The sequence below is a fragment of the Cavia porcellus genome, unplaced genomic scaffold (genome assembly GCF_034190915.1).
Source record: "Cavia porcellus strain 051 isolate PalLab524CR breed Dunkin Hartley unplaced genomic scaffold, mCavPor4.1 scaffold_10, whole genome shotgun sequence".
Lineage (NCBI taxonomy): Eukaryota > Metazoa > Chordata > Mammalia > Rodentia > Caviidae > Cavia > Cavia porcellus.
In genome coordinates, this window is record NW_026947493.1 from 71,091,713 (window position 1) to 71,201,606 (window position 109,894).

The 109,894-nt window shown below is 43.0% G+C and overlaps 1 protein-coding gene across 1 annotated transcript; it reads right to left on the reverse strand.

Annotated features, from left to right (window-relative positions):
- Positions 1-27,534: 27,534 nt before the first annotated feature.
- Positions 27,535-105,999, reverse strand: Nipal2 (NIPA like domain containing 2). Its single transcript, XM_003479881.5, has 11 exons — positions 105,816-105,999; positions 82,782-82,850; positions 79,187-79,358; positions 65,971-66,030; positions 55,917-56,038; positions 47,018-47,114; positions 38,977-39,112; positions 36,997-37,085; positions 33,070-33,133; positions 31,868-31,962; positions 27,535-30,688 (listed from the first exon to the last, which is right to left on the reverse strand). The coding sequence occupies exons 1-11, from the start codon at positions 105,945-105,947 to the stop codon at positions 30,576-30,578; spliced, it is 1,149 nt and encodes a 382-aa protein (XP_003479929.2). The 5' UTR covers positions 105,948-105,999; the 3' UTR covers positions 27,535-30,575.
- Between the last annotated feature and the right edge of the window lie 3,895 nt (positions 106,000-109,894).

Genomic DNA, 109,894 nt, shown 5'->3' on the forward strand with positions numbered 1-109,894 from the left:
CTCCTGGGTTTTCGCCACCTTTGCCTAGCTACGTGGGCACTAAGATGCACGGGAGCGGGGGGCAGTTTCCTTTTAAGAAAAATAATATTAGTGATGGCTTAAATACAAGTGCAGTACAAGTGGTGTTGCCAGTTCATTAGGAAGCTTGATTAGCAGGACGCCTAATGTTAATTATCCTTTTGCTGGAGCTAGAAATCTGGTAGTAAACAGCCCATCATGTACTGATGTTGCCTGGCTGTCTCAGCCCCAGGGTCTCCTCCCCGAGATCTCTTTCTCCTCTTTTTACAGATACTTCAGAATTAAAAAGAAACCCAAATTTGAGACAGTTCTGGTCTCTGGGTCTTGGCTAAGGGGTATTCACCCTGAAATACTAACGTTAGTGATCAACGGGTCTCTCGGAGCAGCCCTGTGGGTTGCACAGCATCCCTGGTCCCTGTGGGCCTCCGAGGCATGTGAGGGCTAAGGCTGTTCTCTTGTTTCCTGCCTTGTGAAGTGGCACACTGGAACTTGGAGTGTCACATGAAAGGCTTGGTGGGCCAGAGTGGTGGCTTCCACTCTGGGAGAGTCTGCGTCTTGAAACAGAAGCAAGCCCAGCTCATCCATTAGCCCACAGAACCCTCACCACTGTGCAGAACCGAGCAAGGTGTTTTATTCTCTCAGGGCAGGTGTGCTCCTGCACCTCAGCTGCATGCCAGATCCACCAGGGAGTGTTGAAAGCCCTGGAGCCCGGTTCACCCCAGGCAGCAGATTTAACTGATCAGGGGTGTGGCCTGGACATTGGGGTTCTTAAGAGCTCCCAAGTGGCACGAAGCCCACTGCTCAGACTTGTAAAATAGGCTGCAGAGCACATAGCCAGAGACACAGCGCATCCACAGTGGGAACCACACAGGGCAGGGCAGGGCAGGGCAGGGTAGGGCAGGGCAGGGCAGGAGCAGATAGGGGCTGCTGGGCTTGAGGCTCACAGGAGTAACCGGTGACTCTGGCTGGGGTCTGCTGGGCCCACGCACATGGCCAGTTTACACCAAAGCACTTCCTCTCCTTCCTGATGTTCTGAGGTGACCCGGTGCTGTTCTGGAAGGTGCGTTTGGAGATGCAGCTGTCCAGTTTATCTCCGTCTCACCACTTGCCCCTGGGCCTCGCTCATGGTGCTCTGAGCAGGGTCCCAGCTCCTTCTGCAGCTCAGCGCTGCTCCCATGATATCTTTTGCTGCTGCTCTGCTCTCCTGGGGAGAGCCTTGTGCCACCTCCTCCCATCTTTCTGAGCCTGATTTTTGTTTCTCAGGAAGGCCTTTTCTTGCTCTGTTTAAAACAGACCCGTCCTGCCTACAAGGTCCTCTGTCTCATGATGGGCTTATTTCCCAATTACGACAGAATGTGTAATAGTCAGCTCTTTTCCCCATCAACTTGTTTGTTGTCTACTCCGTTTTACCCTGTGAGCCCAGGAAGGTGAGACTGTATCTTTAATTTCTATTTCTCAGGAAGTAAACCCAGGTTTTGGCAGAGTTCTTAAACCATACTTGTGTTTAATGAAGTTTCGTCGAACTGATGTACAGTATGCATCAAAGAGGGTGCTGTGTTTGTATTATGCTCTCTCACAGGCTGGGTGTGCATTGTAATGAACAAATCGGCCACAAGGTGGTGCCAAGACCTCACGAGTAAACGGCTCATTCTAGAAAAACAATGGGAACTAAAGAAATTCCTGTGTCCTCCCTTGGGCCGCAGGCTGGAGAGTGGCAGGGCGTGAGGGGACATGAGGTCAAGGATCAATCAATAGTTCCTTTTTGGAGGTAAATCCATGCTAACAAAATCATACCTTAGAAGATGGTGAATTTTAAAGAGGTGCCTACAAAAGAACAACTTTTTGTTTTTGTTGTTCTTTTGTGTTTGAGACAGGGTCTCGTTATGTATTCCAGGCTGGTCTTGAACTCACTGTGTAGTTCAGGGTGGCCTGAAGCTCATAGCAACTCTCCTGTCTCAGCCTCCTGAATGCTGGGATTATAGGTGTGAGCTGCCATGCCTGGTTTAGAACAATTTTAAAAGCTTTTATCCAGAGGACAAGTTTTAGCCATATTGACTCCAGTAACGTGGTCCCCCTCCATCAGGAGTGGAGGCCTCATTACTCCCCAGGAAATGCCACCGCCACCTCGACAGCAGATGGCCAAATGCCCCTTTTAGCTCTAATTTCAAGCTATCTTGTGGCATTCTTACTTGAGCTCATGGTGAGAGACATCCCTTTATTTTTATGAAGTCAATTACTAGCATTTTGTTTTCTTTCCTCCAGGCTAAACAGGCCTCTTTCTCTAGCTTTCCCTCTCTATTTCCAACATCTCACAAAGGACCTTAAGTTGTTTTTTTTGGACTAGATGTCGGAGAGGCCTGCACAGCTGTGTGGGCCCGGGCAGAGCTGTCCCCTGGAGGGAGAGTCTGGGTGCTGGGGACTCAGCCACTGCTGCCTGGGGCCATGCATTCCTTTGGAGCCAGCAGGGCACAGGCTACAGGCAGATAATTTGTGTTAGGAAGTGACCTAAGGGGACAGGAAGGCGGAGGCTGGGGAAGGACAGAGAGCTGGTCCAAGCAGCATTCTGAGCTGGTTACCCTGGGGCCCTGGGGCTCCCTCCTACCAGGGGCTCCTTGGAACGGGTGTCCCTCCACATTGTTTACCTGAGGCCCGGAACGGGGACATCTTCATCTCGCAGCTCCCTTTCTACAGGCCCCGGCTGCTGCGGGCAGCGTGCATTTCCTGGCCTTCCCAGGGTAGCTCAGTGCTGGCCACTGTGCCTGCTCATCGGGAGGCCTGCCTGGTACCCCTGAGAGCAGGAAATAGAGGAGCACTGCGGGGTGTGTGTGTGTGTGTGTGCCACAAGTCGGCCTGTGGACTGCAACCTCGGTGTCGCCAAGTGTGGGGCAGTCGGGGTCCCGCTGCCTGCAAAGTCCCACCTGGGCTCCGTGCAGCTCCCACTCACTGGGACATCGGTGACTGAGCACAGCGCAGAGGCCCGCGGCGTCCCCTTCCCTGGTTGCCGCCTCTTCGCTCACCTCTGGCTTCCCTGTGTCTGCCACTCAGGTCTCCGTAAACCGGGAGGTTGCAGAGTGCTTTTTCCTTCAAGACGAGGCAGAGGGACCCCAGATGGCTTCCAGGGTCCTCAGAAGGCAGCGTCAGCGCCGGGACCACAGGCGCCGCCCCAGACCTGGCAGCGAGGCAGACGCTCCTTGTGCTCCAGAGCCCAGGAAGCTCCGCTCTCCCGCGAGCAGGAGGCGCTTCCAGTTTCAGCCTGTGTTGCGGGCTGTGCCCTGCACTCCTGTGAGCTCAGGCACCCGCAGGGCGTCCTTGGGGCTGGTAATTTTGTCATTGACTCATCACACATGTGAACGTTAGTTTTCTTAGGTTGAGGAATTGAGGCCTAAGGGACTTTTTGTTTGCTTGCTTGTTTATAGTTAACCAATTTTATTGGTACATTTTAGATATACATAGTGACCACGTTTATCATAAAGAATTTATGCCTGTATGTGATGTGACTTAATTCTTCTATTTTCTATCCCCCTCGTCTTTAACCTCTCTTCCCCTCCTTATTTACAAAAGCTTTGTTTCAGTTTTTTTTTTCTTCTTTTCCCTTCCTTTCCCCTCCCCACCCAGTTCCCCTTCCCATTTGAGTGTTGTCTTCCTATTTGATGATACTTGTCATACATTTGGTCCTTATTTACACTTGCTTTCTCACACCAGAGAAACAATGGAATATTTTACACATGTATGTTCCATTTATTTCACTTACGAATATACTCTCAAGGTGCATCCATTTACATAGAAATGTCTCAAGTTTATCCTTCTTTATGGCTGAATAGTACTCCATTATATAAAACATCTGCATATCTTCTTTATCTATTCATCCATTGATGGTCATTTGGGTTGTAGCCAAGATTTAGCTATTACAAGGTATGCTGTTGTAAACATGGGTGTTTATATATTGCCTTGGTGTGATGCTTTTAGTTCTTTCGGGAAGATGCCAAGAAGGGGACTAGCTGGGTCAAATGAAACCCCTAGCCCTGGTGTTTTGAGGAATCTCCACACTGATTTCCCCAATGGTGGCATCCGTCTACACTCCCACCGATAGTGGAGAAGGGGTCCTATTCCCCTCAGCCCATTTGTTATTAGCTGATGTCTTGATAATGGCCATTCTTTCTGGAGTGAGATGGGATCTCAGCCTTGTTTTAATTTGACCAGTGATATTGACCCGATCCCGCAAACTTCCTGCAAGTCATTTTTGCTGGGAGTGGCTCTTTGACACAGGGAACGAGGTTGGATAGGAGGTGCTCCTTACTGAGGGCAGAGCTTGGCTGTCACCAGTTCAGATGTCTCCCTGCGGGGGAGTCAGGGACAGCTGGGAAGCTGGCCTTCAGCCGGGTGCCAGAGGGGTTTTGATTTTTCAGGGCCAGCTTCGTTCCCAGGCAGCTGCGGGGCACTGCCCCTGTTCCACCCCACCCAGAGGCTGGGTTGAGAGCAGCGAGGTCTGGGCCTCTCCATGTCCCCAGGCGCCATCTATCACAGGCCCGAGGTCAGAGGTCATGAAGCCAGTGGAGAAGTACCCACCAGCACTGGGGTGGCCATGCTGGAGCAGGGACAGCTAGGGTGTCTCCCACCCCGTAGGCAACTTCTGTAGCCACCTGGGCGCCCTCAGCCTGTCTCCTGGCAGCAGAAGCAAACCCAGATCACGAGGTCAGCCCGGTTGGTGCGCGGAGTGGATCTGTAATCTTTACTTCACCCAGTCCTTAGTCACGCAACATGGGGGGCCCTAAGCCCATGGGCCACGGTGGGGCTTTATGTCCAGTGTCCCATTTGACACTCGAAGTCTTACCGTCCTGTCACTTTTACAGATGAGGAAACAGGCTTAGGTGAGATCAGCTATTCGCTGGTGAGACAGAGGCCGGGTGGGGGAGCTGGGTCACAGGCTGAGCTCCCACCCAGGCCTCGGGCTGCTGCAGCTGCCACTCTGTCTGCATCAGAGCCCGTCTGCCATTCTGTGCAGGACCCGAGGGGTCAGAGGCACACTCGGATCACACGTGGCTTTGTCCCTAAGCATTTCAAGGTCACAGCCCCATGCCTTGGTGCCGCGTGAAGCGTGTCATGGCTTTTGGCTCTCAGTCTGTCGCAGGAATCTGGTCTTTCTCATCCTGATGTTTTTCTCGGAAAGATGGCCCTAGAGTCCTGATAGATTTATTTCACTTGCGTTTCTCTCTAATTTTGCCCTGATAGGCCGCGGATATTTATGACCCCGGCACCTCCCACACCATTCATCTTGCCCTCGTTTGGCGTGGCTGAGAGCTGTGATTACGTCTCTCGATTGGCCTGCTTTTGTTGAAAACATCAGCCAAAAGCAAAACAACACAACATACACACACAGCCACCCGCCCTGCCCGGGGACAAGCGGGTGCACCACATGGGGCTCCTTCCGAAAGGAGGGTGTCTCAGAGCCTGTCTCTCCTCCCCCTCTGCTCAGGGGAGGCAGGACCTCTTCATGGCCTGCCGCTGCTCACGCTGCTCACCAGATTCATTTCATCTCACCGCGAATCAGCAGCCTGGCTCCCAGCCTGCGTGGTGGTCTCCTCCTGCTGTGCTCCATGCCTCAGGGTGTGGGCCTGTGTGGGCCCTGTTATTCAGTCCCCACTGGGAATTGTCCTGAATCTGTTCATGTGATCAAACACAGAGTTATTCTTTCCATCTGTCACCACCCTCCCTCAGAGCAGAGTTCTGGGTTTCTTCCACCTCCCACCTGGAGGTCTCTGGGGACAGGGTGACACCCCTCCTCCACGGTATCTGAAAGGTGCTGCCTGTGGCACAGTGGGGTGCAGGGCTGGAGGCCCTTGGCTGGGTGCCTTGAACAGCCCCTGCTTCATTTTGCCAAGGAGGAGGCTGAGACCCAGCCACTGAAGTCACACCGTTGTGTTTTGAGCAGAGCTGCGGGCAGAACCCAGGCCTCCTGATGGTGCCCGAGGCCGCATATGCCCTTTTCCAGAGAGAGGCGGCCTGACAGCGCCGTGTAGGGTTCAAGTTCTGTATCTCTTCTGTTGTCCGCTTTCCAACTCCCCAACTTTCCTTTTCCCTGGGTGTTTCTCCTGTCGGGGAGCCGCTTTGGCTTCAGGTCCAGTCACCCCTTGGTCCCACACTCTCTCTCTGCTGCTCAGCATTCCTGTCAGCGCAGTGGAAGTCGCATAACATCTACCTCGTGCTTTTGCAGGGCTCCCTGGGGAAGGACAGAAGCTTAAGGCTTGCACTGAATTTGTTGCACACTTGCTACGGGCCAGTCATGGAGCCGTAGTTTGTCTTCCATGGATTGTTTTTATTCTCACAGCAATGCTAAAAGTTATTATCTTTCCCTTTTTACAGAAGGGGAAACTGAGGCTCAGCGAGATGAAATGACTGCCCAGGGCCGCACAGCTAGGAAGCCGTAAAGTTCAAATGGTGTTCAACCATTTGAACACCACAGTCTACGCTGTCTCTGATAAGGGTTTACAGCATCCTGTCTTTGTCCCTTTTGCTCTCACGTGTGACTGCCCATTAATAATCCCTGGGGCCTAGTAATGGTGCTTATCCCCTGCCACTTCATGCAGGGCAAGAGTGTGTGGCCATGATAGTCTTTGGGTTCCTGTTTCTCTCAAGACCCTTTTTCTCCGTTCTTGAGGCTGCCGTGCAGGTGACAGCAGGTTTGTTTCCTGGTGAGACATTCCACAAGGTGAGAGAGACAGAGTCAGACAGAGGGAAAGGTAGAAATTAGAGACTGCTCGGGTCTCGTCCTCTTGCTCGCTTGTCTCACTGTACGGGGAGCTGAACCCAGGGACTTCACACAGACCATGTTTTCACTTTGTATTTTGAGACAAGGTCTGAGTAAGGCTCCCAGGTAAGGCCCCGCCTCGCAGAGTACTGGGGTTAGCGTCTTGCACCCCACAGCGGCTGCTCCTCCTCTTCTGTAGGATTGGGAATCTCATCAGGGACATCTCCCCCTCACCACCTTACCTCACCCCACTGAGCTCCTGAACATCACCCTGGGGACAAGGCCACCCTCTGGGGACAGGGTGCAGCACTCAGTCCGGAACAGCTGCTGCTTCGAGTACTCACGGGTGCCAAGCTGCCCTGACCCGAGAGGTGTTTGTAATTCATTGGCCCAAACCAGCCAAGTTGCCCCCACATAAAGATGGGGTGGGGATGGTGCCCGAGAAACGTGAAGCGGGTGCCAGCTCTGACACTCCACATGCAGCCACACGCCTGCCCGCCTGTGTGAGTTGCCCTCGTGCCCGCGCACCCTGACCTGCACCTCCCATCAGACTGCAATTGCCACAGCAAGTATTAATCAACCTACACAGGCCGGGCCTGCAGAACATCGTGCGTCAAGGAAAAGGACACAAGGGTCTTCAGGTCAGGAAATAAAAAGGGCTGGCTGCGTCTCAGAGAAGAGAAGAAAGACATTTCGGGAGGAAACTCGGAGCAGCGGCAGCGATGACAGAGCCGAGCAGATGTGTTGTCGTCTTGCTGAGGACAAGGCCTTGGAGAGGAGGGAGCAGCGAGACACAGGCTTAGCCTAGCCCAGCGTGGGCGCCAGACCGCAGTCCCTGCCAGGTCCCTTCCTGTGTGTTTTGAGAAGCAGGAGGCGCAGGGTGCACCTACTGGGGAGCTGGGGCTTGGCACGTTTGCTGCCACCGAGGTTAAACACGACTTCGGGGAGCTCATCTGAGGACGTTTTGACATTGGAGAGGCTCAGGTGACGCTTCTTTGTAGGAATTAAAATATTTAAATCAATTGTCACAATAAACATCCCTTGAAAGCAAAAAGCGAAAAAAAAAATCCCAGCTTTGAAGCCTTCAGTTGATTGATGTCACTTTTGCCCTCCCTGGGGGGCCCACAGGAGAATCAAGGATGCCTCTGGGGCCTTTGGGACTCTTCAGGGATCATGAGATCCCTGGGAGCTTTAGGTCTTGCTGCAACAGGTCACCCTCCAACGCCCCCTCCCCTCAACCCCATCCCCCACCTCAGTCCTGCTCAGCAACCCAGTGTCAGCGTGTGGAGGAGTCAGGCGGGTGTAGCTTCTTTCCTCTCTGTTCTCAGGCAGCACCAGGGGGACACCTCCTTCCTTGGTTGCAGCACAGGGAGCATCTCCTCCTGAGGCTCTCTTGGTCTCCCCCAGTGCAAACTCCACACAGCTCCCCCTCTGTGCTCTTGGAGGACCTTGACATTCTTCCCCAAGTACGGAACCCACAAGGGACCTGCGTGTCACCGCTGGGGCCCAGCACACTGAGGTGCAATTGGCGTTTGTTCAGCAGGAGGGAGTGAGGGAGGAGCAGGGGAGCCCTCGGCTGGGGGAAGCCTTTGTGCAGCTTCTCTGACTTCCCCTGTCAGCTTGCTGCTCTGTGCTCTTCCTCTGGGCTCTGGGGACATGGGATAGAGCCTGGCTGGGAGGAGCTCATGCAGCCAGTCCCAGTAACACAGGGAGTGCCTGGGTGAAGAGTAATCTCTGTCCTGCCCAGAAGCCCTCGCACCCAGCTGTGGGCAGGGCCTTGATGTCGCAAAGGTGGTTGGTTCTCCAGGCTCCCAGCTCTCTACAGCTATTCAAACCCTTTTGACCAACGGATCCAGGGGTGACCGGTGTGGCAAATGAAACATGGTGGACACGCTGGTAGTGACTTCCAAGGCTTGCTCAAGAAAGCACTGCAGCCGGGCATAGTGGCACAGCACTTGGGAGGCTGAGACAGGAGGATCATAGCAAGTTCGAGATCAGCCTGGGCTATATAGTGAACTCAAGGCCAGTATGAGCTCTGTAGGGGAGACCCTCCCCCCCCCCCCAAAAAAAAGAAAGAAACCACTGAAGCTTCTGCCTTGGCCCTTGGGCCACCTGCTCTGGAGAAAGCCAGCTGCCATGTCCAAGACACTCTAGTAGCCCTGTAGAAGGTTCCACAAGCACAGGAACAGAGGCTCCTGAATGCCTCTGGGCATTCACCTTTTACCTCCAGAACAGCCTTCTGACTGCTAACTTAAGTAATATCCAACTACATGTGCACAAAGAACCCTGACCCAGAACTAGCTGTCAAATTATCCTTGTTTTTGACCACAGAAATAATGTTGGCTAGTGGATAGTCAGTGGTCATTGCTGAAGTTTCTACAGTTTGGGGTGATTTGTTATGCAGCTTTAGCTAACGGATACAAACAGGAGCTTAAATGGTAGAATTTCAGACAGTGAGGCCCTTCCAGAATTGAGCTGCCAACCAGAGAATAAGGCTGATGCTTCATGGTCTGAGAATGTATTAAAAGCATCTTGTTACTATTTTTGCCTTGCTGTCAGTCTCTTCCCTTTGTCAGCCTCGGCATTTGCTCTTCTCTCCACATATCCCATCACCAGCCTTTCCCAGCACACTGCCAGCTCTGCTTGCTTTCACCATTCTGTCTTGATCCCCAGGCCCAGTTATGGGCTATGAGTGTTCTGGGGAAAAGGACCTGGATAGATGGAATTTTCTGCTTGGGATCCGGAGGGCAGAAGATGCTGAAGAAAAAATTCAACTCTGCTAAGAACAATGAACTTGGGTTGTTTCTAAGTTGTTCAGAGCAAAAGCATCTACTTGACCGGACTGCAAAGCCCTTAAAGGCAGGGACGGTGTGCCTGTTTCCTTTCTCTCACTCATTCATTCATTCCTTCGTCTGAGTGTCCATTCATTCATTCATTAAGTAGCACACATGCAAGTACCACCTGCCAAGGTCTGGAAGGCAGCAACAGTGATCATCCCTGCTTTGAGGAATATGATACTCTGGTTTGGGAAACAGGAAATAAACAAAAGAAGTAGAATATCTTCAGCTGAAGATTTTACTTGAAGTGAGCTGGGGAGCCTTCCATACTATCTTGAGCACCAGAGCATCTTTACTGTAGACCACAGGCTGCCTGTGTCTCCTTCCCCTTCTATACCCAGGTAAATGCAGATAATGACCTGCAGCTCTAGTCCCTGTGGGACCATTAATCATGATATGTCAGCTTGAATGGATGAAGAAATGCCTAACTGATTAGTGTAGGACAGTTCGTGTCTGTGGATGGTTGACAGAGGGGGAAGACCCACCCCAGATGTGAGTGGCACCAACCAATAGGCTGGTCGCTTGGCTGGAATAAAAAGGGAAAGAAGGGAGACTGCTCATTTTGAGGAGCTCTAGTCTTTGCCACCTGTCATCTTTGGACATGAGTCTCCAGTTTCTTTAGGCTCCCAACGCAGACTCTCCTGGGACTTCAGGCCTTCCACCTTGGACTGGTGCTGCATGCGTGACTGCTCTGGTTCTGCAGTTTGCAGCTTCTTGGGCTGAGCAGCTACTGGACCTCCAGCTCTCCAGCACATACACCACCATTGTGGACTTTCCTGCCTCTGATCCTCTGACCCTGTGAGCCCACCTAATGAATCCCCTTGCACGATTGTGCATATATTTTCTGTTGATTTTCTTCCCCCGGAGAAACCCAATGTATACACCCTGCAGGACCTTCAGCCCTTCCCCTCCAAAGAGGCCTCGGGTATTCATGTGTTCATTCGGCCCTTGGCTCTGGGTGCAGGTAACAGGTATGCAGGTCACACTGGGCCTCTCCTGCTCCAGGCCCTGGTGTCCTCTCTCCCAGGGCCACTTGGAGCAGCCTTGCCATGGTATTGCTGCTGGAGCCTCCTTATCCCTCCTGCACTTTTATCTCTGTGAGTTGTCAGGAGCAGACTCTGAGAGGGGTAGGAAACGGGCCACTGCCCCCCAACTCTGTGACACCTTAGGCTCCTCTGTGCCCAAGCACACTGCTGTGGAACCCACCTAACCCCATCATCCCACCAAGCTACACCTCTGGGATGGTGTTCACCCAACTGAGAGCTCACAGCTGAAGCCTTTCCTGGCTCACTGTCCCCATTATTTGGCTCGGTAGGAGCTCCATCTTTCTTAATTTGTGCAGAAAGACCTGCATCCTGGCAGGGCAGGAGGTGACGCAGGGGCTGAGGCCTCAGACCACTGGCCAAAGGCTTTGGGAAGCTCACATCCAGCCCACTCTCCTCTCCTTCTGTCACATCTCAGGTCACTGTGGCTGGTTTCCTGCTCCTCTCAGGAGGTGACCCTGTTCTATTCTTCTCCACAGGCCCTTTTGGCTCCTACTAGAGGTTTGGCTTGGTGGACCTTCAATTTAACATCTGCCATCTGAGTCATGTGACAGGGCTGGGCCCTTTCTGGAGATCGCCTGAGATGAACGTCATCTGATTACCTCCCACACCTAGGAGTGTTCCCTCAGCGTGCTTGTCATTGGCATGTTGTACCTGTCTACAGTGACAAAGTCCGCGTGGCCCTTTGCTAAGTTTTCAAGCGGGCTGTCCTGCTTGCTTGCTGCACAGTATGGTCTCGCTGCCATTATTTCCTTCTTTATCCTGTGAGCCTCATCAGAGATAAATCTTCTCGCGCCGCACCCCTCTCCGAGCTGCTGTATGACTCACCAAGCCCCACACTTGAGAACAAACAGGCTGTCCCCGTGTCCCACCTCCGCCCTCTGTGACCCAGTGCTCTCTCCAACGATGATGAACCTTTATTGCAGTGATGGGTCAGGGTTTGTTTCTGGGATGGTGATGTTATTAAAAACAGATTTAGTAATGCTCCAAGCTGTTAGTCTGCCTGTCCAGTAATGGTTCATCATAGTCATAAAGCTAAACGGAACCATTAGGGGTCAGCTAATCTCTGCTTTTAGGCACGGCCACACCTACGTCATTCCGGAGAGATGGGATTATCTTTTATTTGTTGTTATTTTTTAGAGACCTCCAGAGAGAGCACAGAGCTCAGCCGTCTTCAGGAATTGACTCCAGTGTTAAGTGGTCCATGGCTGTGTTGTGTATCAGCGTGTGTGTGCACGTGCACGTGGTGTGTACATGTGAAGTGAACACTCCAGAGTTTGTACAACAACTTCTGCTTCCTCCTGTGACCCCCCCCACAATGTCCTCTGTCACCTCCCCAGGCACAAGGCTGAGGTCAGTGCAGCAGAAGAGCGTATAAAATCCATGTCCTCCCCACCGCCTGGCTTCCTCTGTGACCCAGAGCAAGGCACGTTGTCTCCTTGGGCCTCAGTGTCCTTGGCCATGAGAGGGGGATGGCAACTGTGACTTAGGGGAGCCAGCAGGACTGGAGAGGGTGGGTGTGATGTGCCTCATTATGAGTAGGTGCTCCATAAATGCTTGCTATTACGGGGACGGGGAAAGCGGTGTGTGCAAGGAGGCTCCGGGAACACTTTGACTTGGGAGTCTCCTGAGAACAGAATGTGCATCTGTGTGGGCGTGCACATGGCAGGACAACTCCCTGGGGAGCCCCCGGGTGCACTGCATGACCTGGGAAGGTCCCTGGGTTGGCTGAGCTGCAAGGGCACCGGCACCAGGCCATTTGCACCTGGCTCCTCAGCTGACAGGCTGAGCCTCGTTTTCAGGCCGTGGAGGGCCTGGGATGCGTGTCCATGTGTTCTGTGGGTTGGGATGCACACTGCCTGGCTTGCCGAAAAGCAACCTGTCCCTGGGCTTTTGGTTTCCATGGCAGCACAGGGAAGAGCAGCCAAGCAACCAGGCAGTTATGCTTAAAAAAATATTAAAAAGGCACGTGGCTTGGGAACCTAGTGACTGTCATAGCTATGTGTACGCGCAGCTCAGAGACTCATTTATGTAACAAATATTTACAAGCTACCTCGTATTTCACTTTGCTTTATTGTGCTGCGCAGATGCTGTTTTTAATGACTCAAAGGCTTGCGGCAGCCCTGAATGTACTCACTGCACGTCTTTGTCACAGTCGAGTGATTTTTACAATGTTTCAGACTTCATCATTATTTGACCTGCTACGGTGACCTGTGAGCAGTGAGCTTTGATCTTGCTATTGCATTTATTTGGGGTGCCACGAATGTCATCCATGGATGACGGGAACTTAATCCTCAGATGCCATGTGTGTCCTGGCGGCTCTGCCGACTGGCCGTTCTCCACCTCTCTCCCTCTCCTGGCCTCCCTATAGCCCGAGACACAATATTACTGAAATTAGGCCAATCAATCACCCACAATAAGCTTCCAAGGAGCTGCGCATCTTTCACTTCAAATCAAAAGCAGAGGGAGGCATTCCCAGTGCTGGGCAGGCCAAAATCGAGACCGCTGGTAGTCAAATTGGGAATGCGAAGGTAATGCTGGTTTTTATCTTTAAGACTTTTTTATTAGTTCATGTTTGCAGTGTATGATGATTATATTCCTTGTGGGGAGTTGGTATATGTTATATATATGATGTGTACATACGTCTTAACTCCTTTTTTCATTCCCTTCCCTCTCTCCATCTTTTGATCACCTTCCCATGTACTTATTTATTTAGTCTTTTTGAGACAGGGTCTCACTTTGCGGTTCAGGCTGGCCTTGAGCTCACTTTGTAACCCAGGCTGGTCTTGAACTTGCAGCAATCCTCTTGCCTCAGCCTCTCAAATGCAGGGATTACAGGTGTTCACCACTATGCCTGGCTTAATCCTCTTCCCATTTAAAGAAGATGTAACTCCCTACCTCTTAATATCCATCTTTAATTTTGCTCTTAATGTTTTGTGTTTCTCATGTAAGAGAAACCATGCGATACTTAAGCTGGTGCGTCTGATTTATCTCCTTTATCTTATGGTCTCAAGATACATCCATTTCCCTACAAAGAACTCAAATTTATCCTTCTTTACTTCAGAGTGGTACTGCACTGTGAATTAGCACTCCATTTGCCTTATCCGTTCATCTCCTGATGGACGTATAGAGTTCTTCCAAGATGTAGCTATTATAATTGTGCTGCTATAAACATGGGTATGCCTACATCACTCTTTTGTGTGCCAGTTAACAAAAGAACCTCCCACAGTGCAGCTGTTTTTCTAACTGGTGCATATTACTAATATATAATAATAAGATTCATTTCACTATATTGCTACACACATAATGTATTTTAATTACTTTCATCCCAGCTAACCCCCTCTCCCTCCCTCTGACCCCTTCCCCAGCCTTAAAGCCTGCTTTCTAGTTTCCTGCCATCTCTCAAAGGGACGGTTCTGGAAGGAAATTAAGAGTAAAGATACAAATGACAGCATCCCTTTAAGCTTCATCCAGAGCAAGGCCCTAACTCTTTCAGTTCTATGAAATCCGAGAAGAGGGAGGAAGCTGCAGGAGAAATGTTTGGAGCCAGCAGGGGTGGTTCCTGTTACAGTTTATGTCTTGATGTCCCCCAAGAGCCTCATGTGCTCACAGGCAGGGCGTTTGGAAGGGGACTGTATTACAGGGGCTTACAGCTGACCTGCGGTTAGCAGGTGGGGCCTGGTGGGAGGTGGTGGGTCACTGCCGGCGGGCGTAGCCGGGAAGGGCTATCGTCCTTCCTGGTTCATCCCTGGATGTCTCTCTCTCTGCTTCCCGTTTGCCCAGCCATGAGCAACAATCCCCGGCCATGCCCCTCTGCCATGTGGCCCTGCCTTAGAGCCAGCCGATCATGGACATGAGTTAAAATCAGCCTCCCCTGCTTTAAATTGTGGATGTTTGCATAGTTTGCCTCAGCAGTAAGAACGCACCTAACAGAGTTCTTGAGATTAAAGGAGAAAAGCTGCCTCCACACATAAAAGGCAATAAGGGCTGATGGGGAAGATGCAGCAGGTTACTCAGAAGGCAAGATGCGGATGGCTTCCCTGCACAGCAAGTTTACAGTGCCATCTAGGACTTCACAGCTAGAGAACAGAAATTAATGTTTGGCTTCAAAGCTTCACAGGTCAGACTGACTCTCTGGTGGGAGCGAATGCAGCTGGGGACTTTACGTTACACCAGTGCTCATTTACCATCCCAAAACTGCTGGGGCCCTGAACAATTAAGCTGTATTCGCTTCGCCTGTGCTCTCTAAACGGAACAACACAGGTGACAGCACATCCGTCTACAACATGGTTTACTGAATAGGGTAAGTGCACTGCTGGTATCTACTGCTTAGAACAACTGATTCCTTTCAAAATACAGCTACTCACTGATGATCCACTGTTGGGAGCCGCGTCTGTGATAGCTCGCCTTGCGCGGCGGACGTGCGGCCTGTGGTAAAGAGCAAAGCCTGAGGTAGATTACCCCTCCCATCGAATATGTTAGTTTCCTGCTTACCGCGTAAACAACCCGCTCAACAATATAGTCTGCCTGGCAACTGATGATGTTAGCCAATCAGCTTGCCTTGCTTACTTTAACATGATTGGACACTGTACCCGTATATATACCGGTGCCACCCCTGGGCGGAAGAAGAAGCCAGGTAGAAGCCCAGAAGTAAAAGCCCAAAAGGAGCCGCGGAGAGCGGACTGGTAGAGGCTTTGGGGCAGACTGAAGCACAAAAGGAGCCGCGGGGAGCGGACCAGAGGAGGCTTCAGCTGGGAGAACCCAGGGCAGGCTGTACGGAGAAGGAAAATAAAAAGAAAAGGTTGTCCACTACCAGACTTTGTCGTGTGTCCTTCCTGCCGGCCGGGAGCGGACATCGACATTTGGAGGCCCGCCCGGGGACTGATCACCCCCGAGACGTGGAAGTGGACAACGCTCCAGTACAGAGCTGCGAGACAGGTGAGTTGGGGATAAGCCTGGGCTCTGGGTGGCGCGCACCTACAGGGCTTTTAGACTCCCCTCAGGCTCACGCGTAAGTGGCGGATTCCTTGGGCCTCACGCGGTGAGTAACATATTAAAAGATGGGAAACATGTTAGGTAGCAACACTAAGAGCGAGGGTGGTTGTGGAGAAAGCTCTCAAGAGCTTACAAAAGTACGCAGGGTATCTGAGCAGGCCCAGTCAGGGAGCTCCCGAGAGGGGTCCGTCAAGGGGAACAAGGATGCTAAGGAGGAGGACGGGGCTCTAGCCTCGGAGTCGTCTGACTCCGAGGACGAGGGAAAGTTGAATGGCAAGGAGGCCAAAGAGACCAGCTGTCAGGAGCCTAAATCGCTCAATAAGGAGTCGCAGGGTTCTTTTCCAGCGTTGCCCCGCGAATTGCGCTCTGCTCAACCTGGTCTGCGGAGGAGTAGAGAGCTCCTGAGCGCTCCCCGGCGCGAGAGGGAGGCGAAGCCTTCCGCCCCACCTTGGGGGCCGTTTCCGGAGGCGATTCCTCGCCACGAGGCGGCCGCCTGGGAGCTCTCTCCCCTTTCGCCAGAACAGGAAGTGATGCACGGGCCCCCATTTTCCGCCCAATCACGGCCGCTGTCTTATGCTCCGCCGCCGGCGGGTCGGTATTTTTACAGGCGGCTTTGGCAGGGGGGACGCTTGTCTCATGAGGTACATCCACCTGGGATAGATAGTGGCCCCTACGGGATATTTCCTGTACAAGTAGCTATGGGCCAGGGACGCAATGTATGGGAGCCTTTTGAGATAAAGCAGATTAGAGAACTTAAAAATGCAGTTACAACCTTTGGGCCGACTGCGCCTTACACCATTGCCATGCTGGAGAATCTGTCTTCTGGGCCCCTCACCCCCGCGGACTGGATTCAGCTGGCAAAGGCGTGTCTGCCCTTGGGTAGTTACCTGGATTGGCGAGCCTGGTACACAGAGTTCTCTGCCGAGCAGGCTGAGAAAAACGCCGGTCGAGGAAATGGGAGCTGGAGATTTAGCTTAGCGGCATAAGCGCCTGCCTTGTAAGCAGGCAATCGCCAGTTCGATCCCTGGTACCAATAAAAAAAAAAAAAAAACAAAAAAGATAAAAATAAAAAATAAAAAACAAAAAGGGGGAGTAAGCCAAGGCCTGCCTCCAAAGGCGCGGTTATCTATGGCATGACAATGGATGGGCCCGGATCCGGTAATCAGCTGGAACCGAGGCGCGGTTTGTGTTTTCCCACAGGAATCGGGACGAGAACCACTGTGGATACCGGAGAGACTGACACGGGCGACAAAGCCCTCGACTGAAGATCAGACCTGCCCTACTGGAGATCCATCACAGACCAACCAATAAGATGAATAGAAATAGCGGTAGCCCGAAATGGACAAGAAGATCCTCAGGCATATGCATGGCTTGCTCAATTGGCCCACGACCGAGTCTAGATATGGCGGGCATCCCTCATTCTCCTCCATAAGGTGACAATACACAGCAGGGTAGGTGAGTCAATGACGGGTAAGAGCGTGCCTCCCCAGCACGACTCGACCTAAGCCAGGCCCTACCCCATCCTGCACGTAAGCCGCTGGACTGTTAGATGCTGCCCAGGTCTAAATTTCTCTCCGAGGGGATTTCTTTACGGAGAGGAAATGAGTGCAAGCTTGTGTGCATCCAGGTTCCGTCCAGTTTGTGCCTGGCCCTAGAAAAAGGACGAGGGCCTCAGGGCCTTGGCAGACCATGGCATGGCCAACCAGGGTCTAAGCCAAGGACCTACGGTGGACCTACACATAGGGCATAAGCCTCTGCACCCAGTCCAGGAAGGGCTACAATGCGCACATTCATAAAAAATAAAATAGGGGGAGATGTTGGGAGCCGCGTCTGTGATAGCTCGCCTTGCGCGGCGGACGTGCGGCCTGTGGTAAAGAGCAAAGCCTGAGGTAGATTACCCCTCCCATCGAATATGTTAGTTTCCTGCTTACCGCGTAAACAACCCGCTCAACAATATAGTCTGCCTGGCAACTGATGATGTTAGCCAATCAGCTTGCCTTGCTTACTTTAACATGATTGGACACTGTACCCGTATATATACCGGTGCCACCCCTGGGCGGAAGAAGAAGCCAGGTAGAAGCCCAGAAGTAAAAGCCCAAAAGGAGCCGCGGAGAGCGGACCGGTAGAGGCTTTGGGGCAGACTGAAGCACAAAAGGAGCCGCGGGGAGCGGACCAGAGGAGGCTTCAGCTGGGAGAACCCAGGGCAGGCTGTACGGAGAAGGAAAATAAAAAGAAAAGGTTGTCCACTACCAGACTTTGTCGTGTGTCCTTCCTGCCGGCCGGGAGCGGACATCGACAATCCACCTGCCCACTCAAAGGTTCTAGTGGAGATGAACGTGAGATGATGCTTCCACACCTGCTCCCACAGTATCCATTGTGCAGCCCATGGTCAGGGAGTGGCTTTGGCCTTGAAGATGTATTATTTAGCAAACACATTTGTAAGTCTGTAGCTGCCTTGGTGATTCCTCTGGATCTGGGCAAAGTGAACTGAAAATCTTCAGAGAAAAAATTTATTTTTCTGGATGCTATTTAGGATATTTGTGATTCATAGAGTCAAGATAGCAACACTGGACTGGGGATATAACTCAGCAGCACAAGTGCCTGCCTGGCAAACATAAGGTCCTGAGTGCGAATTCCTGTATCAAAACAAAACAAAACAATAGCAATGTTAAAACAGGAGTTTGGAAGCAGTTGACACAAACCCTCCTAGGTGACTGGGAGGGGACCAAGACTTCACTGCAGCTGTGGTGGGAATAGCAGGAGAAGGAGAAGTGGCGCTCGAAGATGTGACTGAGCTGCTGCAACTTCAGAAAAATTGGACAGAAAAGGAGTTGCTGGAAAGGACTCCTGGGAAAGACACTGCTGTGACCATTGTCAAAATTAACAAAGGATTTAGAATATAAATAGACTTCATCGGTAAAGCCTCGGTAGGGTTTAGGAAGACTGACTCTGGTTTTGAAAGAAATTTTTCTGTGGTTAAAAGGGGATCAAACTGCACTACTTGCTACAAAGAAACCCCTTGTGACAGGAAGCTTGCACTGATGTGGCAACCTTCTTTGACGTCTTATCTGCCTGAAGACCTTGTCATGGCCACCCTGCTTCCAGCAGCCAGCACCCCTATCATTCAATAGCCATAGCATGGCATCAGTCAGCACCATCCACCAGCACACAGCTTGGCATCACTGAAGGCTCAGATGATCATTATTTTTTTGTAGCAACAAAGAATTTTTAAATTACGATGTGGTATGCGTCCTACTAGACATAATGGCATTGTATATTTAAACTACGGTACATTGTAAATGTAACTTTTATGTGCACTGGGAAATAAAATATTTGCATGACTTTCTCATGGTATTTGCTCTATTACAGTGGTTTGGAACCAAACTCAGCATCTCTGTGAGATATCCTGTATCCTGTCCTGAGCATCAACTGTGTAGTAGGCACATGGGGGAGTTCAGCGAGTGTAACAGAGAACACCTCAGTTCTTGAGAGGCTGCTCTGTGGTGGTGGTGGGGTGCGCAGGCAAACAATGTCCAGCACACAGGTAACAAATACATAGACACACGGAACATCAGGAGATGATCTGTGCTATGGAAAGGGAGAAAATAGCAGGGTAGTGGGAACTGAGGGTGCTGGGTGGAGGGGGTGGGTGGTGATTTCAGGTGAGGTGGTCAGGGTGGTCTCCTTGACAAGGTAGCATTTGAGCAAAGACTTAGAATAAAGAAGGTGAGGGTTTAACTTTGTGGTGAGAAGAACCTGTGTAAAGGTCCTGTGGCAGAAGTCTATCTGGTATGTTCAAGGGATGGCCAGGGGCAGCATGGCTGTTGAGGCCATAGTGAGGGAGCCAGGTGGTAGCCTGCCAGATCACGGTGAATCTTTTTCCTTGGGCTTTTCTCCTGAATAGTCAGGCAGTCAGGAGCTATAGCGATAATCCAGGAGAGATGGCGGGGGAGCTGTCAGGTCAGGCCACATCTTGTTGCACGAAGAATTGCAAAGGAGTAGCCACATGTGTGTGCAGATGACTGTAATTCAAAGCGGAAAGAAATAAGAGCTGGGCCCCACCCACAGAGGGAACCGGAGGCAGGGCAAGGACCTCCGCTGGCTGATAAACACCGTGAAGACTGTCATCCGTGTTGGAGGCAGGCTTTGAAGGTTGGAGAGATTCCGACAGGGAGCCAGGAGGGAGGGACCGCGGCAGGAGGAGCAGCCTGGGCCGAAGCAGGAAGCCGATGGGATGGGGAGAGGCCGAGCCTGGCCTTTTTCTGTGTGGGACCCCCTGAGCTCCCCCAGCCCACCGCATGCATGGGAGCCTGGAGAGCTGGGGCGGGATGTTGACGGGAAGGAAGGAGAGCCACAAAAGGGGTGGCATCCGGGTGCCAGGAAGGTGGGAAGGTGGGCAGAAGCTGGTGGCTGGCTGGTGTCATCTGTCAAGTGATGGTCAGGGAGGACAGAGGTGCCACCAGCAGGAGTGGGGTGGTGGGGTGGGGTAGAGGAAGAAGGCAGGGGAAGGTGAGGAGCTTGCTTGGGACACAGCGACTGAGAGCTTATGCCCAAGAGGCAGTGCCACGCCCGGTGTGGGAAGTGGGCCACAGCACTGTGGACAGGCTCAGCTCAAATCCCTAGCGGGGATTTAATTGTTTCCTGGGAAATTCCCAGAATCAATGAATGGGAAGACTACAGAATGAGGCTTGGGAAGAGGGCAGGAACCAAGTGAAGCCAAGTGGCTACACCTGCAGCTTCTGGCAAATGCTAGACTGTGCCATGAACCATTACAGCTGCATGTTAGATGTCGCCCCTGCCAGTGGCAAAAGGATACACTTTAAACTGCCCAACGTTCCATTGATTTCTATGTTTGGTGGCCAGGAATCAATCACTCTTCCTTCCTTCTTTTTTTTTTTTTTTTTTTTAGATAGGGTCTAGCTATGTAGTTCAGACTGGCCTTGAACTCACTCTGTAGCCCTGGTTGGCCTCAAACTCATGCTGACCCTCCTGCCTCAGCCTCCCGAGTGCTAGGGTCACAGGTATGTGCCATTATGCCCATTGCTGACAGGGAACCTTTCAGTTTCATAGTGGAAGAGGGTAGGGAGGGAGTTTCTGCTTCTCAGCAAGGTCAGTCCACAGTAGACTCTCCAAATAATGGGCTCAGAGCTGCTGGGAACCAAAGATACTACACAAGTCCCCATGGCAAAAACCACAATGTAGAGGGGAGAAGCAAGCCTGGAGAGTAAGCCTAAGATGAGGGTGTCCCCGGGGTTGGTTCCTGCTGCGGCCTTCATGGGAGAATCTGCTCCCTGCCTCTCCTCGGCTCACTGATAGCATTTTTCTTGTGTGGCCTTTGTGTCTGTGTTCCCCAGTCTTTCCATGCAGACACAGCTATCCTGGACCCGGGCTCTCCTGACCACCTTATTCCTCCCTTGATCACCTCCGTAAAGACACATTTCCAAGCCGAGTCCCATCCCGGCAGCGGGTGTGAGGGCTTCAGTGTCTTCCTGGGGGGACTTTCAAACCACAACCCCTCTCTCAGTAGCCTGTTGGTTTGGCTTTTTGTGATTTCACTTCTCTTGCCCTCAAGAACAGGATGGTTTTCATCCTGATGGGTTTAGAAAGATATTTATGTAATTGTCAATTTTTAAATTATGAAAATTAAATAAATCTGCTTTGCTGTTTCAATCATTCATAAAAATCAGTTAACAGAGCTTTGGTTTGCTTGCAGCAATTTCTGTTGATAGATTGTAGATCCAATACTCTGCTTGCCTAGGCTTTGCTGGCCATGGGATAAATGTTTTTTCCATTATTAACTTTATTGTTGTGGTGCAAAGCAGCAGTCAGGAAAGTGAAGCTGTATTCATTGCTCTTGGATGGAGACGGCATGTTCAGCACGTGGGCCGAGGGAAGGGGCCAAATACCAATTTGAGCAGAGACCTGTCACACGCAGCCCACCCAAGAGCGGCGTGTTTGTCTGTCTCCCCAGACGAGTCTGACATCCGGCGGTTTTAAGAAAAGTCTTCCCATCATCGTGCTTGTGTTTTAGCCTCATGTCCTTCTGCTCTGTCCTTTCCTGCCTGGTCATCTTGGGTCTTTGTTGTTGACCTGATCTCTTGTGTGTCACACTATTCTGCAGAAGAACTTGAAGTGACAGAGCCAACATATGCCCTTGCCTCCTCGAGACCTTTCCACTGAGGTCACCTCCTCCCATCCACATCTTCTGAGGCTCAGCAGGCCATGAAGAATTAGCTTGATTTTAAAAATGGGGTGATGTGGAACCAGAGGCAAAAAGCGCCCAGCAGTCTTTGTCTCCTTCATAAGGGAGCTAGGAAAGGAGACTTGGGGACTCACCCAGCAGACCCCAAAGTACACTCACATGGTGCAAAGGACAGGAGACGTTGCCGTGGAAGAACAAAATCCTGGCTTTCCGTGCTCTTTGGCACGGGGCTTGCTGCCTGCCACCGTCCAGCGGAGCCCCGGGCCGCGGAGAACCAGCCGAGCACAGTAAACAGGAAGTGGTAAGAAGCTATTTTTACTCGGTGCCGTCCTTACTTTCTCTTGTTTCAGTGGAAAATGAGTCTAGGTTCCACCAAACTTCTTAGCGAACAGCAAATATCCCTGGAGGCAACGCCAAGGCCGTCATTCCTCAGCCGTGGCTTGGACACGGTTCCCCTTTGTGGAGCTCTGGGATGGACGGGTTCTGAGCCCAGCAGGAAACAGGTGGTTTGCTTTAGAGAGGGCCAGGGAACGGCCAGCCAGGCCACCCGGTGCCTCGGGTGACAGCTCTCCATCCTCCTCCAGAGGACCCTGTGGTCCCGTCAGCAGCTGAGAAGAGGTGTCCTGGGCTGCCTGTGAGACCCCATGTCAAGGGGGCAGGTGACTGTGGAATGCCAGCTCCCAGGTGTCCGCCCTGTTCCCAAGGCATAGGTGTAGCCCTGACCTTGCCTCGGGGGTACGGAGCCTGGGGGATGTGCCCTGCTTGGAGGTGCCTCCTCTGACCCTCACTCAGTCCCTTTCTCTGGTTTCCCATGAGACCACCTGTTCACATTTCCTCTCCCTGGTGGACAGGGCGAAGGAGTGAAGTGTCCAGGGGCTCATGAGCTGTAGCACCCTGGGGACTTCCTGCCCTGGGCCCGGGGTTGCCATCCTGTGTCCAGCTGCTCAGCATGTCTTCTCTACCCTCTTTCTTACTCAGCGATGATCAAGCCTTTATTGAAAGACCACACATGAAGATCGCCACATCTGTAAAAATCGAAGTTGCAGTGCTGGTTATGATTAAGCCCAGGCTCTCCCAGGGACTTTCACAACTCTCCTGGGCTCACTCTCTTCCGTCTCCCACCTGAAAACCCTCCCCTCCCAATGCAGACACACAGTGAGCAGTTCTGCACTGTAGTTTGAAAGAATGTCCTCCTGCTTGTCAGGAAGCATCTCTCTCTCTCGATGGGCCTCACCCTTTCTCTTTATGGTGCCAGAGGCCCTGTGTGACCACAGTATTTTGGGCCCAGGGAGCCCTGTGAGAATGAGGCCCTGCTGGTGACCAGGAGCCATGCCACAGGGGCTGGTGGTTGCTGGAAGCAGCCTCTGGGCCAAGGGAGTGAAGTGTCCCAGGTCACAGCTGGCTCTAACCGCAGTGGCCTGGCCAAGCCCTCACTGTCGCTGCTTTCCTTGCTTTTGCTTCCTCTGCTGACAGGCTCGGCCGTTAGTTCTCTGGCACTCGTGACTCCCTTTTCCCTGTAACTTCAGTTAACCAGTAGCTTTGGGCTGTGTGGCCCTTTCCTGACCCTTCCCCCTTCGTGCCTCCCTAGGAAGCCTCCCAGGCCGCTACCCACGCCTGCTCCTTGACTCCGGTGCTTCCCAGTTCAGGCTCTGGTTGGCCCAGCCCCTCCTCCTGGTGCAGCTGTTCTCCCAAGCCCATGTCGGAGGCCACAGCCCAGAGACATTTTGTCCCTCTTGGTAGGACATGGTGGGTCACCAATGGACACTTATGCCATTTTATGTCTGTAGTATATGACTAAGGATACAGGGGAAATGTCACTAATTTCTGCTAGATGAGATTCTGAAAAGCTACTGAATATATCCTTTATGCCTTCATTTATCGTGAAGTAAATATCATGATTTCCTCCCCAATTAAGCCCAAACTCTTGAATTAATACCAGAGCAGGCACTCAAGGCTGTCTGAGTTGCTTCTCTGGGCTGCTTGAGTTGTCTTCCTCTTTCTGTGAGTCTATTTCACAGGTGTTGGGTGCTCAGGTGTGCTTTAAACCATCACTGGGTTTCTCCTTTGCCTCGGTGTCTTCCTCCTCTGTTCAGATTCTCCGCATGCTTTAAACATCGGCTCAGCCCTTGCACCGGAGGAGCTTCCTAGGATTGCTGCAATCCATTACGACTCAAGTGACAGCTTGAAGCAACTTCTCCTCTGCAGGCCAAAGTCCAGGTGTTGGCCGGTCAATGCTCCCTCTGAAGGCTCCAAAGGGGAGAATCCTTCCTGTGTCTTCCTGTTTGGGATGGCTCCACGCATTCCTTGACTCATGGGTTAAGACTCCCATCTCTGTGTCTGTCTTCACAGGATCTTCTCCTTGCCTGGTCTGCCCCTCTTCTGCCTTTAGAAGGACACTGATAATCGTGTCTCATGAACTTCTCGCTTTGCAGATGAGCTGTTTCTCGAGGAACAGCTCATTCATTCATCTTCAGGTTTAGGAGATGAACATAACCATTTTGGGGCCACCCTCTAACCTGTGAAGTAATGTGCCACACTATGAGAGGACAGCTAAGAGTCCAATGTCCTGGGTTCGGATCCCAGTTGTGAAATCAGTTAACCTCTCTCACAAGGGCCAGGATGAAGACAGGCTCGTAGAACACAAGGGCCTTGCAAATGCAGGGCTGGGCCTCTCATCACCTCAAAGTAAGGCTTCCATGAGTTCTCTTATGCCTTACTTATCTCTCTTGACTTATCCAACCCTAGCCCCTGCCCTTTCTCTTGTCCTAATTTTGTAATATGTAAAGTAGCAGTGAGAGCCTCCTGATAAGGGACATTGCAAAGATTAAACAAGTAACTGAAGTAAAAAATTAAGTATATTGCCTGGCACATAGTACGGGGTCAGTAAATGACTGCCATTGTTTCTCTGATTGGACAACAAGCTCCTGAGGGACTGGTCTTCATTTCTAATTCGTTTTATACCCATAATAACCATAAATTGTCAAAACCTTGGAAGAAACCAAGATGTTCTCCAGTAGATCAATGGATAAAAACACTGTGGTACCTCCAGCTTAGTGGAATATTATTTGACACTGAGCAGAAATGAACAGTCATGAGAAGACATGCAGGAAAGTAAAATGTAAATAACAAAATGAAGAATCTAGTCTAAAAAAACCCTGCATACTGTATCATTCTAACTCTATGACATTCTAGGAAAACAACTTTGGAGGGAATAAAAACGATTAAGGGTTAGCAGGTGTGATGGATTGAAAACTGATGATCAGTTTAAACACCAACCTACCTGAATCAGCATGGGGCTGCGTGGAGATGGCCCACCTGAGCATTTTTGCCAGCATAAAAAGGAGACCTGGAGAGGAAGAGTAGTGTTGCTGTTTGGAGCTGTTGGTTCTCCAGGAGAAGCTTGTCACGCTGGCTTCCTGACATGAACTCATCTGTTCTCACTGTCAGAGGAGCTCAGGATCTTGTTGTTGCTAGCATGGCTGTGTACTTTTCGGAGGAGCCCTGGTCCTTATTTTGAGCATCACTTCTTGGCTCCAGCGCACAACCCTTGGCCTGCTGGCACAGCTCCTTCACCCCGCTGGCATAGATTTTCAAGCTTCCACTGCTGAGCTTTGAGCCTTCTCAGCACAGATCCTTAAAACAGACTTGCATGAGTCATTGTCATGGGCTCTAGGTCTTCTGCTGGACTCGTGCAGGACACTGCTGTGGGATCCAGGCCGTCAGCTGGATTCTCTAGGTTTTTGGTGTGTGGACAGATTTTCTGCACTTCTTGTATTTGACTCTGGTGACTATCACAAAATAATACTATAAATTATGTGTCCTGTATGTGATCTATTTGCAATCTTGTAACTACAACAAAGAGAAAGAGGGACAGGTAGAGAGAACCCAAGATTTTTGGCAATAAAACTACTCTGAACAATACTCCAGTGTTGGAGAGATGCTAGGAGACATCAGAATGTACAGCACCAGAAGTGCACCCCAGTGTAAATGAGGGACTTGGAGTGACAGTGCCATGTCAGCATAGGTACCGTTTGTAACAAATGTGCCATTCTCAGAGGGGGATTTTGATAATGGGAGAGCCCATGAAGATTTGGGTACTGGGAATGTATAACCTTCACTTCGATTTTGGAGAAACAAAACTAAAACTACTCTTCAAAATACACCAATCATTCCATTAAAAATGACAGGTGATTATGTTTTCAGTGAATTGATGACTATTTGTTAAGCTTGGTAACTGGGTGCATAGCCTACAATCAGGTAAATATTCTAAGCTTCAAGTCCTTGGATCAAGAGTTCTTGAACCAATTCATCTCCTTGTTCATGCAAGGTATAGAGAAGGTTTGGGTGAGGTGCTTCAGACAGAAGGGGGAGAGCCCAAACCTCAGAACATTTCTGAGGTTGGTTTTCAAATTAGAACCATGAAGGAAAAGGCTCTGGAGTGCAATGCATGCGTGCTGGGAGGATTGGCTCACGTCTGGATAGCAGCAGCTCAAATGTGCTAAGTGGCTTTGGTCCATGCAAGCTGGGCCCATCAGGAACGGACTGGCTCCTTCTCGGTTACGCACTTGCCAACTCCCTGGGAAGGCAATTCTTTCCTGGAACACAGCGACTATCTTGCATCTTGCCTGGAATTCTGTGAGACTCTTGGCAATGCCTGGCCCAGCTGGGTGCACCCTGAAACACCACATTTATTTGATACTGAGGTTGATATTCTTCTTTTACATTGTGGTTGGGACTCATTAACTCTCAATAAGGACTTGCATTGAAAAAGGGAGTTTCCGCCCTAACAACAACAAAAAAATGTTTCCTTCATCGGGCGACAGCTCCTGTAACTGATTTGTTCTCCTGGCACAGGACAGCATATTGTGTGGCACCCTGAGGCTGGTGAGAATAAGGGGACAAACGCAAGCATTCCTGGGTAGGAAGGCTCTGCCTTGCATTCACCACAATTGCTGAAACACCATGCTTAACAGCCCAAGACTGGTCTGTATTTGCATGGAAACTGTGTTTGTGTGGAATTTTATTTAATTTTTTTTTTTTTTACTTCAAAATGGCCATAATAAGAGCCAGACTGTTGATGAGCCTAACGATTAGAAGCAGCCTCAAAATTCCCCACACAATCATGTTGGGTTCAATTTTGAGATCTTGCTCTAATAGCTCAAAATGTGTGGTGTTTATCTAGCCACTCCACTAAAGGACTCACATCCACTGGTGCCAAACACATGCATTAGGTTTTCAGCTGTTCTAGTTCAGGGACGTCTCAAGAGCCAGCCATGGAGTTTACGTAAAGCAGTCTGGAAGGGTGTTGGGCGGGTTCATTTAGTAACTGCTATATTTATGTCCATCATATTACTATTAAATTGGCAAGTGTGAGGCAGCATTTGGAGCTGCCGAGCGTGTACACTCACCATCCCTGGATGTGCTGTGTGCTTGGAAACAAGGAGGGCAGAGCGGGCTCCTGGCTTCAGGGATGTGGTTCGGTGTTTGCATCCATCTGAGTCATCCAGTGTTGCACCTGCTTCCCATGGTGCCAGGCTTACACACTATCACCATTACTCTTTAACTGCACTGAAATGCACTAATCTATGAAGTGCATCTTTTCCTTTTCTCTCTGCCATGTAACAGGATCTCCAGGACTCGTGTGTGTGTGTGTGTGTGTGTGTGTGTGTGTGTGTGTGTTTCATTCTCAGTCACTTCTTGAGGAATTTTTTATTGTATTAGTTTTCAAGGGCTTCCAGTAACAAACGTATTACAGTGATAGGGCAAGCAAACATCTACATCGAAAAAAACAATCACCTTTAAAAGGTCATTTCTGAAGCTGATAGGTCAGAGTGTGGGTTTGGAGAGGCTCTTCTGGTACAGGTAGTGGTGTTCATTAAAGATCTACTGACTTTTAAAGAGAGAAATCCAGGGTCTGAGAATAAACGCATCACTCCCTTTTCTCATGTAAATAAAAATTCCCAGTATAAAATCAAGACATTTTTTCACATTCCCATTGTGACTCATTTGACATGAAGTGCCAACTTTAAACTCTAAGAAATGGGAAAACAGTGGCGGGAGGAGGGCAGAAAGGTCTAGATGAGGAGTTGGTAAACAGCAGTCCATGGACTGGCCTGTTTCTGTAAATAAAGTTCTCCTGGAGCACAGCCCTGCTCCCTTGTTTACGTAACGTCTATGGCTGTTTTGTGCACAATGACAGATTTGAGTAGTTGGGACAGACATTGTGTAGACAAACAACTCCAAAATACTCACTAAGTTTTTACTGGAAAGTTTACCAACCCCTGGTTCAGACAAATAGAGGAGCCAAATGTTGGCTGAGGGTCCCCAGCTAACACCACCAAGAGGCGGACTGGGGTGGCTTTGTTGTTGTCACGCACTGAGACTTGTAAAAATCTACAAGGCAGTAAACAAAAACCCCTGCCGTTCACCTTAGTCTGAAGCAGCCATACAAAAAATAAGACCCGAATATACTTCATACTTTGCCGGGATCACTAAGACATTTCTGGGTTGCATAAGACAATGCCACTTCTCAAAAGTTTTAACAGAGGCAAATGCTGGTGGTCACTGAGGTACTGGTGCTGTGCGTGCGTGCGTGCGTGTGAAATTCTACACTGCTCAGAACTGCACACTAGTGTTGTATGTGGTCCTACTTCAAGTAAAAACTCTTTAGTCTTTTTCCCAATCTTTGAAAATGGTTTCAAGATTCACCAGCAACATGTAGTTGAAGGAAGCTAAGATTTCCAGTGCCAACATGCTGGACCCATTCAGCGAAACAAGCCATCAATTGTGGGCTCATTGCATCCAAGTGAGGGCACATTTTCCACAAAGGCAGGAATTACTGTCAGGGGCTTAGCAGCTACGCTTGGGCTCTCGGCTAGTTTTCACATATTCTGATGGATTCAGACCTCCACCCTGTGGAGACAGATCGGCCAGTCTGGTCAGGAGTTGAGGAGCTGACAGGGAACAAACTGCAAGACTGAAGCACTTACGATGACCATCGCACTAGCTCGGAGTAAACACCTTAGACATGTACATGACAAGGTCACTGGACCGATACACGGCTGGTGTGTGGAGTGACCGATGGTTTGAGAACGTCATTGAAGCTAGAAATTTTTATTTGGTGACAGGGAAGTTTTCTCCTTTCTTCTCATATAAATATTGGGCAGATTATCAACAATAAATAATACTGTAGCATCCACCCGCACACTTTTCTTAGTAGATATGTGATAAATTGCAACGGAAAAGCCATCTGAGACTCCTCCTTGACACGTGGCTATGTTCTATGTCCACAGATTTAAATTGCTGAAATCTAGCTCTCTAATCATGTCTCTCCTCTCCTAGAGGAATGTACAAAGTTTGAGATAAGGACTGAAGGAAGAAATAGTATGTAGTGTAAGTATCACTAAGGATCTAAGCTGGGCATTGTGTACATATCTGTAATCCCAGCACTCTGGGAGGCTGTGGCCGGACAACCTCACATTCAAGCTCAGGTTGGGCAAACAAGTGACTTAGTAAGACTCTGGCTCAAAACAAAAATTAAAACCGAGCTGGGGATGTAGTGCCACACACACGGGGCACACACATACATACACACATACATACACACACACACACACAAAATCTACCTGCAATTTTTGAGACACGTTGAAAGTTAATTATAAAATTTATCACAGTGACAAGCACAGGACATCAAGTTTTTCTTCATTTTCAATTCAAGTATAATAGGATCATATGGGTGAAGAAAATTCACCATCCTATACTTTTATTAAAAAGCAAACATTGGCTGGGTGTGGTGGTGCACTCTTGTAATCTCAGTACTTGGGAGGCTAAGGCAGGAGGATCATTGCAAGTTCGAGACCAGCCTGGGCTACAAAGTGAGCCCACGGCCTCCTGAGCTGCGTGGTGAGGCCTGGTCTCAAAAAGACAGAAAAAAAAAAAAAAAAAAGCAAACATTGATTCTAACATTTTCTTAATGTTTCACAAATTTGCATATTTCCCTTCCATAGGGGCCATGCTGATCTCCGTGTCTGTCCCAATTTTAATATGTGCCCTGCAGAACCCCCAGCAAAGCTAGAGCACAGTCTAGCTTATTACATTTTCCAATTTTAGACTTAAAAAAAATTCCACCAGCCTGATTTTTGGTACACACCGTCACAGAGTCCCATTTGTAGATTCTGATTTTAAAGATGCCTTCTGTTTTCAAAGGAGGAGTTTAGTAGCACTGGTTTTTAGAAACGATACCCTGTCATTCTAATTTTGGAGTAAGAAGGCAAGTTTCATAGGGGAGGCTCATAAATGGTGTTCTAGAAAAAAACAAAAGCTCTCAAAACCTTTCAGGACTGAGCATGTGAGGTTAACGTGTTCTCTTGAAAGCCAAGCACAGGACTCTACAAGCCACATGGGAGCAGCAGCGACCTATGCCTTCTATGACCAGATTGCGAAGGCACATTTTTGTGTGACATCCCTGCTGAAGCAGCCAGGCCGTAATTAAGATCTAGTCCATTAGATGATGGCTCGGGAGAGGTCCAGGGTGTAGGGAACACTTTGAATTACATTCCATGAGAACATTAGACTGTCAAGGCTTAGGAAGCCTCTGATCGTCCATCGTGGGGGGAGGACTGACACGAACGCTTGCACATGTCAGCATGAAATAGCTGCTGACACAAATTGAACATGTGCAATTTTTTAAAAAGGTGGTATCAAGTAACGGGCCAACAGCTATCCCTCTCGGCAGTTTAGACCTCTTTCTTCTCTCCACTTTGGCTCTTTGTTGAGTCACTTCCATCAGGCAGAGTTCCATAGGATAAGCCATTTGAATCTGGTTGTATTTTGTCCAACATTTGTTTCCCTGTGGAGATAATAACATAAAAAGATCTTTTGAGCTCTTACAGAATAGAGTCCTAATATTTTCTGTTCAATCCAGGCCACATTTTAGTCCTTAAAAAAAAAACAAAAAAAAACTATGTGGTCACCCTCTAAACAGCAAAGGTGAATGTCAAGGAAGAAAAGGCCCTTGGACTTCCAGGCCACTTGGTAACACGGCCATGTGCTGTGCACGTGAGGAGCAGACATTGGGTTGGCTGAGTCAGGAAATTCGTGTGAAGCATTCACTTGCTTTGAGAAACATAAAATAAAAAATAAATAGACTTTAAAATAAAAAATAAATAGTTAAAAAATAAATAGACTTTTTTTTCTCATACAAGCCCTCTATAATGCAAGTCCATGTCGCAAATGCCAAATCTGGCACCAAATGCTCTTGGCTGATAAGGTGGCTCAGGTGGCAAAGCGTATAAGGAATTCATTTCCCACAGCCATCACTTCTCAGCTGTAGGGATGACACTTCTGTGGTTTTCGGTTCCAAAGGCACAGTGCTAATAGAATGGTGATGGTGGTGGTGGTGGGGGGTGCCCTGGCAATCTCTCCCCTCCTGGAAACCTGCAGGTCACCGCAAACCCCTAGCAAAGCTAGAAGCTGCTGGGGGGATGGAGTGGGTGGTAGTGACCTGCAAACTGTTTCATGCCTGAGTCAATTATTTCTCTGGAAATGGGACCTGGAGAGATGATGCACATGGCTTAATCTGGATGAGTGAGGAGGGAGGAGGGGCAGAAGCTACTGCCTATCTGGTGACCGTGACGCTGTCATGAGCCCAGGAGTGAAGCTCCTTGGCGGCCTAAGCTCTGGTCCTTCTCTGTTCCTTCCCAGGCTCTCTCACAGCAAGAATCCATGCAGCCAGGCCTCCCGGTTTCCCCTACCCCTTTACATGTCAAGGAAGCCAGAGCAGAAATCCCGCAGATCAGGACCACATTGTCAGCTCTTTTCCGCCCCAGTGTTCTGTGTAAAACTGACATCCCCTAACTTAATGTTTACACTCAAAATACCACCTTTGGCCTCATCAGTAAATGTACTTTTTTTCAAGGGAAAGAATTATGTTTTATATTAACTTAACACCCAAAACGATGCCAACGATTGTTCGTTTAGAAGGATAAAACTCTCTATTATGAATTAGAGGAGATGTATATATTTTTACCAGGAATATTTCCAAAGTCAATAAAGGACTGCTGCAGATGTTCCTTTTCTCGATTTCTTGTGACCAAAAACACGCCAAGGAATGACAGAAAGCACCTGTAAGAAAAATATGAATAAAGACACAGGAATACCGAAACAGCTTATGGTATTAAATAACGGAGCCCCATATTCTATACCATGACACAGATGCCATCAGTTTTGTTTATCCTGTTCCTCATGGTAAGCTCTCTAGGATTGTCTTAATTGTTGCAGCCAATAATATTTGTACCCAGAACCAAGACTTGGGCAGCCTCCAAAAAATCTCTGCCCCAGGTTTTTACCATCTGGAGACTAATTCAGGCTCTAAACCCTTTGGGTAGACACTGGGTCTCGTTTTCTATCCATGCATGCCCAGACCCATTACTGGCATGCAACATGAGTGAAAAAACAATTTATTCTTTAATTTTCTAAGAAATTTCATTGTCCTTGGCCATAAGAGTAGTCATAGTTTCCAGACCCCAGAAGTCTAGCCTTGCCCAACTGTCTTATGAAATTGAATTTTCAAGATAGATGATTTCCTATGCAGAAAATAGACAAGGCTCAAGTTTGCACACCACGGCCGGACTGAGCAGTGGCTCAAAGAGCAGCTTAGTGTTAATATAGCCAGGTGGAGCTGATGGAAGCTTCTACACATTGGTGAGATGTTGTCAAGCTTCTGCTCTCTGTTTTCTAGCAGTCCTAGCAATGATGCCCACAGATGGCTACGAGGGGTCAAGCTGGGCATGCTAACACAAGAAAGGCGCACTGCTCAGCTGAGGTCATCAGGTCCAAAGCTAAGGTTCAGCCTCAGCCTCTGCCTTGTATTTTGGGTCACCTCAGAGGCATTCATGCACCCAGACTCCAGATCTCATGTTCCCAAGAGCGTGGTAGGTCTAAGACAGCAAGAAAAGGCTACGGTGTGGCTTCAAGGCCAGTGGGTTTATCCTGATTTGGCTGGAACTGAAAATCCCCAGGGCTTCAGGGCCTTCAGAGGGGGCCTGAATCACGAAGCCAGAGACATTGAACCCTGGGTGGGGTGTTAAGTTGAAAAATGTTTCTTTAAGAGTTCAGGAAACTGACGTTTCTTACATTATTTCCAATTTTCTCTACTTCAGGTACAATGCCAAAAATCCTATGTAAAAGTAATAGAATTTCACATACCTTACCTCTGAGGCATTTACTCACCCAAATAGGTATATAAATATGGTGAGAAAAGCAGCACCAAAGAATTCCTGGTAAAAGACAATGCCTACACAGGAATAGCAGACAAAGTTAATTTTAGCATAAGAGTATTTACCATGCAATGCATTGTTTTAAAAATTATGTTACTGTGTTTTTCTACATAAGGTTACCCTTAAAATGCATTCAGTGGTTTAGCTAAAATAAAAATGTTGCGTGCCACACTTAGGTTTTAAGCTGTTCCAAAAAGAACACAGACTTGTAGACTGTACATAATACAATTATCATTATTACAACATGAACACAATTGACATATGTTTCACAAGCACAAGTTTCTTATCCAGTCCTGGATTTTCCTCACTGGAACATACAAGAAAACTAAGCTCTAGTGACCAGTTCCCAATTACAGGTTTCGATCAAGGGTCAGCAAGCCTGGCCCGAGAGGCTGGGTGGACCCTGGGGTGCCTGACATGGCAGGCCCTGTGGTCTCTCTGAGTTATCCACGGTCTGCTGGGCCTGGCCACTTGTCCTGGCAGGCCCTGGCCGACACTCAGACCCCTGGGGTGTTGCCCCGGCTCTGTTTCGCTCTGCTGGCCCCTCCTGTGTTTTCTCTCCAGGCTTTCCTTCAGGTCTTTCCTTCCAGAAGTGGCCGGTTGGTCGTGACGATTTCTTCTTGTTTCAGAGATCCAAGGACTTTGTAGAGTTTTAATGAGTAAGTTATCTTTAAATTATGAACCATCAGGAACTGGAGTTTTGTGTAGGTGGTGTTAGCCTCTCTAGCCAGTCAACAAATATTTTTTGAGTGTCTTCTTCGGACCATGCTGGAGACTGTGGTGACCAAGAATAGAGTCCAGTTCTCAGTTTGAACCTTTTCCCACTTACAGGATGAATGTCTTACATGAAGGAGCCACATCCCATTCTCTTAAATATTTGTCAAATGAGTGAACATCTCAGAAGCATTTTCCAACTTACTACTTACTTTTTTGTAATCATTTTGATGTTTTCATGTTATGCTAAGCTGATGCACCATCATGTCAATTTCTCTAAGAGCATTTTAAGTTGTTTCTGAAAGTAGCAATGAATTTCTTTGTATGTATTTTCCCCCAATGTTTTAGGATTTTTGTCATCATTTGAATGGGGTTTTAGAAGTAGAATGTCTCAACGAGTAGAAACTTTTTTTTTACTTTAAATAAATTGTAGTAAAATAGACATCAATGTAAAAGTTACCATCTTACATTTTAAGTGTGCAGTTCAGTAGAGTTCAGCATGTTTACATTGTTGGGTAACCAATTTCCAAAACCTTTTCATCTTGAAAAACTGAAACTCTACTCCCATTAAGCAACACCCCTCCAACCACTGTTCTGCTCCCCGTTTCTATGAATTATATTGTTTTTAGATACTTCAAAGAAGTGGAATTCTGCAGTATTGTTCTTTTCGTGGCTGATTTTACATAAACTGCTATCCTCGAGGGTTATTTATGTTGTAGCTTGTGTCGGAATTTCCTTCTGTTTTAAGGCTGCTTAAATTCTATCTATCTATCTATCTATCTATCTATCTATCTATCTATCTATCTGTCTATCATCTATCTATCTCACATATAATTTACCTGTTCATCTGGACACTGGATTGCTTCCACCTTTTGGCTATTATTGAACATGTTCAAGTGAACACAGGTGTACAAGTATCTTTTCAAGTCTTTGTTTTCAATTCCTTTACTATAACGCAGAGGTGAAATTGATGATTATTTGAGAATTCAGTTTTTAATATTTTTGAAGAGCTGCCATACTGCTTTCTATATCAGTACTCCACTTTATATTCTATGCATGCTGTGTGATGGTTCTAATCTCTCTACATCCGCTCCCACACTTGTTTACTCATTTGGTTTCGTTGTTGTTGTCTTTGCACTGGGGATTGAGCCCAGTGCCTTCTCACTGAGATACACCCCTACTCCTTTAAAAAAATATTTAGGTTCTCATTAATTTGTTAAATTGCCTATGCTGGGTTTGAACTTGCAATCCTTCTGACTCAGCCTCCTAGAGTTCTGGGATTACAGGTGTGTGCCCCCATGTAGTTTCTCTGGTAATTGTAGCTATCTTAATGAGTCTGATTGTGACTTTGATTTGCATTTTCTTGATTAGTGACACTGATCATCTTTTCATATGCCATTGGCCATCTTAGATCTTCTTCGCAGAAAGATGTATATAGCAGTTAAGTTCTTTACCTGTGTTTTGATCAGGTTATTTGTGTTGTTGGTGGGTAGAATCAAGGAGTAGAAACATTTTTAATAATCTCGACAAAAATGATGGAACTCAGTTTGAGAAGGGTGGCACCATCCACTCAGCCCCAGAAGGGTGCTTGTGTTAGCATAGCCATACAATAAAAAGAACACATGGAATCTTACTGAGTTAGTAAGCCAAATATGGTGTCTCATCTTAGCTTTAAGCTATACTTGGATGGTGGCAGAGAAGTTAGTCAAGAAGGTTGACTTCTGTCCGCCATGTAAAATCAGATGAACTGACATAATTCTCAGAAATTCTAGCGCCTCTGACTCATCAATCCCACCATGTGTTGAGAACTGAGAACTTGCACTATTGCTCCCTAGAATTCCCCACCTCAGGGAACCACACGTTCATACATCTTTGGGCACGTTAATATCAACTATTAGCCTGTGTGTCATGCTCACAACTCTTTTTGACCTTCCTTTCATTTCCTAATAACTCTGGGACACACTTACCTCACTTCATCAGAAAGCATAAAATGCTAAAACAAAACAAAAACAAAAACTAGATGTCTTGGGATATAATCTTTTTATTTCAATATAAGACTCAATTTTGAGAAACAGAAAATGTATTAATTGTTTTAAATAACTGTCCACTGGTTGGTCACCTTGTTTGCCAGGAAATAAAATAGATGTAGCAATTAGGAAACAGGTAATTCTGGGCCGGGGATCTAGCTCAGTGGCACAGTGCCTGCCTGGCAAATGTGAGGTTGTGAGTTTGATTCTCAGTTCCAAAAGACACACACACATAAATGGGTAATCTCTAATTAACAGGTAGCCCCTAATTAACTCTAAAATATGCAAACTTTACCCTGAGAAATGAACTTTTGAGCTGAGAAGGTGGTAAGCATATGAAATAAATCAATGAATGAGGGCACAGCAGATGCCGAATGCACAAATGATCTCCTTGAATCTACTGTGTGTTGGTTTGGACCAAGCTTTAAATTTATATTGTGTCTGTAATATAAAAAATTGCCCATTAAAATATAAGAACTATAACAGCAGAAAAGTAAAGGCCAGAAGAGCAAAGGCCATCGTTTCCATACATGGCTATTGGCCCTCCCTGGAGTGCTGCGCTGGGTTTGGGCCCCGCTCTGATCGAGCTGGTGAGGACATGAGGGGAGAGTTCATGGACTTGGGGATACTTGGCCCTGAGACAACGCTCCAAAGGACCTTTTGGTTGCTTTGACTATCAGAAGGGCTGGCAAGGAGGAAGACTCCAGAGAGCATAACAAAGATGATTGTTTTGAGTTCACAAGGAAACTAATTTCAGCTCCAAAATAAACACTTTTTTTTCTTTCTTTTTTTTGGTATAGGAATGAAACCCAGGGCTTCGTGCATGTCAGACAAGGGCTCTGCCACTGAGCTGCAGCCCAGCCCTAAGGAAACACTTTATGATAATTAGAACTCTTTGAACAGCGACAGGATCTGAAACAGGACTGAGCTCTCCCAGGAGTGATGGTGTACCAGGGAGCACACACACAGAGAACAGCCCATCCTAGAGGATGTCGTGAAGGAAGATCAGTTGTGGGGTGGAGGCTCGGGGAGAGATGGGCTCCACAGCTCCCTCGGGTTTAAAGATTCTTCAGTTCACTGATTTATTCTGCGAGAAACTTTATTTAAGTGTGTGGTGGGGTGGATTCACCAAGACTCACCTGCAATAATGGCACTGGTCGTGAAGAAAATATGGTTCACCGGCACCACTGTTGTCATAGTGTAGAGCTTCGTGGCTTGATTCAGGAACCTAGAGCACAAGATACTTTTTGAAGCTCAGGCTTAGAGATGCTCAGGAATAAGTTAACAATGACTTCAAGAAGTGCATGTTCTTTAGCTACAACTACAAAGGCAAAGGAAGTGCATCGAGAGGGCATTTCCAATCAGCAGTCATAGCTTATATGCATCTGATGTATGAGATCAGATGTCAGGTTTTATGGTCTGTTTAAACCAACAACAGTAACAATGAAAAGCAATTAATCATATTCTGAGGCCACAGAAGTTTGAGTTGGAAGCAATTCAAGCTGCTGGACCGGTATCGCATTGGGGCTGATTCATTAGGATAGGCCTAGAATCTGTTAAATATCATATCTGGGGAATAGCAGAGCTATCCATTGACATGCCACGTGCCAAGAAAGAAGATGGAGAAGTAAAGGAATGTTTAATGTTTCAAAAACAATGCTTAGTGCTCCAGCTGCACAGCACATGTGGGAGCTCAGCTTCCCGCTCTGACCACCGGCAGGAATTCAGGTTCCCACACTGTGCTGTGCTGCCCTGGTAGGGCCTAGACTGTTTCCTAAAGTGCTGAACCCCGTGGGTGTCACCTGGGTGTTTCAAAAGACATAAATGGTTAGGACCCCACCCAGCGCAAGCAAGCAACCAAAAAAACAAAAACAAAAACCCTTTGTGGTACAGATCGGGTATGTGCGAGTGTATATACATACATACATGTAGGGATACATGGATGCAGAATACGCATGCATATATACACATATGCTCACATGTTATATGGCCAAACTTCCTCAGCTAATTTTATTGGGCAACCAATGCTAAGAGCCACAGTTCCATGGTGTGACAGGTGCAGAGGCTGAAATATGGGTGAACGGATATGATTCACCTTTGAGTGTGTGCGTCTTTCATGTTCTTGAAGCATAGGGTAAGGATAATCCCACTATCACTGAGTCCCAGAAGATTCTGCCGCAGTATGGATTCATTTGGAAGAAAGACAGAAGAAAACTAATAGCAAGATCCCGGTATTATAAACACACTCAATCTTATGAAACATGCTAAACAAAACAGTGGCAAAACACTGGGTTTCTCTAGTAACCCTCCACAGGCCTTGCCTACATCTGGCCCACAGAATCAGACTTTACTTCCACTACCTACAGAAAGAACGACTCATACTCCGACTTTGAGCTCTGATTACTTAGCTGGCACTGGGGTGGTGCTTTTGAATAGTGCTCAGGGGTAAATAGAAAGCTCTCTGGGTGACTCAATAGAAGGCAGCAAGCAAAGGCACAATCACACAGTGAAATGGAGAGGAAGTGATCAGAGCAGATGGAGGTGGAGGGGAGAGGACAGAAATTAAAAATATTCCATGTCACCAGTATTAAGGCCCAAGAGAAACATAAAACAATCACTCTGAAATCCCAAGGGTGCAAGGAAAATTCTGGCAAAAGATGCAAAGTTCTGAGGAAAGGATTTTCCTCCCGGCCAAATGTCTGGTTTTGTCCATCTCTGGGCAATTAATGAACATGAGCTAAGAACCGAAGGTGAAGGGTTCACGTATTTCCTATATTTAGAATGAAATTCTGGATGTGGACCTGCCCCTGTGATTTATTGCAAATGACAACCTGTGTACGATGGATATTAATTATAAGCAGAAGAGCATCAGGAAAGCATCAAAGCGCACTTAGCAGGATTATGGCCGCACTTTAGAATGCGCAAGACGTGAAGGCGATGCTTAGTAAAAACCTATTATTGGATGTGAAGGACGAGGCACAAACTGTAGGTTCAGCTGTAGTCTGTTCACCCCTAGCAATCAAAGCTCATTTTAATTATCATCTGAAGTCAATTAAGACTAATGCGCAGAGAAGCACAGGAATGCTGAGAGACGAGCGAGGAGGTGGATGCTAACTTACTTGACTTGGAAAACACAAGATGCTATCATGATGATAAACATGACATAGAAGATGGGATACGTTAGCTGCATTTTATCCATCACAGAAAAAGTGATCATGCCTGAGACAGCTTTTACTGATATAACAGTCAATGAGGCTGGAAGAGAAAACAAAAACATAAGTAAAGCACGTATTTGAGACAGGACTATACACAGATCACAGGGTTGTGTGGGGGAGCACGACTGTCCTATGATGCTTGAAGGAGGGTGTGACACAAACCAAGCAGTAGCTCAGTTGCTCAAGCCGGCTGGACTTCAAATGTGTTTCAGCCAGCGGGAGGCCTGCTGAGGGCCTGCCTGGGTGGTTTTCTGATCTTTGGAGCAAGATGCTTACTTCCCAGCTCTGGCTGTTGAAAGGATGCTGGAGTTCCTGGTGCACGGCAAAAGGCAAAAACAATGAAGGGGGTGGGGAGGAAAAGCCAGCCTCTCCCCATGTCATTTATGGGAAAATATTAAACTGTACTGAAAAGCCAAATAGACGAGAGAACCAGAAGCTGGAAAGCAGCTTACTTTTTGAGTTTCCTAAGTGTTGTGCTAACTCTAAGTATGAGCCTCTTCTTAGATGCCTAGAAGTTTTATTAGAAATGCTTTTTGATGGATGACAATGGGCAGCTGGATCAGGGCTGAATATTAATTTCTAGGAGTGGACCCTACATCTAAGATTTACATAAGCAATATCTATTGATTGGCTGCATGAAAGGACTCATCTCTCGTGAGAAAGTATTTTTCGTGGGCTTTGAGTAGCAATTAAGAAAAATGAACTTGATAAAGCCACAGCACTGTGAAAGCATTGAATATTTTCTTCTTCTTGGATTTTCATAGGCAGAATATAGTACTTTTGTTCTGTCTCAGGTCTTTTGAAGTTCCCATTGCAAACAATCTGATAGTTTGGCTGAAACCCACAGAAAGTTCAGAAATTGTTTTTATATGAAATCAAAAGCATGGTTAAGGAGAAATATTTTCTTTGTTGCTGTTAATCTATTTTGTCATAATATATCTGAATATTTTCCTTTTAGCATTTGAAAAGGTACTATTTCTATATACATATAAAATACGTTTAACATAGCAGGTGAAGGCCAACCAGAAAGGGCTCCTATAGTTTCCTTTACCCAAACCTGAAAATATACTATACCTTGAAGGGTACTAGGGTACAATTTCATAATAAGCATTTTTTCAGTTGAAAGTCATAATTAATAAGGGAGACAAAGTGATAAATTCAAAAACAGAGCCCCAATCTGACCTCACAGCCAGGCTTCGCTCCAGCTTAAAATGTCTTTTGACCTGATTTTTTCACATATTTCAGATGTCTAGCTGACTGATTATGACAATAGTTACAGCTTAACTAATCTAGGAATTTTAAATATCCGTAGAGCTCTATGCATTGCTTGATGGTTTCGGTTGATAGGTCAGCTCTTCAAGGACCTTCGTTTTAACCCAAAATACTGCCTGGGATTGGAGCACAGTGTAGTCACAGTCTTGTGGTCTGAGCGCCTAAGTCTCCCAAAGGGATAATTAGTGGGAGAGGAGCTGGACACGCTGTTCCATTAGCCGCAGAGCCTCTGCGCTGCAGCAGGCCCCAAGGGTCTTTGAATTTAACCACCATGTGATCCTGAGTTATACTCAAACACCAAATAAAAACAAAACTAGAATTTTTAAATTAAATTGCTAAACAAACTGTCAATTTTTATAGTTAATTATTGTTTTTTCAAAGCATGCACAATCACCAGCTGGATAATCATGACTAGAACTGCAAGTTATTTCTTTTTTTCTCCTTTGGTACCAGGGATCAAATTTGCGACCTTGCACTTGCCAGGCAGGCGCTTATGCCACTGAGTGAAATCCTTGGCCCTGCAAGTTATTTCTACACTGGTGTCAAGTATTTTGAAGCTGTTTTGGAGGTGACTGGTGATCATAGGTGGATATACAACACTTAAATGTATCATTCTTGGGTACCTATATATACAGAGAAAAAAGGCTAGAAAACATTTATTAAGATATTGTTGTTTTGTTTTGTCTTGCTTTGTTTTGTTTCTCCCTCTAATATAGAAAGGATAGAAATACATGTTAAGACTCATGCATGTGTAGAACCTATAAACAGTTTATGAGAACTGATATGACACATGATGAAATGAACAGATACTTTGAAGAAAAAGAGACTTTAAAGTACCCAGTGCTGATCCTGAAGTGTCATAATGTGACACCCAGCAATAGTATTATTCTTTGTTCAGAGTGATTTTAGCATGCTTGGGTTTGTTCAATCTCAACATAATTGAAGATATGGATCACTGCATGTGTGTTAGGATTGATCACCATATTTCTAGGTTTTTGTTGGATAGTTGAACAGAACTGGTTGCGGCCTCACTGTTTGAATCCCCACTTTATATGCTCCACTTTAATATCTTGAATAACTATTTAAGAGGACAATCTGTAATCATCAACCAGTGATTTCTTACTGTTTATTTTTTCTTTGAAAGTATGTGCTATTTCTACCCATTTTCTGTTTTGTTTAGTCTTTCTTTAAATAAAGTTAAAAAAAAGACACTACAGTGTCCAGTGCTGATTCCAGAGTGTCATGATATAAAATCCAGCAATACTATTATTCTTTGTTCAGAATGACTTTAGCCTGCTTAAGTTTGTTTAATTTCAACATAAATGAAGATATGGATAACTGCATGTATGTTTAAGTGTATAGGGTTGACAACCATATTACTAAGCTTTTGTTGGATAGTTGAACAGAACAGTTTGCAGTCTCCCTGTTTGAATTCCCACTTTATATGTTCCACTTTTGTATCTTGAACAATTTGTAAGAGGACAGTATGTAAACATCAACTAGTGACTTATTACTGTTTATTTTTTCTTTGAATATATGTATTATTTCTACCCACTTTCTGTTTTGTTTAGTCTTTCTTTAAATAAAATTTTAAAAAAGATATTGTCAATTGTTTTATATAGCACTGCAAATAAGAATAAACTTTAAACTCATTTAAGTGTCTATAAAATTACATATTTATGAAAATACAGAAAATCTTGGCATAAAAAATTAAAAGCACCCATAATCTCAATACTTACACCCAAATAATTTTTAACATCTGGGTACATTATTATTTCTCTATTTTAAAATATGAATGTATCAAAACATGTGAATCATATGGAACACACTACTTAGGAGCCTATTTTCCATTACTATTAAATATTTTCTACACCACGAGGAATTCTTCCCAAGACTGACTTTTATTGGCTGTAAAGAATGCCTTTGTATGAATGTATGTAATTTATTTTGACAATTCTCTATTTTTGGATGTTTAGATTGAATCCATTTTCTTTTACTGTTAAATAGGAGGCAGCAGCAAGTGTTCTTGAATATAAATCTGTCTATCATTCTGCCTGCTTCCTTTGGAAAATCACATGAAAGGGAATTACTGTGTTGACAGCCACTGTGAAGCCTTCTGGAACATTCTGGCAGGCTGCCTTCCCAAGAATGCCAGCCCCACTGTCACACTGTGCCACAGCGCTCTGCACCAGGGGTTTCTACAGTTGTCTTAGTTTCTTTCTCTATTTTCCTAATTATCAACAATAAACAATTGTTCTATTACAGCACCATCATGTACCCTTGAAATTCAGTCCTCTTAGCTGATTCTTAGCTCTTCATCCTGTTGCAAGGACTTCTAGATGGCTAAGTCCTAGATCAGCGTCTCCCAGTTAAAGTCATCTTTCTGTTAATTCTGCCCAACTTTGACAAGTAGCCTGTGCTAAGGATAGAGATGAACTCTAAGCTTCCTCAGCTTCCTGACCTGTGTGAAGGACTCTGCTGAGAGACTTGGGACCTTTTCAGAGAGGAGGTCACAAGACTGTCACCAACTGCATACACCACACTGTGCAACACAGCTCCGGAGAACAGACAAACCCAACCCCATACCATGTTTTGCTGGAGATTTTGTTGGAATTCTAAGATTGCTAAGACAATAAATCTCAAACATCTTCAGCATAAAAAAATTAAGTATTTGAGATGATGGTTATGTTAATTAGCTTGATTTCATACCACATGGTATTCATAAATCATGGTATCATTTTGTGTATCCTAAATTTATACAATTATAAGTTGTCAAGTTGCAACTAAAATATGAGTGTGTGTGTGTGAGTGTGTGTGTGTGTTTAATAAAGACCACAAACACAGGCAAAGGGAGCCACTCCCTGGAAATCAGATCTCCTTCCTATGACTGCTCTCACTTTCTATTTATTTTTTGTTCCATTTTATATCCACCCTGCAATATTATAGCAACAATAAAGAAACACTCCACCTATCACGGCTACCCCTTCCCATTCGTTTCCAGCTTTTGCCTCATGTGCTTTCGATCACAATAAACACAGGAACAATGTTGTATATTTTTTCCACTTTATGTTACACTCTATGTTTTGAAGCTACTACATGACTTCCATATTCCTTTTTTTTTTTTTTATAAAAGTCACCACAAATCATTGTAAAAGACTCAAACAACAAATAGAACACAGTGAAGAGTGGGCATCTTCTCTCTTATTTCTTACTGTGATACGAACACTTCTAGTATTTCAGCGTGAAGTGCTTTATCAGGACTGGATATGCAACTTTTAACATGTCTTTCCAGCATCAACTGAGATAATTGTACAACATCAGCCTTCCATCCTTGTTGATGTATCATTGAAAAATAAAGTTGTATACATTTAAGGTGTACAACGTGATTATATATATATTTATATGAACTACTATTGTAATCAAGTTGGCAAATACATCCATCACCTCAAACAGCATCGTTGTGTTTATATGTAGTTAATTAATTTTATTGGTACATTTTAGATATACATAATGATCATAAATCATCATAGGTAATTTGTACCTGTACAAGATACATATCTTGATTTAAAGAAGAATTGAGAACATTTAATACCTACTCTCAGCAAAAGTTGAATATACAATACATTGTTGTGACCTGCAGTCATCATGCTGTACATGAGATCCTCAGAACTATTCATCTTGTGACTGAAAGTTTATATTACTTGACCAACAATTCAACATTTTCCTTCCAATTTGTCAGCACAGTAAACTACTTAATAATTTCCTAAAGAATCATCCTTTTAGTGCCACAATGAACTAACTAGTTAATTAACTAACTAGTTAACTAACATACAGTGATTGCTGTATGTACACAGTTCTAGGTAAAGTATATTTAGTATGAATAAAAGACGTAGACTGTACTTTCACAGAACTAGCCTGTGAGGAAGATAAACTCAGAGTATCCAGTTAACACAGAAGTAGACTGTGAGTATAAATCATCGTAAGTGCTACAAAGAAAAAGAACAAGTTTCACAAGATCATTTGGTCACGAACATGGGTTGCCCTGGCTTGACTTTGCTAATATTTCATTTGGGATTTTTTGTATCAATGTTTGGCAGTGAAATTAGTTCATAGTTTTCTATTTTTGTGCTATCTTTTTCAGAGTTGGGATCAATATTTTCTGATCATGTTTTAAGAACATGTGAAAATTGTCAAGGTTTGAAGACACTGTTTTTGAATCTGTGTCAGCATTAGCACTTTTTTTTAGGGTGTGGCTTTTCTAACAATTTTGTTTCTTCTAAAGTTACTTTCATTTAAAAAGTAAGTATTTGAGTTTTATGTAAATAAAAAGGAAGTAATTTATTTAAACTTTATTAAAATGTACATCCTTCCATCCATTTATCTCATCCATTCATCTCACTGTTGAATATTTGTGACTTTGTTTCTGAGAGATGATGTATTTCATTCGTTGCCCTTTAAGGAACTGATTCTTGGGCTTATTTATGAATTTGTTGCTATTCTATTTTCTGTTTCATAAATTTTTGCCTTTATCAACTGTTCCTTTCTGTCTCCCTTAGGTTTATTTCAGTATTTTTTCTGACTTCTTCAACTAAGTGCTTTAACTTAAATTTAAAACAACTAATTTCCTCCCAAGACAGCATTAGTGAATAACTGCAGGCTTTAGTACTGCTTTCACAATAATTTTAAAAATATGTGCCGCAGTGAAATTTTGTGTTTTCCTTTACTCAGCTGCAGCCCGAGAACTGTTAACATTTCCAGGTGGTAGGGTTTTGCTGGGTTCTATTTTTGTTATTATTTTCTGTTCTTATTTCACTGTGATCTGAAAACGTGGTCTGTACCATTTCAATTTCCTGAAATTTATTGAGGATCTTTTTAGTGACTATTATATAATTAACTTGTAAATGATACATAGGCACTGGAAAGAAAGTGTGTTCTGTTTTTGTATTTGTTCAGTATTAGAGGTACCAGTTCAACATTAAATATTCAGATCCTTACAAATAAGCAGTAAGCTTCTGAAATGTTTGAAAGTCACATTTATTTTGCCTCTATTTTGATGGTGGTTTCATTTTTTAATAAGCAAAATCACTAACTTGTGCAATAGTAAAATAAATATTCAGATCCTTAATTTTAAACATTTTTATTTCTACTTGTAAGAGCTTAGAGAAGCTATTTCCCTTAACATTAATATTTCTATTAACATAGTTTTGCAGTTTGCTGAAGCTTTTCTGTAGCATGTTGAGTGTAATGTTCTGGCTTAGACTCTCTTTTTTAATCAGGATAAATTTCATCCTTCTGTGACATTTGATATTTTCTGAATTGATTTCAACTTAGATAGTAATATCACAATCCCACTTTCTTCTACTTTCAAGTTACCTGTGTTATTTTGCTTTTAAAATTGATGTATGTGGCTGAAACATTTCAAAGCCAACAGAGCCATCAAGAGGGGAGCTGGTCCTGGAGCCCCTGTGCTAATCCTTAGTAGCTAATTATTTGCCAGTCCAGGGGTAAGAGGCCCCCAGAAGGAGCACCCCAGAGCCCTGACAGTGGCTGTTTGAATAACTCAGAGCTGAACCTATGCCCATAGGATCTTTTTCAAAATCAACTTGAGAGTTTCTCTGATGTCCAGTTTGAGAATCTCTTTTATTAGGTAAATTTATGCCATTTATATTTATGCTTATAACTGATATGTATGATCATAATTCTGGAAGTTAACTTATGTTCCTATTTAAAGTTCCCTTTATTTTCAGTGTTTTCCTATATACATATATTTTTCCTCTTTTTTTGTTGTTTGCTTTTGTTCTCTTTATCTGGTAACTCAGAAAAAAGAAAGAAAAAACTAAAGTTCCCTTTCTTTTTGTTATCTTCATTAACATTATACCTAAATACAGGGTAGAATACCATATTGTTTCTAGAAGTAATTATCATAAACTCAAACCCTCCAATCGAAAGGAGGTAGAGACCGAAAGTCCCAGCATTGCATTAGCATGGGGCCTGCAGCCTGCTTCAGCAGTGTGGATACAACCTACAAAGTTGTAGCAAACAATACTTGATGATTTACTGGCAAAGAAGAGGTAAAGGAAGAGTTATAAATAAATTTCTGAAAAGAGAATTTCTGAAGTGTTCTATGAGATATCCCAGTGTTGGTACATGAGAAGGAAGCAGAGTAGGAGGAAAGAAAGACACAGACAGAGAAATACATTAAAATAATGTGAATTATTAAAGTGTCAGATTTCCAGCCTTGCTAGGAACTTCTTTAAAGAACTAAATGAGTCGGTAAACAATGAATAAAAGAAACATGCTATTTATCTCATAGTAGCCATATTTTAAAGTTACCTAGGAAAATATAAACAGGATAGATCTCAGCAAGTAATTCCTCACCAAAAAGAATCAATTAAGTTCATTAGTTTGTTTCTTTTAATATCTTTCTGTTATTTGCTAAAAAGTTCTCAAATTTTCAGGAAGCAAAATTATCAAGAAAATCCTTAAATGTATATGTAAAGAATTAAATATATTTCAATTGAGTCATGCAAAGCATAATTTGTGTAATTTAGACTGTTTCTTTCTATAGATCAGAAACAGTGATAAAGGAATAGAATACTCAAGCTGTGTCCTTCAAATCCCATTTATGACTTAGCAGGCCCTCGCTGGACAACAGCACAAAACACGTGCTTACCTAGAAGCGCCACCAGCGTTAGCAGAATCACAATGTGCTTCATTCCTTTTCTTTTATGGAAGTACAGGAGAATGCAGAAGATCAATATTTCAAAAATCTAGAGAAAGAAAAGATGAAAAAAGAGCTAAGTTATGCCATATGAGGTCTTCAAAATGCCACACTTTCTGATTTTACAACAGTCCCATAACAGTTGAGGCTGACTGTGGTTTCTTTTTTTTTTTTTTTTATCGGTACCAGGGATCGAATTCACGACCATAGGCTTGCAAGGCAGGCACTTATGCTGCTGAGCTAAATCCCCAGCCCCCTGACTGTGGTTTCTAAGGACGACTGTAAACACAGGAGAACACAGGCCAGGCCGCAGCCATGGGCACTCAGAGCGTTCACCTATCCGCCTGACTGTCCGGTGCTGGGCCCTGGACCGCCAGTCTCAGTTCCCTAGACTCGTCCACATGCATGCTTAACAGCTGCTGCACACAATGCGGGCAACACCTACCCCTGACTGCCTGCTTCCCAGCTGGGACTCCTGGGGCCTCTGCTCAGTATCTGTCCTGTCACCCAAGCCAAAGATTCCTCTCTCTTCTTTTCTCTCCATCATCCTCTCTGGACTATGCAACAACAATAATCTGATTTGTCTCTGATTTTATAACCATCCGGCCAGTCAGCAACCAGAAGAATCATTTAAAAATACAACTAGTCTGAGCAACTATTAGGAGGATAACCATATACAATATAGCAAATATGGGGGATTTCCGTCTGTCCTGTTTTTGAAATCTAATATTGTTCTCACTGTTTTGTTTTGTTCCGATTTACTTTTTTGCTTTATTCAATGTGCTGTTTTTTTTTTTTTTTTTTTGTCTTTTTCCTTTTTATCGGTACCGGGGATCGAATTCATGACTGCCTGCTTGCAAGGCAGGCCCTTATGCCGCTGAGCTAAATCTCCCAGCCCCCAATGTGCTGTTTTGAATTGGTTTTATTCTGTTTTGTTTTGATTTTACTGTCTCTGATGGAATGGACAACTATTGTGAAGATAACAAGGTGTACTATGGTGGCCATTGTTAATTTCCTATTATCCAGCTTTGAAGTTCTGTACCACCTTCCCTGTTTTGATTGGCTTTATTCTGTTTTGTTTCATTGTTTCGCTATCTTCAAAATAAAATAAAAAATACAAATTTAACTGGCATAATGAAATATTTAACTCACAGAGAATAGATATGCTCTACATGTATTTACAGTAATAATATGACAGGTACTCATACGACCTCCACCCAACTTAAACAAGAACCTACCAATCTCTTGGGAGCCTCTCGGGTGTCACCCACCACCCACCACGCTGTGCATCCCAGGAGCCGCTGTGCTGAGGTCCACACTCACCATTCAGTTTTTAAACTGCCTTATCATATTTGACATAGTCCCGAACAACTTGTTTCTTTTTGCACATGCTTGGCCTTCGTTATCCTAATGGAATAGTTTTTACTGTGCATTATGTTTATGCAATCTATCTAGGATGTTACTGGTAGTAAAAATATAAATCAAACCTAAGTATTCTTTTGCTTGAAATTTCTTTGGTTTTCTATCCCATTTAAATTAAAACCCAGTTAGCTCCTGGAAAATAAAACCCAGTCAACTTCTTGGACTATATTTTGTACCATTCATTTCTGGATGGTCGACTCTGTGCCAGGCACAATGGAGTCTGTCTTCTTTTCTTTTTTCCCTCCTCTCCCCTCCCCTCCCCTCCTCTCCCCTCCCCTCTCCTCCCCTCCCTCCCCTTCCCTCTCTTCTCTTCTCTTTCTTTCCTTCCATTCTTCCTTCCTTCCATCCTCTCTCCCTCCTTCCATCCCTCCCTTTCCTTTCTTCCTTGCTCTTTGCAGCTCTCTGTCCCTGCCTTTGAGCCTTTGCACTAACCATGCTTTTTGGGCAACAGCTCCTAGGTGCTGCTCTCAGCTAGAATCTGACCTCTTCTGAGAGGTCTCCTGACTACTCTGATCTAAAAGAGCCACCCAGTCACATGTCACACCTGCTTCAGGTAGCAGCCTTCTCACTGCCTGGTGCGTTTCCTGTTCACACACACTGTGTGTTTTGTCCGTCTCCCCCACCGGAATGCCAGCTCAGGGAAAACAGGGACTCATCTGTGCTTCCCACCTAGCACACAGCTTAATAAGTATTATGCAATTAATACATAAATTACACCTCAAATGTATTACAAATAACTTAAAGAGACCTAAAGTCTAATAAACTGAGTGTTCATAAACATAGCTGAGTGAAAGTCTAAAATGTTGCTACCCTTAAGAAAACTCTTAGTGTAATTTTGAATTGTCTCCGATGAAGAATATTTTGTAGTCCTTACCATAACCTGAAGCCAAGTTATCATTATTATTTTTATAAGAGATGGTATCCTTGGACCAAAGTCATAAACATGAAGGCTTTTCTGACAGCAGACAAATAAAAGTACCAATTTTTTTCTTAGAAACGCTGAAGGGAGAAATTTCCAGGACTGCGCTTTACTCACAGAGTCTTCTCTAAGTCAACTTGGATTTCTGCTGCAGTTCAAAGTTCTGCTTGTTGGTTTGTGTCTTTCTGTAATTCTTCGCGGACAATGGCAAGCAGCAGGTCTGTATCTTTGTCATTTTAAAAGCTTTTCATCTAATATGGAAGATTAAATCATCCATTGGGCTTTTCTTCTCCTGGAAGATTAAACCAATTATTTTCACTTTTCCTTACTGGACTCATCTGCCAGGCCTTTAATTTAATGGAGCCACGCTACAAAGGCAATTAAGGTGCCTTCTCTAATGCTGTATCAAAACACGGGTGTGCCAGTCTCTCTGCTCTTCATCCACTTAACAGGAGACCCCTGTGGGCCTGGTGACCCCAGCCCCAGGCCAGGCCTCTGCTCTTCACCTGCGGCCACCCCAGCCTGCTCCCACCAGCATTGCAGTTGTTGCCGGAGGACAGCAGGTTCTTCCCGCACCAACGCTCAGTGCATGGTAGCTGCACCTGCTTGCAGGCGGACTCTTGATTTTGGTGGGGCTGAGGGTAGTTGCTGTTAGTTCTAAAAACCATGTATGCTTTTTTAGCTCCCGGGAACAAAATACTCAGGCAGTATGAATTAATGTTAATGTTTTTCCACAACATTAAAAACTATCCATATTAAAGAAGTATGATTTCACGGTCTCTGTGCTCCAGGAAAAGCCTGCCTTGCTGACTGTTGTCTGTGAGGTGAGACAGAAACAGCTCTTCCTGGGTACCCACGGCATGCTGTGTCCTGACCACAGACCTCTCCTGTCCTGATGCACACGATCCTCGTGACCACCTCGGGAGGTGGGCGCCACCACTGTCCCCACTTTACAAGTGACGAAGTTGGGCTCGAGAGGTTAAATGACAGACCTGGTAGGCAGCAGGGGCCCAAAGAGGTGCCGTGGGGATTGTATCCCGGTGACACCAGTGAGCCCAACATGAGTCCTCAAAGCAGAGATGCTTCCCAGGTGGTGGAGGGAGGCAGCTGCGGAAAACAAACGCAGGTCAGGGAACTGACCTTGAAGCTCTGGGAAGCAAGGAGACCGAGTCTGTCCTGGAGGATCCGGCAAGGAGACAGCCTGCCGGCACCTTGGTCTGACTGTGGTGGGACCTGGGCTGACTTCTGACCTAGAAAAGTGCAGGAAGGCATCTGTGTTGTTTTAAGCCGCTAAGTGTGTGACGATCCGTTGCCAGGGTAACAGAGAAGGAATGCAGGTTTTGGTACCTAAAGTCTTTCCAGGGGAACTGATTTCAGGATTGCTGGGTTGGTTCTCTCACTAGACTTGCAGGCACCAGTCACCCTGTTTTCAGTGGTGAGAAGGTACTGACAGTCCAAGGGGTGATTTGGTGACAGAAACACGTAATTCCCCACTGGAGGCCCCCTTCCAGTATCCAAATCCGAGCCCGAGTTCCCTCCTCTTCAGTCTGTAGGTTCTTTCCTGAAAGCATAAGCCTTCGACACGGCTTTCTTGGTTCACAAGAAATGAGCTCTGCCGAGGTTCTCTCCACGGCCAAGTCTGGATGAAGATTTGGTCCTTTGTAATCAGCTTTGCTAACTCTGTGCTGAGCGGTGTTTAGTGAAGTGTGCTGGATGGCGCGAGTCCCCAGAGAACAGGGAGCACAGCCTGCTTTGGAGTTCTGGCTTTCCCACTTCATATTTCTGTGATTTTGTGCAAGTTTCCGAGCCTCTTTAAGGTCTGAGACCTCTTTAAGGTCTCAGTTTCCCCAACTGTGAGTCGCAGAGGTAACGGTGGCCATGTGTGAAGCTTTTCTGCAGGTAAAGCTCAGGCTGCAGTTGGAGCCACACTTGGACCCCTGTACCACAGCGATGTTTCCTGTGCAGGCCCCCAAGTGCTACTCACATCCAGACGACAAAGCAAAAGACATCAAGCAAGAGACATTAACGCTGTATAAAAACACACAGTTTTCTCCCTTCAGGTTCTTAACACCTGATGGTGGGTTTTGAAGCAGGTTTTGCCAGAAAAGCTGACTTAATAATCGGCTTTGGGATATAGAATTACTCCAAATGACAGGGTTGGCTCCGGCTTCTGCTGATTTAATTTTTTTTTTTTTGGTCTGGAGGAGAGAAAGTGAGCACCATGCAGATTATTTTGTGAAGGATTTTATGTTCATAACAGAGGTTTCAGTTTGAATAGTCTGTTGGAAAATCTGGGTGGGCAACACGGCCTGCCAAAGAACATGAAGTAATTGAAGCTTAGGGCTGTGTTTCCTCGTGTGGACTTTGCAGAACACGTTAATAGGTATTGTTCAAAAAACAGTCCTTCAAGAAAAGGGTGCTTGGGTCGCAGAGCCCATGGTATGCAGGACTAACAAAATTAAACCTCTCTCTCTTTTTCAAGGACTTCTAGTTTCCCATCTGCTGGCAGATACGATGGATTCTGTCATGGTCCCCTCAGAGAGACCATCTTGTACAATATCTCCGAGCCAGTTTGACCTTGGAACCCCACTCTGTTTGCTCTTCAGTAAGCTCTACAATTGAGTACTATGCATCTGTGGCAGCGACGGGAAAGGCTGTGATAGTGAGGGGCCAAAGCACACTTCATTCCTCCAGGTCTGGGAGACACTGGATCTCCAGTCCTCTACCTGCACAGGAAGACCAGACCAGAGGACGAGCTCCCCAGCCACGCTGCAGGGAGACAATGAAAACCTTAAAGGCAAACCAGTTGGGTCCAGGTAAACACGTGTGGGAAGGGTGAAATGGGCCAGTCTGTAGGGCAATCTTACAGTCTCTTTGATGAGAAATGTAACACTTATTAAGACTTCTACACTGAGAGGCTGAGACAGGAGGACCACAAATTTGAACGTAGTCTGTGCAATTTAGGGAGATCTCAAATCTCAAAACAAAAATAAATAAAGGCCTGGGGATGTTACTCAATGAGAAGACCATAGGCTCAATGTCCAGTACTGAAAAAGAAAGAACTTTTAAACATTTGTATTCATCTTAATTATATATGCAGCACAAGAAGGCATTTGAAATGCCTTTACTGTGTGTAATATATAAATGGATGAACGATTCATCAAAGCGTTGTCTTGATTGCTGTAATTATGATCTCTGGAGTTGTACTTTGCATAAAAAGCAGAGTCTGTCCTATCTGAGAATTAAATGTTAACTACCTAGATGTTTAAAAGGTTTAAACCAGACCAGCTCAAGATCTTATATATAATTGGCCATTCCTTGTCTTCAGAGATTCCACTATATAATGGATTAAATTACAAAATTACATGGATCTATTCTTTTTAAAGGCTAATACCAACAGAACTGTTTAAATGTGACTTTATTAAGACTTACTTTATGCTATCTTATAAATACCTAGGATTACTTACATTTTTCTGTGTTCTGTTTACTTTTCTTTCTTTCTTTTCTTTGAGACAGGGTCTCCTTTTGGCCTTGAACTCACTATGTAGCCCAGGATGGCCTCGAATTTGCAGCAATCCTCCTGCCTCTGTCTCCTGAGTGATGGGATTACAGGCATGTGCCACCTCATCAGTGTTTTATTTTATTTTATTTAAAGATAGGGTCTCACTAGGCAGCTATTTACTTTCAAACATACTTTCATTATCATAATATGAGTTTACAGAAGGATAACTCTCTCCCAGCACTGTTCAATTCCTGCTGTGGAAATCCCTCCCCATAATCTCAGGGTCCAATCGATTGAATGGATGAGTAAATGAATTTAAATGTTGACTTTGGAAGGTGGCAAAATGTAATTAATTCCAGTTATTTTGGTAGAAGTATAGTTTGATAAAAAGTAGCTTTTTTTTCTTTTAAAATGTTTCCTCTGGTGTTAAAGCAGCACAAGACACATCATTACCAAACAATGCAGTTTATTCCAGGAAATAAGCCTTGATACATCTTTAATCTCTAAAGGATTCAACCCAGGCTATTAATTTTCTGGTCACAGGCTATGTCACTCTTTTTACTGGAATGAAGAATTTCTTTCTTGCCTGCAGGCACAAAGTAGTAATGTGTTGGTAGGACTTCAAGTCTGGCCTATCATGAAATATTCAACACAGTACAAAGAACAGAAGTAAATCACAGAAATTAAAACTCCTGCTAGTGCTCACAGCTGATTGATGAAAGATGTGAAGACTGTGGACAATTGGAAAATGAATGGGGCAGGGAGGAAGGAACAGACTATGACAGACTTTGGGAAGACTAATCTGAGCTGGGAAGTCCATCCTTCCCTAAAATTTAGAAGGCAGCAGAGGCTAAGGGAAGAGGCAGGAAGTGACAGAGTTCAGGAAGAAGCAAAACGCTTGAGAGTGAAACTCGAGGTCATGATACACCAGGACAAGGTATTTCATGAGGCAGGACATTAGGGCTCACAGCTGGCTGACCGACCTGTGATAATTCTCTCTCTGAAGTGGTCCACAGCTTGCTGAAATAGAACCAATACACTAAACAGATAAAACATAATGTAGCCTGGGGAAAGCTCATAAAATACAGCAACCAACTGGAAATAACTTCACAGAAAAGGCCCCAGCGGAGCTGTGTCTGTGAGAGGGGTTTGCCTGTGACAGAGCTGGAAGGGATGGGTCAAAGGAGACGGGGGACTCTGCTGGCAGAAGGAACCACAAGGGCACCGGCTTACATGGTGGAGCAGTGCTGAGGGAGAAGATGTGTTTTTAGGAGGATACTTAGAGCCACAGCAGGGGAGGCAGACTCATTAAGACGCTGCTACAGTTGTCTGAGCAAGAGATGATGAAGGTGTGGGACAGTAAAAGAGGGGTCAAGTTCAAGGGACTTTCAAGTGGAGGGCAGGGCAGAAAGGAGGTGGGCAGGAGCCACGTGTGTCTCAGAGATAACTCGGGAGGCTGCTACAGGAAATGTAAGAGAGCAGAGTTCGGAGAGGGAGACCCGGAGTTCAACCTCATGCCACATCTGAGAGACCTCTGGAACATTCGGGCAGGGAGGAGTGACGAGCAGACAGAAGAGGGCGCGGAAAGAGAGGCAGGTCTGGGTCTGGAAGGAGGATGATGTGGGGGAGAGCTTCAGAGAGGATACACAGGCCTGAAGTGCTGGCAGAGGCAGAGAGGCTCCGAGGGCCTGGGAGGAAGAGGAGGAAGGGAAACCACGGGGAGGATGGTGCAGGAGAGAGGCGCCAGGCGGTATGTCCAGGCGGTGGGCATGGGTGAACCCCACGCTGGTTCAAGAAGGACCCAGATCAAACAAAGCAGTTCTGCTGGGCAGTATGGGAAGAGGGCGTTCCCAGACTTTAGAGTGTGGTAAAGCAGGAGTGGATGGAGCTGGGAGTGGACAGGGCCAACGAGCACGGAGGATTTGGAGTCAGTTTTGGTGGCGAATGAAGAAGGGAAATAGGGTGTGTAGTGCATGAAGGATTTTTTTAATGGGACAGGGGAACCTAAGTATCCTTGTAGGGTGAGAGAAAGGAGGAAAGAATGAGACTATAAAGTGAAAGGATCTGAATATTGGTGTGCCAGTGGCCAGAATGACAGTCAGAGACAGTGGGATACATGGAATTCTTGTCACAGACCAGGAATTGCTGCTGTATTATCCTGGGTTACACTTCAGCAGAGGTCACCGGACAGTATGTCCCGGTAAATGCCAGTGTCATACCCCACCCCCATGCTAGGATTAAGTCTAGGGCTTATGCAGGCGAGGCAAGCCCTGTGCCGCGGAGCTATATCCCTGGTACTTTTTATTTTGAGAGAGGGTCTCACTAAGTTATCCAGGGTGGCCTCGAACTTGTGATAACGGGGATTACAGGTCTGCTCCAAGGCATCCGGCTTCAATTCGTGGCTTTAATGTCACACTTTTACCTGCTAGCCACATAAAGTAGGACCACACTGTTGTGCTTTTAATGACAGAGGCCTGGAACAGGGAGCTTTCTGAGGTCACTGTGAATCCTAAAAATGTATAGCTCAATATGATTTGATTCTTTTAGCAAATGTACTATTTTACCAATTCAGTTCTTGGTTAAATACCCAGCCAGATGATCCCAATTTTCTTCTTATAACACTCTCTTTCTAGAATAGTCTTATTCTCTAATCTCAGTTGACTTCCTTAACAAGTTATATATCAACCATTTCTATCACAGTTCCCTTTTTATAGTCGCGACTATAAAATTAAAACCTTCAGTTAATGGTAAACGTCTAAAGCAGCACGATTTGTTTTTTCTTTACATATCACTCAGGCTTGTATTCCTGCTGCCTATTCCTCTCTTACTGCATGGATCTCAAAAAGAACTCTTTTGAAGATGCTTCTACTGTTGACTCAGCATTTCAAAGTATTAGTCAAATACACTTACGTTTTATAAGCTATTAGTGTGACAGGAAGAGGTTGTATCAGTCCTCTAACCCCTGGAGGTGCTGGTGGTCTCGATAATAAAATATCTATAGTTCTTACCACATAGATCAGGAACTGCCAGCCAACAAAGTAATACTGTACTCTTCTTGCTGAGACAGCCTGAGTTATATTTGGAGCAAAGTTCACCAACAAATATGCTCCTGCAATGGCCAATGTCATACCTTAAATAAAACAAAAAGACAAAGTTGACAAGGGACACTCAGGTTTGTGTTGATACAAACATCACTTAGAGATGGAGCGCTAGTTGTCAAGCCATGGATGGTCCCACCCTATAAAAATATGATTCATCAAACCACTCTTAGAGAGTATCACAGGTTCACTGAAAGGTTATCTTCAAGGCTGGCCTGCTGTTATCTTCAAGCCCAGGCATGGATGGAGCAGGAAGTAACTTTTGGTTTCCCTCTGTTGTCCCAGTGAATCCTGGCCTCCTAGGGAAGTTTTCCCAGAGGGTAGAGCTGGTCAGACCGTGTGCATGTAGAGACCTGAAAACCCCTCCCACAGGCTGACTGTTTCCACGTGGGCCAATAAATCACGGTGGCCCTGGGTCCCGGAAGTGAAGTCCACCTACTCATCTCAGGCGGCTCTATACCCACACAGGTGATGTCACCCTCGGAAACTGCATTCACTGGAGTCCTTTTAGCAGGAGGAACAATGGTGATCACTGGCCTACATTTTAATTAATCATACCTAGGATCTAGAATTCCAAGATCAGCTTAGTAAAAACAAATGACATCAGAAATCCAATGACAGGAGTGTGTTCCTATCATCAGTTAAGCATTACTAAAAATAGATGAAGGGAATGCGGGTGGGAGGCGTGGCCACCACAGGAGGGCGGAAAGGAGGACTTGCCTTTCAGATACGTCTAAAAACTGCTTATTTACCTATAATCAGCAGCCTGGGATAAATTGGTGATAGTAGCATTTTTCAGGTGCCACACTTGAAAACATTATCCCGCTCATTTCATCACTGAGATCAGCATTGTTGTGGATATAATTTACAATCAGCATTGATTCCAACCTAAAACAATTTAGGCTGTGTACAAAGTCTCATGGTGTGAGGGCACCAATTTCCTAATCCTCCTCACAGCATGATTTACATTTTGAACACTAGTTTCTAAGAATGGATAGCGTTGGTTACTTTTCATTTTTCTGTACTGAGAATTGAACACTTTTCACATGCCAGGCAGGTGCTATACCGTTGAGCTGTATCTCCAGCCTCATAGCGTTGGGGTTTTGCACACAAGCTACACAGTGCCTATTCAGGATATTTTAGAAGCTATAAACAAGTTTTTAAAAAATTTATTCTATAATACTTTGTGAAGACAAAGGTTATATACATAATTTTGAAGTTATTTCTAATAAGAACTTTTATAGTGAAAAACAGTATACATTATTAAACACTGCAACAAAAGCAAAATAATGAAAATCATATATAAGATCATGGGGGAAAATTACTGGTCAGCCCTTTTCCTTGGGACAAAAAGATTATATAATATAGTTATTCTGAATTAGGTTGGATGGAAGGGATTTTTATTATTTTATTTTATTTTTTGGTACTGGGAATTGAACTTAGGGCCTTGAGCTTGCCAGATAGGCATTGCACCACTGAGCAACATCTCTGGTCCAAGGAAGATATTTGCATATTTATTTATTTATTTTAAAGAGGATAAAACAGAATAAAATTAATCAAAACAAACCTGTGTAAAAGATACAGGCCTTCAAAATGTTACAAAATCAACAATAGTTTCCATAATGCCTTTTGATGTCTTCAGAATAGCTGCAGATAACTTTGGTCATAGTAAAAATCAAACAGAACAGAATAGAATAGAAACAATTAAAACAAAACAATGAATACACTAAAGCACTTCAAAATAAGCCGATAGTAAATCCAAGATTGCCACCATAACGTATCTTGCTGTCTTTGAAATAGCTGCTCCTGCCATCAGATTGGACATAATCAAACAAAACAAATCAGAATAAAACCCAACCCAATAAAACAATGGAAACTACATAGGACTTCAAAACAAGACCACAAGGAATCAACAATGGCTGCAAACCCTCAGAAGGAGACCCCCCTGGATGCCACACTGAGTACCTCTATCATCTGAACCTGTGATCAGACCACTGGCCCTAGCCCTGCAGTGTTAGTGAAACACCAGAGCACCACAGGCATCCAATTGCATCTCACCTCCATAGCTATCATCCCAGCCTGTTTCTCTGGATAAACCTGTTGCTTATGGCGGAAGGGATTGGTACTTCTTGTTGGCCAGGCTGTGTGCTGGAAGGGGCTGGGGTCTGTCTGTTCCAGTCCAGCAGCAGCCCGCACATGGCGCTGGTTCCCACACTGGGCTTGCTTGCTGGTGTCACTTTGTTCTCTCTACCCCTGGTCTGCAAATGGCCTCAAGGAAGGGATTTTTAAAAGTGGTTTCTAAATTGTGTATAGTCAGTAGCATAAAGCTTTTGAATGTACTTCAGTCTCAGACACCTTGTTTTCTTTTGTGAAGTCTAAGTTTATTATACATTAAGCTCCTCTAACAGTTCTTCATTTCGCCTAGTGTCAATTAACTTTCTTGTGTTTTAGTTTCATTTTTAGTTGATGATATACGTATGTGGCATAAAACCTCAGAGACACATAAAGGTAATCAGTGAAAATTTCAGTCTTTCCACCTGTTGGTCCCAGTTTCCCTCTCTAAGGTTAACTGGCATTGTTAGCTCTCAAAATCATTTTTTAAGATATTTTATGCATATATGCATGCATGTGAAAGAGTATTACTTTTACATATAAAACCATATATATACTATTTTGTGGGTTTTTTTTCCCACTTAACTTCTCAGAGGAGATGTAGGCACATCTCATTCCTTTAGGTCTGCATAGTATTTCATGATACGGAGGAAGTAGTATATATTTAACTTAATATTCAGTATTATCTGTTTGTACATCCCAACACATTCCTCCCTGTTTCACCTGAACTTCCACATTTGCCCTTTGTGTATACTCTATTAATGTGTATCTTTATTGCATTTATTGCAAAGTGAAAAATAAATAAAATGCTAATAGTTTTGTAATCAAACTTTCACAGCCCCTCTTCATACCTACTATTCATTTGCCCAAAGACGTGATAGGGACATGTCAGATCCAAAGGAAGCAGGCAGCAGGAATGTGCTCCTGGCCCACTGGAGTGGTTACATTTTGGGTCAAGCCTTGGATCCTGCAATTTTAATCCAGCTGAAATTGCTTCTGACAAATTCAAATTTCACTGCTACTTGCTAGCCAGAAGTTCAAACAAGTTACTGATCCAGCTGTAACTCAGTCTCATCTCTAGGTATGACTTAAGTCATCATACCCCAGGAATTTGGCTCTGTAAAAGGCCATTCTGGGCAGCAGGATACTTTGGAAGCTCACCTGGAGGCCAGATGTGACAGAGGACCTAGGACAGATCCATTTCAGGATGCTGACTGCCTGTCACGAGTCAAGGACATGTCAGTTCTGCCTGCAAGTGGATCTATAACTGTGTCTCCGACAGCAGAGCCCAGAAATGGACAGGGACCCATACTGGGGCTGTCCTTAAGGAGGCAAGAGCTCACTTTGACAGTGGAAGGAATGGCTGGTGACTTCTTGTGGCTTAATGAAGACTACTTCCTACTCATCTTAAAAGAAAACAGAAAGACAGAAATGACCTAATATTAACCGAGGCTGGAGAAGCAAACGTGGCAGCTCTATTCTACCCGCAGCTAACCTCAGGCCCTGGTGCACCAGCATCTGGACACTGGAGGGAACTGGAAACAGAGCAGCCATGCAGCTGAGCAGGCCATGCCTGGAAGCTGGATGCCACCCACAATTCGGGGATGTGGCCCTATCCTCCACCCTCATGCCCAAACCACCAGCAATTCCATTTTCTCACCAAGAACAACTCAAGTTACTTAAAGTGGGTTAGTGGGAATTTCACATTTATCATTATACTTCTTCCTTTAAATTTGTCCTATGTGTACAACAGGTATACAAGCAAGTCCCTGCTCTTTACAGTGATGCACTAGGTTTCCTGGGGGGTGGTATGACATGGCACAGTATCCCTTGTTTTTAAGGTGGTATTCTCAAAACTACTGATTTCATAAACAAGTATGGCTGACATATTAAAATGTGCTGATAACAAAAACTGTAATAGATAATGCTCTGAACCAAATTCTAAATGCTTTATACATAACATTTTATTGTTATGACAAATTCTTTATCAATGACAGATACATTCCAAAGCTTCTGAAATCTCACATAGTGCATGGTGGTACACTCCTGTAATCCCAGCACATGGGAGGCTGAGGCAGGAGAATCATTTGCAAGTTTGAGATCAGCCTGGGCTACAAAGTGAGCCCAAGGCCAGCCTAAACTGCATAGTGAGACCCTGTCTCAAAAAGGCAAAAAAAAAAAAGGAAAAATAGTTTTTTCTCCACATGTGCATACTTATGATAGTTTAATTATGTTAGGCATAATAAAATAGGAATCACAATAAACAATATGAATCACAATAAAAGAGAATAATTACAATGATATACTTTCATAAAAGTATTTAAAGTTTACGAATTATTTATTTCTGGAATTTTCTATTTAATATGCTTGATTTGTAGTTGATCACAGGCAACTAAAGTCACAGAAAACAAACATGTGGATAAGGGGGGACTACTATTTATTATTTTGTGATTATACTATGACATATACTATATAGAGTTCATATAACATATAATATATAACGTATACAACATAAAATGTATACTATTACTGTCCACAATTGACAAATGAAGGGACTGAGTCACAAAGGGAAAGACTGTTGCCTGGGACTCTCCAGCTCTGAGGTTCAGTCCTTGGACTGGAACCCAGGTAGCCTATTTCCTTAACAGTTACATTCTGGCCCGTGCATGAGTGAGGTTGCTAATGGAAAGTGTGGGGCACAGTATAGTCTGTGGGAGTCCTCATGAGTGGAGCCCCTGGGGTTACCCAGCGTACAGACTGGCAGGAGAGGAGGAGCCTGTTCTGGAGGGCAGAGGGCCCGGGGCTCCTGACTACTCATGGAATTTCTGGCCTTAAAGTTCATTTGTCAGAACATTACCCAAAATTGGTTTTCCCTGTAAGTAGTTTCAGAAAATGGATTTCCCACCAAAAAAAGCAACTACATTGAGAAGAGTTGAGTTAAGCGAATAAGTGGTCCCATTGAAAGACCACTTATATCCACCGATGTGGTAAGGTACACCGTGAACCGCTGAGAGATGATGCTTGTCATTTTTTCTAAACATATCTGTCCATTCATGTTGCTTTGAAGTCATATTTTGGGGCATGTTTTGTATTTGGAGGATATACTTGTTACTGAATTGGACCTGGCTGTGAGAACACAGCCTTTGTTTCGGGAGGCTATCGTTCTGTTGTTGTAAAAGTGTCTGGTAGACACTCATGGGCAGGAATGAAGTGTAACTATGATGGCAGGGAACTGAGCCTGTACCTGTACTCAGGTTCATCCTGATGCCAGTGCTGTTTGCCAGCTGCTCCAGCCTGCTGAGCTCCAGCCGTGGGCAATCCTTGCATTTCATGACTGATGTGTGCAGCTCTTCCATGCTCAGCAAGGTCTGTTTCCCAGACCACTCTTGCCCATTACAAAAACTTGAAATCTTTCTGAATTCTGTCCCCAGTCTGCCCAGTGGGATGCCAACTATTATTAACTGCTTATCTTCCAGTTTATGGAACTTGCATTGACCTGGTTTCCAGGAGCCTTCAGAGTTTTTCCAGCTAACCTGACTCCAAACGAGATTGCTATCTGGTTCGTTTGCTTCTTGCAAGTACGTCTCTTGATCCATTGGATTCCAACAAATGCTTTTGTGGGATACCAGGAGTCACAGATTAACCGGACTCCTCCTCATCAGACCATTTAGAAATGCCCTTCTGGAAGTGCAGTCACTCCGGGTTTATTGGGCTCACGGCAGTCGAGATTAAAGAAGCCTGGGAGATCTCAACAATGCGGTGAATCCAAACATCCTGACATCTGTCATGAAAGCTTCCATTGTTGAGGCAGCTCTGAAACCAAAATGCCCAATCTGCCCCCTCAACTGGCAATGATGCTTTATTCAGCTGGATTCTAGATACTGCACCCAAAGCACGCTGGCTTCAGATGTGTGAGAAGGATGGAGGAGGTCTTTATGTCACTATTAAAATCATGACTTCCCACGGAGGAAATCTTTGTAGGTGACTTGATGTGGCCTAGTTATTGTCTCTGGGCAGTGCTGCTGCGCTGACTGTAATTTTTATGTCTCTGATGACATTATCTGGGCTTAAATCAACTAGGATCTCACAGACTATTAGGTTTGATGCTTTTGATGATGGAGGGGGAAGAAAAGGGGAAACACTAGAGCTTTTGGCTCATTGGAGGGAGAGAAACTGGTGTTTTTAAAAGGAAAAATAATCATTAAAATAATTTAAAGTTATTAATCCACTAAGAATCAGAGCAGAGTCCAGAGCTTGTCAGTGAGTTAATAATAGCTGGCGATTCCCTTCAGACATAGCTTTTGTGAGGTCATTTTTTTTTAAGGCTAGTGGTGAAAAGCTTCATAGCCACAGAGCAGCATTTGGCAATAAATTAGTTCAGCTTGTTTCCACATGGCCCAGAAATTTTCATTTGTTCCACCATGAAAAACAAACTTTCATTTGCTTCAAGTAGGGGAAAATAAATGATTTTCCTTCTCACATTTTGACAATTTAATTTTTAGCATACTCATATGTTAATCTTTAAAAAAATACCACTATTCTTTTCCCTGTTTGGTTTTGGTCCATATTAAAAAAAAAGAAAAAGAAAAAAAAGGGGGGCATATTTTGCTTTTAACAGAAAGAGCTAAATTTTCTTAAGGCAATAGCAGTAAAGGCCCAAAATAAACAAATCTGCCTCAACACATCATTGAGCAAGGTTGGAAAAGTCCTTTCCTAAGTATGAAGTGAGTCATGACACCCCAGTGATGATAATCTTGCAATATTTCTCATTGGACGAAAGGACATGGGGTAGGATTTTAAAAATCCTATTTTATTACCAGGACAACATTTTAAAGGTAAGAATAGATTGCTTAGATTGATGGTGTGAAATAAATGTTACTTAAATAGTCCTACTCAAAAAGCATTCAGTTAGGAAGGCAAGAACAAAACAAATCAGAGTTGTGGGACATACTAGCTGGATTACTAAAGTTTAAAAGACAATCTAATCGAGGTTTTTTTCTGATTAACTAGTAAAGCATAGTGGTGGGTGATTATAGTAGTAATAATACTAACAGCTAGCATTTTTGAGCACTTATTATGGAATAGATCCTGCTTTAAGAGTTTTAATATATGAACTCATTTAATTCTGGAAAAGTAAGTAACATTATCTTCATTTTACAGATGAGGAAACTGAGGTTCAGAAAGCTCACTTAGGTAGTTTTACAAAAGTCATACAGCTTGCTGGTACTAGAGAGTCATGTTAACCAATTGTAGTCTGGTTTTATCAGGTTTCCATTGTTAGAACATAGTCCATCGCCTACTAATTAGATGACACTGGACAAGTTATTTAACCTAAATGTCGAACTTTGCTTCTGTAAATGAGTTGTTCTTGCAGTTAAATAGTACAAGCCACGTAAAATACATCAGAGGACCTGGCAAGAGTGAATACTTAATAGTTTTGTATCAAGGACTCCTATATAATTCACTTGAGGTCTTATTTTGTTAGTTTGTTTTCCTGACATGTGTAAATATGTATGTGAGGTTCCTATTCTTTATGTTACACTGTTAGTATTACCGTTTGGGTGTTGCTTAGGAATAAAGGTAACCATAGTCATTGTAACTGTTACAGTGAGAGCATTTTACATTCCTCAAACTGCTTTTACATCGATTATCCAATTGGATCCTCAAAATATCTTATGTATTTGCCTGCAAACAGAGGTTTTGAGAAGTTAAGTAATACTAGGCTGGCCACACAGTCCATAGCAGAAGTTGAATCCAGATTCGAATCCATAGAAATGGAGTTAACTTATATCCTTTAATTGGCTGAGCTAATTCCCTCTGGTTTAGTCACTATTGGCTAAAGTTCATACTGTAATCAAGTCATCTGCATGAAATGATATTTCTATTTTTTCCTTTTCCGCAGTTACCCTTTTCATTTATTTTTGTCCTAATCCTTATATGGAGCAGTTATAGTACAACAGTAAACAGAACCTAATGTACCTTTCCACACTTCTGTTAACATTTCTTGTGTCATGCCCTTTGCATGGCCTCCACCATATCCTTGGATGTGGCCTATGTGTCCTTTGTAGCTGTCAAAGCAACTCAAATGATAGCTCTGCTTACAAAAAATTCTCTCTGACCTTCCCAGCCAGAGCCATTTCTCTTTATGCTACCCATCAGCAGAGGATGATTTTCCCTTAGAGGACAGTTAGTATCATCTAGAGACACTTTTGGTTATCCTAAGTGAGGTAGCGAGCACTGGAAGCATCTTTTAGGTGAAATACTCTACTAGGTACAGGCCAGACAATCCGCCATAAGAAGAATTTCTCAACCCAATGTTAGTAGTGCTAACCATAAGGCTCATGGCTCACGATTTTTAAAACTTATTTACGAATATATTTTATCATTGACTGTAAATTCAGTTGTAATTGTAGAGATTCAGATGTAATTATATTTTTATCATTAATATTCAAGATAATTAGTAAATCCTCCATTATATCCATTGTATCTCTCATTAAATTTGATTAATATTAGTGATCAACTATTAACAACAAAAAATGACAGATATTCAATGAAAGGATTCAAAGTTTCCTTAAAGTAAACAAAGAGGCAGACCTTCCGCAGATGGGAAAGGGACTTAGGGATGGAGGGAGAAGAAAGGACAGAAGGAAAGAAAAATAAAAAGAATTACGGTACGGTATGTACATGTACTAACATGTTGGGATAAATGTACTCATTATGTATCACAAATATGCACCAATAAAAAAAGTTTCCTTAAGACATTTATAAGTGGAAAAAAGAAGTAGAACTTAAATTTTTTAATTTATAAAACTCAGGTGCTGGTCATTTTGATTTCTGATTTCATATGACTTCCTCAAATGATTCCATAAACCACAACATATAAAATAGAATATAGAAAAATAGTGTGTTGGAAAAGATACAATTCACATATGAATGCATTTAGAAAAACATTTTAACCATGAAAAATTTGACATTGTTGACTAAAAACTCTACTAGCAGAATCAAACCAAAGAAGAAAAGAAAAAGTGAAAACACTTTCAAGACATTAGGCTCCAGGGAAACACGATCAGGGCAAACAAATGCTGAACATACCAACACTGGTGTCACATTTAGAGCTCACATCTTTAAAAAAATATGATCTCCCTGGAAGAGAGGAGGCATTGTTTTATTTAAAGTGCCTAAAGTCTCTGTATTCATTACCATATGTCAGCAGCAACTCAAACAGGGTTTTGTCAGGGAAGAATATATGAATCTATAATTCTTCTCACCAATGATATTTCCAACAAAAGCAAGAAGATACAATGAACCAAGATAACACTGATGTACCACAGAAGTCTTTTTTAGAACCAGGGAGGCTACTGTTATTTCTTATTAATAACTGTATTTCCAAAATAGAAATCTGAAAAGCAACCTCCTCTGTTACGTTTAGAAGGAGCTAAACACAATAGGCAGTTTGAGGAGAGAAACACAATAGACTGTTAGTTGGTGAACTTAATGTTACATGGTTTTCATGCTTATGCATTACAAAGGAAACAATGTCCTGAATATGTCCTTTGAAGTGCAACAGTGTATTAGGTAACACAGATATTTGATGAATTTTATTATCTTCATAAAAATTTTACATGCATAAAATATTACAAAATAATAATTTGCTATAGCCAAAGCACAGTAATCATAATGCAAATGGAAATATGTTATGTGAGAGGAGATAACAGCTCCAAAATAAAATAATGATCACCTGTGAATGAGAATCTGCATTCATGTCAGTATCTTTTCTGTTTTTAAAGCACACAGTTTTAAATGGATAGTACTGTTTTCTGATCAAGCAATGTTACAGTTAATAACTACTCACCAAGTATATCCGAGGCTCTCAAATTTTCTTTTAGAAACATAACAGAAATAATGGCACTGCCTGTAAAGAAAATGGCCATTAGTGGGATTGATATAAAGACGCATTATGCAATATCACTTGAAGAAGCTAAGCGCTTTATGTGTTTTGTCTGACTAGCTGTGTCCTGAACAGAGATGCCCAGCAGCTGTGGTGGCTGCAGACACATGGAACCTGGCCTGATTCACAGAGGACCCAGGATGATGTGTCGGGATAGTGCCTGATACATCGGGAGGGACTGATGAAAGATTAGTCAGTGACTAAAGGAAGGAAGGAAGGAGATGAGAAAGAGGGATGGAAAAAGAGAAAGAAAGAAAATAAAAAGAAAGACAGGCTTAAGATACAGGAAGAGATGGAAAATCAGGAAGAGGTACAAGGGAAGGAAAGAGAAGGGGAAAGACCTTTGTGCCCCAAACTGAAGCTCGGTAACTCCCAGCATCTACTCCTTCCCTTCCCACTTCAATGACTCCTCTATCTCTCAGAAAATCAGGGTCTGGATTCTCCCCAGTTCCCCACTTCCTCCCACTCACCCCAGGAGGCTGCTGGCTCTGAGTCTGCTCTGCCACGTCCACGTCCTCTTCTTCCCTTCTCTAGTCCCTGCCCCAGCTCAGACCGCGACCAGCATGGCCTCTGGCTAGACCATCTTCCCGGGCAACCCTCGGACGCAGGGTTTCCCCACACCACCACCATGCAAATCTAATGTACACCCACAGCTTTCAGATCTCTTAATGGCCTCTTGTCATCCACAGGACAAAGACCCCCCAACTGAATGGGACATTCAAAATGATTGTTCTCCTCCCACATTTGCCCTTTGTGTCGTTCACGTTCTACACTCGCCCTTACTGAAATAGGTAACCATAATTCCCAGATTCACCATGGAGGGCCCTGTGGATTGGCCCAAGTGGGCTCCATCTGCTTTTGCAAGTACAACTTTGCCCTCCTTCTGAGATCAGGTCTAGACTCCAGTGCTGCCTCTGAGTTTCCCTAAGCTGAACTGACCGTTCAAGCCTTATGCTGGGATCACCCCTTCATATGGTTTTCATTATACTTAGAATTTACTTTCTTGTCTTTATCCCAAAGATGATTAGCTCCTTTTAGTCTTACAGATGTGTTCTTATTCATCCAAGATCTCTAGTGTGTATCTAATATCTAGTATGAAGTGTTTATTCCATGAAACAAAAAGTGTTTGTGGAATCTCAGCTCTGCAGTTTCTAGCCCTTGTGACTTTTTAGAGCTTCTTTGTTGTGACTGATGTCACTAGACTATTCTGCCCTCCCTAGCTGAGTCATGGCCTGTTGGTAGGGCCTCGGGGACAAGGAATAAGTTGAACTTTTTCTGTCTTGTTCCTTTGATTGGGCCATTCTTCTGAGTACAAGCATTAGAGAACTCAAAATTGCAGCAATATAAAAAAATGCACAACATAATTTGTATTTTACATTTTTAACAAATTATTGTTTTTTCAAAAAGGAAAAATAGAATAAAATTTCATAACATAATTCATTAGATAGGGAAAGCTAAAGTTAAGATGCTAATATTTTTATTTCCTTTTAGTGAAAATCAAGCTATAGTACTTTTTTCTCAATTACCATATTAAAAACAATTTGCCACATCCTTAAGAATTCCTCATAAACGTAATTCTAATGTCTGTGTACTAATCCATTAAATGGGTGCTGCAGTTAGCTTTGATTATGACCGTGTTTGGAATTCTGACAATTTATTTAAAATGAAGTAACAAACCCCAGAAGTCTTCATTTAAAAAAAGCTGAGGTGGTCACATTTCCCCCATCTTTTTCTCAATCTAGCCTTTTGAGTTGATCTTGGTCACCGAAGCCTTTCTAGGCAGACAGTTCCAGGGATGGAAGTTTCACAGAGCATAAACATCCCGGGAAGTGTCCACCACGCATGTGCTTCATTGGGTGGTATTGCTTTCATGTATTAAAGTGAGATTTCCTGTAGATAAACCAGTGTGTGGATACATTAAATGAAACACTGAGTTTGGGATATGCATAAAAATGCACGGACAGTTTCAGATTTGGGCCAAAATAATTCGGGGAAACTAACTTCACATGTTTGAACATTAAAAAAGACATGAAAACTAAGAATCTTGCCGCACCCCCAGCCCCAACTGCTTGTGCAATGAGGTAACAAGTGTTTTCAAGGGAAAGAGAAAGAAACACTGACACACCGAATGTGTTCCCTGACAGCCACCCTTGAGATGACAACCTCATGACAGCAAAGGAGTCCAGATAAGACACGAAACGTTGCTCTCATGGAATGGGGACATTTGGAGTAGCAGGGGACACAGAGACACCTAGCGCAGGTCCTAAAGCGGCCCTGGGAAGCTGACTTGCAAAGAGGACTGAGCGCTCACTTTTGGATTCACACCTCCAACAACCCCTGCCTCTGCACAGCGGAGGCCAGCACCCAAACTTCCTCTCTGGCCCAGAGCTCTGTCAAGTACACCACACATCCCTGTTCCCTGGGAGCAGAACGGATGTAATTTCTCTTTGCTTTTGCTGCTAAGCCACGGGTCTGAGAAAAAGTTTATTTTTCAGAAGGGTGAGGGGGAAATGTTACATGGGAAATAATTTAATGGTTGAAAGTAAAAAAGGACATAATTGTACAACGAAAACAAAATCAAAACCTTAAAATATGTGCATTAAACTACATATCAATTGCTATAGAATAGTTTTATGAAATGTAAGTATGTTACTCTTTCTTTCTGAAAGAACTTAGAAATCTAGAGTACTTCCATACTCATTCAAAGACATTTCATCTGTTTTAAGAGAAAGAGATTTTCTATAAAGTTTTTAGATACAATAATATGATTCTTAGTTTTATTCATGTAGTAAAGTAGTAAAAAATTCAGTGATGATATATTTATTTATAATTTATTTATAGGTAAATAAGAGGTATGCTGAGTAAAAGGCAGTACTTAAGTAATAGTTAATAACGTGACATCTAAGTAGAGTGATAATTAAAAAAATTTTTTTTGGTCTTTTTGATACAGTGTTTCACTATGCAGTTCAGGCTGGCTTTGAATTGACTTTGTAGCCCAGGCTGGCCTCAAACATGCAGTGATCCTCCTGCTCCAGCTTTCCAAGTGCTGGGATCACAGGCATGCACCACCATGCCCAGCTAGCTGCTAACTTTTTAAAAAGGGACAGGGGAAACTGAAGTACTTCCATGCAACTTTGCAGAGATCGAACTCAATCCTCTCTAGTAGTTGCTAAAACCTTACTCATTGTCTACTAAACAACTAGGGAAGGGGACCAACGGTTACAATTATTCCTATACTAAAATCTAATATTACGAACTGTAAGATCAATAGTTTGAAAAGCATTAAACAGCACACCTGCAAATTAAACAGATTTGTACAAGGTGGGATTAAACTATCATTGTTACTGATGATTTATTTCAGCATTCACAGTTTTGTGTGCATTTTCAGTGCAAGGCTCATGAACGCTTTTCCATCTGGCCTTCACAAGCCACACGAGTGCTCACTGGTCTTGGTGCTGAATTACTAAGTACTTTTCCAGAAAAAAAAAAAAGGTGGGTTGCATGCGTGTAAAGAAAACCAGGAGGAAAATGTATGCTGTCCTATGCATTTGATGGAGTCTGAAGGCTTATAACACGTCCCTTCATTCAGACGAGCTATTTTTTTTCAGGCAAAACTCACTGCCCACAGCCAATGGACTGCTGCTATTCTTGGCAATTAAGAAATGTTTACAAAACTTGACACCTTTTCCCCCCAAGCTTATCGAAAATGGATGGTGGAGGGTGCTACTGCAGCTGACCCACGAACCATCTGATTTTGGGGTCTGTATGTGAAATTCATGAAAGGGGCTTCATCTGAGCTGAGCTGTCTTCAGCTCCTTATTTCTCTGTCCTTAAGGAAATGCTCAGCTGCAAAGGATGAGGCTGGTTCATGTGGATGCTGTGAAATGGAATAAGGACAGGCATCAGCTCAAAAGATTTCCTGATGCTCTTGTTTCTTGAAACACCACAGCAGGCAAACAGTCGAGGGTTCCGCGGAAGAACTCCGGAGCCTGGAGCTGCCCAGGGAAGCAGGGGACAGGGTGGGCTGGGACGACAGCTGGGCTCTTGCTTGGGTGCTGTGGGTCCGCACAAGCTCACTGTTACCTCTGGGTTTTCTTTCTTGGACAGGTGAGACAAAGCACATGCACGCTCAGTGGTTTCTAATTATCTACTCTGCTGGAATCTGTTATAAATAGCCAGTTATTTAAGAGCACAGAGATCGAGCTGTGCCTTTTGTGTTTTCTCAAGTTGCTCTGAGGGAAAGGCAGAAAACAGGTCTTCTGCTCCCCAGCTGACCAGGGTTTGTGTGAGCAGGGGTGACGGAGGATACTGTCTTTCCCTACTAAGTGGTGATTCAAGGCTCCACATGGCTAGGGAAGAAACACAATGCTTGCAGATGAATGAAAGGTCAAGAATACAAGTAATTCACAAATGAGAGTAAGCAGATACAGGAAAAGTCCATCTGCGCCAGCAATAATAGAATAGTAAGGTAAAGCCAGGTGCTGTCTTCCACCCACAAGTTTAACTGCGTGCTGACAACCAAGCGGTGAAAGCCAGGCTCCTCCACACCGTTAGTGTCACTGTGAGTTGATGTAAGGCTCCAAAGAGTGATTTCATGAGGCTTCTCAGGAGCACTGAGCTATTTAAATTCTTTGACCTAGCAGTTCTGCACCTAGGAATCTGTCCCGAGGATGTATTCCAAAAAACGCAGAGCAGCCCAAAGCCTATCACTGCAAAACTATATTTCGCCGTGGAAAAGTAGAGCGATTTAAATGCTCGGCAATAATGAATGAATAAATGCAATGTAGTCAATAAAAATCATGAGGGAAAATTACATCGTGATATTAAAAGTGTTCATGTCACGATATTTAGAAGATAGGAAACAGGCCAGGTGTAGTGGTACATGCCTGTAATCACAGCACTCGGGAGGCTGAGACAGGAGGATTGCTGCAAGTTCGAGAACAGCCTGGGCTACACAGTGAGTTCAAGGCCAGCCTGACCTTGTCTCCAAAAAAAGACAGAAAACTGCGTTAATACAATGATTATGATGCAAACACATACACACAGTAATGGTAGCTAAATGTTCTACTGAGAGTTTGGCATGGAAGAGTTAGCTCCTATCCTTCCAACAGTCCAAGGAGACAAGTGTTATTCATTCATTTTGTTGGTGAGAAAGTTGAGGCTCAGGGAGTTAAGTTCATTATCTAGTGTCACACAGTGACTTCAGAGCCATATAATGGACCTCCACAACATAAGGATTTTGCAAAAAATGGTGAAATTGGTATAAAATTTCTATTACACAGGAAGAATATGTTTTAGTGATCTATACACATATTGCACAGGATGGTGGCCATAATAATATGTATCATGTATTTCTAATTGCCAAAAAAGATTTTAAATGTTCTTACCACAAAAAACATAAGTAGGTAAAGTGGCAGATAATGTTTGCAACCATTTTGTTTCCGGTATCGGAGATTGAACTCATGACCTCAGGCTTGCCAGGCAGGTGCTTATGCCACTGAGCTAAATCCCCAGCAGTGGCAGATAATGTTGATTGCTTTGATTTGATCTTTGTACAGTGTACAAATAGGTCAAAATATCACCTTGTACTTTATAGGTATATTTAATTTTTGTGAATTAAAAATTTTTAGATTGAATTAAAAATAAAGTTAAATAAAAAACACCAAAATGCAAACAGTGGTTCCACATGAATCATGAGGAAGAAAAAAAAATAACAGCAGGAATACTATCCATACATGGAAAGGACATAAAATATTTTGGCATTTTCTTTGGTGCAAAATAGTCTTTCTGCAAGGCGTGTGATCAATGCATTCACAAAGTCTTGAAGTTCTAGTGCTTTCTGGGCAGAAAAAATCTCAGCAACAGTTTCACGCACTGGCTTCTCTTGGTGAGCCATGTTCTCTTTTTAGCCATTAGATGTCACTCAGGTTAGCAGTCAGAATGGAGATTCATTCTGATCAGGGTTGACGGATGATAACCTACACAGGTGTTCGGATTCAGATTTCCAGGAGAAAATGAAAAAAAAAAAGTTTCTGGTGGTTTCAGCCAAACGTGTGGCAGGAGTCCCAGTGGTAGGAATGTGTTCTGGTGTTGGGCTTCCTCGTGCTCCTGATTTACTAAGGACTCAACCTAATATTGTCCTTCACGCACCTGACGCCACTCAGGTTATGAGGCTCTTCTGAAGAACCTCGTATTTAATGATTCGGTGACCTTCAGAAGATCACTGAAACGTGGCAGTCATGATTTGGCCCCAACCAACTACAGTGGAAGTCTAATGCTACCAGATCTGATTTTTTAAGACAAAAACTGAGTTTGTGTTACATAGTCTAATATTTAAACATAAGAAATTGTATTATTTAAAAGCACTGCTCATCCCAAAGAAAACAGCAACAGCCACTTTTACTTTCGAGGTCACCCGTATGTCAACTCTGTGAGGTCTGCAAATGAAAATTTCAATTTTCACTTGTGGGACAGTGGATTTATTGTTTAAATTTCACGATCTTAGAAGAAACAAGGGTGTATGTTTATAATATAAAGAAGCAGAAGACAAAATAGTGAAGAAAAAACCCTATTCTTTTATTAAAAAGCCTACAACCTCATGACATGAAAAGAACACATTTACATAATAATGTTACAAACAGAACCTCACATGTAAATATCTGGCTTGTGGTTTCTGACCACTTAGAATGGCAACTTTGTTGTTCTGCTGAAAAGTAAACCACAGAAACACTTTCATGTCAGTCACAATCAAGCCTCAAGCACGTGGACACACAGAGCGAGCTCACAGCCTCCATCTCCTCTGACCACGCTGAGGTACTGCTCTGTAGTTATCGCTCCTCATTAGTTGTAGAATTGGAAGGAGAAAAGTATTCCTATTACATTGCACCCTATAGAGTTAGGATTTGAAGCTTTGAAGATATGACACTTTGAAAAATGGCTTCATACAAGAGAGAAAAGTTGTCCTACCATCAATATTGCCAGGAAGAAAAGTTTCAAGAAATTCATGTTGATTTAAAAAAAAATGTTATGGCCATTTATTGGAGATAATGAAGACATAACCATGCTCGGAAGCAATTTGCATAATTCCAGAGAAGAAAATTTATCTGGATTAAGGACAATAATCCTTTCTTTTCTACATTTTTCTTGGCATGCATTGATGATTAAACTTGAAAAGACTCCAAAAATGTAAAAATACTACCACCGACAAAATTAATTCTGTATAATATATTTAATAGCGTATTACTTCATCATTAGCAATTTCTCTAGGAATACTTTGTGGCATTTTCAAAAAATAAAGATGGGCGGAAAAGATGTTTCAAATAAAGCTGTAGGCTTCAGGAATGCTTTTTGCTGAGAGTGTATGAGCAGACATAAAATTAAAACGTCAGACTTTTATTCCACACAGTTTATGTAAGCTGGTTTTTGGACAGATGTGAAGAGACATTTCAGTGAGCCACTTAAAAGGGGATATTTTCTGCACCTTTCAAACTTTAAAATTAATGTCCATGGAAGGGCCGCTGTCTTGAGTCTCCACTAAGTTTTAGGGCTACAGTGACTGGATCCAGGCTGCCACTGAGCTCACTGATGCAAAGGACAGGGAATGTGTGGCACTGATTTTTGTAGAATGCTGCAGGTCACTTACTCACTGGTCTGCTTGTGTTTCCTTTCATTTGTTTCTAATAAAAAACCTTGGAGACCAAAGTTTCTGCTTGACATGACTTCTCTGGAATTCTGCAAGGCCTCACCAAGGCTTTCTGGCTACGATATGACCATTGTCTAATGGATTACAGACACATTGCAGCTTAGGGCTTCATAACCACACAACAGAAATACATAAAACAACATATATTCCGTATCACGAATTTCAGTTTGAGGCACAGCTAGGATATTGGAGAGAATTAGAGATGAAGAAGAACTTAGTCCTAAGCCTCTTTCTCCCTTTCTTTTTTATTTTAATGCTCTAATTTTAATCAAAAGTAGTTCAATAGCAGGGTGACCACTTCTTTGAACTTATTCTAGGGCCAAGCAGGCCTTGCTACTATTAGTTTTCTCTCTCCACGTAAAATCCTAAGTGTTTAATTTCATATCATTCGCCCTAAACTCAACCTACTTATAGCTCTGATTCAGCTTGGCCAGGGTGAAGTAACATACCGAGTTTATGTGCCTCCTTACCTAGCATCTGGCATAGTGGATGCGCATTAAAATTACTTTCTAACCTTCAACTGTCTTCTCTACAATATTACCAGGATTTGACTTGGAAAAAGATGGTATGTTCTCTGAACACCTTCCCACTGAACACGCTCAGTCCTTACACTCAGCGGCACAGAACTGAAGCTGTCATCGACGCCTCCTGTCTCCTGCCCTGTTCCTGCAGCGATTTCCCTCTATGTCATTTTAAAAGTTGTTTCTAAGTGTTCATGCACGTTTGGCCACAATCATTGGGATAAACAAAAACCAACAGTAAATGGAGGGCCACACTGTGGATGTGTGCAGACTCAAACCCAACACCCCAGGGACAGGCTTATGTACCTGAGTGAATATTCATGAGCGCCTCGGAATGAACTGTTTAATCACTGTGCCTCATCCAGAATGGAAATCTTTAAGCAAGCATTTTTCTTTTTCAATATTCTCTAACAGAACATTCTATGAGAATTCAAATTTGGCCCAATTAGACAGGCCATGCTGTGTGATTTCCCTGTGCCACTGCCTGCAGGAGAGAGCAGATATCAGTGTGGAGACACACATGGCCGCCTGGGTCTGGGTGAATGCTGAGGACAAGGGTTCACAGGTCACCGTGAATGTGACGAGTCTCGCTGAAGGCGAGGAGATGCAGGGCCACTGCAATGGCGCAGGGTGTGTCGTGCACCAGGGCCCTGCCTGCCTCTCAGACTGTGCCGATTTGTCTATTTCTCAGGGCAGTTTTCTGACAGAAGCCACCATAGTTTCCTGTTATAATTAAATTAATGTGTTGCTGTAATTTAAAGATGGACAGAAACAAAATGTGTGTCATGAGAAAGGGCTCCCTTTTCTAATTCACAAAATGGCACCACACAGGTGCGAGGAGGGCCTGGTAGGCATGCTGAGACTGAGGAATTAGGCTGTTAACTTCCTCTTGGTGCCAGGAAAGGCCTCCTGAGGGAGAAGAAGGGTTACCTAGACCAGAAGGATGGGCAGTTTAAACTTTTACTACAAACTTCACAGAATATCCAACTTACGCAAAGAGTTTCTGTGAGAACACATTCTCACATGGCAGTTGGATCTGAAAGAAATCTGCCATTGGCCTCCAGGCCGATCTTCAGGTTAATGGAAGTGCTGCAAAGCCAGAGTGTGGAGATGGCGACTGGCACACGTCTACGTCCCAGTGCTTTGCCTCCTCCAAACCCCTGTGCCTGTTTCTTCAGATGGGTTTTATCTTTAATGGGTTCAGATGGGTTTTATCATTATTTGGAAATTCTGGTATTTTTCTCAACATGTTTCAGTGGGAAAATGTGGAGGAATTGAGGGCTAACTGCTGTTTAATGACTGAGCAAATGATCTGAGAAGAGCCCACATTTCTGTTCCCTGTAAGTTAGCCACTGCGTAGATAAGGAAAATGGCTCATCCATTTTAGAGAATTTGACCATCGGCCATCTTTGAGGTGTGGGAGTAAACTCTACTGTAACACACTGTTTCTATGTAACAGTGATAGTGACACAAATCACAGTGACAACAGCTAGTGTTGTCATGTGTCAGATAGAGTTCTTAGGTGGCTGTGTTTCCTCAGTTCTTCACTGTCACCTCTGAAGTGGGATCTGAGTTTGCACATTAGCAATCTGAGGCACAGGTGGGTCCAGACAACCTGCACGGGGTCACTGAGCCCTCCATGGTCAGCCCTGAGATCTGATCCCTGGCTGAGTTCTCCTGGAGCATCTGCTGCTGACCATTCTACCGCCTGATTTACTGGGCTGACAGCCAGCCAGGGCTCTAGATGAAATTGGAAACCAGTGAGCTTTTTTAATTAATGGAAACACAAATCAACATGTAGAATTAACCGCACTGCTGGTATCACTAGCATTTTAGTCTGCGTAAGCTCCAGGGCCATTAAGAAAGATCTTTGGGGAGAAAAGCAAAGTGATGATACAAGGATAAAAAGCCTCCAACACTCTCTCGCACAGCCAGAGCCAGGCATGGGCGCTCAGGCCTCCCCGTGCACTAGGGTTTTCTCCACTGCATACTCTCCACTGCTTGGCTTCTTTAGGCTGAGTCCCAGCAGGATGTGACTGCTAGTGAATCACCTAAAGCATTTTCTGCAGAAATTGTTGGCCCTTGAGATGCTCCATATAAAAGCACTGATGGTCAGTAGGTTTTAGAGACTGGTTTTCCCTCAGCTGCCTGGAAAGATGCACATGGATGGGGCCTTTCTTTGGGGCCTGGGAAGCCCACACTACTGAAGCCTGTGCAATGTTCCATAACCTCCACTGAAGAACTCTGAGTGCTAGGGAATTCTTTACTTCTCACAGCACCTATAAATCACCTGTAAAACTCACATCAGAGAAACACTGCCTGCAAGCAAGCACATCAGTGAATACTGACACACAGACAGGGAAAGGAAGGATAGAAAAGGGATGGTTTAAGCCAGGAAGAAAGTAGAAAGCAAGCTGAAATCTCCCTAATCTTTACTATAGTGCTTCTTCTCTACTAGTCCTGGAAACATAGAGAAGATAAATGCATTTTACATATGCATTATATACACACTACATGTAAATACACATGCACACTCTTGTTCAGTTGATATGTACACAAGAAGAAGGAATTTGATTTGCAAGACAAAGCACAGATCTGACGTACTAGCAACCATATGTTCAATAAAACTAGTGCTCAGGTTTACCCCACACAGTGTCTCCTTACTGCTAGAAAGCAAAAATGGAACACAGTGTCTTGGTGTGAACTAGACCATCTAAAGAGAAGGAGAAAGGTAGAGAAAAATATCTTGCACTTAGCCTTAAGGTCTAAAACTTTTTTAAAAAGTATTCTGGATTTTAAGTGTCTTTTATTTTTAACTTGAAAAGCAAAAGACATAAATGAAAAGACAGGAAAAGAATATGCAATTTCCCATGTAAAACTATAACAGATATTACATATTGTTTTAATTCAAAGAGGGTTTGATTTCTTGGTTTAAGGCTCCCAAGATGGGGGGAGTATGGATGTAATTCTTCCTGCCTTTTGGAAAATAAAGTTATCTATAAAGCTTTGGGAATCGCTGTAAAGTATCAGGGTAGCAGGGGTTGTCTTTGGGGGAATCCTCAGTCACCAGCAAGCCCTTACCATGACACTTGGGCATAACTTCTCACTGCCCTTGAATGCTGTGGGGATACACATGGGGGCACATGGCTGTTCTCAAAGACTGTAAAGGAGGATGTGACTTCTGTTTGAAGGTAAAAATTTATCTCTTTGGATCATTTTAAGTGGCCCAAGAAGGAGGTGGCTAACGTATTCTGAAATTGAAACATTAATTGGGGTTAAGAGCACACAAAATGACCCGCAGCACTTACAAACACCAATCTGTGTAGGCAGCGGGTGGGGAACTGGCTCTGAGGAGGAGTGGAAGAACCAGCTCCTCTAAGAGGAAGCGTAGGGAACTTATGCTAATGAGAGCTTCAGGAAGTCATCGTAGATGGGAACATTTACAGTCAGCATCACAGGAGGCCTGAAACTGCTGATCCCAAACCCCTGCACCCCTGCCCCACCCCACACACCACCAGAAAGGGTTTCCTAGAAGAAGGAGGAGACAGGAGTTAAATGGACTTCAGTACAATATGGTGCCCTCCACCTTCCCCAGATATATGCCTGGACACTTTCCTTCAGTGATTTCATGGAGACTGACCAAAAAAAAACAAGGTAAGAAACAAAACTAGACGCTCAGCACTACATGGAGTCAATCAGAATAAGAACATATTTTCAGGACAATTGGGAAGGTTCCAGGTTGACAATCTAACAAGATCTTTTATTGGTTATTTCTTATATTTTGAGAATACTTTTTAAAAGTCTAGAATGCCCATGAACGTGCATTCCACAATAAACAGGAGGTAAGCTATGCACAATTTGGCTGGTTTATTGGGATGTTAAAAAATGGTAATGACTGCATAAATTTTTGCCTCTTCAGGGTAGGATCAGTACAGGGGTTTTCACTAAATTTCTAGAAAGCAAAGTAAGTGTTTTGGAAAATACTCTACTATTATACATCATAAAAGTATTTTAGGACATTTTAAAAGATTAGGAATGGGAAGCTACTTTCAAAATAAAATGAAATTCTCTTTTAATATATATTATTTCAATTCAAGCTATATTTTCTTTAAGAATAGCACACCATTTTAGGAGAAATATGAAAATTGAGATATATGAGCACATTATATGCTTGATTTGGTTGTTCATAATATTTCAATGAAGGCTCTAAATTCAAAGAAATTTAGAAATATGCTGTTTCCATAGCAGCAGATAGAGTAAAACCAAAGATTTTATTGATTTTTAACAAGGCTTAGCGACTTGTTCTACTTTTTAGTAGTGACTTTTGCTCTTTTTTTGAAAAAAGTCTTTAGCAACATCTCATTTTACTCTTTTCTAAATGTATTTAGTAAACCACACACATTTTGAAAGTACCTAATTGTGACATCACTGTAAAATTGCATATTCTTATGGTAACGTCGAATGACCAATAGTTAATGTTTAATGTCAAAGCGATGCTAAACTATGGAGTCAAGACCTGACATCAAAGACTAACTGTATCTGATGTCAGTTTAACATATGAATAAAATAAAAAACTGCACCACAAATGCTTTTAGATAATCCACTAATGATTAAAAACAGAAGTGCAGCATTTTCAGTTAGTATTCACTTATTAAGACACAGACATTGAAAATCAGGCTCTTCCATGTCAGTGGGGAAGCTATGAAATGCATCTTCTTCACGGTGGATGTGGAATTGTGTTGGAGGAACTGACATTGGACGCACAATCCCAAGTCAACATGCTCAGAAAACGAAACAGACTTTTTCTTCTGGGCTGTCTGGGATATTTTTGTTTTGTTTTGCCAGTTATTTGGATCTCTTAACATTTCCCTTTGTCCAACAGAGAAAAATGGCCCACCTGTAACAGACATACACCCTAGCGGGGCGACAAGGGTGACGGGGGCGAAGCCATAGGCTGCGAAGTTCCCGGTCTCTCCCACGGCCATCAGCAGGGCTCCGGCCCACCACAGCACGCTCTTGAAGTACGGCCTTGGGGGCTCCCGTTGTGCCAGCTGAACATGCGAATATTTCTGGAAGCAAATCAGGGAGTAAGTAAGAAAACATGTCTACCCCATTCAAACTTGCTTTGAAATTTTGCATTCTGTAAATGGGCATCGAGGCTATTAAACTTACCTGCAGACTGTTGTAGAGAAATTACAGTGAGTTCCTATTTATCCTAAATTTATCAACAGTAGAAGCATACATACTTACACAGTGGTTTGAACAGCTTCTTGTGTATATATATGTACACTGCTTTATTCTCATAACAGTTCTGTAAGCTAGGTACCATTATAGTATTTAAAGAGGAGTATGCCAGGCGTGGTGGTGCACACCTTTAATCCCAGCACCTTTAATCCCAACCTCTGAGCCTGAAGCCAGCCTGGTCTCCATAGTGAGTTCAAGGTCAGCCTGAATTACATAGTGAGACCCTGGCTCAGAAAATAAAAGGGGGTGGGGAGGAGGAGGAGCAGGAGGAGGAGGAGAAGAAGAAAAAGAAAAAAGAAAGAAAGAAAGAAAAAAAAGAAAGATGAAAAGGAGGAAAAGGGAGGAGTATATGTTAAAAATTAAGGAACTTTTTAGAACACTATGCCCAAATAGTTCTTTTAGAGTGTCAAATAACTCCATGTACTAAAGTGACATTAATAGAATAAAGATAATAAACTCTCAAAGTGAAACCTTTAGAAAGGGATTCAGATTTAAGTGTCAAAGTCCCCACCACAATTAACATAGCAGAATAAAGAATGCTTGGTAACAGGGAATTGGGTTGGCTAAGGCAGTTTGATTTTTTTCACTGAGTTTGAATACTTCTTTATATTTAACAATACATACAATGGACTAGGGATGTGGCTCAGTGCTAGAGAGCTGTCTAGTATGCACAAGAACCTGGATTCCATTCCAGACAGCAAAAAACAAAACAAAACAAAACAAAAGCAAGCCAACATATAAACTCCTAAGAATTGACCATTAGATAAATATATTTTCTATAATGATTTTGTAACTAAATGTACTTCTTTATAAGAATTTTGTGCAATTCTATTTTTTTTTTTGGTACCGGGGATTGAACTCATGACCTCGTGTTTGCCAGGTACACGTTGTGCCACAGAGCTAACTCCCTGGCCCATTTAAAAGAAAATTTTTAAAGTACTAGAAGACTGTTGGCTGGCGGCGGGGGAGCAGCAGGAAGCTGTGTACCCTCCCTGTGTGCTCTGCCTTCATAAGCAACCAGATGCAACAGAGTCTGAGGTGATAATAACTGAATTGGGGAAACGACCTGACATCCGTGTTGTTGGGCTGTGCAGGCCTGGGGCCGGTGGCCTGGGTAACTGTTTAGAGGATAACAACATGCAATATCGTAATGATTGTGGAGTTCCTCCTGTCCAGCACTGTTTTGTTTTGTTTCATTTTACTGTTCTGTTTTATTCCCTTTAAAAATATTAGAAGAAAACATGAAATACTTAAAAGATAACCTGGCATAAGGAACACCTTTCTAATGTGATATGCAATTCTTAAGCCAGAAAAGCAAATATTTTACTGTATTAAAAAATCTTCAGTATGTAAAAATATTATGAACAAAAGGAAAGCACAGATAACAGAACAGAGCAGAAGAAAACCTTTGCAATATACATAATGACAAAAGGTTGACATCATTAATATGAGGAGATTGCTATAAAGAGATAAGACAGAATCCAAGAGAGTTCATGCATAAGCCGTGCCATAGTAATTTATAGGAATACAGTTACAACCGAGAGAAGTTTCTTAACCCCATGAGTAATCAAGGAAATGCAAACAAATGAAACAATGAAATGCAATACCATTTTCACCTATCAGATGTGTTTTCTTGCCCTTACCAGATAATTAGTGATATGCACATTGAGAATCAGGGGAATGGTCACAGCCAAAGTGCTGTGGGAGTATAACATAAACATGGTGTGGCCATCTAGATCAGTTTCCCCTGTCCTAGCAGTATTAAAATGAATGCATCCTTTGATCTACAGATTATTTATGCACACATCTAGGATATAATACATATAGGAAGATATTCATCTTACTGTGATTCATAATAGCAAAAAAACAACTCAGATCTTGCAGTACAGGACGATTATGTGCATTTTGTAGCATCCACCCAATTATACGTATGCTGCTCGTGCTTAGATATTGATATAGAAAAATGTATAAATGGTGTTACTTCTGAGCAATGAGGGGAATTTCACTTTTTTCTTTTATAGTTTGGAATATTTTTTAATCTGTGCTATATTTTGGGTCTGAAATGTCCCCAAAGTTTCATATGCCAAAGGCTCAGTTGCCAGCTTTGGTGCTGCTGGGAGGTGGTGGAGCCTTTAAAAGGCGGGGCTTGCTTAGAGGACGCGAGGTCACTGTGTGTCCTTGAAGGGGATACTGGGACTCTGGCCCTTCCTCTCTTCCTGTCTGCTTCCTGGCCGCCAGTATGCTAGCAGACCTTCTCCAGGCAACCCCACCATGATGTACTGGGCCAGCACAGGCCCATAGCAACAGAGCCAAGCAGCTATGGATTTAAACCTCTGCATCCATCAGATTAAATAAACCCTTTTCTTTTTTAGTTCATTTTCTCAGATATTTTGCCAAAGTGACAAAAATCTAACTAACACAATAAGATTATTAATTTTTGCACCCAGCATGGCTTTCTTAGTAATTATTGAAAATTATAAACTGGGAGTGATGGTGCACACTATAATCCCAGTACTCAGGAGGCTGAGGCAGGAGGATCGGTCCAAGTTGGGACTACAAAGTGAGCACTAGACCAGCCTGAACTGCATTGCTAGGCCATATCTCAAAAAGACAAAAAGAAAAAAAAAAGTTAAGTCATTTTCTAGCAAGGTCTTATATACAAGTATATGATATTCTGGAAGATAATTTGATTTTTCAAGTTTATTTTTATTTTGTAGTTTCAGAAACTGTACTGGATTGATTCTGTTTCAAAGGAATTCATCAGATAATTTCAAAGTTTTGAGTTCATGGTTTGGTTTAAAATTAATATTTTGTTCAGTTTTTAGCTTAGCAAATCATCAGTCTTCCAGTTTTCTATTTCATTTTGGTTAAAGTTCCTATTCTTTTTTTCAAGATCATTCATCTACACAGATATATTTAACATAATATATATTTAGCAACAAAAAACCCAAAATCTTTGAAATCTTCTATTTGGGTGTAAGTCTGTAAAAGAAATCAAGATGCTGAAAATCAAGTCAGATGGATGATTCATTGATTAGACATAGTAACCACCTTGTTTAGAATCCACGATACTGTTGGAGGTTCAAAAAGAAAACAATTATTTTAAAATAAAAAGTGAATGTAATCTAGCCTGGATTATATTTGTCTCTATACCAATAGGATCATAAAATGTATTTTAAAATATTTTTAATGAAAAAATTATATTCCTGGATCAAATTACAGGGCTAGAAAAATAAGATTTTCCTTACCTGAATATTTAAGGAAATACTGATTACCAGATTTCCTAAAATGGCCAGCAAAGCTCCAAAAAGGTGAATCTGTAAAACAAAACATTTGCCTTAAACAGTGCCATAAATAATATTTGTAAGATATTTATTGAAAATAACGTGGTCCTAGCCAGGTGAGGTGGTGCGAACCTGTAATCCCATCTCTTGGGAGGCTGAGGCAGGAAGGTCAACATGAGTTTGAGGCCAGCCTGGACTACACCGTGTATTCAAGGCCACCCTGAATTACGTAGTGAGACCCTGTCTTACAAACCTCAAGAGTAAGAATAAGAACAACAACAGCAACAACAATGATTTAAAAAAAACCCCAACTTGGTCCTTTATGGAACTTTCTAGGTATTTATCTGCCTCAGTCACTAAAATAAAGAAAACAATCTGCTGGGCACAGTGGCACATGCTTGTCATCCCCACAACTTGTAGGCTGAATCAGCAAGACGGTCTCAAAACTAAAAAATGAAAGCCTGAGGATTTAGCTCAGTGCACCCTGGGTTCAATCACACAAACACACATGAAAATAGTTACCAGTTTTCTCTCCCCAACCAACATGCTTCTAATTCACCCTTTCTGTCCATTTTTCTCTCTCTTAATCTGTTCTGAAGGACGGTGGTATGAAAGAAAGACCAGTGGACTTAAAGGAAAACCTGAGATTTAAACCTGCAGTTTTCTAAATGAACGTGAACAAGTTATTTCATTTCCCGGCTCCAGGAAGAAGGGGACATTGATTCACTGTCTTCAGAACTCGCTTTCGCTCCAAAGCTCTAGGGTCGCCACTAGGCTTTCCCACCATGTCCCTCGCCAGAACCCACGTCTCTGCACAGCTGACTGTGTCACAAGTGAAACACTAAGACTCATGCATGCCTAGAACTTCTAAAAAGTTTATGAGAACCGATAACATAATGCACGATGAAATGAACAGCTACTTTGAAGAAAAAGAGACACTAAGGTACCCAGTGCTGATTCTGTAGCATCATGATGTGAAATCCAGCAATATTATTACTCTTTGTTCAGAGTGATTTAGTCTGTGTTGTTTTGTTTAATTTCAACATACATGAAGGTATGGACAGCTATTTTGAAGAGAATGAGAGACATTATGGCAGCCTTTGTTGACTTCCCTATTGTCTGGTCTTAAAGACCTAAAATGCCTTCATCTTCTCATTTTGATCAGTTCTATACTATTTTGTTTTGTATGAATTCACTGTCATGTGAAGGAAGACATGGACAACTATTTGGAAGAAAACAAGAGACAATATGATAGACAGTGAAGATCTCCGGTTGTCTTGTTTTGAAATCTGTGTCTCTTACATTGTTATCTTATGATCTGTTTTGTTCTGTTTAATTTTACCCTCTTTAAAAATAAAACCAACAAAACAACAACAGCAAAGTGAAACACTATGCCAGCTCCCGGAGGCTGCCCTCCCCTGATCTCAGCTGTTCAAGGCACACAGATGAGCTTACTTGGCCTCACGTATGCAGTACATGCCACCCCGATCAGATGGGCCCTTGGGAAATTAGAATTTTAAATAAAAGCCTGCCAAGAAAACTTGCCCAGACCAAGAGGACATGCCCGGACCAACCTGATAATAAAACAGTCCTTCCTTTGTGTAAGCTTGTCTTAACAAATGGCCTTAAAATGTAACTTGAAATGATCCTGTGTGTAACCCCTGTCTTTAATGCCTTTGTCTAACTGATGGCCTTGCAACATAATCTAAATTGTTTAAACTCCTTTAGCAACCCAAGATGTCACCCTGTCCTCCAATCATAATGCACCAAATCTGCCTCTGCACCTCCCTCTTGCTTTCCCCCTAAAAGCCCCAGAACCTCACCTGGCAGGGCTGACTGGGGAGAGACCCTGGTCATGCCCACTGGTGTCATAAACTGCCTTCTAAACCTCCTTGGTGCTGTTTCTCCCTCGGTCCTGTCTGTTTTCTGTAACAACGCTACCCTGCTTTCCTAGATGTGTAGCTCCCTGCCTCAGCCAACTCTAATCAGACTTCACCCTTCTGGCCTGCAGAGTTCCACCCCGCTAGAGGCCTTCTCAGACTATGCAGAAAACCCTCCTTTTCTTTCTTAAGGCTCTGACTGGTAAGTAGCCCTTATATCACCTTTAACATTGTAATGAGAAGGCAGATTCTCTGAGGAAGGCCAACCGAGTGTTTCTGTTGAGTCTTGTACATTATCTACTATACAAGCTTAGGGTTTTAATAAAAACTGGCTTGAAAAAACATATGTTGGCTGAAACAAAAAACTTAAAAAAACAAGCTTAAAAAAAGAAGGTCTTGTATGCTGCTCGAGATGTTTGCTGTAGGTAGCCCATGAATTACTTGATGACTTCAAAAGAGGTGCATTTGCTCTCATGTAAGTACAAAGCTGTATCTTATGTCAGTATAAATTAGCAATAATACAGGGCTCTTCCCCTTCTAGTGTACAGTGCCCACCTTTTAGCTAACTTCACATTGCAAAGAGCCATTTTAATTTCAAATGAATGTCATAAGCATGAGAAATTCTTTTCAAGATGCACAGTCTTTGAAGTTTAAAAGCTCTATTACATAAACTGAAGTGAAATTCAGCATTTTAAAAATGAAACAGGAAAGTTAAATAATTTTATAGTTGATATATAATATCCACGGTCTTTAATCAGTTAAGAATTTTCTTTTCCTAATAAACATACTTGGCAATCATTTTGATCACTGTTCCTCATGGGGACAACAGTATCACAATAGAATATGCTATTTCCATGCTTTCTATTTACAACCGAATGCATTAACCAGGAAAGCAAAGATGCAAAAGAAATTTGGCATTGGATGGGTAATTATGAAAATCTTCCATAATTATACAAGTAAATCATTGAATAGAAATAAATGACTTCAAAATTCTTTAAATCATTCACTTATTCATTCAAATGACAACAGCCCGGGTGTTTAAAAATTGGTGGCAGGATGTGGCAATTATTTTTTTGGATGTGCCACTGAAAGCACAAGCATCAAAACAAAAAATATATAAATTGGACTTTGTTAAGATTAAAAACTCTTGTGCATCAAAGGTCATGATCAACAGAGCAAGAAGGCAATCTGTGGAACGGGAAAAACATGGACGGCCACAATACCACATGTAAAAGACACTAAAACCCCCCACTATAACACACACACACACACACACACACACACACACACACACACACACAAATATCCTGGTTAAAAATGAACAAAAGACTTGAATAAATATTGTTCCAAAGGACATATACAAATGGCCAATAAGCACATGAAAATAAGCTCAATATCACATATCATTAGGCAAATACAAATCAAAACCCTTGCACACCAAATACAAAACTACCATAAAAAATCAGATAATAACAAATGCAAGGAGCTAGATAAATCAGAATCCTCATACCTTGCTGGTGTGAATATAAAGTGGTACAACCCATCTTGGAACATGGTTGGCAATTCCTCAAAAAAGCTAATTATGGAATTTCCATTTGACTCAGCAGTTCTCCTGGGGACTTATCAAAGAGAAATGAGAACACATGTCCACACAAAAACTTGTATGCAAATTCATAATAGTCCAGAGTGGAAATAATACAAATATCTTAACTGACAATGTATAGTCACAATATTATTTAGCCATAAAAAAGAATGAATCTCTGATAATGCTATAAAATGGGCAAATCTTGGAAAGTTTGTGCTAAGTGGAAGAGTCTAGTTATGAAAGATCAAATATTACAGTTTCATTTATATGAAACGTCTTGAAGAGAAGCATTTAGAAAATACATTAGTGCTGTGATTACAGGGTAAAGGGTAATTAACTGCATAATGGTGTGAATATGCTAAAAAGCCAATGAAATGCTCACTTTAATGAGGGAATCGTGTGGTTTGTGAATTAAATTTCAGTAAAGTTATTACATAAAATAATTTACAGACATTCTCTCCCAAGGACATAAAATGTTACAATGTAGCTCTCTCTGTATTATTCCCCATCCAAGATGTAACTGTAGTTGATACATTTGTTTCATTTCTTTCATTCCTAGATTTTTATCATATTCTTTTTAATTTGTTTTTTTACCTTAAAAACCCTTTACTCATTAGTTTTTTCTCTTTCTTATTTAATAGTATATGTAAGTACAGCTGTGCATTATTACCTTCTAAGTTCACCGGTTTAGCTGCAGGTATAGTTTTTTTTTTTTGGTTTTTTTTTTTTTTTGTTTGTTTGTTTTTTTTTTTGTCTTTTTCCTTTTTATCGGTACCGGGGATCGATCTCACGACTGCCTGCTTGCAAGGCAGATGCTTATGCTGCTGAGCTAAATCCCCAGCCTGCAGGTATAGTTTTGACATGTGCAGCATTGTTAGTCCATTCCAAATGTTGTTTAATTACCTCATTTTTAAAATCTGAGCTTTACGTTATTCAGAGGTGTGTTTTTAAAAAGCTTCTAAATGAATGAAGTGTTGGTCATCACATTGTTACTAATTTCTAACTTTAAAGAGATGTCAGAAAATACGCTGCATGTAAATCAGCATTTGCTTCATGTCCCAGTACATAATAGTCAAATTTTATAAATCTTCAGTGTATGCATCCAAAGAAAACTATTGCCAGATGTGGTTACACACAGCCATAATCCCAGCATTCTGGGAGTTCCAGGGAGGAAGATCACAAGTTCGAGCCTTGCTTGAGCAATTTACTGAGATCCTATCCCAAAATAAAAAAATAAAAAGGGGCAGGAGATGTTGCTCAGTGTAATGTGCCTGGGTTCAATTTCTAGTACTGCCTTGATAATTCAATAATTAATATTGAATTACAAATATATATTTATATTACTCTATCTTCTTTTATATATTCTATTTCTGTTGATCCATTGCTCAGATCTTCAACATCCTTATTAAATTTGGACTGCTTTGTCTATCACTTGGGAGGGGTGCTATACTAAAAACCTACAGAAACATGGATTTATCCATTTTTTTCCTTTCAGAGATACTGAGCTTTTAGTTTACATAATTTAAGGATATCGCTTTGATACATACAAGTTCAGGATCATTTTACTTCCCATTTAAGTATTCCTTTTATCATTATGTATTGATCCTTAATTTCAATAGTCTTTCTTAAAATTTACTCTACCTGATAATATTATAACAGCCTTCTTTTGATATTTGCCTCTTCTCACATCATTCCACCTGGAGCATTTCGTGTGTTTGTTGTTTTTCGCTTTTGAGATGGGGTTTTGTAATGCAGTTCAGGCTGGCCCTGAGTTTAGTGTGTAGCTGAGGGTGTCTCTGGCCTCCCAGTGATTCTCTCGTCTCAGCCTCTTGAGTGCTGGGATAACAGGTGTGCACCACCATGCCCAGCTTTCTTGGAACATTTCTGTGTCATTACATTAAAAAATTTTTAAGTGGCAGAATTATAGGTAGAAGATGACGTTTTGAACTATATGTGCACCAATTATCATATGCATTATTCACACAGTTACCATTCATGGTAAGAACACTCTATGTCTGCTCTCAACATTTTCAAGAATATAGTGTTAACTATAATTACCACACTGCACATTAGATCTCTTGAACTTATTTCCTCTTAATGGATTTTTGTATCCTTTGACCAATATTGCCCCATTCATCCATCCATCCATCCATCCATCCATCCATCTATCCATCTAAACCAACACCACTGTGTCATTACAGTGATTCAGTTGAGTCACTTTATGTGAGATGTAACTAGACTAAAGAACACAGACTGCCAAATAGGGGCATTTAGTTTACAAATACTTATTGTGACTACTAATGTATTTTCATTTGTTTCTATTGTCTTCTTTCGTATTCATAGTTACCTTGCTTTTTCTTTGCTTTCCTTCCCTACATGCTCTTAGAACTGACTGAGTTTCTCTTATTCTCTCCCTCACCTACTCTATTTTTTATAATTACTATTAAAATTAAAACTTGATATAAATATGGATTCATAGGAAGGCACAAAGAGTTGTATAGGGAGATCTATGCATCCCTCTGCTTCTCATGCCCCATGTTAACATCTTACACAAAGAGTAAATTATCAATACCAACAAATAGATCTGTTACCACTGACACACACACTTGTGTGTGTAGCCACCAAAATCACGATATTCCTCGGTACACACCAGAAGATGCCTTCTGTTTCCTTGCTGGGGATATGCTATCCTCTTTCCTCCCCATTAGCAACCCATAGCAGCCACTAATCTGTTCTCATCTCTATAAATGTTGTGCATGTTACATAAGTAGAATCGTGAAGTACATATACTTTGAAAATTGGCTCCCGCCACCCCAGCATAATTTCCTTAAGGTCCATTTAAGGTTGCTGTCCCACTGGCTCACTCCTTCTAATCGCTGAGTAGCCTCCATGGTGCAGATGGATCACAGTTGGCTTAACTATTCACTCATCCAATGGCACTCGAGTATTCTCCAACTTGGGGCTGTTAGGCATAAAGCTGCTATGAACATTCATGCACAAGTTCTGCATGAAAACATGCCTTCATTTCTCTGGGATAAATGCCCAAAAACCTAATTGCTGGGTTGTGTGGTAAGTCCATTTTTAGTTCTGAGAAGAACTGCCAGACTCTTTTCCAGAGTGGCTATACAATTTTACATTTTCACTACCAATGTACGAGTGATCCATTTCTCCACAAATTTATCATGCATTCTTGACATAAATCCTGAGTGTAATCAATATTCTCATCCTTCTGAGCATTACAAAATGAACTACAATTTCTTGTCTATTATCTTACATGTTATAGATTCAGATACTAGTGCAAGATGATATTTTAAAAATGCGGTGAATATTTAAATTTTTAAAAAATATTAAAGTAGAAGACACATTGCCATAAATTCCCCTCAAAAGATTCTCCCTCACTTTGAACACACTTATCCTATTGTTCTTGTCATTTTCTAAAGAATTATGGAAGTCCTCTTTCCCGAGTGTCTTTAGCTGTCCTGTAGTAGATGTCTGATGTCCTGAATCTACTCATAACATTAACCTTTCATGGTCACTTTGACTTTGAGCAAGAGCCAGAAGCCACACAGTGCCAAGTCTGGTGGATGCAGTGGATGAGGACACACCACAATGCTTTCATGACTCTGCCTTTCCGTCGGATGGATGCATGCAGCAGCATTCACCATATTTTTGATCACACCCCATAAAGACACTCATGAAAGAGCACGTCCTGGACCACTGCTAAAAGTTCCAAGAATGATGGATGAGTGTGTTCAAAGTGTGGGGAAGTGCCCTGAAGTGGATTAATGACAACGTGCCCTTTACTCTAATAAATGTAAAGTTTTTTGTCAGGAAAGCTGATTAATACAACCTGGCACAGAGAAATTGTTTGTTAAGAACTATTTGAACTAGGCTACTATCAGATCATGAAGTATACAGAAATAATAGATTTTGACCTTTGGTTGTAGAAGAACCTCAAAGTGAATATGTTTCAACTAATTGAGATTTGAATACACTGCTTAGTGTCTGTGGCAGAAAAATTTTACATAATCCAGATTTCAAAAATTAAGAGAATCCATGAATGTACAATAAAAAGCTGCCAGCTGCCTTTTTTTCCTTGTTGATTTTTACCACCCAATGACTTCATACTATATTAAAAGAACAAGACATATAGTTTCAAACAGGTGTCAGAAAGTTTCATGATGATACTTAATACAGACTTGTATATATTATTCTTTATTTTCTGAGATTTTTCTCTAATTATTAAATATTGATTACAATACATTGAAATTATTTAATATACAACACTGAGTAGGACTGATATAGTAAGTCTTCATTAATTCCTACTATGATGCGGATATTGATGTCTCCCAAATGTCCATGTGTTAAAGATGTGGTCTTTAGGGTGGCGCTGTTGGGAGGTGCCATGAGCCTTTAGAAGGAAGGTCCACATGGGAGTCCTTAGGTGACCAGGGTGTGTCCTCAAAGGGCCATGAGGCCCCATCTCCCCCCTCTCTCTTTTGCCTCATGGTCATGAGCAGTCTGCCCCACCACACTTCCACCACCACCGCCATCAGCAACCCCCGCAGAGGCTTAAAACTATTAGGTCTGCACCATTGTGGGCTGGACTCTAAACCTGCAGGCCAAAACTAGTCTCTCTCTGTCTCTGTCTCTCTGCTCTCTCTTTCCTGCTAGAGTTCTAATTCTGGGTATTGAACATGTCAGCAAGTGTCCTACCACTGAGCCACATCTCCAGCCCAAATCTCTTGTGTTTATAATTTCATTTTCTCAGCTATTTTGTTAGTGTTGGAAAGTTAATACAGCGCTCTTAATTTTGGAGGTGATTCAAATATGCAAGCTCTTAAAAGAAGGTAGTCTGATGTCTAGTAACTTGCAGTAAGCTACTAATGCTGTTGCCAATTAGCAGCACTGGTAAATGTGCTTTACTGACTAAAAAAATCCTCGTCTGCAATCAGGGGTGTGCTTTATATACAGTGACAGGCTCTTAGAATGTTTTTTCACCCAATTAGATGAAAGCTGTTCAGTTTGTATCCTTATTTATTCAGCATGTTATATTTTCCAACATTTCAAACATAGATTTTCTTTTTCTCTCTCTCTCTTCTCTTGCTCTCATCCCCTTACTAATCTGGAAATTAGAAAAAAAGGACAGAAAGCCAGGGAAAGAGAGACTTAGCAACATCACACACATGATAGCAGTCAAATTTTGGCCCCAAGGCACCTAGGCCAAGTCTCAGTCTTTCCAGGAACCATGAAAGGTAACCTTCTGGTGTGGTCAGTGTCACACACCACATTTTTTTTTAGTTAGCAGAATTTGTAACTTTGTCTCAGCGCAAATGAAATAAAGCAATGACAATAGTTAGAAGGAAAGATTGTTTAACATCTTAATAACACGGTTATAGGCACAGGCCCAAACACTGGAGGATGCCCTTCATTTTTATAGTGTGCACTGTGTTGTTACTGCTATAGCTTAATCTCTGGCTTTTCTGGGCTGTCTTGGCAACCAGATGGTCAGCCACAGCAAACAGCTGATCCAAAATGAGGTTCAGACTATCAGCATGGATAAGCATTAAGATGTTGTTGAAATAAAATCTTTTCTCCTACATTTTTTTGATCCTAGGATATTCTTTAGCTATTTCACACTGACATGTCCCGCTGTGCTATTGGCCTGTCATCTATGTCCAGGGCAGTTTGGCCAGATAGAGCGGGACATAATGCAACAGTGAGTGGAACTGGTGATAGTCCGTCCCAGACCTGCCTTTGAGTTCAACCATATCCCTGGCTCTGCTTTCAAAACCTAAACTTAGGAGCAAGTCAATGTGACGCTAGTAAGTGGTTAGAAAGAATCATAGATTCAGAGCTTGTTTGGATCATGGTAATAGTTATATCTAACACGTGCCTGGAACAGTGCTGTCTCATACTGTAGGCAGTAAACATGCCAGACCTCGAAATTAGAGGTGTAATTTCTGTTACCAGCAATATGGCAGGTTGAGTATTTTAGGTCAAAGAATCAGCATTGAAATGACCTTAAAGACCTGCACAGTGAGGGGATGTGTCTGAGAAATGGGCATTCAGCTTTCCCCATAGTATAGTGAATCTTAGGAATTAACTGGGGTTGCTTTGGAATAGAGGAGAGAGTATAAATCTGCCTCGGCTGCGGCGTGTGTTCATTTCCTGTGGTTTTTGTACATGGTGCTTAAAAAAAAATTTATCCTACCACAATTTTAGAGACCAGAAGTCCAAGGCCAATTTTCTTGGGCTGAAATCACTGCGTTGAGAGAGCTACGACTCCTCTGGAGGCTTTAGGGGAGAATCCATTCCTTGCCTCTTCCAGCTGCTGCTGGCTGCTGGCTCCCTTGGCTTGCGGCTACACCACTCTGATCTCTGCCTCCATGTTCACTGGTGTCCCCGGTCCTGTGTCACATTTCCCAGCACCTCTCTCTGGTAAGGATACATGCCATGACTTTTAGAGCCCAACTGAGAGGTCAGGATAATCTCCCCAGATCAAAAGCCTCTTCTTAATCACATCTACACATTTCTTTTTTTCTATGCAAGGCAATATTCACCAGTGTCTTTGAGATTATGATGTGGCTATCTCTTGGGAGGTCACTATCCAGCCTACCCCAAGGAAAGTGTTAGAGAAGTCGCTCTGGGTGATATCTCACCAGGATACGTGCGTTTTGGCCAATGATGGAGCAAGTACAAAGGCAAAAGGTGTATGAAACAGGGTGTCCTGAAGGCCCTGGAAGCAGACGATCATACCATAGCTGACTGTGGAGGTAGGCAGGAGCCTCTGTGTGCCATAAATCTGTGGATGGTGCTAAAGCACACACATATACACACACATACACACATGTACTCATGCATGCACACACACACACACACACACACACACACACACACACACACACACGAGAGAAGGATGGGTCCAGATTTAGGTTTTAGAAGACTCATCCTTCCCACAACACTGTGTTACTGAACCTTCCATCACGACGGCAAAACGTCTAACACAGTAAACTTAAGAGGAGGAAAGACTTCTTTTGACTCATTGTTTCAGAGGTTTTGGTTCATGGTCACTTGAGCCTTTTGCTTTGGGTCTGTGGTGGCACAGGACATCATGGTGAGAGCAAGCGGTAGAAAGAGGCCAGGAAGAAAAGACGGAAGAAGAGGAAGGGCGAGGGTTCCAATATCCCCATAAGAGGCATGTCCTGGTGACCTAATTTCCTCCCATTAAGCTCCACATCTTCAAGGCTTCACCATTTCTTAATAATGTCACAGACTGGAGACCAACCCTTCAACACATGGGGTTTTGGAGACATCTGAGATCCAAAGTTTCCTAAATATGGAAGTTGAATAGCAGGGAGGGAGACCAGGATACAGGAAGTCCAATTAGGAGGCTGTTTCAGGAGTTCATACAAGAAATGGGAGCAAGGAGGACCGTTAATGACAAGAGGGCCAAAAAGCAGCAACATTCACAGGAGCAAACACTGCTTTCAGCCTGGAGTATGGTAATGCATATTGAATTACGATGGATTGGACTATTCTGACCACTAATCTCCTTCATTCTTGTAGATAATTGAGTTGTCTGAAAAACGAATGCCAACAGAGTTAAAACTATAATCCCATATGTGAAAAGGAGGGGAGAAAAAATTTCAGTCAGGAACAGATTTTTAATTTGCTATCTTGGTTATCACACACTATATAAGGTTATTGCATGCCTATCCTGAAAAAGTCTCATGACATTGGATCCTAATCTGGTGATTAAAAGCCAAGAGAAAAGGCCAGGGTTACATAACTCCACATATCCTTGTTATTCTACAAGCTGTTCAGTGCCAATTTCTAATCAACCTTAAAACCTAGGCAGAAAAACGCAACATATTGCTTTCCCATACGATGAAGAACTATTACATTTTGTCTTTTACTAGAGAACACATTTACTTACATAATTATACTTTCCTCATTTTTGAAAACCAAATTCCATTAAGGACAAAGTTTTAGATTTAGTAAGAGGCCCCCCTGTTTTTTGCTGCTCAGAAATTAAAGTTTCAGCAGAATAACTTTAGGGGAAAGGAGTATATTTAATAGCACATCCTTTGAGGGCTTTTAACACTTTATTAAAAGGAGAAAAACAATAGTTAAGAAAAATGTGAAATTTCAGGTAAGGAAGTCTTAAAGTTAGGACTATTACAACAAAACAATTTAATCCTGAATGATACTGGATCTGTCTTTGAATCAGAACAGGCGTACTGAACACAGGAAGTGCTATTGTCTGCACCAAGATCAATATAGGATTCTACAACCTTCAGATTTTGTAAGAACATACTTATAATCATAATTTATAAGACCTGTAATTCTTTATTTCCAAAGAAGCAGGACTGCAGATTGTCCTTTGCAGGTACAGCCCAGGGCCTGGAATCAGAGTACTATTTTAAACTGGATTCTGTGAGCTCACTCAACTGCAAGGCCTTCGTTGACAGCTGCCTGCGTTTCCAGCATACAGGCACCTTTGGGAAACAATGTCTAATCTTGAACTTCAACTGCAGCTTGCCAGCAACTTTCTTGTAAAACCGAACTCTGTTGTTTCTATCAGGTGTCACCCTGTGGGTGAGTTTCCGCCTCCACATGGGGAAGGATCATGATGTTGGCACTCACTAATCTCAGCCAGATACCCTGAGGCTCTTGCCAGCACCACACCATATTTTTCTAAAATTAAGGCATGAATAAAGTTTGAGTTTGCTACACACTTTGGACCTTGTGACTTGCGCTATTCACTACCTCTAAAGGGCCAGTCCTTACAGCCAACCTAATTCCCAATATCCCCAAAACTCCAGTTCCTGCTAAATTCTTGTATCCCTCTGGTCCAAGAGCTAGATCTCATAAACTTAATGGTCAACACACATACAATACCCAGAGGACTCATCAACGCTAATTGTTATTTGGGTCAAAAGACTCATAAAATGTTCTACATGTAAGTCACAGTTATTGCCTACTTTACAGCTGGGGCAGCTGCTTATCACACGAGTTCCATTCAAATCTCGCTCACAAAGAATTATCCATTTCTCCCCCTCTGTGACTCAGGCAGTCAAAGCCCAAGGTGTATTATAATATTTCCTTTTCTGCTTTGGCTCACTTATTTACAGTCACATAATGCATGTGACTATTAATTGTAATACATCAATGTGACTGGACCCAAAAACTGCCCAGGAGATTAGTAAAGCATACGCCTGTGTATTTCTGGGTGAATCACGGAGGCAGAACTTGGGTACTATATGTGGCTGCTGGCCCCGTTCTTCTCTGGCACTGTTCTGTTCTGCTTCCTGTCTTCTATGAACTAAGTGTGCTTGCTTTGACACATCCTTCTGCCATGATGTTCCTGTCCTAGGGCCAGCTGATCAGGGACCGAATCTCTTAGAAATGTGAGCTAAATTAAACTTTACTTTCTTTAAATTGTGGTTGTTGGTATTGTGTCCCAGCACATTGTGGTCCTGGAAGTCTAGTGAAGTAATTTATCAATTAATACAAGCAAGGATCATTTCATTTGAACCATTCCTTAAGTGCTGTTTTTTGAGCATTTTTTAATTTTAAAAAATTACTGAAAATTGGCAACTTATATGTTTCTGGGTACAAAGTAATATGATCTATAAATATATGGAATAATTAAATCAAGTTGATTGATATATCACCTCAATGCTTATCATTTTTATAGTGAGGATATTAAAAATCGATTCTTAGCACTTTTGAGATGTATAATCCACTATTATTACCTATGTTCCCCATCTGTGTCATAGATATCAAAAATACCCATCTTATTCTCCTGAGACTTGGTCCTCCCACCTCAAAACTTTTGTGACCCCCATTCTAGTCCATGCTCCTACGAGTTCAATGGTTTTAGCTCCACATGGAAGTGGAAACGTGAGGTGTCTGTCTGTCACACAATCCCAAGGTACAATGGCACAGGGTAATTAGTCTCATGCAGCACAATATGTTAGAATTTCATGTTGTTGAAACCAACAAAATTTCCTTCCCTTCCAAGGTTTAACAGCATTCTGTTGTGCATCTATACCACATTTTCTTTATCTAGTCCTCTGTTGGTGGTCACTTAGGCTGATTCCATAACTTGACTAATGTGAGTAGTGCTGCAGTGCCCATGAGAGTACAGATATTTCTTCAACATACTGATTTGAAATCTTTTTGGTAAATATTCAGATGTGGATTATATTGCTGGATTATATTAGTCAGCTTCCTGTTGCTGAGATTAAATGCCTGATACCCACAATTCCCTTGGCTAGTGATTTCTGGTATTCAGTCTGTGGCTAACTGGCTGTAGGGCTGGCACACTGTGGCAGAATGAGGGTGGAGGAGCAAAGTTGCTTAGTTCACGGCAGCCAGGAAGGAGAGAAGATGAGAAGCACCATAAAGGAAGGGGCCAGAGATCACATACAGACCCCAAGGTCATGTTCCATCATCTACCTGGACACACCCAGAAATGCACCTTACTAATTCCCTGGGCAGCTCCCAAGCCAATCAAGTTGACACAATTAAGTTTAACCATCACATCCCACCTCCCTGTTGATACTCAAACACATCTCCTTAAACCATACTTAATTTCCAAATAAACATGATCATATGTTAATAATTCCATTTAATATTATACAACTATCTTTGGTATAATCAGGAACACAATAACTCCCTTCTCAAAGTTTCAACAGTTCCGGAATTTTTTAAAAGTCAAAGTCAAAGTTTCTTCTGAAACTCCAGGCAAACTCTTAGCTGTGAATCTCTGTAAAAAATGAAAAACAGTGAAACAAAATCTCAAGGTAAAATGGCACAGGGTAATTAGTACCATAATAGGGAGATAGAAAGGAATTGGACCAAATCAAGATGAAAACTCAGCTGGGCAAACATTAAATAGTTCCATGTCGATCATCTAGGACACATACTAATGAGATGAAATTTCCAGAGGATTTGCTGGTTTGACCCACATAAGCCTCTCTTTTGGGCAGGCTCTACTCATGGCATGCCAAGTCCCTCAGCAGACAGTCTACATTCCTGGTATCTCTACTTTGTGGGATCTCCGCTGAACTCTGCCTTCATTTCCACAGCTTCATACACTGACCTTCTGGGGCTCTTTGCCTGGCCTTCTAGGTTTTTCTTTGAAATCGTGTGGAAGCCCCACTGGTCCCACAACTCTTGCATTCTGCATGTTGCTAAAAGCAGCATCACATGGATGATGCTCAGGTCTGCTGTCAGTGAGAGCAACAGCCAGGCCCCTTTGAGCCATGAAAATGAAGTGGCCTGTGAGTGCCTGGATGGCTGATCATGGTCAAATGAGTCTGGGGAAATCAATTGTTTGAATGGCCCTTCTTGAGCAAGGGTCTCAGGAGTCTTCACAAATTAAAGACGTATATTTTTGCAACCTTGGGCCTGCCATAGGGGGATCTTGCTGATTTCTGAGATGCCCTAAAGCATCTTTCTTCTTGTCCTTATGCAAAGTATTTCGTTTCTTCTTAATGGTGCTCATCTCTTCAGCAATCAATCACACCTCCTTTGGCCTCAAATTGGCTTCTAGGTCAAAGTTAAAATTTTTCAATTTTTCCTTTCTTTTTTTAAATCTCAATTCTTACTACAAATCTGACTAAAGACAGTGGTACTCATGCTGCAGCATGAATATTGGGTTGCCTTGAAACTTCCTTTGCCAGATCCATTAATCAGTGCTATAGATACTGGCATCCTACAAGAGTCTGAGGATATGGAAAAAATGTAGACAAATTTTCTGATGGAGTGCAGCACAGATGGTCTCTAGCTAGTGTAGTTGAACAAAGAAGTCCTTTTTCCCAACAGAAACCTCACGAGCCTGGCCTTTCCTGTCTACATTCCCAATATTCTGATCTTCTGAACTCTGACAGGATTATTTATCAAATTCTGCTTACAGCATTCTAAGCCTTCTCTACCCTGCATCTTCAAACCTTTCTAAACTCATCCCTTAAACCAGTTCCGAATGCTTCTGAACTATATTGTCAGGTACAGACAGCAACTACACCACTTCTTTAGTATCAGTTTTCTGTATTAGCTTTCCCATTTTTGGGACCAAATACCTGACACCCACAATTTGAAGGAGGAAAAGTTTAACTTGGTTCATGATTTCAGGGAATTCAGTCCACGGTTAGCTGGCTCGAAACATGAACACTGGTAGAAAGGCATGATAGAATAAAGCTGCTTAGCTCATGGCAGCTGATAAGCAGAGCAGGAGAATAACACCATGTTGGCATAAATAAGTCCCAGACCCCAATGTCATACCTCCATGACCCACCAGACACACCCACAGTGTGCTTTAGTAATTCCCTGAGTTTAGTCGCTACATGTTATTGTATGAATGTTCTTATTTTTTTGAGGAAGTTTTTCAAGTATTTTAAAAGCATTCTCCCCACTGTCAGACACATCCATCCATGCATATACACATACACATCACAAAAATACAGCTACATTTTGAGAATATTGCCCACGTTTTCTGACTTTTTAAGAAATATCATTGCCCAAATATCATTGTCTTTTACCTCTATTAAGAAGGATCTTTGGGGGAAAAAAAGGCCAATTTTTATAAGATGAAATTTTGGTTGCATTTCAGGCCCTCAATGTTGATTAGGTGACCCAGATTTTTCCCTTTGATTTTTCCATAAGTAGAGAACACTAGAGACTTTCTAGAATCTCTTTGATAGGGAGAAGTTAAGTCTAGAACTTAGAAATAAGTCACTGCCTAGAAATGATCCTAATGAAAATGTTTCAGAAGCTAATTCTATTACTACCCAAGTCCCACCCACAGTCCTTCTTTGGGGTGCCCATAAGCTTTAGGGACATCATATCAGGATCTTGGCAACTGATATGGAACAGAACACAGACTGAACCTCATTCAATCAGATTACAGCCCATGATTTCTCATTATACCTGAGAAAATCAAATGTTCTCCTTCTGGAAGTGAAATATGTTGCCTAGAGAGGTGAGCCTACTAAAGGTGGGGCCATCAACCCTGAAGAACAAAATAAGACTGAGAAACTCAGTGTTCACCATGTAGGACAGCCCCCGATCAAGGTCTGCCTGAACTCAGACTCCATTCAAACAGATTCGCTCATCATCATCATCATCATCATCATCATCATCATCATCATTATTATTAAAGCCAGTAACAATAAGTTTTGTACAATCTGCAACTTAAAGCTTCTTAACTCTCAAAGCATTCTTGGTAGGTAGACAAGTTCGAAAGCCAGAACAGAGACTGACTTCTGTTAAAAGCTTAGGAAGTCACGCCAGGTTCCAAATTCTTGAAAGAAGGAAATAAGCTGAGTGGGTTAGGGGTGTAGTTCAGCAGAGTACGTGCTTAGCATGCACAAAGCAAAAGAGAAGGAAACAATTTAAGAGTTGCAAAGACAATACATTCTAGTGACTTAGGAAACCAGTGTGGAGGTGACAGGCAAGCAGCAAGACACTTATTTTATGCAGACCTAGTATAACCTGTAAGCTTAGGGTGGGTCTTTAAAGGAACAGTGACTAAATACAATCCTCTGTGAGGCGTGGAGCGTATGACTAAACTCATGTCCACCTATGTTTACACAGTCAGCACCTCTTGATGTGTGTCAGTGATGGAAAGTGGCCACGCTGAGAGTGGCCATGGGCCCAGCAAGTGACAAGGTGAGGCAAAAGTGCAGGTGTGTACATCTCGGGGAGGAAAGTAGAACGTTGTCGGCCAGGTCTTGGGTAATTAGGACACTCTGCTGGCCCATGACAGACTGAATACAGAGAACTGACTATATAAAACAGAAGTCAGTTGAAGCACAGGGCAAGAGACGGGGGTGGCTAATAAAAGGTATAAACTGAATAGAGAAATACTAGTTCTTCAGGAGAAAACAAAAACAAAAAGCTATGAAAACCTAAGCTAAAATAAATGGCACAAGGTCTTATGTTAACCCAAAATGAGGCTTTTTGGGCTGAGAATGCTGGCCCCTCTGGTTACCGTATAATCAAGGTCTATGAAATATGATCATATGTCTGTCACCAAGCACATCTGCCAGCTGTCATAAGTACTACACACCTTGAATCTCTCCAACCCAGAAGACCAGAAAGTGGCAAAAGACATGGAAAGAATCCTTGCCTTAGTATTTCAAGATACCAAGTGTGCAGTTAGGAAATTACTCCAATTTGGAAGTGTTCTGGGATGTAACTGCTTGTAGCCAGTGAAGGGGAGGCCAACATCAGAGAGAGGGAGGAGACACGAGGTATGGAAACAGTGGTTATGGTTAAGGACAGCAAAGCTGCATCAGAGAACCTACAAAAATCCTCTCATTTCATTTTCAATGAGCTAAGCCCCAAAATTATTAAATTTACCAGAAACCAATATTTTCTGACATTTCCTATAACAGAGGTTGTTTACAACACTAATAATAATAGCTAGTGTTTATTCTGTACTTTCCATATCTCTGGTACCTTGTTAACTATTTGACATGCACTATCTTATTTTATTTTTACCACTATATAAGGTAGGCGTGTATGTATTATTTCCATTCCAACAGAGTGCTGAGAAGTGGAGAAATTAAGAAACTTGACAGCAAATCTAGTAAAGAGGCTGAGCTTTCAAAACTGCAATATACAGGAACAAAAGAACAGCTCTGAAAATGTCCTTCTTTCCCAGTGAGCTCTCAAAGGCCAATCTGAATATGCATCAACATTTAAAAAAGCAACTGTTTAAATCATTCTAATCAAATAAAAGGAACACAGCACACATGTCCCACAGATTGAATGGGCACAGCAATACTAATGTTGTTTTTAAAACTTTTTTTTAAATCACTGTAGAGCATCAAATAGAAAGCTACAAAGATAATTATCTGGATGAATTACCACAACAAATTATTATAAGGCAAACATCCTTCTATCCACTACTGAGATCAAGAAACAGACGCTGGGCCCATCAGGCCGCCCTTGCCCCATCCCATCACGACGCCTACCCTTCTGCCAAAGAATCCCAGGCCTGACTTTGTGGCGGTCACCTTTCTGCTGCTTCTTTATCATCCAAACCTGAACCCCTAATCATTGCACTTGAAGAGTTTCTTTTCCTACTGTGTCTTTTAAGTCTACTTCATCTACTATGTCTTTTTTTATCCATTCTGTCCCTATTTTCCCCCTATAAAAATAATTTTTGAGGAAATCAGGCCATGTAAATCTGGAAACTGGCAAAATTTCTAGCCTGGATTTGGCTGAGTACATCAATGCAAATATTATGAATCAAGCCATAAGGAGAGCGTCAGGTAGATTTAAATATAAACACCTGGCTTGCCAAATTCACAAGAACACTAAAATTCAGTTCCTTGAATAAAAAATTCCTTTTTTAAAAAAAAAATTAAAAAGTATTGATACAGTTGCTTAGCGGTAATCTGCTTTTTTCTTTATCTCCAAAAAAAAAAAACATGTAAAGGAAAAGCACCACATTGGTTGTATAAGGAAGGCCAAAAAACAAGTAAAAACGGAAAGGATTTTTCTTAGGAAGGAGCTGGAAATGATCAATGACCTCTCCCCAGTCTTCTGATTATTTGGCACTTTTCTTTAAGAGACAGTTCTATGCAGCTACTGGCAGAAAACAGATAGATGATAGCAAAGCAAAAATCAATGAAAGGGCAATATAAAACTCACTGCTATTTTTCTTAAGTACAGCAAGACAAGCATTCATTTCTCTCTTCACATTTGCTGTTACCACCACATTCTTGTCAAGCCTCAGTCTTTAGCAGTGTCCTTCAGGCATGGAATAAAAATAACTTTGCCCTGAAAGGCTCTTGCTATAAGATCTTGGGGAGAGTTACTCAGCACAAGTTTCCTACGTGAACAGTGAGGATAATGTGTACCTTACAAGGTTATTGGGGGCTCAAATTAGATAATAGCTATAAAGTGTCACACAGCAAATGCATAACAAATGTCAGTCTCTTCACTTTTCCTCCTCCCAGCCAAGTTAGATCAGTTTTCCTTTAAATCTGTTGACTTCCAAGATTCAAATCATTGAGGATCAAAAGTTCAAATAAAGGACATATAAATTCTGAATTTTTCATCTTATGCAGAACAAATCTTTCTAATAATGTCCTTGGAAATTTAGTTATCAGCAATGTGTACACCCTAACGAACCCACAATGAGGCCCTCCCTTCAGATTCCCTGTCTTCCTCCTCCCTTTCACAGCTCACAACCCCTCTTCTGGAGTGGTCCGTATTTATTCAATCACATAGCAGGAGGAAGGCCTGGACAGTTTTTACTCCAGACCTAATTTTACCAGCAAGGAAACTGAGAGACTGAAGAATTAAGTGACTTTCTCAAGTACATGCAGTTAGGTAGCAGCAGCGAGGTGACAGCTTCTAATAGCTTGCTGCAAACTAGATGCCCTTGGGGTCAGGGCTCAGCAGGTAAAAGGAATGAGAGGAACCAAGTGAGAGTCTACAGTGAGCCTTGGGAAACAGGGCCCTGGGCTGCTAAAATTTATAACGTTCCAGAAGATGATGGAAATGAAATTTTATGGTTAATCTCATTTTCAAATGTTGGCATTTTTTCAACTCCTCTGCAGGTCCATAAGTCCATGGACTGGACTTAAAACCACAGCTGGTCGGTGTGAGGCCTCTCTCTGCCTCCTGCTAACCCTAAATTCACTTTATTCAATTTGTTTTGGTTCTTGCACTTCCCACTGGAACCCCTCCCACCAAAACCAAACCCAAACACCATAACAAAACAAACCGAAAACTCCAACGGCTACTGATTATTTCTAAGACAGAGTCTAAGCTTCCTTGCCAGCTGTTTAAGGCAATCCAAGACCACAGCCTGGGCCCAAACCCTTCTCCAGCTTACAGTCAGACTTAGTCTCCCACTGCAATCACGAATGGCCAATGAATTTTCCTATAGGTGCAAAGAAGTGAAGGACACATGCCAGACCATGCTGACCATTTTTTGGTCCCCAGGCCTTTCCCTTGATGGAGTACCCACCACCTAAGTACTGCTATTGTAAAATGCTGCCCATCCTTAATGCCCAGTTCAAACACCACTTTACAAACACAAGCCTGATGGGCCCAGCTGAAAGCCACCTTCTCCGAATCTCTGTAGGCCTTTACAGCACTGACATGATACCACCACTCTTGTTGTGGAGTTACTTACATCATCTCAAGTACCTAGTAACATTCTTTTATCGAAGAGTCTGGTTCTTGGACTATTGTGACTAGCCTCACAGTGCTTTGTACTCAGCAGTGAGCTGAAAACATATCTTGGAACATTATCCTCTTATACAGAAGACCTGTGGATCCAATATAAAACAAAAATAATCTTGCAGAATTCAGTTTTCCATGTCTATACTCCTATAGAGGCTTTTAAACAAGTAAGTGGGCTCCCAAGTGCCAAAGGGTAACAGCCTCACCTCTTTGGTTCTCCGAACACCCTCTCCCCTGCTTGCTTTGAGATGATCTCCTCCCAAAACAACTGCATTTCTGCCATAGACAGCATGGCTTCTAAGTGGCCATGTTAAAGCTTCACCTAGTCCATGGAAGTGTTTCAATGGAACCGTCTTTTTGGATAGAAATGAGGTTAATGGGTCGGATTGGATAGTAATTCCTCTGAAGGGAACACACAGTGGGCTCTCAGCAAAGAGGCCCCATACAAAAATTTCCAAAGCGCTAAGGCTGGTAGAAACAAACAAGCCTCACTAAACCCCTGGCTAAGCAGCAACCGAGGCCACTGGTGGCTATGAGAGTCACAAACTTTTATCTAACATTTTATTTTTCTGAAGCCATCCTCATATTCGGCCATCACAATTTCAGTTAGTGTCAAAAATAAAATAAAATAAAATAAAAATTGGACTCCATTTTATTTTTACTGGCCTGACAAACTCTAGAGACACTCAATAAAATACTGAATGGAATAAAAAGCCCAATTTTTACTTTTGCTTAAGTCAAAAGTATTGCGATTACCTTTTTAGCAATAATTGAAAGAATAAACACCACAGTCTCATAAGATGGTCTAAATTTGCACAATGACAGAAAAGTCTGGTGTAGTTTTATCTTAAACGAGCAATAGTTTAGATGCCAGCTCACTGATTTTCATTAGCATATTCTGAATCCACCCTTCCAACATGTGCAAATGTGCACAGTCAAAGACAAGGTTAGCTTTGTGAACCTTATTTGCCTCACATTTATGTCACACGATAATCTGTTTTTGGGTATCAGAGAGCCAAGACGATCCAGAGTTCCGGGAAACGTTAAAGAAAACTAATGACTGCAGAGATTTCCACTGTGACAACAATGTTTTCCTCTGTTTGGATGATGCCGTGGTAGGTGACAGTTACTAACTCAATATGTTTACCAACGGGGTATAATTCAGACACTTTTATGGGGAATGCCTCTAGTGTAAGCACAGCATAACAGATGCACTCAAAGATGTTCCCATAAAAAGTGATTCTCTTCTTTGTAATTCCTGTGGGTAGAAGGATACAGGATGAGTGTTTTGGTCTCTCTACTTTTTCTATTTCAGTATCTTTTGTGGTAAAACAGACTTGAAACAATACTCTCCCTTCTGCTGAAAACTTGTAAGGTGGATATGTATATTTATTCTTTGTAAAAATAAATTGTCATTTGAGTTCAGAAACTAACATTCAAAGCACTTTTCAAACATAAAAGGAATCTAAACCTTTGATTCTGGTTAAGATCCCCCACTTAGACCAACACCAACAGATATTTTATGATTGTATTTTTGTGAAATAAAAAGACCCATGGTTTTGCTAAAGAATAAGAACAAAGTAACACATTTATGAAAACAGAAGGAAGCCTGGATCTACCGCATCAAGCTCACTCGCCCCCACTTAAAAGACCATAAATGCTGCTAGGGACGAGGCTAGGCCAGAACTTTTTTCTGATCTGAGACTCAGCCAAAAATAAATGGGTTTCTCCAGTCCCCTTTGATCTCGTTCGATGTATATTTCCAGCGTAAACTGGTGATGTTTAGGTTAACAATGTTTTCCCAAAGGGCTGGCAAGGAAGAGCGAGAGAGTCACGCCGCTGCAACCTGAGAATACCAGAGTCACCAGCACGGAAATGGGAGCGCTGTGCGGAGACCCTGGGGACACACCAAGCGCATCTGCCCGCGGCTGGCGCGGCTGCCCTTCAGGATTTCCTGCTTCGGGGAACAATGTCACTTTTTAAAAGTTTTGTACTGGAATAGGATCCTTGGGGGGAAATGGATGGAAATTCACGTCACCTCCCTGGAATCCTCCTGGGAGACGCGGGCTGGCTCGGCCTGGAGAGGGACACACGCATAGGCCCAGCCATGGATCTGCAGGGGCCCTGCCGCCGCAGAGGCGCGTCCTCGCCCCGCAGCCGAGGCTGGGAGCAAGCTGGGGTCCCCGCCGTGACCGGTGCACGGCGACAGCGCCCGCCAGCTCCTCCCACCCGGGCAGCCCCGAGTTCTGGGCTGCGCTGCGCTGCGCACGGAGGTGCCGGATGGAGCCACGGTCCGCGCCCCGGCGGCGGCCTTACCTGGTTCCTACGGTACCACTCGCCCGACAGCGAGCCATTGCCCGCCCCTGGCGCCCAGTAGGACAGGTTCCGGGAGAGCTCATCCAGGGCAGCCGCGGCCGCGTCCCCGGGGCCCGCGCGCGGCGCCGCCATCAGGTCTGCTCGGGCGCCGGGCAGCACCGCGTCCGCGCCTGCAGGCCGGCGCCGCCACTTCCTGTTGGCCCCGGGCGAAGCCACCTGGTCCCCGCCCCCGCCGTGGCTGCAGGTGGCCGGCCCTGCGCCGGGCCTCGGGAGCCCCCGCGCGTCTGCGCCCGCGGTGCACACCTGCCTGGCCACACCTGGCCACACCTGGCCGCCTCGCGATGCCCCTCCTAGGGTGCCTGTGCTTACAAACACTTGCCCAAGTAAATGGGCGGGAAAGGAACCACTGAGTAACGCAAAGCAGCTACATTTGCCAGTGTCTACCTGGCCAGTCCAGTTCTATCACATTTGAGGGATGCCATATATAGACTTAACGTTGTTTTTATCTGGAAAAGTCATGGGGATACCAAAAATATGTGAGCGATGAGATTAAAGATCTCTGCAATTAAACCGCAGTGCCTACTCTTGAGAGATTCTTAGAAAGGTCTCTTTAGTGGTAGCTACAAGACTCCGTTGAGTATCTGGGGACTGAGCAGGGTTCCTTCATATAAGAACTGAGCAAACCCTGGACACTTGCAAGGTAGTGTATATAAAAATTTGGAAAGGGAGACACATGTTACAAAGGATCCTGAGAATTGTAACCAGAAGTTCTGGTTTTACCTGTTTTCAGGTTCTGTATTAATTCCCAGCTGAACTGGAAGGGCTCCTTTCCTTTGAGAATTCTATGCTCTGTGATTTTATATTGTTGCCCAAAGCATTGAGACTTGGGATTCTTTTGTGTACACTGTGCTGGGATTCTTCTTAAATAATATACTTTGACTTCATAACTTCATGAAAAAGAGACGTTCGAGCAGAGAGATTTGCTGTCTAACAGGGAACAGGGAAGGAAGGCTGTGATTGCACATTGAGAAATGTGCAAATGAGAGAGGAAAGTGAGAAACAGTCATTTTAGTTACCGAAAACACAAGTCAGCTTAGAAGTTGTGTACTTTCTTTCTTAGGCAACTAAAATGTTCAGTGAACATTCAGTACTGATTAATTGGTCCTAATTTTAAGAGGCTGATTTATTTCAAATAAATACCTAAAGAAAAAAGTCTATTTGTTTTTGTTTGTTTTGTTTTTGAGACAGGATCTCACTATGGCCTTGAACTCACTATATAGGCTCAGACTCTCAAGTGCTGGACTTACAGGGGTGCACCCCCATGCCTGGTGAAAGAGTCTGTTTGTGATATTTCCTCTAACATCACATTAATTTGTGTTGGTGATTTAATTAAATGCTTCTTTCTCTTGATATACTTTAGGGTACAAGTAATAGAATATCAACAAAAGAGTCTTAAACAATAAACAACTTTTATTTCAGAGGAAATGTTTCTCTATGTGTCATGTCCATTTTTCTGCTCTGTCACACCTGAGAGATTGGCCTGGTCCCCTTGGAAAGGACAATGTCTACAATTCTCTTAGCCTTTTTCCCTCTAACATCTCATTGGCCAGGACTGGGTCATGTGCCCATGTTCTACCTGCAAGGTATGCTGGGAAAGTGATTCTTGGGCATTTTGAGCCTTGAGAGTTGCTGTGAGCTCTGCCAGCCAGTAAGAACAAGGGTAGAGTGGGGCTGGTGGAGGGAACCAGCAGCACCTGGCATAGTTGCTCTTTAGTGATTTCTATGAGCCAGATTGTAGAAGTCACACACACAAGTTAGTAAACTGATCATGTTACTTTCCTGTTTAAAATGCCTAGAATCCTCCCTATTGATACCATAAAGTTCACACGTTCTAAACCTGACATATGAGACACTATGATCTGGCCCTTGTACTCTGTTACACTCAGCTTGTTCCCACTTGATTTTTTAACTTAAAAAAATCATTTTTCAGTTTCTTTATTCTTGTTGAAAACCTCTAATTTGGAAGAAGATGGTTCTTGGTACAGAAAAGATGTGATGTAGAGCCTACGTCGTGTTGTTCCAACAGATTCCAAGATGCCGCTGCCATTGCTGCCGCTGTCCTAGTGCGTGTGGGTGGCTGAAATGAACAATTCGTGACCAGAGTCCCTTCCCACACAGTTCACAAGGAGGCGGCAACAGTGCTGAGAGGACTATTTTAGTCCCAGCCTTGTGGGCGCGGCTGCTGAGACTGTTCCTGTTTTGTGAAGGGCCCTGCCTTTCTCGGGGATATCCTGTTCCCTCTGTAGGATGCCAAGCACTTGATCAACCTCCTGCCCTCAGCACTATGGAAATTTGTCTTCCTCAGTTAATTTGAAGTGTTCTTTTCTGGTGACACATCATTTGAACCTGGACTTCACCACGAACTTGGAGAAGAGGATTATTTTCTGCCCACCTTGCTAGGCACCATACACTTGCAGCATTAATGAAACTTTTAAAAATATCCATCTTTAGCTGGGTGTGGTGGCACATGTTTGTAATCCCAGCCCTCTAGAGGCTGAGGCAGGAGGATCATTAAGAGTGCAAGGCCACCCTGGAAAACGTAGCCAGACTCTGTCTTTAAAAACAGAAAAATATTTAGCAAAAATCAGTCTCCCCTAGTTGATACAACAAGAATTTCACAAATGAAAAAGAGGCCTTCAAGGAAAGAAAATTGTTGCCTCGTGGGGAAAAGAAAGAAGGTTGTGATTGTTTCCTAAGGGAAATGTGCACAGGCGAGCAGGGGCTAAGGTGAAGAGGAATTCAGGTGTCTCACATCGTACGCAAAAGACAATTCCAGAGTAAAGACTTAATGAGAATGGCAAAACTTTACATCTTTAGAAATTTTAACGCATGAGGCAATCTCTACATACAGAGGCGGTTTGCCGGTTATTAGAGCAAAAATAATAAAGGCAGTCTCCTGTGCTCTATTCTGACTGCACGGCTTGTTTGCTGTGCAGCTTTGATCTGGTTGCTTAATTTCTCTGAGGCATTTGCTCATCATCTGTAAAAGGGAGATCACAAGTACCTGAAACATACAAGGTAATTAGTCCGTGCGAGCCTTCCATGAGGAAAGGATTCCTTAGACAAATACAAAAACACAAAGCACAGTGACAACATCACTAAATGTAAATAAAACAAATTTAGAACTTTTATACACTGACACCACAAGAAGTGAAAAGGTAAGTCATAAACCAAGAATCCTTGTCACACAGATGATTGACGAAGGAGTGACATCCAGAATATATAAATAACTCTTGTGGATTAATAAGCAAAAATCAGAGAACCCGGTGGAAAAACAGATAGAAATATACATAGGCACTTTTCATAAGAAACAATTCATAACATTTTATAAAATGAAGATATGTCTGTGAATTTGGCTCTGAAGTAGATCTCCAGAGATATTCTTATACAGAGACTACAGGAGAGATGTACAAGCATAATTGCACTTTCATAATAGCACACTTTCCCCCAAGCAAATAAGCCAACAAAACCCAGAAACAGGCCAAATGTCCGATAGGAACAATGGTCAAGTGAGCCTGATATGCTCATACAGTGGTACACAGTGATACGGCTGCCTGAACTTCAGATTCGTGGTACTCACACCAACGCGCGTGTACCCACAATCACAATGTCGGGTTTTAAAAGGAAATCCATAGGAGTTTACGTACAGTATGATTCAGATACATATGAAATGAGATAATGCAATGTTTAGGAGTAGATCTGTATGTAGGAAAACCTAAAGAAAATCAAAGGAAAATAAAAACAAACAAACTTTGAATGTTGGATAAATGCAAAAATTGGCCACATTCTATTTTACAAAATTGAGTGAGTTAGAGAAGGTATCATTTTATTATTTTGAAGATACACGTTTATGTCACACGTTCCTTTGTGAATGTATTCATAATGAATATGAAAGATTAACCCAGTAAAAACACAGGATTTGTAGTCAGAAGTTTCAACAGTTCAAGACTGGTAGACTTGGATTAAGTGCTGTGCTCTGCGCTTTGCTGCATGACACTCTGCAAATTCTGAGTTGGTTT

Bases quoted from the DNA above. Each gene is read 5' to 3' on its own strand.
- Nipal2 (XM_003479881.5), bottom strand. From the start codon at position 105,947: ATGGCGGCGCCGCGCGCGGGCCCCGGGGACGCGGCCGCGGCTGCCCTG. The intron at 82,851-105,815 runs GTAAGGCCGCCG...TTTGTTTTACAG, and splicing joins AGTGGTACCGTAGGAACCAG to ATTCACCTTTTTGGAGCTTT. The intron at 66,031-79,186 runs GTGGGCCATTTT...TTTTCTTTACAG, and splicing joins AGGGTGTATGTCTGTTACAG to GCAGTGCCATTATTTCTGTT.